Here is a 117,133-nt window from a genome sequence, read left to right as displayed (position 1 = left end):
CTCAAAGTTGTGATTGCCTATGGTATGCTGTTTTGGATTATAGAGTGATATTTTATTGGGTTTAGATCTCAAGATGTCAATAGTTGCTGCTTTTAACTATGGTGGGATAATCTGCCCATTATTTGTATATATTTTTCGAGAATATTCAGCTAGTAAGATTAAAAAAGATTTGCTAAGAGAAACACAAAGTAGAAGTTGTTTGACACATCTGTGCTTGCAGTGTTAAATGTTGAGAAGTCATTGATTATATTAGGCTTATGCTGCCTCATTGAGTATTGCCTAACCAATGTCTTATGAGAGGCACTCACCATATCTAACTGATCCAAAATTAACATATCTTTTTAATGAATATAGTAACAACTTTAGTTATCTAGAAAGAAAAGTCAATTGTCAGTTGCACAAGGGTTAAGTTTATAGGTTGACACTGTTGCCATAGAACTGGTGAAAGTTGAATAAAATATGGAACACAACTAGGAAAACCCAGTTAATTCTCAGTGTATGACTGATTCAACACCAGGCTTATCTACTGGTAATTTGGCGTTATATGAAGAAAAAGATTTTGAGATTCAGAGAAGAAGCCATTCACATCTTACATGGTGGCGGTATGGATAAAAGTAAGCTAAAAGTAGTGTAGGCTAAGAAATCGCATGGAAGAGATGTTTTCTCATTTGGAAATTCAATAGTTTGATTGGAGTTTTCATCCTCTTTTTTCTTTCATGCTTGGAAATTTCATTCAACTTAAAAAGAAAAATTCATGTTATGATGAGAAGATACTTAGGTTGGATGTGGTGAATTATTTGTTCAATGATTGCACAAACTTTTCTTCGTGTAATAAAATGTTAGAAAAAGTAATTTCCCTAGAGAAAAAATGTCAGTCTACACAAGAATTCATGATTACATCTCAAGAGTGAAACAACATTAAATCAGTCAAATAACCTTTGTATAGTCAGATGGCAGGTTCGGATGGTGGGCCAAGACAAGAGAAAGAATCAAATACTCTTTAAGGTATGGTTAAAAATTTTAAAAGCTACTTTGAAGTTGGATTGAGTAACCGGATAGAATGGAGCATTTGTCTTGTTTACACTTATAAATTAACATTTCCATATATTATAATATTTCTTTTGTTTATTCATTTTCCTGTCAGTGAGGTTGTATTGTAAAGGCCAATTGACTATTTCCCACCCCCAGAGTTTGGTACAAATCTAATTTTCTATCTATTAACTATTGAAATTTTAAATACTCATCTGTTTGTTAAATTTTACTGTTATTAACAAGGGTAAAATTATCATTTAATAAAAATATTTAAAAAATAAAAATTTATTACATTTTCACCCTCTAGGTTTAAAAACTTTATTTCTCCTCTAGGGTTTTTCTAATACACTATCAGCAGTCGAAGGCAATAGTGTTCTCTTCTCCTCCTAGCTTCTCTCTCGATCATGTTCTATTTTCAACTATTATCGGTTAACAAAACCAACTGATGAAGACGAGATTCATTTTCTTCAGAGACGAAGAGACATCTTCATTGGTTGCTTTCTTGAGTTGGTGATGGGCAAGAATAGAACTAGAGGGAGAGAGAACACGGCTGTTGTCGGTAATGGTGGTTGAAAAATCCTAGGAAAAATATTTATTTTTCAAATTTTGGATGTGATGTATTTGTTAGATTTTCAAATTTAAGAGGGAAATATGATAAATTTTTAATTTTTTAAATATTTTTGTTAAATAATAATTTTATCTCTAACAATAACATTAAAATTTAATAGATAAATGAGTATTTAGATTTTTTATAATTAACTGATAAAAAATTGAGTTTATACCAAATCTCGGGGGGAAATAGAGATTCGACCAATTGTAAATTCACCAAAGTCTCAAGCGTAGATAGTAGGCGGCTAATAGTAATTGGCATGTCTTTGGTCACCGTCAAATAGTGAGATGTAAGTGGGTGTGAATGAATGGTTGTGGAACATAAAAAAGTCGCTTCAGGCATCAAGTAGCAACCATATATAGTTCCTACACCACACGGAAAGCTGCTCTCTTTTCTCCCCCTCTCTCTCTCTTTATATATATATATATGATTGGCACGCATGCAAAGATTTGTTAGATTTATGGTTTTGAATGAATAAGTGGGTGTTGGTCAAAAGCACTTGCTTTCCACTACTAACTAATCACCAACTGGACCACTTTCCCTTCCCTTTTTTGTTTTTTAAAGAGTACTGTACATACAGGATATTTTTATAGGATTTACTTATCTAAACAAATCTATAATTTTTTTTTTCTTTTTGTTAATAATACTCCTTCCATTTTACTTGACCTCACCATTCTCACTTTTCAATACACCTAAATAACACACTTTAACAGTTGTATATATAATTTTATTGATACTTTTAATACCTATTATTATTTGTAATCTCTCAAATTTTTTTATCCATTTTGGACCCCCCCAATTTTACTTTTGGGATTGATTGTTTATAAAATTTTGAAAATTATAAAATCTATCCGGTATCAGAATTCTTTTTTTTTTTAAATATTTTAAAGGCGTTAGTGAAATGGTTTCGATATAATTTTCCCTTACCTTTCTACTGTATGATGTTTCTTTTCCCTATACCCAATCTAGAACCCAAATCCTTCTTTTTTGAGATGCCCTGGGGTTATGGAATGTGACGCTGAGTGGGTTCAAAATATACCAACTTAAATTAGGAACCACAGGGAAGGGAAGGAAACTGGTAAGGCTTCTAACTTTAATTTTGCAATTATGTGTATACTGACCGACTTGTCGTACCTTGTGAGCAGTAAAAGGTGGTTTCTCTTACTATTCACAAGGACGTGTGGGTGCACTGACACACGTGCTGTACAGGTCAGCTTCCGCAAACTTTGACTGCATTTCGGTCAAAGCAATCATCATTTACGAAACGGCTTGTCGTTGCTCTGTGTTCTTCTGGTACATGTTAACCTTCGGTGAAAAGTGGTCCTCTTCTTTCTCTCTTTACATCTCAACACGTGTTCTGTAGTGGCTCCAAATCTTGGTTGGCCCTCGTTAAATATGCATAATATATAATATAACAAGTGAAATTTCAATTATATGAATTTACAATATATAATATATAATTTAATATAATAATAGTATAATTTAAGTGATAAAATGACGTATTTGTTCAAAATCTACTTCAACTAAACTCTTAACTTTTTGATTAAAAAAATAATTTTCCTCAAACAACAGCTCCTCATGAATTTAGTATTATATAATTAAAGTAATATTATATATATTTATTTTAAATATATAAATAGGTAGATATATATATATTATATTATTAGATATTATTTTATTTTAATTTAAAATTATTTAATTATACTTTAATATATATTAAATATAAATTTATTTATATTTACAAAATAAATATATATAATTTTATTAATATAACTAATATTATAATAATAATACACGACGAAAGTAAGAATATTGAAAATGTTTTTCTTGTTAAATAAAATTATATATATAATTTGTATATATAAATAATTACGTATTTAACGAATCACTAGTTATTATTTGGATTTAAAATCATTTGATATTTTGAGTAGGATTAAAAAATTTGCTTAGTTGGGCGCAATACTATTGTCGGATTTTCGGATCTTCTAGCGGTGGAGATGGAGATTCCATATGCTTTTATTATGCTACTCCTCGGACATATGTAAGCAGAATTGAAAGATCCTCGAGGAAGCGAATATACTTTACACCTTTTATATAAAAAAGTCGGGTAAAAACATTATTATTATTATTATTATTATTGCTGAAGTACTTTCTATAATATTATATTTCCTTTGACTTCTATAATATTGATTGGATGGGGCAAAGCCATCTTAATTGTGGGTTTGAAACAGTATTACAAGGCAATTTTGTAAATTAAAACATGTGTTACAAGCCGGAAAGTCTTACTACATCAAACTCATGAAATAATACAAAATTAGTGGTTAACCATACATGCTATACAACATTGTTAGCAACTAGATAGATCCCTTGCACATGGGTTGAGTGGATAGTTTAAAAATGAGCACGGCTATGTATTTCCCTTCTTATTCTTTCTTCCACTCATTTTTATTATCATGTATTTCCCTTTCTCCTCTCGAATCATTTCTTTTTAGTAAATATCAATATATCTTTTCTTTTTCTTGCCCTCTCTTTTTTTTTTTCAATTCAAACAAATATAAATTTAAGGTTATTAGAAGATTTTCGTAAAAATTAAAATTAAAATAATAATAATAAAGAAGACGTGAGAAGAATGGCGATCAATGATGTTAATGTAAAACTCATTAATAAGAAAGACGATTGACCGAGAAGTGAAGATGATGAAAAGAGAAACATGATGGTTGGCTGTTGGTGGTGAAAAATTGAAGATGATGGCAGGTGAAGGAATACAGAAAGGGAAAAAAAAAATAATAATAATAATAAATTCCCTCCAACAATGAGTGACCCAAAAAAACTGTAAGGCACTTGCATTTTCAGTGGAAGCTCAGCAACATATTTCAAGCTTACGGGGCCTGCATTAGGAGTTAATCATCCATCTTGACTGCATATAATGAGTCAGACTCCACCCAAAGGTTCCTTATACCCATTTGCGAAGCCATCTCCATCTCCACCGTATGGTTGATTGCATAAAGTTTCACCTTCCAAATCTCTCTTCGCTCAACCGTCTTCCTAAAAGCCCAAAGAGGATGGTCGAAAAGGTCTCATGCTAATGCTGTCACAGTCTATAGGATAAATTGATCCAGTAAATTTCCATTTTTAATAGGGATATTATTATAATTTTCATAAAACTAAAGATATACTTACTAATAATTAAAGTTTATATTAAATAAAATAAATATTTTTGTTATTATATTATTAATAAAAAATAAAACAATAATTTATATTTAAATTAAATGAAATTACAATCATGATGATCATTGTTAATGTTCATTTTTTTATTCAAAATAAAAAAAAAAATTGTATTTAAATGTACGTGAGCGTGAGCTGTATGTCACGGGCAAATTTTTGCGGGCACCGCACAGGGTCGTCGCAGCACAGTAAACACGTTTATGGCCGACTTAGCTGCAAGGGCGTCGCTAAGTGCTGCACAGATTAACAGCCCAAGCCAACCATCAGCGTGTGACATATGGTGCTGCTGTCTCGAATAGACTTTTAAAGGTTATGCATCGAACACTGTACGCAAGAAACAGTCAGGCACCTAGATGTGTCATTGCGTCAGCAATGTTAGCTCGAATAAATTCTATCTACAGTGGCAGTTTGCTTGCAGCGCGTCTACAGTTTTCCATACCTACTAAGCATACCCCCATTCCCACCCAAGATCTGACCACCACGGAGTAAACGAGCTTTTAGATATAGGGTTTCACTAGTGATCCTCTTGAGAACTTGACTTGTCACGTTTTTTCATATATCAATGATTGGTCGTTTTCATAGACTATAGTTTTCCCTAGGGTTGGATTCGAGTCCGAAATGAGTCAGACTTTGCTTGGCTCGATCAAGTTTAAACCGAGCTCGAACTGGTTCGGATTAATTCAGTAGATTTTTTTTTTAAATTTTTTATATAAAATGACGTCGTTTTGATCCATATATATTAAAAATAATATCGTTTTGATAATGAAAAATGAGTCGAACCGAACCGAATCGAAAACGAGCCAAACTTGAACTGAGCTGAATCGAGCTCAAACCGAACTCGAGCCGCCCATAAATAAATCGAGCCGAGCCCAAGCTCAGCTCGACTCGAATTTAACCGTAGTTTTCCCTCTCCACTTTCATGTATCTATAATCTTGGCTTTAAGGGTGTGAATAGTATAATTTAACTCGATTTAAAATATTTTTACAAATATATAATTTGACAAAATCTTTAATTAAATAAATTATTTTATATTTTAAATTAAAATCATACTAAATTAATTTAAGGATGTGTTATTAATCACATTTTTAACATTTTAAAGTTTTTTAAATTTTAATAATGGTAATATTATCTCAAGCTCATCCCACTAAAAATTATGATAAGAATTATGAATATACCTTGTTGTCTACATAATTCATATATTTGTAATTGTGAAAAAGCAAAACAAAGTATTTGTTAATATAGTTTGTAGAAAAATTAGGACTAGATTTGAAATAAATCGAACTCGAGTTTAAACTAACTTTAAAAGTGTAAAAACTCTACTTATTTAAGAAAAGTTGAATTCAAGCTTAAATCAAATTTTAAATTCTGTTCGATACTAAAACAATATCATTTTAATGAATATTAATCAAAACGATATCGTTTTAATTAATTTATATTAAATTTTTTTAACTTATGGGTTTTATAAACTTAAAAATAATTCTTTGTAAGTAGTGACATAGTTTTCATATTAAATTTTGATTAATATGTTATTAATTATAAATAAATTTTATTTCGTGTTTTGCTACCATGTTTATGTTTTAAAAAGGGAAACAAAAAATACGGATGCATATATTTGTAATTTTTTTTAAATTTATCAATTTTTATTTTTCATTTTTTATATTTAATGCTCATTTGATGTATCTTTATAGTGTTGGATTATAATTACACTATACAATCTCTTAAATATTTCCTAAAAATCTTCGGTATTATTATATTTTTAATATATTTTATATGTTGGCATAAAAATTATAATATGTATTATTAAAAATAATTAAATTTTTATTTAATAAAATTTATATCAAAGGTGTAAAATATGTTTGAACTAAAATACATATGTATATAAAAATTATAGTTTGATTTGATTTAAAAATTAAAAAAAAATTAATTTTATTAGTTTTTTTCAAACTTAAAAATGGCTTAATCTAAATTAATAATTTTGTCGTGAATTTTCCCTCGTTGACTCCCGCGCACCGAAATCGTGTTGTTTCACCAATCAAGTGCAAGGGCTTAATGGTTTATGATTAATTAATAGCTGTATTTACGATGTTAATTAATTTTAAAATTGAAGTCACGTCCCTTAAATTAAAAATTAATTTTCCATCACTAGAAAATTATAAGAGCAGGTAATCTAACTATGAGAGGGATATTAAAATCAACAAATCTATGTGTCTTAATTTTAGTATATAAATTAAAAATAATTTTAAATTAAAAATAAAATAATATTTAATTATATGATAATATATATAAATATATAAATATAATTATATATTTTAAATAAATACATATAGTATTATTCTATTGAAAATTAGTAGCTTTGTTTTATTATTCATTCATTGAGAATAAACAGATGCATCATATTCATATAATAATATTAAATATGCGTTTGGTTTAGATAATATTTAATTATTAAAAATAAAATATTATGATATATTACTTAGAAGATTATTATATATGAATTATTACTATATTTAATAAAAATAGATAAGTATAAATAATTATTGTATTTGATTATATATAATAAAATACTACTAAAATATTATTTGACTTAAATAACATTAATATAATTATTTTAAAATATTTTTCATGTTATTTGTTATTTTAATTGAAAATAAGGTTATTTTTGTCCTAAAAAATTAATAATAAAATAATTATAATAAAATTAAAATTATCTTAATAATATTTTAATACCTAAAGTAGAACATTTTTTTATTAGATCCGGATAGAGACCAAAGGTCTTGAGCGACCAATTCAACAAAATAACTCAAAAGATAAAAAAAAAAATCGTTAATTTCTTCATGCCCGTTCCAAGTTTGAAGCACCATTTGAACAAATAAGCATCCCCTTGGTTACATAATTTCTTCTTTATATAGATAGATATAAGATTTATGGGATAATCACTTAAAAGCATATTTTATGCAACAACCTTTTCTATATGATAAAAAATACTCTCACGATCCTGAACCGATCTTGTTTGAGATTGTAAATCCTAAACTTGTATATTATCTGTCACATTACTTACTTATAACATCATTGATAATAAAGTATTATTGAAATATTTTATTTTCTGATAAACTGTACAAAATAATACCAATAATAAAGAATAAATTATAAAAATAATCTTTTTAATATTTGAAACAAGTTAAGAGATTTTAAAATTCTTTAAGTTGCATAGTATTCTCGTAGAGCACAGGACAAGGAATAAATTAGGTTGGATATACCATAAGAAAATTTGGTTTTTTCTTCTTTCCTTGTTCCATTGGTGAAACGTGTGGAAAGATAAAGAATTTTATAGGTTCAACAACATTTGAATAGACTGACAGCCTTAGTAGGATACTCTTTCATTCTAATTATATAAAATTAAACTATAGTTTTTTATGATATGGAATTAATTTATATTTACATTGAATAAAAAAAAAACTTTAAATATCATGTGAAAGCTTTTACATTAATATATATATATATACAAATTTTTACTTAATCAAACTCATGAAAATGATATTAAATAAACGATAAGTTATATTATTAGCGATCAGTTGTATTATACACTTATGGGTTGAAATAAAGTGTAAGTATAAAACTTCCACTCTAAAGAAACAATAGATTAAACCAAAGCGTGAACAAAATATTTTCACTTAGAAAAAACAGAAAGATCATAACTTGACATATTTTCTTCGTCCCATTGTTTCTTAAACTTTAACAATATAATTTTCTATTAGTCACTGAAACACATTCTTATTTCATTCTGAACCATTTTGGAAAAGTAAATCGTTGTATATCAAATCGGGATAATATAATTATCTTATTTTAGTCAGATAAAAACTTGGAATATAAGTATATATTCCTTATTATATTAAACATATTCAACAATATAATTACATATAACCTTATCTTTTTTTTCTTGATATAAATTAAGGACTGTATATAGGTGAAATGAACCTTATAATCTATTATACGTAATAGTACTAATAGGCTTTTTTTTTTTTTACATTGTTAAATCATATCAATAACATAAATATAAACATATGTTTTTGAATAATAAATCTAACCATGTCATAGAGCGTCTTATTTTATTGTCTCGATCCTCTTTCTTGCATAGGATTACACTTAATTTGGTATGAAAATTTGTACACCAACAAAAAACACACAAGACTAAACCTTACAAAAGGAAATGTTAATGATGGTTGAAATTAGTAAAGTCTATATCAACTATATAGGGCACAAGTGGAAGTGATGGTGGTAAGTATATAACTTCATGCAAATCAAGAAAATAATATATTTTTAACGTGGTTTGACCCACAGTTTAAGATAATACGTCTATAGTTTTTGTATCTTAAATCTCCTCTTATCTTTGATATATAATTATGTATAGTTACATTTGTATATAATAATGAAATATTTCTAATGTAACAAAGAATCTAAAATTTTTATTCATATTTTAGATAATTACATCAACTATACGAAAAAATAATAATAACTTTCATATATAGACATGAGATGAAATACAATGATAATATGAAATATATTCAAAAATTAAATCATTAAAATTATGTCATTATCGATGTCTTGAATGAAAAGACTTCTATCTCCACTTTAAAATTATACGACAACTTTATGTGTGACATTTCTTAAGTTTAATTTTATGTGCGTCTTATTGGTGCACAGTCTACTCTATAGTATTGTTGGATTAAAATATATGGCGCACCAACAAGGAAATGGTGACATTGTTAATATCAGACCCCTCCATATGCCTCTATTTTTGTTCTTTTATTACTTGTGACGCCTTTCTATTCTTTTCTACTCGTTAATTCCGTCCAAAAAAGCATCCAATTCCAGCCGTTGATTCGAAGACATCCCAGGATTTTAACCAAAAATATTACTATTTTTATTCTAGGCTTAGTAAAAGGTTAAAAAGGGAGTAATGTCTAATCGCACAAAAATTTCGGGGAGTTGTTTCAACTTGGGATATCTAATCGAAGAAGGAGAAATGATTACATACTAAAAGGGACCACGTTAATCCGTGGACCACTTTAATCCAACGCAGAAGAGTTCAAAGTGCCCAAAAATGCCCATTCCCGAGAATCATTTTCCCAAATCTTTAAAATATTCTCCACGTGTCACAATACCACTTGGCCGCCTCTCGTACACCGTTCCACAGGGGAACGCAGACTCGAAGAAAATCGTGTATATATATGAGTCACCGTTCCAACTGTCATATTTAATCCATCGCATTAATTCATTTCTCCTTCGTCTTTGTTCAAACTGTTGCCGAGTTTTGTTCACCGGGGAGAAACTCACCGGACATTCAAATTTCTCCATCTCTTTATTCATTTCCCGAAATTCTCGAGGATTAAACAATTTCTAACCGGTAAATAGAATAAGAAATTTTCTGTCACCATATATTGAACTTCATTCAATTTACCCAAACCGAATCCGATATTCTCACGCAATCTCTTGTCAAAGGAAAAATAGCATGAGTTTCGGAATTATTTCGGCCGCCATGTTTCCCCGCCATGTCAGCAGTGCCAAATCTGGCGATCTGGTTATTGTTTAGATTCTAATTGGATATGCATCCGTTTTGTTGCGTCTCCACCGTGTCCGATAACAACCACGCTTCTTATAAAAACTTCACTGGTCATCTCCCTACCATGCCTCCTCCTTCTACGACTATGTCCACGACGTCTTCAACCCGGTTCGAGCAGTCGGCCCGATCCATTACGGCCCAAGTCAACCACCATTATAGCAACAATCACAACGGTGGGAGTGCCAATTGGACGGAATCGAATCAGCGGCTGAGTCAGAGGGTGGAACAACCGGTTGACGTGAAGATAAACGACTTAGTCGGGAACGGAATAGCCGGAGTGCTGTACAAGTGGGTGAATTACGGGAAAGGATGGAGGCCGAGATGGTTCGTATTACAGGACGGTGTTTTGTCGTATTACAAGATCCACGGACGTGATAAGATCGTCGTGAGTCAAGAGACGGAGAAAGGTTGCAAAATTATCGGCGAAGAGTCCATGCGAAGAATCCACCGGCGGTGCAATAAGTACGAAACTCATCAGCACCACCTTCACCGCAAACCGTTCGGCGAAATCCATCTCAAGGTCTTTCGATTTTTATTATTTTTATTAAAAAAATTGTTTCAAACGGTATTGTTTTTAAAATATTTAAAATTCATTTCGGTTTTATTGCTTGACAGGTGTCGTCAATCCGCGAGAGCAAATCGGACGACAAGAGATTTTCAATATTTACAGGCACAAAACGACTGCACTTAAGGGCTGAAATGCGGGAGGACCGATCGGCATGGATAGAGGCATTGCAAGCGGTCAAAGAAATGTTTCCGAGAATGTCGAACAGTGAGCTGATGGCTCCATCTGAGAAAATTCCCCTGTCTACCGAGAAATTGAGACAACGGTTGTTAGAGGAGGGAGTGAGAGAAGAAGTAATACAAGAGTGCGAAAAGATTATGAACGACGAGTTCGCCATGTTGCAGAATCAGTTGCTGTTGCTGAAGCAGAAGCAGTGGTTACTGATGGACACCCTGAGGCATCTGGAGGTACATGTAATGAAAACTAGAACCCGGATTAAGAATTCTTCTACTGCTTCAAATACTAGTATTGCCAAATGATTTTTTTTTTTTAATTTTACAAATTGTGCCCGAATGAAATTGGGTGTGTTTAGTTTCAAATCTAGTCTGTTGGTGTTTATATGATTCTGTGTGTTGGAGTTATGTGGATCGATTCAACGCTTTCATATGATGTATGTGGTGTAGTTCTGCTTTTTTTCTTTTTTTTTTTTTCTTCTTTTCTGAGTATTGAAGTAGAAGTACGGAAAGAGATATAGGTTTTGTATGGATGTATCGAGTCTTAGAGTTCATGTCTGATCACTGAGTTCAAAGGCCAGTTGACAGATTATATTTTAATTTTTTTAGTAATTTAACACAATTTCAATTTTTATTCTTGCAATATATATCTCATTATTATTTTTTTTCCTTCTGTGTTTATTGAGAATTTCTATGGCTTACGATTTTGTGCAACATCTTCTATTGGGGATCTTTTGTGAGATTATTTATGCAACTTTGGAAAAGAGTCAATGTAATGTTATTTAGAACCGAAGGTATTTTAGTCCTACAATAATTGTGATCAAAATTTATGTAACTGATGATTCTTACAATTTTTGTGTCCATTATACAAGATTTGATTTGATAGTACCTGACATCTGCGTCTAATTCTATTATTTTCTGTGGTGGTGTATGAGTGTCTAATGATTGAAGTACTCTAACATTAGTGGAGTGGTAGGAATTGGTGTCTTTAACAATGCTGACTGTTATCGATATCTCAAGTTCTATATGGACCTCACAAAGCGGTGCTGTGTTATTCGACTATCCTAACTTTTACAGAAGGGGCCAGAGAGAAAAAAAAGTCAAAGAAAATGACACGTAGAGGCATCAAAAGAAAATTGATATTTGTGTGTCATACAAGAAATTTCAGTGAAAAGGGCGGCTCTATTGATGAAAGGACCCATGTAGCTGACCCAAATTTGTTCAAGATTAAGATATTGTTGATATGAGAGGAGATCATTGCGTTCATATGAGGCATCAGAAATTAATTGCATTAGGGTTGGTTGATAAGAGTGGTGTGTTGTGGTAGTGGTGGTCATAATGACAGTGATGGTGATAAGGGGCAGGTGCAGCTCTAGGTGCTGGGATCACTGCCAGTTGAGGAAAAGTGATGGTGCAGCAGTTATAATGGTTTTATCAAGGCTGGGCACTTGACCTGGGATTTCTGCGTTAGAGTTTTATTGTTGCAGCAAATTTCGTTAATCATTCTTCAAAAATAATGAATCACAAAGTAAGCAATTATGGTAGCAATGTAGATTCTGACATACAATTTTCATGAGTGCATTTACTTGTGTGTATAGTATCCTCACAAGATATTTAGAGTGACCATAGATGTATATAACTTGAGAAATTTGATTACCTTTATGGAAGAATTTTCTATTTTCAATTATTAGGATTTTGGAAATGTGATTTTGGTTTACTTACAGATTTAATTTATGGAGTTATTTGTTAATTTTATATTAGTTTGAGAAATATGCATCTGCAGAGTAGTATTAAAGGATAATGTAGCTAAACATATTTATTAGTGTTTGAATATCACAATAATAAGTTTGTTTTCCTGCTAATCGGGTATATGTAGCGAAGGATGGATGCTTTGCCATATTTTTGCTAAATGAAGGCTGGGGAGTACTCTTGCACTTAGCAAGTGTGTGTTTATTATTTCCTGCTAAATTGTTTTCTCGACCATAGTCATTTGGTAATAGGATGCTTAAGTTGGTTTGTTTTAGAAAGGAAAAAAAAAGCAGTATCATGCATTATGTTGTACATCTTATGCAATCTTCATAATCTTCAAATGGAAGGATTTATTGAGATGAGGTGACTTTTAGTATCGTATGTATATCTTAAATGTTGCTGAGCGAGAGTTGCTGAATTTGACTGTCTCTAACTATAATCGATAAAATGTTCCTCTATCTTCAGTTTTTGCCGTCAGCTCTTCCATGAGGTTAGATATAAGGAGCAATACTATGTGTACCCATTTTGTGTACACAAATATATACACACTCATATGTGTCATTATATGATTGGTTATTATTTTATTCTTAATTCAAAATCATCCAATCACATGATAACACATATAAATGTGTATACATTTGTGTACCCAAAGTGGGTACACATAGTTTTATTGTAGATATAAGTGCCTTGACTTAATTGGTGGCCACCACCCAAGTCTTGCCATATATATCATCATCATATAATCTTTTTTTTGCTATGATGTGGTATCAATTTAAAAATAAATAAATAAATTTGCTACAAATAGTGTAGTTAATAGATGCAAAGCTTATGCTGTGCCTTATAATACTTAAGGTTCTTGATTTTGCTTTTACACCTTAAGTCATGCATACAGTTTGCTTGGGCTCGAGCTGGTAATCACTAATTGTATGTAAAATCACAATTAATTAAAATCTTGAATAACTTCTGGATTTTATTTCTAAATTTTTTCCTTGTTATGCTAAAACATTCTTTAAATTGTATTTTGTAGACAGAAAAGGTTGACCTGGAGAATACAGTTGTTGATGAGAGCCAAAGACAGTTGAGTGATCCAGGTGCTTCCTCTAGATTCAGGCAAGACAAATTCAGTGGTAAGTTGTGTAAAGTAAATTCTTTTATTCAAGGTTACAATCAGGTGATATTATTACATTACAGTAAGATGTGCTGCATCTCAGTTGATGCAAAAATTAATATTTAGAGTTGGTCTTTGTCTAGAATGTGTTATTTTATAATGGCTAATTATTTATGGCATTTTCTGAAAATCCTATAAGACGTTTTCAGATATTGAGACATATTAGACCTGTAGTATCATTTCTACTTTTTCCTTTTCAAAACTACATATTTATTCTTGGGTTTTCATTTTCCTCTTGTCAGAAGGTAGTCCAACTGAATCTGATGATGATAATGAAAGAGTTGATGCAGCAGAGGAAGAAACAGATGAAGATGAAACTACTTTCTTTGATACTCGTGACTTTTTGTCGTCAAGTTCCTTCAAAAGTAATGGGTCTGATTTTTGGACTTCATCTTTCTCTTCAGATGGGGAAGGGCTTCATATCGATGAATCTGAAGATGACATTGATCCATCCATCAGATCAGTTGGAACTAACTATCCTTGTATTAAGAGACGCAAGAAACTCCCTGATGCGATTGAAAAAGAGAAGGGTGTCAGCCTTTGGTCAATGATTAAGGATAACATTGGCAAGGACCTGACAAAAATTTGTCTTCCTGTTTACTTTAATGAGCCCCTTTCTTCTCTACAAAAGTGTTTTGAAGAATTGGAGTATTCATATCTTCTTGACCGAGCATATGAATGGGGGAAAAGGGTAAGTATATGAATAACATTTTTACTTTGTTCCTTTTTACTGCTGTTTAGTGTTTACTTGTATCACAAGCTTTTTGGCTATCCCTTGAAATTTCACAGGGTAATAAACTAATGAGGATATTAAATGTGGCCGCCTTTGCTGTATCTGGTTATGCTTCAACTGAAGGAAGAATATGTAAACCTTTTAATCCACTGTTAGGCGAAACATATGAAGCTGACTATCCAGATAAAGGTCTCCGTTTTTTCTCAGAGAAGGTTTGTTTCCATGCCTATAATTCAAATTATATAGTCACAGTTTCTTCTGTCAATGACTTCATTCATCTATGCAAGTAGACAATATTTTAATTCTTATGAGTGCTGTTACATAACTCCTGCAAAGTCTTCTTTAAAGTCAACACATATTTAGCTGGTTTCATTTGGTTCAGTTGCAACTGAACCAGGTTGACTATATTCAGATAAACTTTGTAGGAGTAAATCAGGCATATAAATGTCTAAATATGTGTGAATTTTTTATGATTATGATATGCATTTGACCATTTGCTAATGGGAAAATTTCAGTGCACCCCTTCATTTTAGGTGTTCACCCTTATAGTTTGACCATATTGTTAATGTAAATTCTATGCCAAATTTTTTACGATTTTAACATGTTGAGCAGCTAATCTCATTTTATTTTGGCGTCAGGTCAGTCATCACCCCATGATTGTTGCCTGTCATTGTGAGGGTACTGGTTGGAAATTTTGGGGAGATAGCAATTTGAAGAGCAAATTTTGGGGTCGCTCAATTCAGCTTGACCCTGTTGGTGTCCTAACTTTAGAATTTGATGATGGAGAAGTCTTTCGATGGAGTAAGGTATGATTCTAACTAATCCAAATAACATTCATTCTCTTAATAAGGTCTAGTTAGAAATTGATTTTTTCTCCGCCAGGTTACCACATCAATATATAATCTCATATTGGGAAAGTTGTATTGTGATCACTATGGAACAATGCGTGTGGAGGGAAATTATGAGTATTCATGCAAGCTGAAATTCAAGGAGCAGTCTATCATTGACCGCAATCCTCACCAGGTTCTCTCTTCAGATGTCATCTATATATTTGTGTCCTAAAATATTGTTAGTAGTATGTGATTGTAGTTTGGATAATATGATACGATGCTTTATTTTTTTTTTTTCAGGTGCATGGTATAGTTCAAGATAGGAATGGGAAAACAATGGCAACCCTATTTGGAAAGTGGGATGAGAGCATGCATTATGTGATCGGAGACTTTTCAGGGAAAGGAAAAGGACTTGAATCTTTATCGGATGCTCATCTACTTTGGAAGCGGAGTGCTCCTCCTAAATTTCCCACTAGATATAACTTCACACGTTTTGCCATCACATTGAATGAGCTCACCCCTGGTCTAAAGGTGATTATTTGGCATGTCATATGATTCTATAATATTTCATCATATAGTCTGATACACATACTGAATAATTGAATTCCAAGAGAGAAAGTAAGGGATAAACCAAATTTACTCCTTTTACATGTGCATTCTCGACAGAATTCTTTGTTTGATTTGTGTTTTTATTCTTATGCAAAGGAGAAACTGCCACCAACAGATTCAAGGCTCAGATCTGACCAAAGGCATTTGGAAAATGGGGAGTACGAAATGGCAAATTCTGAGAAGTTACGGCTAGAGAAGCGACAGCGGCAGGTAAATTTTGTGTTAACATGTAGTCTGTCTGTCACTTGTAACAGGCATGCACTTTTGCATGTGCACGCGACACACACACACACACAAAAGATTGTTTTATGATGGTAATGAATGGGTATTTGGTGTGGGATACAGGCTAGAAAAATGCAAGAGAGTGGCTGGAAACCAAGATGGTTTGCCAAGGATAAAGTAAGTGGCAGTTATCGGTATCTGGGTGGGTATTGGGAAGCCAGAGAGAAATCAAATTGGAATTCATGTCCTGATATATTTGGTCATTTCCCTTCTGATCAGCTCCTTGACTAAGTTGTGTTTCTCTATTCCTTCACATTTATTAATGATTGATTGCCCCATAATCATCCCTGTAAGTACATTAGATTAGGATGTTGGCAAGAAAATAAAAATTACCATCTTGTTGATTGGCAGAGAATGAAAGATATTTTTTCCCTTAATGAATGAATCAAGTGGTAAAATTAAATTCAACAATAAAATTATTCTCTTATCAAGTTAAAAAAGTGAAATCTTATGACAAAAGTTTACTCTTCAAATGAAGGAGCCTCATTCATGTCATGAAGTTCTTCATAACCACTCAAGCAACTCTTAAGAGGCAGCTAGACTCAATTTACTCGTCAAATTTTATCTTTTCCCCTTTTGCTTACATCCACAATGACGCAATGGAGGTATGACTGCTGACACAAGAAGCAACAAATACCAGTTTCCCAGTTCTGTGAAGCAGCTTCTGTTTTTGTCCCTTCATAAATTTCCTGTTTTTTTCTTTGGAAGATAAATGGATTTGTGACTAAACGGATCCACTTCCCCATAACGTCATCCAACCATCCAATCAATCTCAACCATTGAACCACACAAAACCCTCAACTACAAAACAGACCTAAACAAATACGGCAGATACATAGGGAGCCCACAGGCGTTTGAGTTTTCGGAAGAAACGTCCCCGTATCTTGTACTGCATCATTGTGTTTTCCCATCTTGCCTTGCATGTTTTCTGTTCTCATCTCATTGGCCATCACCATTTTCAGTAACTAAACTCGAAACTGCAACTTTATAATATTACTTGGGCAAGACGAGACAGTATTGTTATGTCATTTCAATTTGCATTTATTAAGCTTCCCCTTTTTTAACCGTTTGCCGCTGTAAATCTTGACAGTAATATACTGATAAGTTTCACTGTTTCAGAGCGTAGGGCGGCTACTTGCTTTTCTCCCTGGCCGGTTGCTCTTTTGTCATTTCAATCACCATTTTTCTCCTTCCTCTTTTCATACATCTGTAAAAGTATGCTTATCATTAAAGAGTTTTGATGCAATCACTCAGTTTTGTTACGTGAGTTGGTGGTAATCAAAGCTCAAACAAACTACAAATCCTCGTTTTTCTCGATTTCTGTCTAATCATGCCAATAAAATTAAATTACAGGATCAAACCAACGTAAAAACCAAGAGCACATGGAAACTGTGGCGAGAATATTCTTCTTGATGATAAAACACAAAGGTGTTAGAGAGTTGAAAGTGACATTTCCAGGTTAGTAGTGAGTTGTCAATTTGAGTTATTTCCACCGTAAACGTTTTCTTGAATTTGTTTACGAGACAAAAATATTTCTGCTTGTTGAGCTTTCGACGCAAAATTTTTCTTTTCCTTCGCCACTCTTTAAGACAAAATTTCTCTGGAGCTTCTGCCAATGCCAGGTTTTACAGCAGTTTTTCAGTGGAGGAAGCTTCAATCTTCTTGTTCATGGTGTAGTTCCGTTAACATTTCTGTACTAAAAATTATTCAACTTTACAGAACAGAAATATCAGAACAGGGCCTTGAAGAAGGCAAACAACTTGGGCCAATTTTGGGTTTAAACTTTAAACGTAGACAATCTAATTTTGCCGGTGAAAGAATTAGTCAATAATTCGACAAGAATTCCCCAAGGAGGAGGCTATTAACCCAGGCAAATGTGTGGAATCTTTAAGAGTCCCGAAAGAGTTAGGCTTGATGGTCTGCACACGTCAGAACAAGATTAAACTTTTTAAATTTGAATGAGATAACTCATTATCCAATAAAAAACTGTAAAACAGTCCAATTTGGATGAGGTAACTCATTATCTGAGAAAAAGAAAACTCCAATTAGATAATTTTAAAAAATCATCAAAAATAATTTAAATTCATATTTTTTTATATATAAAATCTTTTTCATTCTCACTGAAATAACAATTTGAGGCCATTGATTGGCGCAGTTGGAGACAAATAGATAAACAAAAATGACAAAACGTGGTGGGTGGGACTCAGAGAGCGCGTGATCTCACAGACTGGCAGGTCTTCAGCATCATTCAAGTGAATATGAATGTGAGTATGGGATAAATTGCTTGCTGCAACATCTCTTTCAAAGTGTCTCACATGGTTTGCTTCTTGCTCCATTCTTTCCGGACACTCGTGCCATGGCCGTGTTCCCCAACTCCTCCTTTCTTCCTGTCGGATTTGACCATTCTATTTGGTTCTGCTTGCTTTTGAAATTTATTTTGTGGGTATAATTTTTATATATAATTTTATTTATAAATAATAACATATTATTATATAATTAAATAGTTAAAAATTAAAAATAAAATAATATTTAATTACATAATAATATATTATTATTTATATATATAATTATATATATAATATTATTTTTATAATAAAATTATATATATTTACTTTAAATATATAAATATATATATTTCATATGTATCATTATATAAATAAATGAATTTAAATTAAAATAAAAATAATATTTAATTATATATTAATATATATAAATATCAACTTATTTTTATAAATATATCTATAATTCTTATTTTTGTTAGCAATATTGTTATATTTCAAGTAATGACGTGGCAGACATTTGTTTGTTAGTTTGGTGAAAAGCACACGTGGATGGGTCTGTTGAATCGGCGAGGAGGTGGGATGGCATCTTACTGTTTCAAAAGCGACATCGTTGTACGGCCCCACACCACACCATAAGACAGCTAAAGCCCCAGTTCTAGTGGGTTCCACTCCATTCCGACTGTAAAAGTGACTGTTTGGCACGACATCGTTTTTCAGTGGAAGGAAAAAAGTTTCAAAGGTTAATTACGCACTGTTTATTGTTAAAATCGAAAAAGACAATCCATAAAACCCATTCAAATTGTCATTTTCCATTTTGTTTTTTTTTTTTTTTCTAAACGAAAAAATCTATTTTAACCAAATTATATTTTCAAAAAGTAAATTAATTATATTAAATAAATTAAACTTTACTTACGACCCACAATCAAAACCATGACTCATTAATTAAAACGATATTTTTAAATAATAATATTACAATAAACAAAATAATAATTTTTAAAAACAATTTGAGATGTATAATTGATAGACGTATTTGAGATAACGTATAGGTAGTTGAAAGTATACATCTGCCTCCAATCTCCTGCCTGGAAACTTATTAATATAGGAGGGGTCTAGGAAATTAAGATGAAATCGATATGCAATTTATGGAATGCTTTAGCCTCATGTGTATTTTAATATGATTTAAAAAGGGTTGGTAGCTTGAGTAATGCCTTGCATATTCAATCGTTCTTCCTTTCACAGAGGGGTTTGCATTAAAACCTTTGTCTATCCATTATATATATAAATCACATTTTTTATTCCTAAAACCTAACTTTAGTAACCAAATTTATCAAAAAGTTCATTTTTCAAATTGATCATATCACCCCAAATTAACAAATTTTTGAAATACGTTTTTCACATATCAAATTTGTTATCAACATCATTTTCTTCGCATTATACTTCGGCCATCTTCCCTCTTGCATATGGCTCTAATGGATTTAGATTTAGGTGGGTGACAATTTTGATGAACTTGGACTTGGGCAGGTGGAGGTTTATTTTTTTAAGGTTGTTTAACTTATTTACTAGAAGATTATGTTTACGGTTATGTTATTTAGTATCCAAGTTTACAATTCAACAATGTAACAATTCAATGTTAAGTGTTATCTGTAAATCTTTTTATACTCCTCTATTTATAAGATAAGGGGTAAGAGTTATATAAATAATTACAGAGGTGGATATTAGAATTTTACTCTTATGAACAATGGAAGATTGTGCGCCCTTTTACCCTTAAACGATTTTGAGTTATGTTTTTTAATTGTGGCTACAGACATTATGGAAAGTGATATGTGATAATGGGAAAAAGCGTAATATTATATGTATATATTTTAAGTATACAAATAAATATATATTTGATGTATGTAATCATATGATTAAATGTTATTTTATTCTTAATTTAAAATCATATAATTATTTAAAACATATATTAAATATATATATATATATATTTATGTATTTAAAATTGATATACATAATATTATTGATGGAAAAATATAGCTGTATATTGAAGAGATCATAAGAAACAATCATAACTATAAAAAGTTACTTTTTCCACGTTTGAACTATCAGAAGTTATCAAAAGAGATGATAAAAAAATGTAGCTATATATTAAAGAGATGACAAGTAGTGTTATATAAATAATGATATATTATTATACGATTAAATGGTTAAAAACTAAAAATAAAATAATACTCAATCGTATAGTGATATATTATTATTTATGCATAAAATTATTTATATAATATTATTAAAAATATATTTTATAGAGTTATCATTACTTATTGGAAGGTAGGGTGAATCACATTATATATAATATAGTGTGATCTCGAAAACATTGGCGTGAATAATGTTTCGGTGTGATCTTGACAAATGCTACCAATGATTTATTTTAATTTCAACTTTATTTTTATAATTATTAATTCTAAAATTAATACATTTTTGGATGTGATTTTGATATATTACACTTAGGGTATGCTTGATTTGGGTGATTTGTATTACTAGAAGTGAAAAATTATTAATGTAGTAATTACATTATCTCTTATATTATTTATTATATTATTATTGATAATAAAAAAATACTGATATATTTTATTATTGATAAACTAAATATAAAAATATTAATAATAAAAAATAGATTATCAAAATAATATTTTATATTAGTAAGCCAAAGACCATATTAATCGATTTCACTTTAATTGCATTGCTTCATAATGATTTGTTAGGTTAATAATTTTGATTTATTTTTATAATTATAATCATAAATTTAATATAAATTTAAGATGAAAAATATATTAATATAATTTTGAGATCAAATTATTATTCAACTTTCATAAAATTACAAAATCAATAAAAAAAATATTTTTGTCTATTGATAATATATGAGTTACTTGAAGATGGGTAACAAATTTATACATTTTTTATTTTTAGTGAACAAAAAATCATAAAAAAGACAAGCTTTAAGGGAAAATATAATTCTCCCTGAAAATAATATTTCGCCGGTCACCGGTACGAGCAAATATGGAGGCAGGGAAGACAACACAAAGCCCAAAAACATGGAGGATGGGTATATTTGTAATAATATACGAAGGGCAAAAAAATTAGGCAGAAAATTTACATAAAAATACCCTCTTAGTTCTTAGGGCATTCCGTCACGTCACGATGAAACCAAAACGGGGAGTGGAGGATATACTCGTACAGGTAACACACAATTAAAAGCAACCGAGAGAAAAGGAAAGAGGGCATAGTTGTCATAAAAAAAATTAAAATATAAAGCTGAGCTGATGCGGCATATTACCTTGCCTTGCATTGTAGCAACGTTCCCTAGGGAAAGCCGGCTCGTTAACCTTTCGTATCTCTCTTCCATCTATAGAAATTTTGTTTTTATTTTATGTTTTTTCTGTCTTTGTTTCTCTCTATCTTCTCCGCGCTTGTGTTTTTGAGGTTTCAACGTATTTTCTGCCGAAACGCCAAGCACTAAAGAGAAAGAAAGAAAGTAAGAGAGAGAAAAGAAAATTTCAGAGAGATTAAAAATCAAGCTCAAAATTGTACTGTTCCGTCGGAAAATGCCTACACCCTGCGGCGGCAACGCCATAGAAATATTTTAAGTAGACCAACACAATCTGACTTCGAGAACGTGTTTTTTATATGCGCGTTTATGAGACGGGGAAAATGTACGAAGTAATATTGCTCGAGCAACCAAACGACGCAGTTTGTAACATTAAGAAGAAAAAATCCGAAGAGGATAATTCTAAATGCACTGACCTCAAACCAGCTGTAGCGTCCATTCCCGTAGTCGGCCGTAGTCGATCCCAAGCGACCACTCGCCGTGTGACACCTACTACGATAACTAACGCCGTGATTAACGGCGAGACGAGCTCAACAAGTGGAACCGGAATCACTGGCACTGTAATTGAGAAGCCTCTACCTAACGGGGATCTGTACATAGGAAGTTTCTCCTGTAACTCCCCGCACGGATCGGGTAAATATTTGTGGACGGACGGTTGTATGTACGAAGGAGAGTGGCGAAGAGGTAAAGCGTCAGGTAAAGGCAAGTTCTCATGGCCGTCGGGTGCTACTTTTGAAGGTGAATTCAAGTCGGGTCGGATGGAAGGCTTCGGTACCTTCACTGGATCCGACGGAGACTCCTACCGTGGGTCATGGAGTTCCGACCGCAAACACGGCTACGGCGAGAAACGTTATGCTAACGGCGACTTTTATGAGGGATGGTGGAAGAAGAATCTTCAAGACGGGCAGGGGCGTTATGTATGGAGGAACAGGAATGAATATATTGGGGAATGGAAAAACGGTGTGATTTCCGGTAGAGGAACTTTGATCTGGTCTAACGGAAATAAATATGACGGGCAGTGGGAAAATGGCGTCCCCAAAGGTGACGGAATTTTCACTTGGCCCGACGGCAGTTGTTACATTGGAAGAGATGTTCAGTTACAGCAGTTAAACGGCTCGTTTTATCACGGCAACAATGGGAAGGAGCAAAATCTAATGGTGTCTTCTTCTAGGAAGAGATTGTCTGTGGACAGAGCACGAGGTAGCTTGACGGAGAAGAACGTGATTTTTCCAAGGATTTGTATATGGGAATCAGATGGTGACGCTGGAGATATTACATGTGATATTATTGATAATGTGGAAGCATCCATGATTTACAGAGAAGGATTAGGGTTTGATCGAGATTCAATTAGACAGTTCAGGAAGGGTCCCTGTTGTTTCAGTGGAGAAGTGAAGAAACCAGGCCAAACCATTTCAAAAGGCCACAAGAATTACGAATTGATGCTTAATTTGCAGCTGGGTATTAGGTAAAATTTTTCAAAGCTGGTTGCTAATGAGTGATTTTTTTTATCATTTGTTTAATAACTTAGTTCTTGTTTTGTTAGATATTCTGTTGGAAAACATGCTTCGATATTGCGAGACCTAAAGCCGAGTGATTTTGATCCAAAGGAGAAGTTCTGGACGAGGTTTCCACCTGAGGGCTCCAAGCTTACACCGCCTCATCAGTCAGTTGAGTTTCGGTGGAAGGACTATTGTCCCACGGTGTTCAGGTATTGGTTTGTAAATTGCCCAGGGGCAGGGTTTTCTTTTTCTTTTTTTTTTGGGGTTTCTCATAATAATATCATTGTAATTGGGTTAGGCGTTTGAGGGAGCTTTTCCAAGTGGACCCTGCTGATTACATGCTAGCTATATGCGGAGATGATGCCTTAAGGGAGCTTTCTTCTCCTGGGAAGAGTGGAAGCTTGTTCTACGTTACACAGGATGATAGGTTTATGATAAAGACTGTTAGGAAATCTGAAGTCAAGGTAGTTGCCTCTCTTATCAATTCCCTCTGGCAATTTCATTTCATTGACCAAATAAGCTATTGGTTGATTTAGTTTTTTCAGCATACTACTTTGAATAATGTGGCATCTGGCTAGGTCTGACTTTTGTTGTTGATATGCAGGTGCTTATTAGGATGCTTCCTAGTTATTACCAGCATGTGTGTCGGTATGAGAATTCTCTTGTAACTAAATTCTACGGTGTGCATTGTGTTAAACCTATTGGCGGCCAGAAGGTATGTTTTGAGTGATGAATGTGAATTGTTTTATTTGTTCTTTCTCTAATAAAAGCTGGTGTATATATCTAGTAAGCTTTTTTTTTTTTTTTTTTTTTGGAAAATAGACACGGTTCATTGTTATGGGCAATTTGTTTTGTTCGGAGTATCGAATCCATAGACGGTTTGACCTAAAAGGATCATCACATGGCCGCATGACAGATAAACCTGAAGGGGAGATTGATGAAACAACCACCCTGAAGGACTTGGATCTGAATTTTGTGTTTCGTCTTCAACAAAATTGGTACCAGGAGCTTATCAAGTAAGTTTGAAGTACATGATTTGTTTGATTTTTGGTATTTGCATGATTGCATCACGTGAATTTCTTAGTCTACCCTTCTGATATTTATTGCATTGAAATGATAAAATTTTGATAGACAAATTGAAAGAGATTGTGAGTTCTTGGAGGCTGAGAGGATCATGGATTACAGTCTTCTGGTTGGTCTTCACTTCCGTGACAACACTACAGGTGACAAAATGGGGTTGTCACCATTTGTTTTGCGCACCGGTAAATGACCATTCTACTCTGCCATTTTGAAATAATTTCTGAGTGGGTTAAACTTTTGCGGCAATTGGAAAATGAATTGAATATAGGCTTTTACACCATGCAGGAAATAGGGATTCTTATCAGAGTGAAAAGTTCATGCGTGGCTGTCGCTTCCTTGAAGCAGAGTTACAAGACATGGATCGGATTTTATCTGGCCAGTATGTTCTTTTTTCGTCTTCTCTGGTTTCTTACTGTTCAGCCAATAATTTGTGCTGATGTGAAATTTATATATGACTTTAAGCAATCTAATTTATGGGGAAAAACCCATTGACCTAAAACTTCAATAATATTTTTTCCTGTTGGCTTTTTCATCTTGATAATTTTTCTTGTCACTAACAATTGGAAGACATGTTGTAATTGGACTCTTTCTATTTGTTTTGATGGAATTAAGGTAGATAATAATTTGTCATTGAATTTGATAATATCCTGTGGAACAATTGATAATGTTTTGAGTTGTCTTGATTATTTTGTTTGGTAGTTAATAAGAAACACTTGTTTGTGGGCCATATACAACTCGTAACCACATATTCAATTTGGTATTTGATTGTATTTGTATTTTGATCAATTGGCCATTATAAACATATATTCCAGATTCATGTGTTCAGTTTTTGCTTTTTTATTTTGACCAATTGGCTATTGTAATGGTTGAAAAGTTTTTAAGGGAATGTGAATATTTAGAAAAATATTTTCGGCAAATACTAAGTGCTGAGTTGAATTTGAAATTTGTTCTTTTTCAGGAAACCCTTGATCAGGTTAGGAGCAAATATGCCAGCAAGAGCAGAGAGGATGGCTAGAAGGAGTGACTTCGATCAGTACACCCAAGGTGGAGTTAGCCATTTGACCCCTTCACACAGTGGAGAGAGCTGCGAAGTGGTCCTATACTTTGGGATTATTGATATATTACGGGACTATGACATCACCAAGAAGCTAGAGCATGCATATAAATCCTTACAAGTTGATCCTGCTTCAATATCAGCTGTTGACCCCAAACTTTACTCAAAGAGATTCCGGGATTTCATCAGGAGAATTTTCTTTGAAGATAGGTAGCCATCAGTTTGAAATTCAAAGCAGGGATCACTTTGGATTAAAGAAATTGGCCATTGCAAAGATCTTACCCTTGTAGAGAAAATTGCTGGGAATTATGCTGTCCCTGGTTTTGGGTTAACAGATATTTTGTCAGCCAGACATGTAGCCACTGCAACTGTGGTGGGAGAGCTCGGGGTTGGTGGCTTTGGGTGGGTTGATGGCTGAATTGTGAGGATCAGCCATAACTGTTGATGGGGCAGGTGCTTGTAACTTTCAGAGGGGAGGGAAATTTGAATCTTGATTTCCTTTTCTCTTTTTGAAATATTTATTTCTTAGGTGAAAATTTTGTGGGTACCAAGGAATGGGAATTGTGAAGATTTGAAAGATAGGTAAATGTTTCCGAGAGTAAAAGATTCAAAATGGGAGGAAGACTTGCAATAAAAAAGTGTACAGTCTATAGAAATGATGATAGTTTATGGAATTTCAGGAAATTTTTGTTGAGATGTTTTTAAAAAACATTTGAATCTACTTGCAGGGGAAGGGAGGTCCCATTCTCCAATAGGATCCCACTTCTTTTTATCTGTTGTGTATGGATTGGCTATCTGTGTAGCATGGAAATGGGGTCATCACTTTTCTTTTGCAGTGAAAGGGAAGGAATTGGGCAGGTGGGTAGACTTAACAGCATGAAAAGTAGAGAAAGCACGGGAAAGATGCACTGATGTTTCTTGTTCTTCCCCACTTTGTTTACTCTCTCTTTTTACTGTTCTTTCAAATTTTTAATTACTTTTTAACTTGCTTTAAACACGACCCATCACCAATTAATGAAATTACTCTTCAATCCAATTACCATTTCCTGTAAATTCCGGTCCCTTCTACACATCTTACCAAACAATTTTGAGGAATGTACGTGGATGCCTCTGCGCCCTGCCTTGAGGGGGATATTTGTCAATATACTCTATAATTGAGACTCGTGATAAGGGTAAGGTCAAATAGAAAGAGAGTCTGGGATGGCACCTTACCTCTGCTTGGCAGTGAAATTTGTTTCTCTTTCGGAAGCGGGACCTTCTGTTGACTGGTTCCCCACACCCAAGGCACGCCTCTGTCACCACTGCCCTGCTAAACTAAATCTATTTCCCTATAATATTATTATTGTTACTATTTATCTGTTTATCTAAATTATTCCATTATTTCTTTCTAATCAAAGTCAATTAGTCAAATTAGTACACCTAGATCTATGATTTTATTTTAAATAAAATTACGTATATAATAAATTATATAAATTTATTTATATAAATTAAAATTTATAATTAAATGATATAATTATTTATCCTTTTAAATTTGAACATCCCTTATGCGTAGGAAAGTAATTTAACAAACCATAGATTAAGAATACTTTTTACAATATATGAACTGCCCTCACTTTTTTTCTCTTTCTCTTCCATCGCCCATCCCCTTTCTTTCTTTTCTCTTCCAAGTTTCACCTCCCTTGTTCTCAACTTCGCCCTCTTTCACGTAATTGTCCTACCTCTGTTGTCTTTTCTTACGGTTGAATTTAAGCAAAAAAAAGTTTAATTTAAATAAATTTAAAATGAATTTGTCAAACACAAATTTAAACTCGAGTCTCAATTGTTATATATAAGAAGATCTAAACTCATCATAAATCTAAACTTTAGCAATGAGTGACACGATTTATCATTTTAAGTAAACAACATCATTTTATTAAGTTAATAAATGATGTCGTTTATTGTATCAATTTCAGTGTTCTACATTTTATGACTTTGTCTCTTCACATTCAAAAATCTAAACGAAAGTAAAATTCTTTCACAATTCTAGTACTCTTCCACCATCGCATATCCACATTCGCAAAGGAAAATAATCTATTGTAAATCAAACTCTCACCATTCACATTACAGTCAACTTTAAAAGCAAGGTGTCATGTTCAAGAGCTCGATTAGCTCTCTCAAGCAAGGTTTTATGTTTGGTGATGACTTAGTGGAGTACATATCAAATCATATTCTCTTTTGACAAGTTATTTCTAAGCAAAGTTGATCACATAAATCAAGGGTATGATATTGATATGATGTCAACGAATCTTAAATTCAAACATTCTCTCTTAAAAATATTAATATTTTATCAATTTTACTAATATCTACGGTCATATAGAATATTTTTCTGTATTAGACAAGTGTAGAATATTGTTGTTGTAAATTAAAATGTGTAATATCATACTTCTTATCGTAGCTACTTATAAAGAGTGTTGCATTCGGGTTATTACTCACTGGTTTTAACCTTAAAAGTGTTCTATATCATATGCACTGCACAAATTTGAGTCATGATTTTGTTATATTTATTTGAACAATGTTATGCGTACATATTTTTTATATAAAATTTATATATATAAATAATATATTATTATATGATAGAATATTATTTTATTTTTAATTTAAAATTTATTTATCATATAATAACATACTAACTATATGTATGAATTGTATATAAAAAATAAGTACATATATTTTTGTTATATTTATTTTGTATAAACTGAATAAATAAATCATTCTTATATCTGTAACATCTATTTATAGGGTATAAAATATTAAATTAAATATTTTAGGATTATAAAAATATTTAAAATATCATACAATTTAAATTTGTAAAGCTGTCGAAATCATCTCTTGATATTATTAGAATTCTATTATAAAAATCACTCTGAATGATAGTTTTTAATAGGACAAGTTATATTACAGTAATACTATATGTAATTTTGGAGTGAAGACCTAATCAATATATAATAAATTAATTGGCTGTCTCATCAAAACTCGAATAAATCTTAAAGCTCCCGTTAATGTTGTTTTTGAATTCTGAATGATTTCTGCATGAACTTGCGCGGCCTCTTTCATTATACAACAGGAAGCATGGTCTCTTTGATTTGTGCAATAGTGTGCATTTACACAGATTATTTCAATTTTATATCTCCTCTCTGAACTTGGAGGAACATTTAGTTGATGTTAGGATTTCCGTTAACTTAAAAACCAAATCAGAATAAAAAGAAAAATCAAGAAACATGACCAGCCGGTAAACTAGAAACCCAAATGCATTTAATTATCCTGTTAGAAGAGCTTTTAGTTTTCTTATCAACCAAACAAACCAAAGAGAAGTCAAAAACAAAGTAAGTCATGGAAACACAAACATAGAGTTGAAGGTTTCTGATTTAAATTTGAATTTATATTATACGAATATAGTTCGATAATATAAATTGTCAGATTTAAAAAGAAACACAAACTAAAGAATGAAATATAGATTGAAATGATTCCTTTCGAAGTTAATAAAACTAATGAAATATTAAAACTTTTAAAAATAATATATGGGTTTAAGGCTTTTACAGATGCTTCCGAAATTACAAATTTATATCTTAACACAATTAAAAGTTTGGCTATGGGAAGAAAGTGATGAATAAATTATAACATGGTTATACATCGTTATCTAAAAGCTGTAAAGGCCGAAGTGAGAAAGAATGGTTCCAGCTCTACTTACGTGTGCCCATAAAACCCAAGTCAATTTTCATGGACAAATGGCCATTAATTCTCTGCGTGTGCCCATAAAACCCATGTCAATTTTCATGGACAAATGGGCATTAATTCCCTAAAGAAACCTAACTTTGAAAATAACAATGTTGTTTTTGTCCTCTCCGGATTGATTGCTCCATTATAGCTGACGAAGACTGCATTCCCTTTGACGTGGAGTGAAACAATTTTCTCGTTCAATCCTAAAGAAAGTTGGTCTTTTTGACATTTTGTCGCATAATCAATCTTATTAATTGAGAAATATAGCCTTTAACATCTACTTACTCTCCACCCATTTAAGGTCCTATTTGTATAGACTTTTCTTAGATTCAATTACTTTGCTGCCCACCAAAGAAGAATTAACCTTTTCCCATTTTTTATTTTCACATTTACTAATTATATATCATCGTGACAAAATTTTATAGAGGTAATTCCATTTGGATTTGGATAGAAGATCTCTTGATCAGTGTATATTATAAAAAGAGTATAAAATCATTTGTATGCCTAACTCTTGGATTTAGAAAACGTTTCGTTTGGATCTTGTGGTGTACTTAGTAAGTCTTATATAAAATATTACAACACACTCATTTAAATAAGGGGTTAGGTTGCTCTAAAACCCACGTTTTCAAAATAATAAAATTATATGTATAAATAATAATATATTATTATATAATTAATATTATTTTATTTATTATTTAATAACATAATGACATGATATTATTTGTATATAAAATTATACACATTATTTGTATATATTTTATAGTATTTACTCTTTTCAAAATGTAGGGTGTTTTGTCTGTGTATAATTAATTCACATGTAAATGTAAATATATACAACTGGAGAATACCCATACTGTACAATTTACATAAGAATAAAATTACGTGCATACATTTTTACATACACAGTTAGTCAATATATATGTTAAGTTATTATGTGATTGAATACTTTTGAATTAAAAATAAAAGAATACTTAATATATAATAAATATAATTATATATTTAATTATATACTTAGAAGTATGTATACATAACATTATTTGTATTTTGAAAACCCTTACACCCATTTTTTTTTTATTTTATCCAATCATTATCCAATCATTTATTAATTACTTGAAGTTCTCAAAGAAAATATGATTTAGAATGGAAGAGAAATGAGTTTTATCAGTCGAAAGCATTTCAACCTCTTAAAGGGGTAGGTTGTGAAAAAGTTGAGTGGCCTCTATTTCCACCAAGAAAAGAAGGAAGCAAAGACTCTCGGTAGTCGCTAGCCCTATTTGTGCTGATATAAGATGTATGTGCAAGTTTCTTGATCAAATGTGAAGTGAATACGAGGGGGAGGACCCCTATTAGATGGTGACAATGGATGATTTAGTTAAATAGTGATGGGGACTATACAAATGCAGGAAGTTAATCGTCCTTTGAATTTTATTGTAATTCAACCACTTATAACCACCCTAACCAGGCTCTGGGCTCCATTCATTTAACCGCAGTCTTGACCCGCTTCTTGTTTTGCTTGGGTAAATTATATTTTCTGATATTTCATTATCATTAGGCCAAGTTTGTTGTGACTTTTGATGCGAGCATTTAATCAATTTTATCGTAACATTTTTAAACTTAACATTTCTCTTATGTTTAAAAAATGTGTGAACATTTGTAAAATTCAACATCTTTGTTAAATTGATCTTATTATCATTCAAAAAGACACGTAAAATCATGATTTTGACTTTAAACTTTTTAATAAAAACTTGTCTTGACAGTTTAAACAGCTCATATACTATTAATTTAACCAGTTATATTTTAGTATCTTCAAATAATGTGAGATGTGCATTCATACGAATATTTCTCTCATATTTTATTAATATGAGATTCACTTAAGGGTTTCACAATCATCCCTATATAAGAGCTGGCATACTTGTTAAGGTTACATTTGTTTTACTTTGCAAAAGAGATGGATTGATCGTAACAAACATGGTGTGGAATATGAATTTAGATTCTAAAATATGTGGTGAAATAGACACATACATGAACAGTTATTCTTTATTAGATACAAAGTGACATCATAAGCATAACTATATATATATATGATGAGGAACATATGACATGTTTGGTTCACCGACAACATGCATTTAGATGATGGAATATTATGAAAAGAACTAGTAAAGCTAGCTAGTCTCCTGGGAATATCATGTTGGCAAGGATTGACAGAAAGGAAATAGAATTCCAGAGAAGAAAGAACATGGAATGTTGTGAATAAGAACAACCGGAAACGTGTAACCAAACAGTCTTGTTTATGATCAGAGCTTACATGATGACATTGATAAGAAATGAAGTGCCCATGCATGGTCTCAAATTCTTAAATGAGGGGCAGCCATATGTCGGGAAAAGCCAGATTCACACCAAACAAATGGCCTGTTAAGGAGGTGACAGCCTCCGCTACATATTCAAATACTTTTATACATGCACCCGTTATAGCCTATCTTCCTATTTCAAGAATTATTGTCTATTTTATATAGTTTCTACTCAGGCTGGTTGGGTTATAAGAATAGTTTGATTAGTAAGAACTATAAAGCCTTTTTACAAAGTTCAAAAGAAGATAAGGATTCAAGATCCATTAACGTCAAAGTAAGATAAATCTTTTAAATCATCCGATTCAATTATTATATGTTTAATTATTGAATCTAAAGTTTTGTCTATTCGGATTGATCAATCAAACTTCAATAAGGACAAATCAACTCAAGTGGGGTTTTTTGTCATAAAAGAAAAAAAAATTTAACTGGGTAGGTGAATTGGCTGCCAACATTCAATAATTCCCAATTGTTACAAATATCAGATTATTAAAATTTGTTAACATATATTGAAATTTTAGTGAATTGAAGACGTGATTTCCACTTAGAGGTCACTTACAATTGAAATAAATTAAAGAAAAGTGAACAGACTAATGAATGAAATCAAAAAAGAAAGATGAATATTGAGATGAGATGAAATGGACAAAGGGAATATACCGAAGGATTTTACACCTGAAAATTGGAAGGAGAATTAGTGAGTCCCTCTTTGGTCGATATTGAAAAATAGAAGATGTAACAATTGGTCTATTTCATTCCCAACATCAGGCTCCACTTAAAGGGGACAACTTCCCAACTAGTTCATTTCCTTTTACTCTTCCCCTTCCATTATCTGTCCATTAATTGCCAAATAATAAAACACATAAACTTTATTCCTACACCTATATGATACAATTCACAACCACCCAAGATGGAATTAGACACCACTGGTCTCAACTTCCTATGACCTTTGAATCCCATTTTTAATAAATTATCTAATTATATGATCAATGTACACGACCATTTCATCCAAAAATATGCAAATTATTTTAGGTTATTTGAAGATTAATATGGTTTACTTATTAAAATGAGAGGTTCTTATTGTTTACTGTATGATTAGGGTATTGGGTATTTGCTTCAATTGTGAGGAGATGCAGTAGCAGGTAAAATATTTAGAGGCTCCACTAGATAGATTGAAATCAAATGTAGCTTTTAAGAAAATAAAACAAGTAAAAGATAAAGAGTGGTATCATATGTCGACATACAGTAAAAACAAAATTCATTTTGATAACGAGAAAACTTCTTTGGAGTTAAATCTATCACACTAAACAAGTAAAATTTTGAATTTTGGTGACTAGTTTCACAATTAGTATACTTAACTTGAAATATAGATTTTTGTTCTCATGCTTGAAATATTTTTCTTTTGCCATTCAAGTAACCACTTGAGGGCAAGCGAGGATTAATAACCCCTGGGCCAGGCTTATGCCCAACTGCTTATTTCTTTTTGGGAGATCCTCCCTTGCTCACAAAACAACTCTACAACAGTGAATAGGAAGCTTTTCTTTCATTGATCACAGTGGCTTCATATTTTTCTCAGTCCATAGAGCGATGAGCTCATAACCCAAAAATCCCCACATTGGACTGCTTTGGTACCAACAGCCCATAATATATTCAAGTCCAATGGGCTTTTCTTTTCTGAATTTAACCAGTCAATAAGAAAGGTTATCTACAAGCCCATATAAACATCTAATAATCTCTAATAGAGTAAATTCTTCTGTCATCTTAACAGAAAGAAAAAAGTAATGAAAGGCACAGGATCTCAGCCTAGCCACAATTCAGTAGGTCCTGTTAACTTCATGACAACAATATTGCACCTGGGTCAGTTTGATTTTATGATAAAATTTGACAGGTCTCCCTGAAACAATAGTTTGGAGTGGTGGTTGGTGGGGAGAATTGAATCAATATGCAAAATATGTGATTGGGCTTGGTTTACACGTGCTACATAAAGTTTCGTCTACTCAACCTGCAACAAAATCCCGTTTCTGTCTTAAATCCCATATGAACTTTCATTTCTTGTCTAGGCGATTTTATTGGATCTCTCCTCACTCTAGATTTTATGTCTATGCATCATCAACTGCGACATTCGGTTGAAGTCATTTCAAAGATATAAATGGATATATAATACTAGAATGGAGATTGTTATTATTTATCAAAATAATGTTTATTTTGGATGGACATGTGTATAATACTTTCAAGGTCTCCATTAATACTCTTAATAAGTTTAAAATACAATAAAACTTGTATATCCACTTTGAATATATAAATAAGTTTACATTTGATATGTGTCATTATGTGATTATATGATTTCGAATTAAAGATAAAATAACACTCAATTATACAATGATATATAAAAATGTATATCTATTTGTATATCTAAAGTGGGTACTTATAAATGTTGCTTATAGACCCTTCACCTTTTTTTGAGTTGATTTCAAATTTGTGAGAAATACTTACTTTTAGTTTAAGTACTGCAATTAACTCAAAAATAAATTATATTATCACTTAAAAATAAAATTATTTATGTAAATAAATTATATAAATTTATCTATATAAATTGAGATGATAACATTTCACTATGATTATATTATCACTTAATTATAAAATTATATATAAATAAATAATATAAATTTATCTGAATAAATTAAAATAATAATATTTAATTCATTAATTTTGAAGTTAAACGAAAAAAAAAAACCCTGATTTGAAGACTTTACTTGAATATCATCTATTTTAACATTGAAGATGGGTAGTCTTGTAGTATATATTTGGGTCCTTGGGCCGACTCAAAATGCCCATTTTTCAGATGGAACTTCAAAGTTCTGTAAATTCCTCACTTGGTATCATAATTGATTGATCACAGACTTAATAAAAATTTTAATTTAATATTTTTATTAGTTATATTGATTATCAGATTTATATAAATTTATGACTTCAGACTTGTATGATGATATATATGTGTGTGTGTGTGTGAGAGAGAGAGAGAGAGAGAGAGAGAGAGCGTCTAGATTTATAGTTAACACCGTTGGTTTTGCACCAACTATTCAGTTCTAACCAAGGACTACATATAAGAAATGGATTAATTGATTGGTTAAAGTAATTGGCTAACGTTTTAGCCTTTGTTGTTATGTGAGAACGTAGACTTTCTATCTACAAAGAGTCTCAAATTCAAATTTCCCTTCAAAGGATGAACCAGTGGTTGGCCTGACGACTGAAAAAACAACTCAAAACATAGGTCAAATACTGAAGATATTTCTATATTGAGCTTGAGTTCCAACTCTACTTTCGGCATATGCAAAAGCCACAGGGATGTTTGCTTCCAAATTGCATAGAATTCTCTTAACAGAAGGAGAGGTTGCAGGCGGCCAGGGATGACAGTGTTAGCAAAATTGGCGAAACATCTTGCATCTCGCAGTTTGCCTAACCATGCAAAACAATACACAGTAGACAGATAGCTACCTCTCATTGATGTTTTGCAGCTTTTATTCTATACGAACAAGAGCCAGGGCTACACACTCTGGGTATTTAATTCCCACCAGATTTAGATAAGAGCCTCTTCTGTGTCATGTGTCATCATTGACCTTAATGATGAACTCATAGTTGGATCTTATCTTCACTTCATAATAAGCTGCTAAGTTTCATCTTATATATTTAAGTCGTGCATTAATTATATATCTTTGTCCTTTCTTTCGACATATATATATATATATATCTTTTCTATCACCGGCGTGAATCCCTCTGCGATTAAGCCGACAGGAGAGAACAGAAGAACAATGATATAAAAGGGTGAAATTTCCAAAACCAATCTTGATTGCAGCGTTTGGAGATTGATCTGAAAAGATGAAATGACAGTTGCCTTTAGGGCGTAAGAAATCCTTCATTCGATGAGAAGGGTAATTATACCCTACCAACATACGACTTTCTAGCTTCCAGAATGAGCAGGATTTCTATTTCAGCTCAAGAATGGCTTGAAATGACAGGCCAATCAGCCCCCTCTCATCATAGAAGCATACAGGGACAAACGCCAACTTCTACCCATCTAAGGTCAGCTTTCTTCTTTTATTAGGTAAGCCAAAAACAAGTAAGGAATAGACAAAATTTTGGAGGACGAAAGAAAGAGAAAGTTCAATCAATAATGGCGTAGTATTAATTTGCCGACTCTGGATATTGCATGGCTCAAGGAAAACATAATGACACCGTAAGATTACAGTACATAAATATGTTTGAAAGGATTGCGGTCTAGTACAGTCCCTTCAAATATCTTTTGGCTACCAACTTCGGAACTCAAAAGCCTCCTTCGTACGTTACACACTTAATGCTGCTGTTCCACAAGATAAACTCTAGGTTAATGACGGTAGACGACTCAGTAAAATCAATTGTGCGTGAGACTTTTTATCTTCAGAATTTCGACCAAAGCAACCAAAACTTGTGTTAGTATATATACACTCTTAGTGATACATATAGTCTTTCAATGACGTGTCAAAACCAATTAGGCAGGCTGAGTCACATTTTATGCAAAGTGAGCAGGGATGGCACGTAGAGATGCAGGGTCAGGATGGGGGAGGGAATAAGACATATATCAACGTTTTTATTAGAAAAATTTTTCCCTATTAATATAAAAAAATTTAAACTGAAATTATCATTTTTAAAAGAGAATACTTTATTTAAACAACATATTAAAAACAAAACAGTCGAGTCAAATAGATTACATGTATCATATTTATCTAAAACTATAGTGTTAATCTTATATATATCATTTAAATTCATTGCACATGCCAACTTAGTGAAGTCTCTGAGTACAATGTGCCCTCGAATGATGACAATACCCTTGTCACTTGCTATAAAAACTAAGAGGTGAACAATGGTAAGGATAGTTGCTTTTTCTTTTTAATCTTTTTTAAAGTTCAAAGAATACATTGTTAGAGTTTTATTTAGAATTTGTCTTAATATTTTTAGACTTAAACACTGAAAGGAAGAACACTTTTGTAATTGTTTGTTGGGAATATATTGTTAAAAAAAATAATAGTAAGATCACAATGTACCTAGGTTCTGTTTATATAGTCAAACGATTTTAAAAATCTTTTTGTGTCACCATTCTATAGCATTGCGTTTCCTATATACAATCTTCCTCCATTCTACTTTCACCACAAATCTCATATAATATCTCTGGATTATTAAGTCATTGCATTGATGTAATTTTTCACATTAAAATCTTTGACACTAGAAGAAAGGCCTTCTAAAAGCTCTCTAAGTTTTTTAGCAAAGTTGATCATTTACTTCCTTGGCTTTTCTCTAAAGAAGCATTCTCTATAGGTCAATCTACTAGGCATACCTCTAGAAATGCTACAATTGCTTATTACATGAGTGAGGTGCAATAAGTAATTTTTGCCTATACTGAAATGGTTGTTATCGTGACTAAGTCGCTCATCTATATGAGTAGTCTACTTAAGCAACTGAAATCTAATATACGATCGATTGAAAACCAACTTGTCACACCCAAGTTAGAGGCCCAGTTAAAGGCAACAATTGGCAACCTAGCCAATATTGTTGAGACAACTGACATCTCATACATGAAATAACTCATGTCTATATCGACGTGCAAATTTAAACTTACATTAATAATAGATATCCTTTACAACTACTCATTGCCTTCACTAGTAAAGACAATGTTAGAAAGCTTTTGAGCACACGACCTCAACGCTTGTTTGACATATAGCGCATAATTTATTCTAAAAAATTGCATGTAGCACCCATTGTTACTATCAAGACATCCCCTCAATGGGTAAATCATGATCTAAGTTGCATTGCCATTGACCTGCGATATGCAAATAATAACTCATATTTTCGATGTGTAGAGTATATCTCAAACCACTAAAAAAGGCGTCATTTCATAGTGTGGAAGCATTCTCTCTCACTTGGAAGCATGTGATAATAACACATATAATTATACCCAAAAGGACATTTTATTAATATTTTTAAATCTTCCATTTATTACTAATTTGAATTAAATTCTTTTAAATTTATGATCATGTTTAATCAAATATCTTTAAATTAAGTTTGAACCCAAGTTTGATAATATAAAATTTTTAAGTACCTTGTTTAAAGTTTGTTTGAGTCAAGTTGACAACCACCTCTTTTTATTAGGTGTTTAATTTAACGAAAGAAATTTAATGCAATTGTATTATCATTTTTTTCTGTAAGGATGTTACATTAACTATGGTCCTCCCTAAAGAAACCCTATTATTTGTTGGTGAATATTTTATTATAATATATTTGGTACTATAGTCCGATATATTATTAAGATATTATTTACATAATTTATTATGATTTTATTTTTTTGTTTTATAATATAAAACACGTCTCAACAGTTTAAGGAGTTTACATTATTCCTAAGTAATGTATAATATATACTCATACCCAATATCACTTCTATACTTTGTTATTGTAAAATTCGGTTAAAGGTGTCATAATCATCTCCTTTGTGAGCTTAAGGTTTTCATTGAGGTTTGAGCCATATCACTTAAAAGGATACGAGAAATGACTTTTGTAATATCTCTTATTCAATGGTTTAAACTATTATCAAGATATTATCTATTTTTGATATATAATCTTTTATGAGTTAGTTTGTTATCTTTACAACCTAAAATAAACCATGATAGTCTAAAAATTTTATAAATTATTTAAGTAATTATATCTTAGTATCTTTAAATAATGTAAAATAGACATATATATCTAACATTTTTTTCTTTATTTTACCCACATTCAGTTCGTCTACAGTTGCCACAATTATTTGTAAAAATTGAAAAAGATGTATTTTTTTAGTAATGCTTTGTCATGTATATTATATTTAAAGTGTTTATCTCTCGATGAAATTCTTCATTTTTTTAAATCAGATTTATGTCGGTTGACATTTTAGAGGAGAAGAGAGAGACCGCTAAAGCATGGTAGTGCGTCAGAAAAGTTTTATTATAGGATTTGAAGTTAGGGATAGAAAATTAAACCTTATAAAAAAATATAATTTTTTAAAACTTAGTTAAAAGGAAATATTAGTTTTAAGATTTTGAGTAAAAAAAAAAGAAAGATTATATTTTAATTTATTTTTAATATTATATATAGTTAAATAAATTTTGTAAAGGTAATGGATAAAAGCTTTGACTTAAAGCAAACTTTTGGGTGAGAAATAGTCGTTCGGCCAATATAATATTTAAAAAAAAGGGGCGGTGTCAAACAGTGATCCTCCCTCTTATCAGCCGCCAAAGCTGGCTTTGCTTGGCCTTTGAATGGAGAGCACATTAAATGAGTCATCTACCCATTCCAGTTTTCATCATTACTCTGAATTTATTTCCAGAAAAGTGAAAACTTCTTCCGCAAAAGCAAACACTGCTCACTGAATCCCTTGCTTATGCCATCCGTCCAGAATATAAATATATATGTATATATATATACGTTACCCATTTTGGCCGAATGACATTTTTTTTCCCAGGGTCTGTTTAAACGACACTTTTCAACCTTTACGGCAGAAACAGAGAGCAGGAGAGGCTTTTGAATGACATGCCAAATGTGTTGATCTATTATCTATTCGATCGCGTATTATACCTTTTATCATAAATTTAATTTTTGATATTATATATTATATTATAAGATATTATTTTAAAGTATAAAATATTATAAAAATAATAAAAAAATTCAATCTACAAAAGATTTTGATAAGAAAATTAGAATTTTTATATTATATTTATATTATATGTAACAATGATAATATAAAGTTTATATGTTGTTTCAATAAATAAAATATATAAATATGTAAACTATCTTAGATCTTGTAAGTTGATTTAAAGTTTAGAAGCTTGAATCACTAAAATAAGTGATTTCTTGACTTGCATCCTTCAAAAAAAAAAATAGTGCTTTTCCCAACGAAAGAAGAAGAAGAAGAGAAAATATATTATTTTTCTACATTTTTCTCTCTTTTATTAAACTAAAATTTGATATTTATCAAGTTAAAATATGTGTTCAATTCTCATTGGTTGAGAATTAAGAGAAATTAGAATTTGACCCATATTGAATAATTTATGCCCAAAATTATTCATTATAACTTTCTAAACAATTTAAAATATGTAAAATGACAATTTTGCCCCTTTTCCGAATCTTATTCGAAAAGCATAATTTTTATTCTTAGAAAGTGCTAGCGGATCATAGATAAATGTTTTCAGTTTCATAACACAATTTTCTTCCTTGAAATATGGGTGTAACCTTCAAAGTTCATAGTGACGTAGCCGTGGGCCTCATATCGGACGATACGTTTCATTATATTATTGTATAACTTAAAACTGTCGTTAACCAATATATTTTATTTTCCACTACAAAATGAAGCTCTTACTGATCATGTGGTCTCATCTAGCAATATCTCATGACCCTTACATCACAATGAAGTACAAGTTTCACATAATATCAAATGAATATTTCTTACTCACACTTATCATGTAGTCAAATCCTTCCGTCATTACATCCTGATTGAACTTGGATTCATGGAATGTCAAAATCCAATATTTAATCTTTTTGAATATCAAGTCATACATCATAACGTGCCACATCGAAACTCTCTTCATGTGGTCTTTTATTTATATTGGCCAGTGTCTTAAATTTTCATATTTCTAGATATTCGTATGAGAACTCGAGAGCGGTCGAGCTGACGAATCCCTGTATGATCATTACTTGTCCTGTCGCTCAAGCAACATATGATTAAAGCGACTTTTGAACGTAACATGATCAGCCTCGTGGTATACACCGTTAAACCATACATTCCGGAACGAAGTACAACTGTGATATCTCAAGTTAAAAGATCTATACACTAGTATGATTTACGATGTATCATTGACTACATATTAATACCCATGTGATCATCGTTCAGCAGTCATGTTCAATAAACAATATAATATAATAACTTTTGATCAGTTCTCTAGCCATCAAATGATTTCATTGTTTACTCGTATATATATCTACCATGTTTAATATCATCCATTGATATACTGTGGTGATATAACACACACCTACTATACAATACTATTGCCCAAATAGATTACCTATGCAGGAAATGATTTGATGACGCTTATTAAAACTCATTGAGCTCTTTCACATGTCGTATGCATGTAGCTAATATGAATGTAATATACAACTACAACATAGATATAAAAGTGATATATAAAACATGTGAAGTATGACATAACTCTTCTTTTATTAATAATGTATATGCAAGATATGCAATCCTTAAACCCAATTAAAACGATTGGTTTTTAGGGAATATTCTAACATCTACCATATCATATTTTAAAAAGTATGTCAAGCAATTTTAAAATTTTTTTTAATGTATTTTTATTATATTATTATTTTTTAAAAAATATATTAATTTATATTAATGATTATATTATATTATATAATATGTATTTTTTGTATTGTATATTTGTTATATTTTGTTTTTTTTTAATCTTAAACACTTATTATATTATGTAGGATTAAATTTGAATCGAGCCAAATTTAAGCTCGAGTTTGACTCAATTTGTATGAAACTGAATTTGAGTTTGAGCTTTGCTTGTTTCAAAAGAGTCAAGCTTAAGTTTGGTTCAAATCGAGCTTTTAACTGACTCGTTATTAAAATGATGTCGTTTTAATATATATTGGTGGAAACGATATTCTTTTGTACAAAATTTTGGTTCAAATCAAACTCTTTGATTTTTCAAGCCAGGTCTCGATCGATCGACGTTTTAAAGAAGAAAAGAGAGACTGTCAGAGTATGGTGATACCTTTGGAAAGCTTCATCATCGGTGATGACATCAGATTTGACACTGGGGATTAAACACTAAACCCTAGGAGGAAAATACTTTTTTTTAAAACTTGATTTAAGGAAAAATGATTAGTTTTTATGAGTTAGGGAAGAAAATTAGATTAAATTTTAATTTATTTTTAATATTATAGATAAAAAATAATTTTATTTTTTAAACTGTTAATTTTAATTATTTATAAATAGATAAATAAATTTTTTTATAGTTGACGGATGAAAAATTGAGATTACAACATTCTTTGGGTGTGAAATAGTCCTTTGGCCTTTTAAAAATTAGAGTACGCGATTAAATATTTCCCTATCAAGGGGTGGGAACAAGTCTTCTGGCCTTTGCCTTCATCATAGTCTTTTTAACTGTAGTATTTCATCATATCTTAAATCACCCGTGTTTTATCCCAGGCTTCTTCGGCTTCTGTGCAAGTGCTTGATCTACATCAGGTTTTTTCTCTAAGGTCTGTGTGCTCGTCACTTATTATTCTCGTAGTCGGGCGTATCTTTTTAAACTTTCTCCTCTGTTTCCACTCCAACATGTGCCAAATTCCATCAATGGCTACTCCACTACAATCGTCAAACAAAAAACCTTTGAACCCGCAAGCACCGCCCTTCCAACCGCCAAAAATACCTGAAGCTCAACCCAACTTGCTTCCATATATGTTCTGTTTTCCTAATGAGGCCTTTCAACAGTCCCTGCAGAATCCGGTAGAACCAGTGATGACGCGTCGGTTTTTACACCTTCCTGTGGTTACTTATCATCCTCCCCCGATATGGTCATTTTATCATCATAAAGATGACAGATACAAGACATGCTCGTTTCTGCAGGGAAGTTTTACATCATGCCTCGTGACTGGAGACGAAAACGGTAGGTGTGGAACGGGGGTTCACGAGGAGAAGCTGAATTTTCCTTCAAATAAGTATGGTTTTCTTGATTGTAATGAGAATATCAACAATGTTAAATGTAAATCGCGGGTTTTTTCGCGGAGGTCGAGGGGATCAAAAAAGGGTCCTTCCAAGAAATGGGCACCTAAGCATGGTGTAAAGATTGGTGATGGTGCAGTTATTAGTGTTCGATCTACTGCCATGGACCACGAACTGAGGCTTGGTGGGAAAACGTCCTTGATGATCAAAAACATTCCTAACCAGTTTGAGTGGGTTCGCTTTTTTAGCCTATTTTATTCCCAGCAAATTTATGCACGAGCTATTTTGCGCACAAACGATAATATTTTCCCATCTGATTGATTGATTTTGAATAAGCGAATGTGCTCAAGTTTTTGTACCTTGTTTGTGCACAGAGGACTGCTCTTTCGTTTCCCAGGCTTATTTCTTTCCGTTTCTCCTCAGACGATCTTTTTCCTTTGTTTTGATGGGTCTTTTTCTTTTGATTTGATATGGCCACTTTTCTGCTGGTGCTACCATCTCGACCGAAAGTTTTCTCGTTTTATTTTCTTCTAATGTGATTTCTGTTTCAGTAATTCCTTTGTGTCTGATTGTTTGATCTGAAAATTCGCATTACATATCTAGCTATGATGACTGTTGGCTTTTAATTCAAGGTTTCAACATGATTATTAGTGTCTTGCGGGGCATGACTTTCATGATCATTCCCTCGTCTGTTTTCTCCCTTATCTTGGGATGGTACTTCTGTATGTTCATTTGGCAAACTGTTTCTCTTTTTTCCTGTGAAAAGCTCTGCTAGAGATTCATGGTTGTTGTATGATTACCATCTCATAAGCTTATGTCCTGATCGCCCTTGTGCTCATACGGTTATACGTTTGTCAAAAATGGCGTATGGTCAATGAACCAGCACCAATCAGTGGCGTGGCTTAAATCTAAAAATTCTTGTACACTTTGTCTAATATATGTCTGGGTTCTTGCACTTAAAAGGATATGTAGTAACCCATGTACATGCGCATTACATTTGATTTAATTACTTTGCTTCGGTCGATTTGAGCAGGAGGCATGACTTGCTACGAATATTGGACATGCACTGTCGGGAGGAAAACTCTCGGGCTAAGTTGCATTCGGACCCCTGTAAATCGGAGTACGATTTTGTTTATCTGCCTATGGATTTCGGGTAAAATCTTCTCGACTTAGCTATTATATATATTTTCTCGATTTTGTTGCCTTAATCTGAATGCAATTTTCATTTGTGTCAAGGTTCCGGGCAAACCTGGGGTATGCGTTTGTAAATTTTACTACTGCAGCAGCCGCAGTACGGTTCTCTAAAGCTTTTCACAATCGTGAATGGGTGGGTCAGGTTCCTGGTGTTGGCACTAGAAAGAAAATTTGCGAAATCACCTGTGCACTGATCCAGGTGCCACATTTTCTCTTTTAATCCATTTAACCGATTGCTGCATGATGTTTAATCAAAAATTTAAACGGATTCTTTGGGATGTCAGGGCAAAGAAGCATTGATGAATCACTTCGAGCGGTCCAAGTTCCCTTGTCACACCAATGGTTACTTGCCTGTTGTCCTGGCACCTCCACGTGACGGTTCAAATAATAGCAAGCCAACGCTTGTGGGCAGGCGAACATGTGTTGCTGCTTCGCCGCCGGTCAATCGGAGAAAATTGAAGTTGATGATGGCGAAAAAGAGCGTTTAGCTTAACTCTACTATTTCTTGGCTTTTGCTTTTAGGTAGTTCGTGATGTTTTGGATTTTCGAGCAGGTTATGTTGGCCAGTGATGGTGATGTGGAAAAATGGGTTTGGTTTGTTGAGTATTATTGTCTTGTCTAGTCTATAGTCTAGTGCAGGATTCAGTCCCTTGTTTCTATTATCTCCCCGGAATTTAATTGATTCTGATGACCAAAAAGTCTGGGGTGAAGTAGAAACATGGCTTTGTTAATGTGTGACCTGGTCTAGTGTTTGTCAGCTGTACATGTAATGTAAGTATTGAAGTTTAAGCTGCAGTAATAGTATAAACATGGCTTGGTTCTGGTCACATTTACGAATTTACATGAGAAAATGGCAAGAGGGCATTTGCCCTGCGGTAATCGTGTCTGTAAGGTATATTTAATTGTTTATATTTATATTATTTGTTTTTTAATAAATAAAATATTTAACTAATATAATATTATGAAAGGTAAAGAATAGAAATTATGAATTAAAATATTATTGAGATAGTTTTAATTTTATATAATTTTATTTTATTTATTAATATTTTAAATAAAAATATTTTTTAATAAATAATATAAAAGAAAACAAAGTGTATTGTTAATAACATATCTATTTAAAAATTTTTACTATAATTAATTTTATAATTTGATAATTTAAAAGAATTCAGTATTTTATAAGATGAAAAATATTTTTAAAAATGTATAATTAATATTTAATATAAAATAGGTTAGTTTAATCCACCCAAGGAATGAAATTGGCCCGGCCCAAGTCGTCGGTAGTCCTGCGCATGGCTTCGGTTGGTCCTTTTGCTCGTAGGCTTGGTTCTCGGCTTGACTGGCTATCAAAGATCCTTGCCAACCCAGTTATTTCATTAGGTTGGGTGGACTTTGGACTTGCACACCAACCCCGCAAACTTTACTTGAGTCCACCAAGAAAAATGTCTTCTTGGGCTTCAGAAAGAGTCCCTGCTTAGGCTAACAAGCGATCAAATTATGTCTGATACTTCTATAAAGTCCTTGTTAGTTTCAATTTTACACAGGTCAACAAGCAAAATCTCACAAGGTGTTACATCTTTTGAGAATGTTATCATTCAACTCTTCCTCTGTTAAGTTTCTATTAGAATTACAGAGCCGGTATAGCCATAATTGAGTGTCTCATTCCATACAATAAGTCGCAATGTAAACTTAATGTTCTGATAAGGTGTTACGGAAATAAAAAATCTATTAAACACAAAATCTAAACAGTGGGATCGTTTGAGCCATCAAAATTAAAAAAAAATTAATTTTCGTTAATCTAGGGGTGATCTCCTAGTTGTCGTCTCCCTTTTGTGCTTTTTTGAGTCGGTATGAGCGTACTGGTTGAATCTTTATCTTTGAAAAGAGACATTTCGGCTGCCTGTTTCATCACACATTCCAACCTATGCTTAGACTCGCAATATGTTATTTCTATTAGTGTAAAGTCAAAATTCTACAAGTCGTTAGGCATGCTTGACTTTGATACCAAACTGATATGATCTCCTTCCACGGATCCACGACCATGACCTTGCCCCTGCTTCTGAGTTCATTGCTTACAACAGAGCAAAATAGTGACCCTTTTATTCATTTGCAAAAGCCTTTTTACATAGGCGCACATCAACAACCTTAACTACTAAAATGACGGAAACAATAAACCCACTCAGAAGCATGCATCGAAAATACATCCTACATAAGAACAATTATTGACTGAATTTAATGAAAAATAAAACAGTATAATAATTGACAACTAACAAAGGATTCAAAAACATGACTAAATTTGCTTAAATAAAGGTGGCATGACCACATAACTTTGCAACTCTACATACTCTTCATGCATGCAACGTGCAAACTGTAACATTACGCTTTTGATTTGCTTTGTTAATTCTTGTAGAGCTATATGCAGATGACCAATGTTAATATTTGCTTTGTTAATTCTTGTAAAGCTATATGCAGATGACCAATGTTAATATGTCATTATTTGATTGAATTAAAGATAAAATAATACCCGATCAAATGATGACACATCATTTGTGTATCCAAATCGTATACCAAAATTATATATGCATAGTTTTATTGTAGATACAATGACTAAATGTTTATCACGCCAACTGTATTACTCTTGTCACTCCGAACGAGATGGGGAACTGAAGAATTAAGCATTTTCTGTACATTATTTGCGAAATACTATTTGACCAACTATGATTTCTTCACACTAACAAAGTTCAAGAACTAATAGGCATTCCAATATCCCTGCTTCAATTAGGATTAGTTTTTTCAGTTATTCTTCTTTGTGTTGGTGACTCTGCTTGGAAACAAAAAGAATAGAGTTCGATTAGAGGTATTTCACACATTGACAAACATCTAATTTCTGTAAAGGATGAGTACTGTTGTAGAATCAAGGAAAGAACAAAAAACAGAAAGAAAAAGACTAAACAAACGATACTAAGACATGAAATAAAAGAACATAATCATTTACAGCAAAATGACTGAATCATCTAACTCTTCAACTTTTGTTTGCTATTATTACTTGTATGTATAATATTATAGAAAAAAAAAAACCTATTCTAAGGTATCCACTAATCAAGGATAATCTGTAATTAGCCAATTAAAGAACATATATCAAGCGAAAAAGGGGTAAGAAGCTACTGAAAAAAAAAAAACCAAATATAGAAGGAAGCCATGAAAAGGCTTTGAGCACGAGAATTCAGGATAAACTGAATCAGAGAGCATCTAAAGGGGATAGGCACACAATCAGAGATCATCTGATGGGAATGGGAGAACAAAAATTCAGGAGCGTTCATCATTTGGGTGGAGTTCTATGTTAAGACATATTGAAAAATCCCCAGTTGACAAAGAGATCACTTAAGCACTCAATTGATGCATACTTGTATCAAATTTCAAGGAAATTCTATGAAATTCAGACAAAGTTAACCATGCTTTAGGGTAAAGGGCTTGGCAACTTAAACAAAGTATTCAAAAAAGAACATTTTGTAAACAACAATTTAACTGAAAATAACAATTAACTCGTCAACCAAGGCAAAACTCAATGTAAAACATAATCTATATCACACTATTCAATTAACCCAAAGTTGTACTAAAAATCAACTAAACTTGTACCAAAAATCATTGAAATTCAAATTCAATTACAACACTCATAATCTACAATTAATTAAAGTAGCACAAACTGTTCAATCAACGGGGAGCTTTCTTTTTCCCAGCTATAGCAACTCTCTTACCCTTCAGGGTACGGCAATTGTTCTTAGTACGCTGCCCTCTACAAGGCAATCCCATAATGTGTCTCATTCCTCGGTAGCATTGAATCTCCTTCAATCTCCTAATAGCTAGTGCATTGAACCGCCTCTGTAAAACCCAAAAACCAAACTTCTAAAAAACCAAAACACAACACCAAAAGGACCACTAAAATGAATTATAATGGGAAAATAAATTAATACCAAATCTCCTTCGATCATGTACTTGGAGACTTCATCACGAATGACAATGAGTTCATCCTCAGAAAAGTCTTTGGTGATTTTATTTTCCATGTTAACATCATTAAGGATTTGGCGAGCTCGGGTGCGTCCAATTCCATGAATGTACTGGAGTGAGTACTCAATTCGCTTGTTGTTAGGAATCTCTACACCTCCAACACGGGCACAACGAATGCTTAAACTTGGAAACTGAACCTAAAGCAGTATAACATGACATAAATATAATTTAATTTGTAATTAATAACATAAACCCTGGTTACTTTTAATTGAAAACCTAAGAAATGATAAGTACTAAATCAATAAAAGATGCCTAAGTAATTGAAAGTTCAGATACAAGCAAGAGACATAAAATAACAGTCAATGGTGTTAAACGAATATAATTTGATTAACTGAGAAAAATAATAAAGTAAATGGACGAAAAGGCGTAATAACCTGAGGTTGCTTTGAAAGTGGGAGAGAGATGGACAGAGATTTGTAGTTACGTCCGTTGCAGATAACGGAGAGTGCGGGCGCTACAGGCATTGCAAGCGTTTGAGCCATTTTCTCGGCAGCCAAACAAAACTTATCCTCTTTCTCTGAGGGGAAAAGAAAGGATACCCACTGCGAAACTAAGATGAGACGAGAGGATGTAAACGTAATGCACACTCACTTGCCTTATTGGGCCACAAATGAGGCCCACTACTATCCACATGCTGGTAATGAATGAGCCTGACTCGGCCCAACGCACTTCGATTCAATCACTATAAGCATATTCCGTTGATTCATCATACAGGCCAACTTAATTTGCGGGAATTTTTAATCGGATCAATTGTCTACTATAACAATTGATATGATTGATTATTGTTTTATTCTTAATTCAAAATCATTCAATCACATAATAATATATATAAATATTTACACATTTATATACCCAAAATGGGTACACATAGTTTTATTGTTTTAAATTTATCTCTTTCACATACTGACATGAGGGCACTTTCCTGTAGGATCGAATGTTATACCACGATTATTAAATCTAATATTAAAATTTTAATTTTCTACATTATATATTATGTATCATATGATAAATTTCTTAGAAAAAAATAAAATAAAATAAAAATAAATTTTAATTGGCATCAAAAGATTATGCCAATGAGAACAGTAAGAGTAACTTTTCATCCCTTATTCCTGATTAAGCTGGTAATAATAAATAAGCCACAAGACTTATTGCCCCCCAAGGCTTATAGCAAACTCATATTTTTATCCGTTAATTTTTGAAAATCTAAATATCCACTCATTTATTAAATTTTATTGTTATTGTTAAGAATAAAATCATTATTTAAATATTTTATTTAAAGAAAAAATTTATCTCATTTTTTTATTTTAGTTGTGAAAATTCATAATTCTCTCATAACCTCATATTTTTCAGATTAAAAACTTACATTTTTCCTTAACTATAAGGTTTGCAATATTTATATTTTTTTATTCACAGTCACCCCCTAGCTTTCTAAAAAATATCAGTTTCACCCTACTATCGATTTAGTTTCCAAATTGTCATCGATGACCTCCTACCTCCGTTTCTAGCGTCTTCTCTACCTAATCCAACCTATTGGCATCCATCTCCCTTCCATTTCTCTCCCAGTCGACGTCTTTGTTTTTATCGTCGATGAAAGCACATTGAGAGAACGCACCCAAAGATCTCAAGAGCCGATGAAGAGACGCACGCAATTACTGGAAAGGAGAGCGTGTGACGTGCTCGTTGGCGAAGGATGAAAGTTGTGCAACGACAAGGAGAGCTACCGCATCGAGGGAAAGAGACTCTACTGAAAAGAGAGGTTGGGCTGACATCGAAGGGGAAGGGAGGCACCGTCTTTTAGTAGAGGAGTTGGCTAGAAAAGATCACCAGAATATGCAGAAAGTTGAAATTGAGATTTTTCAGAAGCCTCGGCGACGATTGTGATTTTAGGGGGGGGGGGGAGTCAGTTTTTAAACCTGAAAAATATGTGATTAGAGAGAAATTGTAAAGATAAATTGTTTCTGTAAACAAGATCTCTAAATGAAGATTTTATCCTTAATAATAACAATAAAATTTAATAGACATGTGGGTATTTAAATTTTTAAAAATTAGTGAATCAAAGTTTAGATTTGCTCTATACCTTGTGTGGGAATAAGCGTTTTGGCCTAATAAATAATTAAAACTTTGATATTTTATACTATGGATTTTGCATAGAAAATAGTTAATAGCCTTTTTGGGAGTCTTTGAAAATTAAAAAAAGATGATTCTCCATTTTTCTAGAGCTGACGCTAGGAAACTTATAATTTCCAAAAATTGGAACGGTGTTAATTCTTTCATACTTTACAAACAACTGAAAATTCTAAAGTGGCTACTAGGTTCACACAACACTTGAATGAACGTAATATATACCATTCTTATCTGCGAACAAATCTCCAGAAATCCATATGCCTAGTTTCGTTGGGTTTGAGAGACAGCAGCGAGACACTTGAGCTTCAAACTTTCCTCTCCGAACTGGAACTGCTGTCACTCCAGCTGAATTTGAACCTTTTCCCATTCAAACCAACCTATATTGTAAACTCGGGCACTGCTGTAATCCACCCCTTAAACCAAGCACAACTTTTCAATCACAGTTCTGTGTTGGACATTTGACAGGTCAATCATGTATGTCATATCACTAGAGATGAGAATTTCGGCTGAAATTTAGGGTCTTCAACATTTGAGAAATTTTTTTGTTAAAAATGAAAAAAGAATAGAGAGAAAAAAAAATCTCTATAATTAAGGACGAGCAAAGACTAAAATATATATGTCATTTTTAAGCTCTGTACCTATCTCAATTATTTTATATTAATATATTTATTTAAAATAATAATATATCTTTATAGTTTTAAATTATTTATATTTTTTAGATTTATTTAAAATTTTGTTATATATATTAAAATGATAAATATATATTAAATATATGGTATTTATAATATTTGAAATAGTAAATTGACTTTAATTTTACTTAATTTTATTATTTAATATATTTATATTGTATATAAATAATAGAAAAAGAAAATTTTTTCCCATGAAGGTGAAGAGATGATTTTTTTTCGTAAGAAAGAAACGTAGAATTCTTGTCATCCCTATAATAAGAACGAAGAATAAGATCCCCTTCCCACGCCATCCCATCCCTCCCGTTGCCATCCCGACACATCACCTGATTCATAGTACATATGCCCTAGTTCGAGAAGAGGAATTTGAATACAGCAAATTTTGCTGAGAACTCCATATAAATAAGGCTTTAATGTTTAAAACGGAGCTACAACAAATCAAGTAGCCTGCCTTATCGCACGAAATTCTAAGATAATAACTAGTACTGGTGAGCTGAATCACATCTTAACCAACGTCTTCCACGTGAAGGAATAGCAGGTCCAATTGACAAACAATTCTTTCTTGAGTTTTATTGAAGCTGTAACAAATGCATAATCGGGTTGATCATACACCTAACACAGTGAAACGAACATCCAAGGCAAATTTCAAAAACACAAAATATGAAAGAATGCTTATATTGTTTTTATCTTAAGATCAAATTACCACTATGCATGATGACATGAGAGCGTATGCATACAGCAATGACTACGAGGAAACTGTCCCCTACACTACAATGCTTCAGTTCTAAATCTAACCGGCAAATCCTCGGTTATGTTACTATCCAAAAATCTGTTCAAGTCACTTGGCTATTTTAGTTTAATTACATTATTTCCCAACTGTAGAAATTCTGCCTGGTTTATACTTGCTCTTTCCATCCAGAAAATATGAAACAGAAATGATCAACTTCCATTATCACCTACCATTACCTCCTCTATGCCTCCATTGCCTCCTTGACTGTCCCACCACTATCCTGGGAATAAGACGTCTGTAAGCATAACGCATCCCAAAATCCTCCTCTGATGAGTCATAATCCATGCGATATCTACCTTGCCAGTGGAGGCCCCGGTTCTGTCCTTGATCAAATGACTCCATAGGAAAGTAGCCACCATCCAAAGAATCATCTGAATCATAATCACTATAAATGCCATGATACCCTGGCTCAATCACATAATCTCCCAGTACCATTGCTCCAGGCGTTGAAGACGTTATTGTGCTAATCACATCATTTCGCTCTCTCTCACATTCAAGCTTCTTCCATTTTTCTTCAAGTACAGGATCCACTGCTCGAGGTCGTGCCAATGGGTGCTTTGCCTTAACATGCTTCCTAAGCTCCTTATAAGTTCCAACAAAAGAACACTTATTTTGCATGCATGTTCTCTTCTTTCCATTAAGATATTTACGAGCTGGTTCCACCACTGTCCAACCCTTCACTTGCCCACGACAGAGAGGACATAGGAGCTCTGGAACTTCAGTCTTTTCATTGGCATGCCTTGCATCCAAACCAAAACTGGAATTCTCCACCAACCCAATCAGTTGCTGCCCCTGTTCCGTCGATGACACTTTTGTATACGTTTTCTTGTATTGGTCAAGACAATTGGAAAATCGTTGGCTAGTAGCACACATGTAAGGTCGGCATCCCTTGTGGTATGAGGAACACAGTAGGAGCACAGCATTGTGAGGAAACTCGAGACACACTGGGCAGGTTGCACCTTCCCAATCTTTCTTCTCCAAAGCTTTGGAATGTGACATCTTTCTGTGACCCTCTTTACGAGCCTTCTTAGGGTAAGTTGACAATGGATATGGTGCAACTCTGTGATGGCGTGAATCAGATTTGCATAGCAACTTGTTCACTTTAGCCATTCACAAATTTTACCTGAAACACCAATGAGAGAGATGGGGTAGGGGGAGAAGGAATGGATTAGATCATTCTAATATAAATGGTTTACAATACATAATCATCTTAAATTTAGCTATGACATCAGTAAGTCTATGCTGTTCAAATTCAAATCCAGTGAGTAAAACGAATTTGAACTAGCATTCAGACTGAGTGATGCTAATGCCTTTAACCTGAATTTGAGCTCCAGAATGTACTAGATTGCTTAAATAACAGTCATATTGGACACGTCATACCTTATTAATGTAACTATCAGGAAAAACAAAACATTATATTATTGCAGACTAAATCAGAATGCTATGCAGAATTCAAAAAAATGAAGAAACCTTTTACCAATTCACCAAAGGAAGTGCACAGGTATAGGTACAAGTATGGGATTATTATGTTGATTTTACAGTGGTACAAATGCTGCAAACTCACAGGCATATCCATCATAGAAGAGAGTCAGAACCAATTTTACTGGGATATTGACAGGCAGTTTTGTATGCTTATGTCAATACTTCCTTCCTAGAATTTGGGATAACAAAACAGGATTTTACATCAATTTGTCCAATTTGTGGTACTGGCAGTGGTGCTGCTACTACCTCTTCCATCACAAGAAACATAAAAAAATTTTGGAGATCACCCAGCCATGCATGGTAAAAATATGAACATAGAGTTTTTAAATAGAAGATATCACCCTCTAAAAGAATCAGGAAAGTGATCCATTCAACAGACCACATTAAAGAACTATTTGCCCAGTAAAACTGGAATGAAAGCTTATCACATGATGATGGTTTTTCATGGAAAGATGCAACTGGTTAATAATTTAAAACGATTTAATTTCTTCAAATTATTATATCAGCTTATCAGATAATATCCTTACCTCAGCCTACAACCCCTCTACCCTAACCCTCCCCCTTGCTGTACTGGCTGGCATTTGCCCATGAAATGGCCAAAAAACTTTTGATGACCTGACCTCTTATGTGCCAGTGAAATAAGGGGCTATTGATACAAAAGCATGGTTAACCTGCATAACAAATTATTCGAAGTACACTTGGAGAGCACAACGATACTGTAGTACCAAATTCATCACAGAACAAACCAAGAAATTTATTGATTAGTGGATGTATTTTGGAGGTTTCAACTTTAACACAATTTTTTTTAGTGGAGGCATAAAAGTCCAAAATACATCCAATAACCAATAAATTATTTGTTAATACTTGATAAAACGTTTAAAATCCAATGATTTCATGTAAAAGAAGTTTCAACATAGATCGATTTCTCAAATTGAAAAATTAAAAATCTGAAGAAAGCCTTCATTACAAACTTCAACAGCTTTTAAGATTAGAGGAATATAAAAATAATTGGGCAGATGAAACTCAGAAACCGTGCCTAGTGAAAAGTCACTTGTTACCGTCAGTCAAAGCAGTCATGGGAAGCAAAATCTGAATTGTTCCATAATTCAAAAATCCTATCAATTCGTCCAATGAGATGGGTGGTAGTCATTGAAAATATGTAATTCAAATTGCTCCTGTTCCTTTACAGCAGCCTTCACCAAACAGGCAACTAACAATTATAGAGCACAATTACCACTAAGCCTACCCATTATTCAAACCAACTTTAGGGCTCATATTTGCGGACATTAGTAATTTAAGTTCATATTAAATAAAAGTTAAAAACTTTCTGAGAATTATATGATGGAACTCAGAATAAAATCTTCCAATCAAATCACGGAAATAGTATGATCTCAGATTAACTTCTAAATTCAATATAATTTTATGTCAAAAGAAAAAAAACATATATACTCACAAATTACAATTGTTTCACTTTTAGTTGTAATCCATACAACCAGATTCCACCCGCTTAAACGACGCCAAAAAATGTCAAAACACAACTAAACCTAAAATGGTAAAATAATCGTACATAAAAGACTCATAAGCCCACTATAAAGAGATCAAAAACGAAACCCTAGAAGTGAAATAACAGCCAATATTAAAAATCTGACGCTTCATTCTCATAATGCAGAGCCGGAAAACGGCGCGCAATGAGAAAGAGAGAGCGAATCGAAATTAAAAAATAAAAACTAAAAATCAAATGAAAGGCTAAGATCGAATCAAACATACCTGGAAAAGGAATATATACGAAAGGTTCGTTCAGGGAGAGAGAGAGAGGAGATTTGAAAGTGTGTTTGGAGATAAATGGAGGGAAAGGCGGCGAGGATCGGGGTGGAGAGTGGGGAAAGAAAACACCCGATCTTCGAGGACACGATGGGTTGCGTTTCGTTGCGTGTGCAGGTACTGAGAGAGAGGCCTTGCCTATTTATCTTCTGGGTTTGGAAGTTGAAACTTTGAATCTGGTGCTCATCCTGCAATTTTTACGTCACCTTCTCCTTTTTCGTATATACTATTAGACATATAAGACAAGTCAAGGGCGGTGGGTTGATCGTAGGGCCCAAACCTTTTTTTTTTTATATGGAGCACGGCCGGCTATCATGCACAGACTGATCCGGTAAAATATTATATATTGATAAATAGTCTATTAAAGACACAGCAGTGTTTGACCCAACAGGTCTTAAGTTATGTGGTAGGTCTGTTATTTGGTAGGCCGACTAAATCCGCATGATCCACACTATAACCAGTTTTGGTATGGCCCAGTCCACTAACACGAAGAATAGTGCTGAGATTGGCTTGATGGGATTTGTCTTTACGCCTATATATACAAATTTTTGTAAATAATTTGGTGTGATAGTGTTTAATTGATAATTTTAAAATAAAATAAAAAATTAATAATTATATTATTCAGTCAAAACTGTCACATAAATTTATATAATTTATTTATACATATCGTATCTATACTTTTATTGAATATAAGATAATAAAGGTATTGAATTTGGCTATTCTTCGTATGAAAGAATGAACTGTAGAACTCCCCAGCAGCCTCTCTACTTCTCCACATTATGACGATAAAAACAAGCAGCCATAAATACATTTTTTTAGAATCATTGATTCAAATGTTGACGTTTCTTTTTTTTTTTTTTTTTCCCTGTTTCGAATGTTTATCAATTATATTTTCTTTATTGACAAATGAAAGCCGAAAGCAAATAGAAGAGCTATTTGAATCTTTCCAAGACTTCATACAGTGCAAGAAATAGAAAACTAATCAAATACAACTACAACAGCTAACATTTGTTTTAATAAATACATATATACAGCGATACAAATACTGTCTGCTTTGCGGTTCTCAGTACACATTCCAATAAGTTGCTCTTACAATATTCATCCATTGAAAAAAAAATAAAAATTAAGGGCTTAATACAGTGAAGAACATGGAGCCCCCGAACACTTTTTCCACAGCAGGTGATAAATGAAATAGAAAAATTAAAAAGCAGGTTTCTCATCTAGAAAGCTAGACTCATGCCCACATCCTGCAAAATGCTTAAGAATCAACCAACCTAACAATTGCGGTTCTAAGCAGACTAAGTAACTTGATGATTGAAGGTCTTGCTTGCTTCATAATTGACCAAGTTGTCTTCAAGAGGAAAAATATAATTTGTGCGGAAATGTCAATCTGAGAGACAGCATGAAAAAGTTATGGCCCAATCAAGTAGACTGTGAAAATTACTTTTGAGAATCCTGCCCCGAAAATGGTATTACCAATTCCCCTCCTTAAATCATAAATGTCACACATATAATCAACGCAGTTACACCAAACATCAATTTTTCCAGAGTTAAAGATATATGTAACTCCTTGGGGAAACGGGGGCAACCCCAAGCCAGCATGGAAACATTCACGTCTATGTTGCTTTCTTTTATTTCCACTGTCAAGGAGAGCACAGCAATAGGAAAATGCTGAAAAAACAGAAGTGATATATACCTCATTGTCTTTAAATGTTTCAATTCCGCCTGCCTAGATAGGGAGAGGCTGAGCCTGAGGATGTGGAAAGTCGCCTCTTCACAAATGGATGCTCTAGGAGATGAGCAGCAGTTGGACGATCCTTGGGGTTAACTTGTAGGCATTGGCCCACAAAATCCCGTGCATCAGTTGACAGACTATCAGGAATAAGGGGCGGTAAACCCCTCCCAATCTTAAACAACGCTGGCATCTGCAGTGTTCCAATAAAGATGTAAAAACGCTGAGATCTGTAGTGTTATATATATATGAAAAATCAACTGAAACTACATGCAAAATAAAAGAAAATCAACCAATTGAGAGCATGAGATTTCCAAATCTGAGAAGCATTCTGGTACCATCATAATGGGAAGTGTAATAACAATATTAAAAATAAGGACCGTACACATTCTAAAGGATAATATGGAAGCTTGCGGGTTAACATCTCCAACACAGTGCATCCAAGGCTCCATATGTCAGCTGCAAGCCCATATCCTTGGTTCTTATTATTAACAACCTGCAAATGCACAATCTGAGATTAAGAAACACCTCAAAGAAATCAGAAGAAAAGATCTCTATCATGCAGCCAATATGTTCAACAGAAAAATATCTCGCAAAGAGAAAAAGGGTCTAGAAGGAATAGAAATACCATACACAAAGTATGCTTTAAGAGACAAACTATACCACTTGTTAACAAAATAGAGAAGATCCAAGATGACAAAATGGAGGAAAAGAAAAGACAAATAAAGACTCAAATTGCAGAATATTTATTACAAAAATTTCAGAACTATTACTATGAGTAAAAAGAGACATTTGCAGAGGCTCCCAAGGATGACACAATTATGAAATAAAGTTTCCATATAATATCAATTTATGTGCACATCATTGAGAAGTGCAGAGCTATGATAGATATGCCAGACAAAAAGCTTCATGCTACTGTCCTCAATGTGGACTTATAGTAATCGTAAATAAGACAACATCTCCATCAGCCAATTGAAAATTTTGGTAAACAGAAATTTTTAATGCTTAAATTATATTTTTTTCAACATAACTTAACACGAAATTTAAAAAAAAAAACAAATAACCAACACAATTTTTGAATTATTGTAAAATGAAATACAATAAAAATTTAACAGCCCCTGTCTAATTAGAAAACCATATAACATCATATAGTAAAAGCCAAAATGTAATTGCATAAGGCCACATCCTGTAAATGTACAGTAGCAAATCATAATAAAGGTGACCAATTAAATTTCCATACTAACAAATGGTTTAGCCATAAATTCTTCGAAGCCCAATAATTTAATTAGTTCTAGTTATTTTAACTATAAGCAATATTTACAGTTCTTCTAGACAAAGGATAAATATAAATATAATAAAAAAGTGTAAACCTCAGGGGCCATCCAGAATGCAGTTCCCTTGCAAGATTTAACATCATTCAATTTGGTGGCCTGACATTAAAACAAGCAATATTATTAGAAGAAATTTACAACCATAGAAGATATAGAAAACAAGAAGTTACAACTCCAAGGAACAAGAGAAAAACCTTTGCCAATCCAAAATCAGCAAGTTTCACATATCCACTTGCATCCACTAATATATTAGCACATTTAATATCCCTGCACACAAGAAAAAGGAATAATAGCACATGAAAAATGAGTATTCATGCAATTGGGATCTGCACAACATTTAGTAAGAGTGAACCACTTTCACATTCTAATGACTTAATACACACACACAGAGACACACATTTATACATGCACATACTTAAAGAATAGAATATTAATCAGCCCTGGTCAAAAGCTATAGGGAACGTCAGGCCAGTGCCGCCAGTGCATGGAAAGAATTCCAAAACAAGATTAATTATAAACCTGTGTTAGGACTGAGGATGTAAAAGAAACAAAGTAAGGTTTCAAGTAGGAGAACTTTACATTGGTGGGAGCTGGCTGAATTGGTTATTGTAATAAAAGGGGAATGCAGGTGGCGAAAAAACCAAGTAGAATGGGAGGAATGGGGACCAGGCTGCAGTATTATAAAAGGAGGCTGGTAGAAACTAAAAGGGAGCGGAGAAGAAAATTGTTGTTATGGTTTTAGTAGGAGAGAACAAGGTCTCTCGAATACCAGGCTGGTGGGAAAATCTGGCACTCTCAATTTGCTGAAATTGAAGTGTTCTTTTGATTTCTATTACCTGTACTTTCTTGGTGTTGGTTGGCTTTCGTAGTTCCTCCAATCTTCAATATAATTTCCACTCAATTTATATACAACCTGTCCTCATTTTTCTTGATTGTATTGGGATTGTTTTGTGATTGTTGCTGTATACTTTGGGTCTCTAACAACCTGGCATCTACGGGGTACTAAGTTGCATGCTTAATATTTATGAGCAACTAGCAATTTATCCAAAGATAGCAGAAACAAATTCTTCAGTCAGGTAAAAAGGGAAGCATTAAAAACAGCAAAATTTAGAAATAGCCACTGCCAAAAAGCGTGGATAATTGTAGATCAAGCACCCAACATTGCAACAAAGAGATATCAAGCCATAGGGAAAAATTCAAGAGCTCTTTCACTAAATTCATTGTGGCAAACATTTATTAAAAGATGAAAGACAAGCACTGCAGATCAGTAAATCAACCAGAAACAACTGTATAAGGCCTTAAGAAAGACAAAAACTAAGAGACTTCTACCATTATACGACAGAAGAATACCAAAAAAATATGAAATTAAAGTCCCTTGGGGCATGAAAAACTAATTCTAGCAAGAAGCATGCACAATAGCATGATATCCTCTTTTTTGGCAATAATGATAACCACATTAATCATAATAAAATTATGTACATAATTGATCTTCTTTTATCACCTGTGAACCACATTTTGGTCATGGAGGTACTTCAAACCATTCAGAATCTGTCTTGTATAAGCAGAGACTTGAGAATCTCGAAGATGATACCTCAAATAGAGATTTAACAGGGAACCTTTAGTTACAAGCTCGAGAAAGATATATAGTTTTGATTCATCCTGCAAAAACCATCAATCACAAGGAAAATAAAATTATGAGAAAGATGAGCACATCAGGACAATACTATTCTACATTATCCAATAAAGCCAATGAAAACAGTAAGGCAATGTGCAGAGTCTGTACTTTAATCAAATACATTATATAATGCTTTACACTTTAACAAACCCTGCTACTACTTTTGAAGATAGAAAGAAGAGTCAATATCTGGTGAAACCCAAGTTTTGATTGACAAATGATATTTATTAGAGTAAAAATAAATATGATTCACTATTTCTTTCCTATGCTTCGATCCCAAAAGCTCATTAAACTGGACATCATAATTAATTGTAAATTCAGCAAGATGCCAGGTTGATTTATTCTTCTCATCTCAATATCTCATAGAGCTTATTCATTTAGTTTTTAAAAATTATTTACGTCTTTTGATGGAGGGGCATATAGAACAGATGCAAAGGGCTATTCTTTAAAAAACCTTGCTAACACACTCAGTTTTACCTCCAAGATTGAAATGGTAAGGTTTTTTTTTTTCTTGGGAAAAAAAAATATTAATAAAAGAGATCAAAAGATGTACATAAAGGTGAGCCAGCCATCCACATAGGGGATCAAAGAGAACATTTGTGATGTAAGTATCAAAGTACAAAATTTTAACAGGCCTTTCAAACACCCATGGGATATGATTACAAAAGCAGAAACTCCACTAGGAAAACCTGAGGGAATATAGTCATCAACTTGACATAATTTAAAAACACTTTTAAACTCTACAATGTCCCAATGACCTATTATTGGTGATTGCAGATCTAACCCCAAGATACGGCCAAACCAGCATAACAAAGGGTCTGCACCTTTTTTAACTCTCTGGTTTAAGCTAGTGTTCCCTCAAAAAGGAATGCCAAATTAATAATTCCCTCTATAATCATATATATGCGTCCACCAAAATTTAGTGTTGGATTGCAAAAGCACAAGGAAAGAACTTTTTGATGATATAAAAACTGATAAGAAAAGGACAAACTATTTCTTTACTTTGATAGCAGCTTCAATCATGTCCAAAGTTGAAGAACATCTAAAATGAAATGAAAATAAAAAATGCAATTACCTTATCTGTGCCAAGATACCGAACGATGTTTTCATGTTCGAACTGACTTAAAAGAGCTATTTCCTGCAAAAAAGTCAGCACATAACAATAATTAGAAAAATCTCTCAAGGCACACATGATATATCCCTTCATTTCAAAGGTAGCAAAACATGGAGAATCAAACTATGATAGCAGCACAAAGATTAGCCTGCCTCACCTGCTCAAGTTGGTAAATGCTCTGCTTACCCTGGCTTCCTTGATCAAGTAATGACACTTCCTTAACAGCAAAAAAGAATCCATCGCTGCAAGAAAAAGAAACATAAATATCATCAGAACACCGCAATTGCACAAAAGGAACAGAGGGTGTAATTACATCTTAACTCAATTCCTAATTTAATCTTCCAATAATGGGACTTCACCACAGAAAACCAACTCTTAAATCATGATGTTCAAAATCCCAAGATAATGCATTATGTTGTCAACAAAATGCTAGTATAGTGCCTAGGGAAATTTCAACAGGTCTTAACCATGGAACTACCAGAAATCTGAAGAATTTAAGGCAAATCCTTCACCCAACTTTTACGTACTGAAGGCAGAATCAATATACAAACAAGTCAAAGTGTCTAACTTTCAGAATTTAAAAACTGAAGCAGTATTAAACTATAGTTCAGCGCTCACTCAGAAATCCCTTCGTACACCGATCCAAACGTCCCACGTCCTAGAAGCTCACCCTTCTCCCAATACGTAATAGTCCTTCTAAACCTCCCATTGGGGGAAATAGTCGTGGGCTCAGTAGTAGTACTAGAAGAATCATCATCATTGGAAGTCGTAAATGAACAACTTTCCGACAAGGCAATCTCTTCTTCTCTCTTAACAATTGCCCTCTCAACTTTTCTTTCGTATTCTTCTTCACCTTCTTCATCAGATGAACTAGAAGCACTATCATCCAAAAATGGATGCGTTTTATCATCTTTAGGAGCAAAAGCTTTCAAGATATCCCATGTGGAACACGTGTTATCAATTACCGGTAACGTCATTGCCGGCGGCGGTTTCAATAACGGCGGCCTGACCCCTTTGATTCCTCCAATATGATTATTACTGGTAACAATACAGCGCGGACTTGACTCCGCCAACGCGTTCCGAGTCAAGTCAGTATCCTCCTTAATTACACCATCGCCGGTAGTATCACCAGGACATTCAGCCGGCAGAGCACTTGACTCAACCGACTCGTTCCGAGTCAACTCAGCTTCGTCCGTAATTCTAACACTTTTCAAAACCCTATTACTTATCTCATTGACCACAACACCTTCACTCTGTCTCTCCTCCGTTTCTTTCGGACTCTTCAACTCGTTCAATCTAGACCTCGGTAAAAGATCCGAAGACGACCTGATTTTTCTAGACTCCCACGCCGCCGCCGGGATCGCGAAATCCTCGGGGCCGGACAAGCCTAAGCTCCGACAAATCCGCTCGAACTCTCCATCAACCCCTTCGATACGGAAGCTCGTCCGATCAGACAAGTCGAGCGATCGCGTGATTCGCGAAGCTGAGGGTGACGAATCATCGCGACATGATGACGATGAAGAGGCATCGTACTCAAAATTCTTGGCCGCATTGCGCCGCTGGAGCCGAGGTTTCCGCGTCGACTTCCTTGGGTCCATGGACCTGTCGGCTGCGGTTTTCTCCCTAGGAGTGAAAATTTGAGGTATGCGATTCATAAGGGGCAAAATCCATCAAAACTTGACGACAAAATCCATTAAAACTTTATCAAGTTCGCTCTCCTGATATTAATCCTGGCTTGATAGTTTAATCGCAGCGTACATTCGTCGGTAAATGAAAAAGAGGGAAAACAATCAGCTGTCTTTAGAGATTAAGTCGTCAACTCGCGAGGGTTGAAAACAGCAGTGAAAAGACTAGTAAACGCCGATAAAGTGGGTTAGATAGAGAGAAAACGCGGTGCCACGTGGAACGTAATACGGGGTGAAGTGAAATTTGGAAGGATGTGTTTTGTTTGTGTGAGGACGAGAACATATTTTCTTACCATACACCACAGCTCAAGCTAATTGCTCCACCAATGTTGACGAGTGAAAGTATAGAGGAGGGTGGTGCATTATCTCATTTAACGTGGTTTAAAAGATTTTTTAAATTAAATTTAAAAATTGTTTGAAAATTTTTTAAATCAAACTAAAAAAATATGGTTTAGATTATAGTTTAAATTATAGTTATCAGTATCTTATAATATATGATACATATTATATCTTACGATATAATATAATATAGATGAAAAATGATATATATCATAAAGTGTATCAAATTAATACAATATGATAAATATATCATACGATATAATACATATTACTTATATAATATGATATACTTTTTTAAATAAAATGATAATGTATTAAGGGTATATATGAAAATTGTTAAAATGTTAAAAGTGTTTGTGATATTTTTTAAAATAATGAGGTTTCAATTATACTATTTTATTGATAATTTATTATTTTAATTTTTAAAAGGTATATCATATAATATAATACACGATATGATAAATTGGATTTTTGATATATAATACAATTCGATTACTATAATTTGAATTTTATAAAATCATTCATACATATATATAAAATTAACTAAATTATAATTTTCTAAAACATAATATATATATGTAAAATAAATATAAAATATATATATACAATATATATGTACAAAAAATAATAAAATAAATATAAAAAACAAATTATAGACCTAATTTCTTATTAAAATATTTTGTTAAATATATATATATATATTATAAAAATACGGTTTATGGATTGGTTCGGTTTGAAAATCATTCAAACCACAACTCAAACTGAAAAAACAGTTTGAAAAATTATAACCCAAAATAAACCAAATAATAATTTGTAAGTGATTCGATTTGGTTTCATAGTTTGAATCGAATTATATATACCCCTAATATAAAGTATACAAAAATGTTTTTCACAATGCCCCGTGATAATAATTATTAATAAAAGCATATAAATATCTTTTGTATAAAAAATAATAATAAAACTATATGTATTCTATTTTAAGTATATAATTATATATAATTTTAAATTAAAAATAAAATAATATTCAATAATATAATGACATATATAAGTATGTATATAATTGTATAGTTAAAATAGATATATATAGTATTGTTTAGAAGCAATAATATATATACTTATTTTAGATACATAAATATATACATATTTATATATTACTAATTCAAAATCACTTAATTTTATAATAATATAAATATAAAAATATATATATTAAAGATGCAAAAGAATTGTCATTTTTCTTGGGAGGCAAGTCATATAAATATTAAATGTTTCTTTCGTATGGAAAAATCTTCACACATGGCTCATTTTTAATAAGTTACAAATATGTATTCTCATTAAAATAATACATAAATATATAAATAAATATATATTTTTGTTGAGGGTGGACCTTTGATTCCTTTATAAATTAATTAACAAAATAAGTATGCTTCTTTTATATATTTTGAAATTGTTCAATGATATTTTTATTGTGAACTATATAAAAACTTGATAATTTAGTATATCCAAAATTTTATTTTTTATTTTGAATATAACTTGGATATTATGTAAAAATCTTAGATGTTTTTTTTTTACATGAAAATATATATCCAAAATTTTAATTATTATTTTGAATATAATTTGGATAATATGAAGGGACAATTTACATAAATAAGATATAAGTATTTTACCAATTTTACTAATATTTGAGATATTTAAAATAAAATGATTATTCATAACTTCCATGGAATTCATTGACACAACTTATCGTCTATCAACCTAGGGCCATTCTAGACCACACCACGCATATAAGTTGTGCAAAAGCCAACATCATATAAAACCCAGAATTTCATATTTATTTAAAACTATATTGTTAAAAACTTACTAACCATAGCAAAATAAATAAATAAATAAAAATTTATTTTTAAAATGATAAAAATTAGGAAAATGAGGGATTTCTTAGAAGGGGGGATGTTCATCATACGTTTCATTCTCAGTATCCGAAACTAATTGAAATTACGCCTCTCTCTGTCTCTCTTTTATCGCTCGATCACAAAACCCTAATATTCTTATCTCAACAACACTCAAACCCCATCTTCCGGTAAATATATTATTGTGGAGCTTGTTTTATTCTCTTCCGAGGACGCATTGTTTGGATTGCGAATATAATACTGGGCGGTTATTAAACGGTTACGTTTTTGGTAGAGTTGGGTAACAATCAATCATTCATTAGCAGCTTAGGGTTGTTTCTATTCGATTTATGTCTCTCTCTACAAATTTCCCTATATTTTGCTGAGAAAATATTTCGTTGTTCAAACCCTAAGTCCTGAAACTTACATACAACTTGTTTATAAACTTATAAGTCTGCGTATAATAGCCTACACTCATAAACTTTCTTTTTTTTAGGGTTTTTCTTTTTTCTTCATTGTTCTAGGTTTTTTTTTTTTTTTCTAATTTTGCCGGTTTGTGGATGTGAATCAACTTTAAGGAATATTTGGTATTCTTTCATTGTTGGCATTCATTGATTGTTGTTTTCATCTAAGGTATTGGTGTTTTCTAAGAGATGAGGGTCTATTGAGTGTGGTGGTGGTGGTGGTGCTGTCTGCAAATCCATCTTTAATTGAAGATGGAGGCGTAGAGACTAGAGAGTATTTTGGTTAAATTTCGTTAACTCATGCCACTATATGTTGCCACCGTCTTTGTTTTGCGTACACTGGTTACAGGCTTGTGTCAGAATTTGCTTCTGTTAGTTTTTTTAATTGAATAAAATCCCATTGACTAATATTGTACCTGCTAGTGGATTTAGAGCATTTTCTGGTTAACTGGTGACTGACTTGATTGGTTGCTTGGTCAATTGTTGGTGGTTGTGAAGCATAAGTCTGTGTTTTAGGAGGAAAGAAGGATAGAATTAGGGTTAGAAGGTAGTAACTTTGTAGGGAATGATAATTATTCTGTTGGGAAGGGGTGGTGAAGAAGGTGAGAGAAGTGTATCTCTTGTTTTATCTGATGATGTTCAGTGCTTCTAATGGAAAGAAGTGAACCTACACTAGTTCCAGAATGGTTGAGAAGTACTGGAAGTGTTACTGGTGGTGGCAGTTCAGTCCACCACTCTGTGCCATCATCTCCTCACTCAGGTACTCTACATATGTCAAGTTTTGGAATTTTTTATTTGCATTAATATTTTTATCAGTCAGTTCTATCAATGTTTATTCTTTATGCTTTTGGACATATAGAATTGTTTAAAATGTATTTAATCACGGAAATAAATAGTAATTGCTTTGTTAATTTTGATCTATAGATGGAACTTCATCTGTATATCACACAAGAAGTAGAAATACTAAGAGCATAAGTGATCTTGATAGCCCTCGTTCTGCCTTTTTGGACCGGACTTCTTCGTCAAATTCACGGAGGAGTTCTAGTAATGGTTCTCCTAAGCATGCATATAGTAGTTTTAATAGAAGTTACCGTGATAAGGATCGTGAGAGAGATAAAGAAAGGCTGAGCTATGGGGATCTGTGGGACCGTGATTCTTCTGATCCTTTAGGCAACATCTTAAGCAATCGGATTGAAAAGGACACCTTGCGGCGCTCTAATTCAATGGTTTCCAGGAAACATAGTGAGATTTTTCCCAAAAGGATTGTGCTGGACTCAAAATGCAGCAGTAATAGTAGTCATAGCAATGGAAATGGTGTGCTGTCTGCGGGTAGTACTGGCACTAGCATCAAGAAGTCTGTATTTGAGAAAGATTTTCCCTCACTCGGAACTGAAGAGCGAGGAGGTCCTGATATAGGAAGGGTCTCATCTCCTGGTTTGAGCTCAGCTGTTCAGAGCTTGCCTGTTGGTAGTACAACTTTAATTGGTGGAGAGGGGTGGACCTCTGCTCTGGCTGAGGTGCCCTCCATAATTGGAAGCAGCAGTTCAGGATCTTTCTCCACTCAAACTGGTTTAGCCTCTTCCTTGTCTGGGCAGCCCAGCGCTATGGCTGGTCTTAACATGGCTGAAGCATTGGCACAACCTCCAGTACGGGGGCGTACTGCACCTCAGGTAACTGAGTGAATTGTATGCTCCATTGTTCATACAATTTATGAAAAAGCAGGGTCTAATGAGGCATTTTTATCATCTTTTAGTTATCTGTCAAGACACAAAGATTTGAGGAACTGGAAATTAAGAAGTCTAGGCAACTAATACCTGTGACACCTTCAATGCCCAAGGGTTCGGTAAGAAAATCTTTTTCAATTCTTAAGAGACTTGCTCTTTTGATGTATTTCATCCCATTGAATAGTCCTATATTATCCAGAGTTTCATACTTGAGCCTCTGGTTTAGATAAATGTTTTTTTTTAATGTTGGTCACTACTAAAGCTTCAATCACAACTAAGAGATTTTGACAAGTCCTGGTGTTAATTCCATTTTATTGGAATCCTTGAGTGGATTACTATTGAGAATATGGAGATGTTATGTATTTATACCATTATGGTATTCTTCATTTTTGTTGTAGGAATAAGTAGTTGATTGCAGCAGTCATCCATTTTGATTGGTTTGGCCCTTGTTTCTGCATATTTCATATTTTTATGCACATTCATCTTTTTAAATATGAAGGTCTGTGCTCCTTTTTAATTTGTTTATTCTTAGATATTAGCTTGGTGCTTTCTGAATAGAATGCTTTGACTGGTTTTTTTTGTGTGTTTTGACCTGAAATCCTGTCTAGCGAGGGTTATTAGTCAGTGAAAAACTTTTAACATTTGTCAATTTCCTGTTTCTATCGCTAGGAAGTAAGTTCACTCATTTCATGGGGCAAAGATATTTTATATTGTCTTCCTTAGTGGAAGTGCTGTGTGATTAGGCTTGCAGCACAGTCAAGAGATAGAGCATTGATGCTTACTAATTCATTATATCCTTGACTGCTCAGTTAAATGTATCATAGTGGGGTTGTTTGGTAAGTTAGTGTGACAGGTTTTCTTCTCCTATCCATTATTTTCAGTAATTAATGAAGAGAAAATAAGTCATAATATGTAGATCAAATTGCTATTTCTGTAATTGCTAGTGTTATATAACTTGGTCATGATAAGACTATGCTGTTCAATTTTGTAAGAGGCTGTCTCTATTCCTTGGTCACTCTGGCCTTATTTTAATTTCAGTTGGCTTTTAAACTCTGGCCTTGTTTTGTGAGAGACTATGATATGTTTTTTTTTTTTAAAATTCTCGTGAAAAGAAATAACAAAATGAAGATAGTTGCTTAGAGGCAAAATATTGAAAGATTTCAAGTTGAGATACTGAGTGTTTCTGATTGTGTGAAATAAGTGACAACTGTTCAAATGAATGATGTGAAAAAAATATGACACTTTTATGATTGTTGGAAGATGTGTCACTTTACCTTTTAGGAAATAAAGTGTATTGATTTAAATCATAATATTTGTCTTTTTGTTTGTTCAAGATGTCCCTTTAGGGTCCATGAGAAGAGACCAAAAAGAATGGTAAATCTCTTTTGGCTTGTTTGCTGTAAAAAGGCACTTTTTTATTCCATTCTTGTGACTAGTTTGAAATTCACTGCAACTGTGTGCTCTTTTTTATGGGAGAGTAAAATGGCCATGGCTAATTTGTTTGACTAATCACTTACTGTCGTTTGGATTCCCTTGATAAGATTTTAAAAGTTATTTCAAGTTCCAGGTAATCATCTCTTTTTTTCTTTCTGGTTCCAGGTTCACAGTTTCTCTGACAAATCAAAACCAAAAACTGCTGTTAGAGCTGTTGAGATGAACATGGTTACAAAGAATGGGCAGCTGGCAGCTTCTTCATTGCTCCAGGCTAGTCAGTCTCTCCATGGTGGAAATGTGAAGTCTGATGTGTCCAAGTCCTCTCATGGGAAGCTCTATGTTCTCAAACCTGCATGGGAAAATGGTGTTTCCAATCCTCCCAAGGATGTTGCTAGTCCCACAAATAATGCCAACAGTCGAGCTTCCAGTAACCAGCTTACTGTTGCTCCTTTAGTGGCGTCAGCTCCTTCAAAGGCGCCAAACAATCTCAAGCTTTCCTCTGGGGAGCGCAAGGCCTCTACCTCGAATCCAATATTGGTATTTCCTGTGGAAAGGAGACCCTCCTTGTCACAAACTCAGAGCAGACATGATTTCTTTAATCTCTTAAAGAAGAAAACCTCAGTGAACAGTTATACTCTCCCTGGGGATTCAGGCTCTGATATCTCATCTATCACTGTGGAGAAATCTGGAGAAGTACTGAAGGAAGTAGTCGGTGTTCCTGTCAGTCATGCAACTGACAATGGTGTTGAGGTGAGTGTCAATGGTGATACCTGTGAAGAGGTTCAGATATTTTCAAACATGGGAGAGAAGAGTGTGGGCCACTATCCAACAGTGGATCCAGATGAGGAAGCTGCCTTCCTTCGTTCCCTTGGTTGGGAGGAAAACTCTGGGGAGGATGAAGGCCTTACCGAGGAGGAGATTAATGCCTTCCTTCAGGAGGTAAGCAACTCTCGCCTTTCCATACCATGTCACTCTTGTTGAGATATTCTTCAATTTGGGTATCTTAAGTGCCTCTTTTGTAGAGTCTATGAGACCTTCCAAATTGTGGCTAGACTTTGGTTCAACTTCACCACTTACCGGAAATGTTCTACCCTTTATTTTTTTGGGTTGTGGTTCAATATAATATATTTTTTCTTTTAGATCGATGTATTAAGCTAGTTTGATTAGTTAGTTAACTAGTTATGGACACTGTTGGAGTTTGCTGTAAATGCAATGTCATTTTGTTTATTCTATTTTTTTTCTTTTCTGCAGTACAAGAAAAGAGGCAGGCAGTTGAAGCTGCCCGAATTTCATGCATTCGGTGATGGTGGTGCTTCTTCTGAATTGAGCTCATCTGACTCTGTATCTGAGTCCTGATTAACTAGTTTCCCCACATAATATATTCAAGAAGGTCCATTTTTTGATGGCAGATGGGTAGTTTCTTCTTTTTCCTATTTTTATTTCTCTTTTGTTTGAAGAAAAGCCTAGGAGTTGGGTAGAAAGAAAGGGTGGGTCATGGGTGGAACTGCATTTTGCAATAGTGCAATAAGTTTCAGGTGGCGCAATCCTGCCTACCTAAACTGGGGAATTTTTTAGGCTTCAGGGATGTGTTTGGAGAGGGTGGACAGGTGCTGTTTTGTCTTCAGTGGAAGATGCTTGGAGAGTTGCATCTTGTGGTGTTTTTGGTCAATTAACGGAAAAAGGGAAATCAAAGAAGTTTCATTTTTAGTTTAGTTGGCACTAATTGCACATGAATAAAAAGGAAATAGAAGAAAATTCAGTTTATTAAGTAAAGCTTATGTCTAAGCCTTCTCATTTTTGTAGTTCTATTCAAATGATTCATTGTTTTGAAATGCGTAAAATATAAAGTTATTAAAGCGGCCAAATTTCATAGCATATATGATTGTTTCACCTTTGAGTATGACCATAACAACTATCTTCATTGGATTTGTTGTGCGTTTGCAGATGGAAGGCAACTGAAATACATTTAACTGTTTCGCGGGAGCATCATTAACCATCTCTTCTCTAACCGTTGATTTTAACTTTTTTCATCACCTTTTTCCAGCCGCAACAAACCTCGATAAGAGGAACATTGCCTGTGTTGATCTACTCCAATGCAACATAAAAAGAATCTACCACTGGTCCACTGCATAAAACAATCTGAAATATATTAACTTTCCATCGACCACTGGTCTGTTGCCTTGAACATGTCATTGTCAAACGATACATGATCTAGGTCAGATGCAAAAGTAAGGATAGACCGTTCACCAAGAAGGGAATCGGCATTTTCTGAACTTGCATATGCAAAATACTGTACAATGTTGTGCATGGAATCCACTGCCTCATTAGAGAAAGCTCTTGCTGAAGGCGGATAAGAGACTGATAATGCATCTATTGAAACAATCGCCAATGGAAGCAAAAGCATTATGAACGTTAGTCGTGGCTTGACCAATATAAGCGGCAGAAGATCCTGGAATCCCCTCGTTATGAACAGTGATCCATCCGATTTTCACACTATTTGCACAAGTCTGCACATTAGCAGTAACCCAGGCTGTGGCTGCTTCTTGACTTTGTGCAAGGTTTTGTATATCTTCATTTCTGGCTCCAAGGCTGAGTATGGTCACATACTTGAATTCATTTTCAGTTTTCAATATAAATGGCGCACTCCCTCTAGAGGGAAGTGCTATGACACTTGATTTTAAGAGCATAAATATAATTTAAAACTTGCATCCAAACAGGACTTTAATTGTAGAAAATAACTAAATTACCCTTTATTAAAATAAATGTGGGAAGACAAAGGAGTCCAATAATAGCCTAAACATCCCATAAATTGTGTAGCCAAATCAAACAAGCGTTCCTACACATAATCTCAAAAATAAACAAAAAGTCATGAATAATAACAGGAAATGTTTGAAACGCCCTCATGCTGAACTTTACTTTGACTCTCCCGCGGTGAAGTTGTCATCATCACTTGCCATATGTAAGACATGAAAAATAAGAGTGAATGAAAATTCATCCGGTAAATAAGAAAATTTAATCTTAAAACTTATTCTAGTTGACTTGAATTATTCTACCTTGACTTTGTCATCTGGATTGGACTTTGAACATTAATGATGTGGAGCTTACATCATTTAATTAATTTATCTTAGAAAACTTTCAGTCTTGCTTAACCATCTTGAGAAATATAATGATCTCGTAACTATGATGACTTTCTCTTGGTCATCTAAAATATGTTCAAGATCTTATACTATGATGATGCCTTAAATATAATATATGTAAAATATAGGTGAAAACAGTTTAAAACATTGTTTCTTTTCTAAAAACTTTTTCCTCTATACTAATTGATTTGGGTCGAGATAGAAATTTGATACTTGTCCACATAAGTTATATACTGTGTAGTCTCTTTAATCTACATGCATTATTGGATTGTTGTGCTATAATTATGCTCTATTGCAGGTGTGTATAAAAAAAATCTCACATGATGTCCTCTTGTAATAACCCTCATAAAAACATATCAAAACTCATGAAAAAATCATGTTTTTATGGGTGTTTTGTACAAAAACTATAATTACAAAGACTATCCCACATATAGTCCTTATGTGTCCTATGGTAAGCATTGTGGTTGTACACATGCTCCGTAGATCACTAGTTCCCATGTGTTAAACATCTTTACACCCTACTATGTGAAAACACATACAACAAAATTGATCTCACGCAAATGAAATTGGCTAAAATATGTTTTTAAGTAAAAATGTGATACACTTGAGCCACCAACTTAACTTAAGCTCGTGACTAGCTCTCATTCTTAACTTGACTTTCTCTCATGCTCTAATATGTTAGTGTACTCTTTAGACATGATACAATACTACTACATATCCTATATATTCTTACAATTTTTTGAGATATTGAATGTTATTTTATCTTTAATTCAAAATTATTTAATTATTTAATGACATATATTAAATATGTATCTATTTGTATACCTAAAATAGGTATACATAATTTTATTAATTTGTTTTTATTTCAATTTTGCAAATTTATAGGGCACCTTTTCTGGTCTACCTTGCACTTGGATAAGATGTCTCATTAATTAAGTTCCCAACTCTAATTTTGTATTAACAATACTTTTGTTTCGGTTGCATTTTTTAAGCATAGTAAAATTAATGTTGTTTAGTGCATAATAAGGAAGGAGAATTATTATGTCCCACCCAAACAAAGGAAAAAGATGAGTTTCCATTCTTAAAGTTTAAAAATAACATTTTTACACTTAAATTAACTGATTAATAGGATAAACATATGGATAGATAAGATAAAAATTATTTTATAATTTTTTTATTTATTATAGATTACGTTTTGTTATCCAAACTTTATTAAATGCATTTTCACTCTTTTTTTACAAAAAAGAAAGGAAAAACTTAAAAACTGTAATCAGTGAAACCAATATGGTATATTTGTAATAAAAATCGTATTGAAATGATGTGATTAAACTAGAATTATAATGCCAACTTTGATTGAAAATTGCGCTTATCGGATTAGTTGGAATCACATCAAAAAAGTTTTACTCTTGCTAGAATTACTTCGATATAGTATAATTTCAATTAAATCACACTATTCTAGTGATATTGTAACCCTAAATTCAAATGTAGTCCATATATCTTAGCCTCTTCATTTTTGTAATTCTGATTTGAAATGCGTAATATAAATTTATCAAAGCGGGCACATTTCATAGCGTATATGATCGTTTCACCTTTTCATCTTTTCATCTTTGAGCTTGCCTATAACAACTACCTTCATTGGATTTGTTGTGTATTTCCAGATGGAAGGCAACTGGCAAACATTTAACTATTCCACGGGACCCTCATTAACCATCTCTTCTCTAACCATTGATTTTAACTGTCACCACCCACAACTACAATCTACCTGGCTGGTGCTTCAACCATTGTGCGGTTGCATTGCAGGTCTCCTCATTTATGGTAGTCATTTATCAGTTGATTTCGTCCTCTTCCTGGTACCTTATTAATGGGCTAATTGATGTAAAATTTAAATTAGGGAGAGTGAATATTTACAAACCCACAAAATTATTGGCAACTTCCTTCACAAAATCACATATTTTAGGCATCTATTTCATAAAGAAAACCATTCATTTACTCAAATATATTGCAAAAAATCTTTGATACATGTATAGCTTCACTTCTTGAAGTAAATGTATTATTTCTATCCATCATTGTAATTAATGGCTAACAATTCAAAAGTGGATACACGGGCTGCTTCTGTGGAGTGAATAATCCAAAGTTCTGCTCAACTCCTGGTGCCTTCAGATTCTCGTTAAACATTGCGAAGAAAAAAGCTGTCAACAATTGGCCTGGTTTCCTTGGTGTTCCATTCCCTTTAATATGGACAATCAGATTTTGATTATACATATGCGCGTTTTCTTTGTTTGTTTTTGGCTCGTTCCCTGCTGAAGGCCAACCAGTCTCGCCTATAATAAGAGGAACATTGCTCGCGTTGATCTTCTCCAATGCAGCATAAAAAGAATCTACCATTGCATCAAATAAGCTAAAATATTTCAACTCTCCATCAACCACCGGTGTTGCCCCCTTGAACATGGCATAGTCTAACGATATATCTACCGGGTTAGACGCATAAGCGAAGTAAGGATAGACGTTGATCATCAAGGGTGTTGGCTTTTGTGAACCTGCACTTGCAAGAGACTGTACAATGCTGCGCATGGCATCCAACGAATCATTTGAGAAAGCTCCTGCTGAGGGCGGATAAGAGACTGATAATGCAGTCATTGCAACAACAGTTGTCACAGGAATGGGAGGCAAGCCAACGGAAGCAAGAGCAGTACGAACGTTAGTAATGGCTTGACCAACAAATGGGGCAAACGGTCCTGGAATCACCTCGTTACCAACAGTGATCCATCCAATTTTCACACTGTTTGCATAAGGCTGCACATGAGCAATAACCCAGGCGGTGGCTGCTTCTGGACTTTGTGCAAGGCTTTGTATATCTTCATTTCTGGTTCCAAGGCTGAGTATGATCTCTGTTCCTTTTAGCGCGTCCAGCACCTCATGTTTCGGCTCAAAAATCCTCATGTATGGAATTTTACACCTCTGAAACATGGCTACAACTTCTGCTGGAGGTGGAAGATTATCTCCATTCAACCCATAATTGACGCCGATATCACCCTGACCTGTGATAAATTCAACACACACTTAAAATCTTTTCCGTTTCCAATATAAATACATATACATATTTTGAATCTCAATATAGAAGACTAACTCACCAAAGCTGCAGGTCAGTAGAGCTGCCACAATTGCTGCCACAAGCATTAAATTATTCCATTGGAGCCTCATTCTCATCATTGTCGCTTGGCAAAAATGTCTCAAGCTTTGTGCATTTTTATAGCACCTCCTTGTATTACCCTTGCGCTTGGATGAGCCATCACAATAATTAAATTTTCAACTCAAATATTCTATTAACGATACTGATCCTTGTTTTCGATTCAGTTGCATTTTTCAGAAAAAAACATGTCATAATTGCATTGCTACTACCTTCAACTATATCAAAACAACATCTTCCGAAGTTGGAAAAATGACACATTTCCATTTATATCAGTTATTTTTAGGATGAACACACCAAAAAAATATACTTTTTGTAACTTTTAAAGATACCCTTTTGTATCTTTTGATATTCTACCAAAATAAAATTTCACCCTTATTTTGTAAACAAAATTAGAAAAATAAATTTTAAAACTTTAAATAGTCATAGACAACCATTTATATTGTATTGTATCAATATGATTTCAACTAGAATCACATCAAAATATAGCGATATCAATCAAAAACACATCCAAATAATGCAATTAAATCATAATCACACCATCAATGTGGCTTAAATAATAACACTATTTCGATGTAATTCTTATTGAAATCACACCACTCTGGTTGGATTTTAATTGGAATTGCACCAAAATAATGTTTTTCTAATCAAAATCATACTGATGTAATATGATTTCAATTGGATTATATCATTCTAAAGTAATTGTAAGTCTCTAACCCACTTTCAATTGTAATAACTGTAATTATAGATTTAAGACTAATTGACATTAGAAGTAAGATTTTAATATATATTTTTTTTCAATAAAAGATAATAGACTAAGCGAGAAAGTTTTAATTTGGTGGTAGAAAATAAATTTGTTTATACCTTAAATAGTTTAAGTGATATCATGTCTATAATATTTACATATTTTAACAAAAATACTCTTTAATTATTAAAAATAATGTTTGATTTTATTAAGAAAGCACTTGGATAAGATATCTCATTAATTAAGTTTCCCAACTTTAATTTTATATTAATAATATTGGACATTCCTGTCCTTCTTTGAGTTGCATATTTTTAGCCACATGTCATAATTGGCTTGTAGTAAAATGAATCTTGCACAGCGCATATTAAGGAGAGAGAATGATTATTTAATATCAAATTGTCAAGTTAAACACTTAAATATATTACCCATGAAAAGTGGTAAAATATATAAAATTACAATATAATTTGGAAAGGATAAAATCTTACGTGAGAAAGGAATAAACAGATCACGATTAATTCTACTCAAATATAAGAAAATAGAATATACGAGAATCAAATCACAAATCCCTTTAAAAAAAAGAAAAAAAGGAAAGACATTATATCATAGAGGGGTGTTAGGCCTATAATTTTGTATATAAATAATAATATAATATTATATGATTAAATAATTTTAAATTAAAGATAAAACAATATTTAATCTTATGATAATATGTCATTATTTATCATTAAAGTTGTGTGTATAGTTTTATTGTATATCATAAGAGGACTTTTATATATATTCACTTTGAGTACATAAATGGGTGTACACTTATATGTCACATGATTATGTATTGTTTTATCTTTGATTCAAAATTACTCAATTAATTAATGACATATATCAAATATCTATATATTTATGTATTCAAAATAAATACACATAATTTTAATGGTATTGTAATAGATAAATAGTACAACCTAAATCAATCATATAATAATATATATTAAATATATATTCAAAATATATATGCATAGTTTTAGTGGTATAGTAATAGATAGCTCAGGGAATAAGGGAATAGGAAAAGTCGAGGATGCTTCTATCCCGTTCTTATCTCTTGAGAGTACATAACTTACAAGTCCAGGGATATGAATATTGATGATGTAGTTTTCCCAGTCAATGTGTTTCGGATCAAAGTTAAATGCTTCTACTTCCTTTCCGCTCTCTTTTATTGCCATTCTCAACTTCTCTGAATTTGTGTCATCAAAGCTGTACAATAACAAGCAAATGGCGCATTTGCCTTCCTATTTTTGAATTTATTCAATAAGAGTAGAAAACATAAGCAGAGCAGTGGTTACATATGTACATATATGCCTCGAAAGAATATAAAGGGTTTGTAAAGTTTCACCAATCGCATCATGAATTTGATTTTTCGATCAGAATCAATACATACTTCCTTGTACTTTGGCGTAACATTGAATTCGCCCATTTCGGTACCTAATACAAAAGTTTAATACGAAAAATAAATCACAAGAATCAGTTATGGGAGATAGAATGAAGCTTAAAGCTTAAACCTTTTCTGGGTTGGAATGGACGGTTCTAGGTGTTAAATAAAAGAGAAAGCAAACCTGCAGTGGCAGCACGTATCTAATGGCCATGTTCATGCGGAAACTAGCTGATTTCTTCAATATTTTAAACTTGTGGGGCTGTAACTGGCTTCCCATTTTTGTTGATCAGTGAATGTTTAGTAAAATATCGGATCATAAACTCTTGAAGAGTCGAAATATTTATGGGGTTTCTCATAGATGACCCAACTTGATATATAATTTGAGAAGACTGTTTGTCATTTGCCATCATTGCTACGATCATTTGGTTTACCACCATGTCCGCTGGAATCTGCATGATGACGGTTCCATATCATAAATTTGTGTAAGTCAAGGTTTCGAAAATATAATAGAGATTCAAACTCATACATTTTCCTAAGAAGTTTTAATACTCTACCAATTTTGTTAATTTAAAGTTATTTACAGAAAAAAGTTAGAACTCACCAAATCGAGAATAGTATCAGGATTTTCGTATATGAATTTTAGCTTCCCTTTACCATGACCAAGAATTGGGCCATAGATTGTTTTGTTACCCGCCGTAAACATTAGACGTGAAACCTAATTTACTTGATTACAAGGAAGTAGTATATATTCATATTTAATTGATGAAATACAAATTATATAAAAAAATAGTATTATTATTTTCATTTCTTGTTGTGATTATATACCTCACGCCTCAATACAACCAGGAAATGGTTCAGAATAGGTACCGGTTACCATGGTGGGGAAGTGGTGACAAGGGGATGATCATCTCTAAAGTCTCCTAACATCATCTCTCCCATTGCCTTTGTAAACGCATATGTGTTTGGCCATCCATACAATCTTGCCCTGTTGAAAAGGTTATTAATTTATGAACTCTTCAGATTGAAGAGGGCACTTGAACATAATTGTAGTGATTTATAGAAAGATGATAATTAATGTTTTAGTGGTTCTCTTCTAACTTCAAGTGGGGGGCTAAACTTGAAAGGATTGTTGCAATATCTTTGTAGTTTCTGTAATATTAATGGATTTATTAATTGGTTTATCCTATATATATGTGTTTTCTTATTATTAAATTATGTGTACCCATTTTAGGTATACAAATAGATACACACTTATATGTGTTATAACATGATTTAATGATTTTGAATCAATAATAAAGTAACATCTAATCGTATATAAATGTGTACCTATTTATGCATTCAAAATAAATACATATAATATTGTTTTTTCTTATTAACTTCTATTTAATGAAATAAATTCCTACTATTGTTATTTGTTTAATTATTTGCATGTAGGACGAGTAAAAGATAGAACTGATTTCTTTAAGGTCAAACCTTTTCATGCCTAAATCCTGCATGGTTGAGATAGTTTCTTTTTCAGTAGCATTTTCCGCTTGAAGTCGATTTAATTGTTTTTCTGTATTGACGACCAATTCACATGTAGTTTCGAGAGTTTCACCGCTGTAAAATGGATTTTCTGGGATAATTCCTGATATGTCACCGCGCAGACAAGCTGAAGAAGGACAGAAACAAAAGCAGTCATTAGTCGGGTAGCCCCAGTCTCAATAAGAATACTAGAATAGGATAATTAAATAATGTTTTTCCAGCTGATACATGGAGAAGCACATTTATGTTGATACATTTCTTTGCAAAATTCAAAACATGCAGAGCCCCCGTTCCATTGGTGTTTAATGTAACGTCATATCTACAAAAGATGAATAAATTAAAACACAGGGATTTTATTAAATGTCATGTAATTATTGTAAGATGAATAAAATTTAACTGCAGTGTTATGCGTAAAAAATAGTTACATATTTGTCCGTATTATTATGTAATTGAATGTTACGAAATTAAATGTTACTTTATCTTTAATTCAAAATCACTCAATCACTTGATAATATACATAAATTATTTATTGATTTATATATTTAAAATAGATCTATATAATATTGTTGAAAATTTAATTAATTGAATAATCCTAGCCTCTCTCTCAATATATATATACATACATATATATATACCTTTCATCAAAGCTTGATGTTGCAGCGAAATTGACTACTAAATCTATTTCTCTGAGCATTTGTCCCCTTACTTGAGAATCTTTTACTCCCAGATCGAGAAAAGAAACATCACCAGCTACAGAAACCACCTTTTCTGATATAAAGGACTCCAGATTGGCACCGCAAGTGTCCCTTACAACCCTAAGCAGATCCTTTTCTACGATCTACATGTATACATGAATTGTTTTGGAATGTTAACTAGCAATTTTCAGATATATCCACAGAAATTAAGTATAAAATACAAGATAATATTTACCTCCCAAAAATAAACTGAGTCGGACGAACCTTACAAAGTAAATGAATACATAACATATATACCTCATTTTGCACACGTTTCGTAGCTGACTGTGTATCTTCTGCTCTCACGAGAAGATAGAGCTTTTTCACATTTGGTTGAATCCTCAGTATCTTCTCCACAAAAACTGCAAAAACGTAACAGCAATTGATGTAATTTTAGCATGAAATCATAAATAGAATGCGAGAGAGAGTGCAAACTTATAGTACTCTTTGCCAGAAAGCCAGTGGCAACAGTGATTAAAGTGGTCCTGTCCTTGAGAAATTGGAGAGGACCAAAGGATTCCATTTTGGGTAAAAGCAGAGAAGTTAACTTATGGCCGGAGAGCCCTAGGAAGAAGATCTGCTAGCTTTCTGGTGTGGTTTATTGAGCCGTAATGGCATATTTATACAATCCTTTAGATACTGTTTGCAGCCAGATGAGCAGCCCTCCAAGTCAGGCCAAAGGACTTTGTCCCATTCAATGTTTGGTGTAAATACAAAAACACATGATAGAGTTTTAAAAAGTTAAATACCTATCCAAAGTTTAGTCCATCTTTGCTTACCCAAGAATTTTTTATTATAGTTAAAGATAAAATTGTTATTTTACCAGTAATATTTAAATAAATAAAATTATTTCTCATTTCCTTCTTTAGTTTGGAAAACTGATAATTTTCTCTCAGGATTAAATTTTGAAAAATTCATTTTTCTCCTTAGGGTTTGATATCCTGAAATCTTACCACTTCCTCTGGTGAATGATGACCTCTCTCTTCAACGTTTCTCTCTTGAAGGAAAAAACTTTTATCTAGACCATGCTTTGTCATTTAGTGAAAAAGACAAGCGTCGTCCAAATCTAGATGATGAACATCATCCTTCATCATCTCTAGGTTTAGGTTGCAAACCGACAGTCATTGGTGGCTAGTACCTAGAGAAGTGAAGAAAAAAATCTAAGGACTTAAGGGGGGAGTCACTTTTTAAAGTTGAGGTTTAAGATGAAACATCAATTTGTAAAAATAGGGAATGAAATAAAATTATATATATGTTAATATTATTATTAAAATAATAATTTTATTTTTATATTTAACTATAATTTTAATAAAAGTTTAAGAATAAGAAGTGTTTGAGTTTTTAAAACCTTGCCGGTGTCATTTATCTTTATACCAAATCTTGGGTGGGAATAGTTCTTTGGCCCTCAAAGTCATGACAATTTGAGATTTCAAAGACTAAGCTACTGACTAGTAATGATTACAAACGGCCAACTAACGATTAAATAATTTTAAATCTGAACATTGTAATTATCAAAAGAAAAATCACGAATCCTATGTTACATCGTAAAGATCATTAAATAAAGCTAATGACATTAACTATCACATAAATATAAGATGTCATCAATACAGACATACTAGAAGTATATGCTCGTATTTAAGTAAAGGGTAAAATTATTATTTTATGTATATGTATGAGATTGGCTAAGTGTTGGAAGAGGAATGGTTATGCATATTAGAGATGTATGCCCATACGCCCAAGAAGCACAATATACAACCACACGTGAAAAGACATACAACTATACGTGGTGTTTAAATTTTGGATAAAAACGATTTTCTAATAATCGCATATCATAGTTTTCTTCACAAAATCATAGTACGTATGTGCATAAGGGCTGCACAGTTGGAAAACGTTATTAATTTGATAATCTGTGTTTACATATTTCAAAGCAATTGAGAGGAAGAGTGGTAAGTTTGGAAGACTTTGAGGAGCTTCGGAAAAGAGGTTATAATATGAAAATAATATCATGTGTATCTATTTTTTATATATAATTTAAATATATAAATAATATATTACTATATGATTAGATGATTTTAAATTAAAATAATATTATATTATTTATATATCTAAATTATATATTAAAAATATATTAATATAATTTTATTGAATGAAAAAGACTTTTAAATCCAGGGGTATTTACTACGGAAAGTTCAGTTCAACGGTCTGCTGCCCCAATTCGTAAATTGTATTTATTATGTACAACCACAACTCTAGCTGATTTGAACGTCGGCTCTTATTAACCACAATAAAATTAGGCAGCAGGTGTTTAAATTTAAAGACTTTAAATGATCATTTATTCATACCAACCCTTGTACTCTTTGCTTTGTCAAGTATATATGCAGTTTCTTTTTCTTTTATTGGATGTTTCCGGATTAATGCGTCGCATAGCCTCTATCAGGAAAACTTGTTACCATACATGTTATCGGATAGTCGTATTGCATTGGTAGAACTCCTATTTGGTTAAAATCACAGATTACAATATCCCAGAGACGATCAATTGTTAACGGATAGACATGTTACCATACGTGCCACCACGGCCGATAAATTAGTTAAGGATGTGAATAATTCAGTTTAAACAATAAACCATATCGAAGAAACAAGTCGGCACAGAATTGGAGAGTTAATTTACTTCATCTCCCCATATGATATGAAGTAAAAAATGTTTGCAGTTGCAATCTTTATTCATTGGAAAATCCTATTGATGAATGTTTTTCAATTTCCAAAAGAAAACTTTTATTCGATAAAGAGGTGTTGTGTGGCTACTGTATTGGCTGGATAAGAAAATTAATGGGTGGCCAAACTACGTCAATGACTTAATAGTATTTGTTAGTACTATAAGATAATTTTACCGGGTCAGAATTCGAAATATGGAATCCTGAATTATCAAACAGGAAATCACATATTTTTGGCATCCATTGCCATTGCATAAAGGAAACCATTTATTGTATAACTTCACTAATTGAAGGAAAAGTTTTATTTCTAAGCATCATTTTGTTGGCTAACAATCCCAAAATGGATACACAGGCTGCTTGTCTGGAGTAAATAATCCGAAGTTCTGCTCAACTCCTGCTTCCTTTTTATTCTCATTAAACATTTCGAACAAAAATGCTGTCAACAATTGGCCGGGCTTCCTCGGTGTTCCATTGCCTTTAATGTGACTAACAAGATTCTGATTATACGTCCGTGCGTTTTCCTTACTTGTTTTTGGGTCGTTCCCTGCTGAAGGCCAACCAGTCTCGCCTACAATAAGAGGAACAGTACCCGCTTTTATTTTGTCCAAAGCTGCATAAAAAGAATCTACCATTGCATCAAATAAGCTAAAATATTTCAACTCTCCATCAACCACCGGTGTTGTTGCGTGGAACATGGCATAGTCTAACGGTACATGATCCGGGTCAGACGCATAAGCGAAGTAAGGATAGATGTTCACCATTAAGGGAATCGGCGTTTGTGAAGCTGCATTTGCAAAATACTGTACAATGCTGCGCATGGGATTCACCGCTTCATTTGAGAAAGCTCCTGCTGAGGGCGGATAAGTCACTGATAATGCTTCCATTGAAACAACAGTTGTCACAGCAATATTAGACAAGCCAATGGAAGCAAGAGAATTACGAACATTAGTCATGGCTTGACCAATAAAAGCAGCAGACGGTCCTGGAATCGCCTCGTTACCTATAGTGATCCATCCGATTTTCACACTATTTGCATAAGGCTGCACATTAGCACTCACCCAGGCGGTGGCTGCTTCTTGACTTTGTGCAAGGTTCTGTATGTCTTCATTTCTGGTTCCAAGGCTGAGTATGATCTCTGTTCCTCTTAGCGCGTCAAGCACGTCAGGTTTCGGCTCAAAGATCCTCATGTATGGAATTCCACACCTCTGATACATGCCTACGACTTCACTTGGAGATGGAAGATTATCTCCATTCAACCCATAATTGACGCCGACATCACCCCGGCCTGCAATATATTCAACACACTGAAATTCATTTTCCGTTTCCGATATGAATACATATACATACTTTGAATCTCAATATAGAAGGAAGACTGACTCACCAAAGCTGCAAATCAGTAGTACTGACACAATTGTTGTCACAAGCATTAACTTGTTCCATTGGAGGCTCATTGTCGTCATTGTCACTTGGTAAAAATGTTTCAGTTTTGTGCATTTATATAGCACCTCGTTCTATAGACCCTTGCAATTGGTAAGACATTTCCTTAATTAAGTTTCCAACTCAAATTTTCTGTTAAGGATACTGTTGTTATCTTTTCTTCAGTTGCAGATTTGCACCCTTTAGAAATAAGATGCCATAATTGCATGGCCAGTATCGCCATTACGTGAGAACAACAAGCTTCCAAATTGAAAGATGAAGCTTTTCTATTTAAAGCAGGTAATTAATTTTTAGGATACACATACTAAAAAACAAAGATATTCTTCGTAACTTTTAATATCCTTTCAGACTTTATTGAATAAATTTTTACTGTTGTTTTATAGCAAAGAAAAATTTTAAACTTTAAACAGTGGTCAGCAACGGTGTAAATTACGCTCTAACAATTTGATTTTAATCATAATCACACCATAATAGAGATACTATAATCAAAAAGCACACCCAAATGGTGCGATTAAGCTAGAATTGCATGTTGATTTTGACTGAAATAACATAATTTTTATGTGATTCCTAATAAAACGCACCGTTATAATATTATTTTAGCTAAAATTACATTAGAGTGATGCTATTTCAATTGGAATCGCATCATATGATGTCGTTATTTCTGGACAACGTGACAAAGGATGACGAAACATCGTCTTTTGTCTCTTTTTGTAGATCTAGACAACTAAGAGTCGTCCTTTATCATCTTTTGTAGCAAAAGATGAAAGATGAGTGGAAAGCATCAACTGTCAGTTGGAATGATGGTGGCTAGAGAAAGAAGTAAACCTTAAGAGTGAAATTTAAATTTTTTAAACTTTGAAAATTGACTGAAGTTCTAGTTTTTAAAACTTGAGGGGGAAAAAATGACAAAAATTTTAAAATTTTAAAGTTTATAGGTAAAATGATGATTTTACCTTTGTCTTAACTAAAAATTTGAATTGTAGATAATCTATAAATGAGTGTTTAGATTTTTTAATTATTATAGGTATAATTTTGAAATTAGACTAAAATTTAGATGGGAAATAGTCCTCTTTCCTGTAATGAATCTTGCTTAGCGCAAAGGGACAATGACACATAAATTATGGTTTGTCAATTTATACTCAAATATCAGCTTGGGCTGGCCAAATTTAATGTAATTAATTTTCATCTGACATTAATGCAGAAATTAATTTTAAAGCAAATAAAAGCTTGTCCTTATATTACATGATTACATCCAGTGATGTTTAGTTTAATGTATAAAAAAATTATTATTAATTTATTTTTTATTATTGATATTATTTTATTTAGTTGTGAGATAATAAAATATTTAAATTATTAATAATGATATAATATATAAAATAATATATAATCGGATTATCATTTACACTTCAAGTATTAAAATATTATTAAACTATTTTTAGTTTTATTATAATTATATTATTGTTTATTAATTTTTATGATAAAAATAATTTTATTTTTATTTTAAAATAATTATATTTAAAAATATTTAATTAAAATAATATATTAATATTTTTTTATTATCTTTAATTAAATATAATAATTATTTATGATTATTAAATTTTATCAAATATAATACTATTTACACCCAACAATGTTTTAGGTCTACAATAAAGAGGTTGCAAGGATGTGAACCGTCCAGAACAACAAGAGGAAAATTTAGAAGTAATATTCAATTAACTTTGTCCTTCTTCAATCTAAAATAGTATATTTCAAAAATTCCAACAATTGGTTGCAATACACTCGGGATTGTGAACTTTGACAAATCCATATCTTAAATTACTATTGATGAAAGAGTTTAAAGTAATTTACACTAAAAATTTATACTTTTCAATATAAAATTTAAATTTTATATTTTATACATGTTACCACATTTTGCAACCATAGTGCCAACATGAGCTCATTGCATGCTTATGATATGAAGTAAAATGTTATTCGGTGAGATTAAAAACCCCAAAACTATATAAATGTCTTTTTTATTGATGTAAAATTCAATTATAACATGTCCCCATATGTTATGAAGTAAAATGTTAGAATTGGCTCTCCTTAATCATTGGAAAATCTTATTAATGAATGTTTTTCAATTTCCAAAACAAAACTTTAATTTTGATAATAGATAAATCTATCTAAATTGGACCGCTTCTTCAAGCAAAATCAATCAGATCAAACCTCGAGTCTAGTGATCAGTCCTATATAAACATCATATTTATCATGTAAAATTCAATTATAACATATTCCCATATGATATAAAGTAAAATTATATGAAATAAAATGTTAGAATTGACTATCCTTAATCATCGGAAAATCTTATTAATGAATGCTTTTCAATTTCCAAAACAAAACTTCTTCTTTTTTTTTGGCTAATAGAGAAATCCATCTGAATTGGACCGCTTTTTCAAGTAAAACCAATCACATTAAATAAATCAAACCTCGAGTCTAGTGAGTAATCTTATAACCATTCAACTAAATAAATCAAAAATTTAATCTTAATATATCATCAAAAGAAACTTAAACTCTTGTTTTTTTATACATAAACTACCACCCAATCTACCCACAGCCTCTGGGGCACAACAAAACTTTTTATTCAATAAAGAGATGCCGTCACATATTGATCGCTACTGATTTCAAATTTTAAATATAATATACCGTAAGTTAACCACATTTATAATATTCGGGAACAGAGACATACAAGAAACAGCTGATTAATTCGAGATTATAAAAGACAACATTACCGGAGGTTGGAAAACCAGCAAACCCTGCTTTGAACAAATACAGAGAAAAGCTGTAAATAACCAACTTAAAAAATATTGCAATCTGGTTCCGTTGTGAGTAGATTATAAAAACACATGCACAGCCTGAAATTAATTAATCTTCATTTGACTAAAATCACATAAGAGATGCATGAAGTCTACTTGGATGCTCAAGATTTGGTAATACAAAACGTACATTTACAAAAGCAGCAAGCATTTTCTATCCCGTTAATTAAAATGAATAAAATCATTCTTGAGAATTAAGTTCCCTCACTTGTAAATTTCAATCTCCCGATGGTGAATTTGTTCACTTGTGTATTCTCACTCTGGATGAGAAGTCCAATAGATGAGTCCACTGCAGGAGAGAAATATGTTAATGACAAGTTGATATTAATCAACTGATATAACAGCATTAAATACAGTGATCAAATAGAAACTTGAGAATAAAAATGAGTCCCATGAAATTCCATCTGAGAAATTGAGCCTGTCAAGTGGTTGTGAATACTTGTATCTATCAGTCTACATTGTGTTTGTTAGAGATAGAAATAAGGTATCTCCTTGAGAGAGCAAAATTTCTTAGCTATGGACTAGTCAGCTCTTGTTTGCATGAAGATTTAGGTAAGAAACACTATCCTACAAAAAGAAAATTCCTTCAACAAGATCAAATTAATTTGTAATAGAAGACCTTCCTGCAACTCCAGTAAATAAGAAACCAACCCTTACCATGCCTTTAGAAAGCATGAGAGTCCTGGAGAATTAGCCTAACAGAATACTGATTATAAAATAATTACTCACTGACTACAAAAACTGCTCTTACATGTTGAGATATGAGACAGACGTGCAGTGCATTAAGATAACAACTTTAAATCTTCAAAGTTATTTACCTGATCAATACAAACACACACTGCAAGACACCTGCAGTTCCTGTCCACACTGATGGACCAGTTTTAACAAGTGAATCTTGTATTAATAGGCCAACTGATGCTGCTAGAGAGACAAAGGATACAACATAAGCGAGAAATAGCCAGAGCTTCAACCTGTCACCAAAAAGAGAAAGACTAGCACCCATCACCCAAAAAAACCTAACAGCAATGGGTTGATATAATATATATAAGATAAGCCAGCATTAGCTGGGATTTAAAAAAAAAATGTATGTTTTCAAATATGTGCATTAGAAAGTAAGAATGAATTCATGCAAACCAATCAAAGCCCCTAGCAAAGGCCGAATAATCGAAATTCTCAAGCATCAGTTAGACAATATAGAAAAGTCAACTGCAATAAATCCCTTTTCTTCAGTCATTTTAAAACTGGTTGGCTTAGCTCACATAAAGACACAAGTATACCAGTGAAGCCTAGATTTATTTACAATAGAAAAAGGAGAAAAAGTAGATGAAAGGTAATCTAAGATCCCTTTATGTATGCCAGTTGAAAACAAAAATAGTAAGTCAGGGCTCTCACAACATTTCAACTGAGAAGCAGAAGGCACCATTTGACATGCATCAACTGTTATAACAAATTATGCACTTATAATAAAGAATGAATTTAGAGACACCAAATTGTAGTCATATGATGCAACAGCTATAACAAGCCACAATATTGAACTTGAATAGGTTGTATCTTCGATGAGAACTGTAAGTTCTAATAGCACAGACAGCAGAACAAAAAACGTCCACTTTAAACTCTATGGACTCTACATCACAAGATAGCCAAAGTAAGCTGGTCCAACCCTTACCAGAGAAAATTTTCCACAAACCTACTAGGCAAACTTACTTTCCATAGTAGTAAGTTACTGAGTGAAACATTAAATCAACACATATGTTTGCATGTATATTATTACAGTGACTAAAATGGGAATTATGGGCTGGCAATCAATTGATTGAAAGATTAAATTATGCACTCTGAAAGACATAAGATTCTCAGAAAACTTATATCATCATCCCTACCAAAAACATCGTTGTTGTCATCATCATTTATTCACAAAGCTTCAAGGGATCGATCAACCAGCCGTCCTGTCTTACTAATGGCATATATTAAACTAATTAATGAGCAAAAAATTTAACCACTCTCAAGACCATCAGGTTTACAAACTTCCCATCATAATACATGGAGATATCCAGACAATCTCAGAGTTATTAGTAAAAATCGCACAGAATAATGAATTATTGGATTTAAGAATCAATAATGATGCTGAATACTTCACTAATCGCTGTCAGCACTATCCATTTCATAGAACACCAAGCACAAGTCTTCATATATCTTTTTTATCCATTTATTTATAATTGAAAGCCACAGATATCAACCTCAGTTTTAGAATTACTCTGATGAAGTTTATGCACTCACAAAACTCAATTAATAAATGACTTTATGTACTTAACAAATAAAGTTCAGTGAAGGGAATGAATTCATCCCAACAAAAACAAAAAAGCTAAAAAGGTAAGACCAATAGTATATAAATAGCATAAGCCTTATAAATTTTTTTTTTAAAAAAAAAAGCAGCATCAACAGGCTCGATCAGTTATAGAAGTAATAACTGATCCAATTCTAAACTTAAATTAAATCATAAACAACAAAAATCGTAATGAAACAATTAAAGTTGAAAACTGACCTCCACTCGCCTTCTTCGTAAGGAGAATACTCAATGTCTTCTTTTCTCACGCAATTGAACATTAAAGCGGCAATTGACGCAAAAATACCTGCCGGAAAAGGCAAATATTCATATACACATCAAAAACCCTAAAAAAAGACATGTACATATAGAGAGGGAGACGAAAGAGGACCAGGAAGGTAATGAACGAAGGAAACTTTAACGGAACTGCAAACGACGGCATCGATCCAGAACCACCAACCCGCTCCAAATATGGCTCCAGCCAAGCCGGGACCGAAGATTGCCCACAGCTCCGCCAAATCCATTTTTTTTCAGACTACTCTCACAGCTCACTGCAATTTTTTTCCTCAACTACACTTTCCCTTTTAAACTGTTTATTTGTAAATAAGAATCATTTTTATTTTCTAAATTTGTTAATATGTTTTCTTGTTTTATTATTTTTATATAATAACAATGATAATTATTATAAGATTTTTTAAATTTAATCTTTCTATGAACATGTTTTAGGGAATTTAGTCTTAGTAGACTTATTTAATCATATAACCAATTCACAAATCTGATTCTGACTTTACTTTTATTAATCCTTCATCTAAGTGTGTTAAAAGAACTTCAAATTCTACTCTTCAGTCTTTTCTTTCCTTCATTGCAATCATCACAATCACCTTTAATAGCTTCAAGTTCAACCATCTTGAGAGTTCCACCACCCACTTATACTCATATTGATCCACAAGAACTCAACTCATAACTTTCTATTTTTATATATACACCTTCATGACTCTGCCCTCAAATTATAGAAGCACCTTACAATAAGTTAGATTCAATCACACCTAAAGTAACTTAAACTTTGTTATAAACACCTCATATTATAAAACTCGTCAAACTCTTGCAATTAGACATGTCAATTGGGTTAAACTAAATGGAGGTCTGACCTGATATTATTTAAAAATTAAAAAAAAAAATGGCAGAAGCAAGTGAAGCTTCTGCCACAAGTAGAAACCTTCAATAGTTTGTTTGTTTTTTTTTTTTTTAATTTTTTTTTTATATAAACCAATCCAAATATTTTTCATTTCTAATTTTATTTACAAATCTCTCAACCTTAATTCTTCCATTATATTCGTAATTTTATTTTCTCTCATCAATTCTCTATCGAAAATTGTCTGAATTTGTAAATAATAATTTTTTATCTTTATAATTTTATCTTTATTATAATTTTATTATTATAAAATATTACAAATAGATACAATATCAAATGAATTAAAAAATTTAGATGTTCAGGACAAGTAGATAAATAGTATGGTATATATATTTTATTTATGTTTGTAATTATACAATATGTAAATTAATTTATTTATACTATGTTATAAACTTATAATATTTTTCATCATATAACCGTAGTATTTTTTCGTCATAAGTAAAAGATTATAAATAAAATGTTTGAGATACTATCCTCAGTTTTAATAATTGAAAAATAATTTATATTTAAAAATTTTAGTTAAAATTAAAAAAATTATTTAAATGGGTCAGCTCAATTAAAACCTAGCTTGACCCTATATATAAGGTCAGACCTTGAGCCTTCAAAAATCTATGAGCTAGCTCGGCTTGAAGGCCTATTATTGTACAGGTCTAAGATCTAACCCAACTCATTAACATGTCTACTTGTAATACTATTTCACTAGAAGTAATAATCCTATTGAGCCTTTTGTAATAGCTAAGAAAAGAACCAACAAGTTTTGTTACCCTATGATTAAAAGAGCAAAGCCAGGTCACTTATATGCACAAAATCTTTTTTTCTCCCCATTGAGATTGTTCCTAAAGAGCCCACCAGTATAGTAAAATCTGTATCTAGTCTTATATGGTTTGAGATTATGAAAGTGGAGCTTGAGGTTTTGTTGAAGTATGATACTAAGAAACTGGTGCCCCTTAAGGAAAAATCAGCATGTTGCAGGATTCAAACAAGTCCAAAAAACTAAATTAAATGCTGATGGGTCTACAAAATGAAAGAAAAAATAAGGAGAAAGAAGAAATGGCATAGGAGAAAGGAGGATGAAGGAAGGATAAGAAGAAGAAAGAGTTTACAAAACAACATTTTATGCCAATGTGGTTATAATCTCTTTTAGAGGACATGGCAATGGTGAAAAGTTAAAATCACACCTTGAGTAATTGACTTTATCAAATAAAAAGGGTAATACTGCATATTATGTCAAAACTGTTTTTACCCCAAAAAAAAAACATTTATATTATTAAAAGCTGAAAAATTGTTTTTGTTACGAAACTCGGATATAAAAATTGTATTTCTCTCTATTATAATTTTTTCATATAAAATAATATAAATCCAGTCATCAAATATTTTATGTTATAATTATAATTTTACAATCAAATTATGTGTATTAATTTTTTTTTATATAATATATAAATAATATGTTATTATATAATTAAATAATTTTAAATTAAAAATAAAATTATGATATATAAAATATATATATAAATTAATTGCTTGAACTTTATATGCTTTTTTTTTTTTTAATTCTATATATATCTGATCAAATGACAAATTTGAAACAAATCAATGTACTGTTGGAAAATCGATATTTTAATTTTAATTTTAGTTGTCATAAGATGTAACAGGAAATATTTTGCACTGCCTACTCAAATCTTTACAAGTCATGTGATGTGTTTAATCTATCCGATTTTCGATAACATTCCACGTGTTAAAATCTGGAGGGCTACACTTAACGCGCACCCGTTGCGTTAGAACATATTATCCAAACTTCCCTATAAAAAATATAATTATATAACCCTGAACGACCCGTCCTCCCTTGCCTGCAAAAAACGCGAATCTACTACCCACTCTCTCTTCTTCGATAGCGAAATCGAATTACGAAAAAACAAAAATAAACCAAACGACATTAAATAAAAAACGATCTGAGAGACCACGCATCAGGATAACTGAAACCCTTGCCCTAGCCGCGTCTTATCCTCTTTCTTACGCTCTTCACCCCTTGTATCGTCACGTGAACTCGGTAACACAGTAGATTTTAATTAATTAGGGTTAGGGTTTTTGATCTGTATGTGCATGCGAAGGTATTTTGGGGACGACATAGATTGAAATTAGAATTAGAATAAGGTTAGGGTAAAGGTTTGTCTTAGGGGATGATGGAATGTGGCGGTGGTGGAGTTGGAGGAGGTGGTGGTGGTGGTTGTTTTTTGTAATGAGCGGAGATTTTCAATGTCACAAGCAGAAGAAGATGATGGGTAGGGGTGCGGACGGAGGTTGCGGCACTGAGGAAAGGCCTTGCCGCCCCTCTGTTCCTAAAATTTCGGCTAAAATCCCGGAAGCTACTAAAGATAACAGTTGTGTTGATTTATTTTCGCAGGCTCGGAAGGCACTTTCAGAGCGGTCCCCTTTTGATGTTGCTGAAGATGGAGTTTTAAGTGAGATTAATTTGCCCAGTGTTTTTGCCAGTTTATTAAAGCAACCTGATAGTAGAAATCGGCACAAGAAGTTTCACTCAAGTGCAGATAAGAAGTCTTCTACCAAGAGTGAGAGGTCGAAAGGCGCTAGTATTTGGTTTGAGACTGAGGATTATTTTAGGGACTTGTCATTGCCTGATATTGATGTGTTATCTGAGGTAGTTTCTTTTAGTTCTTTAGCTTCTAAGAAGTGTTTTCTGATTCCTTTACGAGGAAATGATGATGGAAGTAATGGGAAGGTGAGTGGAGGTGAGTGTGTTAGTTGTGACAATGGAGATTTTAATGGGGTTGCTACTAAGGATGAGTTTAAAGAGGATGGTGATAAAGAAGATGATAAACAATTAATGGAGGTTGACGGTTGCTGGGACGATAGTTTGATTAATGAAGAAACCAGTTCTTCTACTGCGGATTCCTATGTAGGTTTAGAGTGGCTATTAGGTTGTAGGACTAGGGCTTTGTTAACTTCACATCGGCCTTCAAAAAAGAGGAAGCTTTTAGGAGGGGATGCAGGATTGGAGAAAATTTTGATCGGTTGTCCTTGTGAAGGGAACACTGGTCTATGTGACTTTTGCTGCATGGCTGATACGGGGAAAATTTTCAACAAATTGATTTTGTGCAGTTCTTGTAAGGTTGCAGTTCATCAGAAGTGTTATGGCACACTAGAGGCTTCAGATGGTTCTTGGGTATGTTCTTGGTGTAAGGAAAAGGAGAATGATAATGGTGATTTAGTGAAGCAGTCATGTGTGATTTGTGAGAAGCAAGGGGGTGCTCTGAAACCTGTACTTGGGAGGGGTGTAGATGGAGGGTCTGTGGAATTTGCTCACTTATTTTGTTCTGTGTTCATGCCTGGTGTCTTTATAGAGGACATGGCAAAGATGGAACCAATTATGAATTTGGAGGGAATACAAGAAACCAGAAAGAAAGCACTGTGTAATGTGTGCAAAATGAAGTCTGGAGGTTGTGTCCGCTGCAGTTATGGTATGTTTGTTGGTTACTTATTTTACCATTCTGCATTTTATTTTTTGCTGGTACAACTGGAGAGCATACTAGTAATTGAAATTGGTGTGCTACTTATCTGCCTTACACTGGAATGCAGGATCGTATTCATAGATCGGCCATATGATAATATGGTGTAGAGTTGTGTATCTAATTAATTTTTAAAAGAATTTACTTTGTATTTTAATCTTCCACTGAGCACTGGACTGGTGGCAGTATTATTTTATTATTCTATATGACATGTATTATTCAAGTTAAAGATGAATGGATAAAAGGATTTTTATATTATGTATTTAGAAGCTTTTTATACTCTGTATTAAGTCTCTTACATTTTTTCTCCAGTAAGGCTGAAGAAAGGTGACTATGTTTATTTGTAAGACAGAATCTATCTCATCCACGTGTACAGTTCTTTTGGGATCCATTATCTGATTTTTTGTTAAAATGCAATTCAACTGCCATCAGCTTGATAAGTTAAATTTGAGGTATTCTGTTGCTAGAATTAAAAAATCTTATTAATAGAGTGCGAAGATCACTATGCTACATCTTTGTGTTGAGAAATGGTGATATGCTGCAGTTATTGATTTGAATTAAAGTATATTGTCTGCTTGCGTCGGAAGATGTCTTCATTTGATCGTGGTTCTGACTTTGTATGGTTAGACAGTTTCAATACTCCTTAGGGTTGGTAGAGACACTCTGCTGGAGCATAAACATTGTTAAGGCTGTTGAGAAGGATGTTTAAAATGCCATTTATTGATGTTCTGCCCTTTTAATAGTTACATGGTTATTAAACACTGGAAACATAACTAAGATGTGGGATAATGGTATCTACATGAATTATAATAGCAAGAGTTCATATTTGTGCCGTAATAGAGACTTTGGGCTATGAAAATAAGTAGGGACTATGTATCTTGTTGAAAGTTTCCTGATGACAATTGAATACAGGACCAATAGTTTGAGGCAACAGAGACCTTGTGATTTTGTGTTCTAATTGTGTGTTTTGGAGCATCACATTCTTCTCATTTGCAATTATATATTCTATCACTTTCCTTATGTGGGTTACAAGAAAGGTGAGACCACTAAGTCTCTGGAGCAAAAACAATTATTGAAAGTTTTGTCAAGTTTAGTCTTATGTTGCAGCTGGAGTTTACTTTTTAGAAGTGGCTTATCATGCTGAGGTATATAAGGCTTGTCAGAAGTCCTGTATTCTCTTGCAGAAGTTACGAGTCTAAGAGTATTGCTACATTTTGTTTTTAGAAAGTAGTACATTATTTATGCAACTTAATGTTCTGGCTGAATAACAAAAAAGTTCAACTTGAATTCAGGCGAGCTTCTTGGAAATGAGATTATCTTTGCTTCCATTTTACTTCACATATTTGTGCATATGCATATATGGTCTGCTATTGTGTTTAATTCTTTGCTTCGTCCATGTAAGGTCCATTAACCAAGAATGGGTGCTCTTTGTGAATATATGAAATGTGTAACAGGAAGTTTTTATGTGCTATACTCCTATTTATCCTTGCCTGTTTCTGGCTTTCTATATTGGGAATATACAATTTTAAGATTCTTCTTAGAAGGAAATAAGCTCACAGTATTTTGCTAGCTTATTTTTGTTAAACTTGCAACTTCTTGTCATCCGTTAACCTGTTACTTTCTCCGATTTTGATCTTCAATAGTAATGGCCAATATAAGGATGCAGAGGCTTTATTTGTCAGAACATGTACAGTTATCAGGGGTTTTTATTCTTTCTTTCACAAAAATGTTGAGATCACCTGCTATTGTACTTTGTTTTTGAGTTACCGGTTGTCATTGTACCTTTTACTCATGTTATTGGGTTGGTTATGCACACGTTAGTTAGTACTGCTTCCAGTATTAATTGTATTTTATTTCAGCTTCTTGTAGAATTTCTTTCCATCCTATGTGTGCAAGGGAGTCAAAGTACAGGTTGGAGGTGTGGGGAAAATATGGATGTGATAATGTAAGCAATTCTTTCATTTCTAGAATCTGAAATTTTATAATTATTATTGCTATTAACTATCAGACAAGTGTTGCTACTGAAGCATGCTACTTACCTCTTGTTGATGATGTTTTCTGAAAAATGAACTATTTTTATGCTGCTATAGGTTGAGTTACGGGCTTTTTGCATAAAGCACTCAGACATCCAGGACAGAAGTAGTAACACACGCATAAGAGATCCACGGTCAGCTATTGCCAGTGATTCCTCTAATTCCAATCAACTTCTAAGGACTTTGCCAATAAACAAATTACACAAGGTGAAGATCTGTCGCAAAAATGGAGATAAACTTGCAGTTCACATGGATACTTCTGATGCAAATTCTGATAGATCTAGTGATAGTGAAGAGCGGGGGTTGTCTGGTTCCAAATTAAACGGTGAAACTATGTCTGGATGTGGTGAGGCTCAGGGGATGTTATTAGAAAGACCTGATAGTGAGGATGTTAATCCTTCTGGATCCTTAAATTTTGCTTTAATTTTGAAGAAGGTAGTAGACGAATATATTATTATAACTGATTAATTATTCATTGTTGAAATAATTTGTTTGAGCTTTGGTTTGTTCAAAGTCTTACATCTTTCAATGATGCAGTTAATTGATCTTGGAAAAGTCAATGTCAAAGATGTAGCATTGGAGATTGGCATTTCCCCTGATTCACTGAATACAACACTTGCTGTAATGAGCTTTATTTGTTTGTAATCAATTTTTGAGAGTAATTTTAAAAGTTTATTATTTATTTTATCCTTTTTAGAATTTCTTTTATGTGACTTGATATTCTTTCTACAGGGTGATAGCTTGGGTCCTGACATGCTATGCAAAATAGTTAAATGGCTTAGCAATCATGCTTGTTTGGGTTCTTTGCAGAAAAGTTCTAAATTTAAGTTAAAATCCTCAATTTCTTCAAAGGCTGAGACTGGACTTGCTGATCCTAATGGTGTAATGGTATCAGAGCTTTCAGATCCTGTTGCCATTAAATCAGTACCTCCTCGTAGAAGAACTAAAAGCAGCATGAGAATTTTGAATAAAGTAATATGCTTATCTGATGAGATCTTAGGTGACAATGGGGTGATGAAGAATCAGGTACAAATTGATCAAATTGACGGGGATGAAGCAGTGAATTCATGTAGGGTATTCATACCAGATGCCACTAAAAAGGTAATCTTATGGTATTGCAATTATTTGCTTTTGAGTTTCCTGTAGCACATTAACTTTCTAATTTGGTTTGTAGGCTTTTTGGGTATCAGCTGAAGTGAAATCATGAAATTTTCATTTTGGATGCATTATAGCAATTGGTTTTTGGTTTAGGAAGTTATTTTGCGGGTTGTTTTGTCATCCTTCTGGTTAAAGCTTAATAAGTGATTGTGCCAAATATTGTTGGTTGGCTAGTAAATTGTCCATTGTTCCATTTTCTTAACCCTTTATGTTCAATACTTTAATGGCCTCTGCAAATGCAGAGGAGCATTCTTTTTTGGGTGGGATTTGCCCCAGGGGTGTGGGAGTTGAATCGAAATTTTATAAATTTTGCTTTTTTGGTTTGTGGCCTTTCTTCAGTTTTGTCATTTTGAGCTCACTCATACTTGATGAGGTGCCCTTAGGATTTCTGTCTGTGGTTAGGTTATAATGTTCTTTTCTTAGGAACTCTGGTGTCGCCATATGTCATGAATTATGAAGGTATAGCTTTTTATGCCCCTGGAAAGTTGGTTTCTTCAAGCTTTGTTTTGCCAGGTACCTTCCTTCCTCTGTGGTTGCCCTGTACACCTCCAGAATTTTTTACATCCATACATAATAGAGGGACTAAAAATTTATCAATATTCTGTCAGTGCCACACAGTTTATTTATAACAATCTTGGGTTGACAGGAATGTTATTGTTTTGTCACGAGTAAAGTGGAAGCCGTGTGTGAAACAATCAAGTTCTTGTGTATATCATCTTTGCAACATTACACCTCTGATCTTAGCATAATAATCAATAGAATAGTTTAGTTTGTGGACTGGGAGTTTTTAAGCCCTTTCCTGCTGTTTGAGATAGCTTGGGGGTGTGTGTGTGCGTGTTAGCTTATATTTCTGATAATTTTAGGAGATGAACATATGAGCACACATTGTTAATGTGGGCTTTATTCAGTTAATAAGTGATACTATTTGGTTCTCTTGTCTACAACGTGAATCTTATGATGTGGTTTCTCATGGTTTATTTGCCAGCTCTACATTGTTTACCTGTGCTTTTTGTTTAATAAGCTAAAGTGTCTGTAGGTTGCATATTTGTGGCTTTCTCAATCATTTGGGGGGAATAGTGACCTATTGATGAAAACTTTGATATGTTATGTTCTATAAAGAAAGATGGATAATTGAAACTGTTGAGCTTGAATTAAGCTTTATATTATATACAGCTGAAGACACTATGAGAGAATAGAGTGGCTGTGAAATTAGTTTAAGGGATTATGCTATAGAAATATCAGATACTCAAAGCAAAAAAATGCTTTGAGTAATTTTAAGTAATCACAACTAATTATGTTCATGTCTCAAAATGCTATGAAACAATATGTTAAGAATATTTGAATTGCTGGGATCCTGTAGGTAGAAAATTAATTTCTGAAATGACTTTCCATCTTTTTGTGGTGAATATGTTTCGCACTTATTAGTTTGCCTTGTGATCTAATGTTATTTCAGTTGGGCTTCTGCCATTTTCCCCCCCTTAAACAATTTTGTATTGTTTTGGCAGAGTTCAACCAATCCTGATGATGTTGAAGATTCTCAGGCGAGGCACTTACTGAAGTCTGAAGGTATGTCTTCCTGTATTATCATTTATCTCTGATGCCTTTTCCGCTGATCAAAAGTTAAATTTTTGGGTTTGCATGGCTTGCATAAAATTATATATTAGTTTTTGTTGTGAGTTGGCTTGAGGTCATAGTTTCTTCTGTTGCTGAGTCATGAGAATATTTTGAACTCTTTTTAATCTTGTCACCTCTATTTGGTTTTTGGTTGCACCTGCCTCTTCAGAAAGGGTGTGCTAGTGGATGTATTTTCTTATGTTAAGTTGACCTAGTTATATGGTATTAGATTCATAGGAGAAAAAAACAGAGACTATTTAGAAGCCCTGTCTAATGTTCTGCGACTGGCCATCTGAGAGCAAAGTCGACAATGAATTGATTTCTTTTTTATTTCCAACATAAATTTACTATAGCATTGTGTATGTAATTTATCTATCAAGTCAGTCAGTGTTCTTGTCTTGTGTGTCCTTATTTATTAACCTGCTTATATTCTGGTTTTCATTCTCTTGACTCAAACAGTATATGTTGGACAGGGAACTCAGCTAAACCCTCAGATTGTAGCTTCTCTGAAAAGTGTCAGCAAGAGGAGGCTGAAATTCCTGGACAGAATTTATCAGTGAAAGCAGTCAAGGAAAATCCTCTTTGTTCAACTGTGAATCTACTTTTCCCTGACATAATGTAAGTTCTTGAATATCAAAATTTTCTTGTAGCTAACTTAATGAAAAAAATTTTAACATCTTATATTTGCATTTTTCAGCAAGACAGAAACTTCGGGTTTTTATGTGCACCCATATTTGCGGGAGACATTAATGCAGATGCATAGTGGGATGCTTTCAAAGAAGGAAGTTCATGAATCTGATGGTAAATTTTTTTCTCAATATGATGGTGAAATCTTTTTCTGTTTCATGTTTGTATTATATTTAATTGGTTAAACAAATATCATTGGGCAGGTTCAGGTGAGGGAGAAGTATCCCGTCTGGAGGCATCTGCCAATGCAAGTGTTTGTTGTAATCACCATAGTCAACATTTGAAGTGCAATGACATGATCTTTAACTCTGATGGAGTAAATTTAGAGCAGTTGGTTAAAGCTAGGAAATCGGGAATTTTAGAGCTGTCTCCTGAAGACGAAGTGGAAGGGGAAATTATTAATTTTCAGCATAGGTTACTTGGCAGTGCAGTGGCTAGAAAGCGGTTGACTGGTCTCTTCTCTCTTCTCTAATGTGTTTACTGCTCTGTGTTTTTCCATCATGTTTCTTGTCCTGCTATTTCTTTTACTAAATGGCATGGAAATTTCTATCTCATTCTTTGCTGAATCAGATATTGAATTCCTTATTAATGGTTTTTGCAGATAATTTGGTTTCCAAGGTTGCTAAGAGTCTACCACAGGAGATTGATGTAGCACAGATGCGAAGATGGGATGCTGTGCTTGTTAACAGATATCTATGTGAACTTAGAGAAGCAAGAAAGCAGGGAAGGAAAGAGAGAAGGCATAAAGAAGCTCAGGCTGTTCTAGCTGCTGCAACTGCTGCAGCAGCAGCTTCTTCTAGGATTTCATCATTCAGAAAAGATGCTCTTGAAGAATCTGCACTTCAGGAGGTTATTGTTACAATACTTGAGTAATTTTGGTTATTCTCTTGTTTTGGATTTATTGTATCTCTTATGTGGTATGCTTTATTATTTTAACGAATTTCTCTCTTTTGTTCAGAACTTATTGAGGTCAAATTCTCATAATGGGAGGGCTGGCATTAGTTCTCAGGATGTGCCTCGGGCTAAGGAGACACTTGCAAGGGTGGCTGTCCCCAGGGTTTTGGAGAAGTACTCTGATATGGTTCATCCAGTCTCAGATTTTTCTAAAGAACATCCTAGATCATGTGACATTTGCAGACGCTCTGAGACAATATTGAACCCTATATTAGTCTGTTCAAGTTGCAAGGTTAACTAACCCAATCCATATACTAATTTCTAGTATAAAAAAAGGATATTTTCTGTTTCTAGTTTTGACATAGCCCTTCTTCCAACAGGTCGCTGTTCATTTGGATTGCTATCGCAGTGTTAAAGAATCTACAGGTCCTTGGCACTGTGAATTATGTGAAGAATTATTATCATCTAGATCCTCCGGAGCTCCATCTGTCAATTTTTGGGAGAAACCTTTTTTTGTTGCAGAATGTGGTTTATGTGGTGGCACCACTGGTGCTTTTAGGAAATCTGCAGATAGTCATTGGGTGCATGCCTTCTGTGCTGAGGTTAAATTTCAATTATTCTTGTTGGTTAGCACATTATTTGGTATCCCTTATTCATTAAAATTTCATTAATTTTGGTTTCTGCATTATGGTCACAGTGGGTCTTTGAGTCAACATTCAGAAGGGGACAAGTAAATCCTGTTGTGGGAATGGTATGTGTACATCTTGTTTTCATTTACCAAGGTGTTTTTCTCTGTATATTTTTGAGTTATGTTACATGAACCCTATTTAACACTAACAAGTATACCTGATGGAAATTCAGGAGACTGTTTCAAAAGGGACTGATATTTGTTGTGTCTGCCGGCACAGAAATGGTGTCTGCATAAAGGTGAGATTTTTTTTTTTTTCTGGCTATTGTTTTGTTCCCTTTCAAGGATTTTTTTTTTGGCAATTAACACAATTTTGCTGATGCAGTGCAACTTCGGTCACTGTCAGACCGCATTTCATCCCACCTGTGCTAGAAGTACTGGGTTTTACATGAATGTAAAGTCTACTGGTGGCAATTTCCAGCACAAGGCTTACTGTGAAAAACATAGCTTGGAGCAGAGGGCAAAGGTCTGCTTATTTGTTTGCATAGAAGATGTTTTATTTTTCAAATGGTGGTTAATATTATTCTTTTATATCCGTGCTAAGAACTAAAGTTTTTTATGTATCTTGACTTATTTTTGAATCTCTGTTTTATAGGCTGAAACTCAAAAACATGGGGTTGAGGAATTGAAAAGCATTAAGCAAATCAGGGTAAGGGTTCTCTATGTGCTTTAGTTGTTTGATTTTACTATAGCTTGCTGAATTGTCATTCTTGCTGATCAAATGCATATCTGTATTCTTCAGGTTTGAGTAATATTCTATTGTTACAAGTTGGTTGTTGATATTGAGAGTTGAACTTTATACAAGTTTCCAAATTATTGTGCTGAACTATTTCTTGCAAATAGAGCATGTATTTATTTGAAGAATTTACAGGTTGCATGCTAGTAATTCAGAAAAAAGGAGGTTTTATATTCTATTTCTGGTAGTTTTTGTGGGTTTTATTATTGAAAATTCCAGAGTTCTGAAATGAGGAGAACATTATCATTGGTACTGTGCACTTTTTTTTGGTGGTGATAACATGTGTTGAAGTTTTTGCTGGTTATTTATTTGGCTGATTGTGTACATCTTACAGCTTTTATTACCTTATGTTCTAGTTTCATCCTGCTATTTGAGTCTCCTTATTGGTTTCATGAATGCCTTTTATAGGTTGAGCTAGAGAGGTTACGCCTTCTCTGTGAGCGAATCATCAAACGTGAGAAGATAAAGGTAAATATCTTCAGCAAAACGGTTTTAATTTTTGTGTGTATAAATTGTGCCTGTTATTTTTGGTATTAAAAAAGTTCAGTTTCTTTTCATTCACTTCAGTTGTTATTGCTACTCTTTGTTTTCTTGAATATGAGTGGAAGATATTCAATAATATGTTTTCCCGTCCTGTGATTGCAGAGGGAGTTGATTCTTTGCTCTCACGATATACTTGCCCTCAAAAGAGACCATGCTGCTCATTTGGCTCTGGGCCGCACTCCCTTTCCCCTCCCAGATGTTAGTTCAGAATCTGCTACAACTTCACTTAAAGGACATACTGATGATTATAGATCATGCAGTGAAGCTGTTCAGCGTTCAGATGATGTAACTGTGGACAGCAGTACTGCTGTTAAGCGCCGAATTAAGGTGCATGTGTCCATGGAAGCTGACCAAAAGACAGATGACAGCTCCACTTCACAAAATCCTTTTACCCAAAAACCATTGGAGAGTTTGGCTTTTTCTGGGAAGCAAATACCTCACAGACCTCTTTTATCACGTAGTCTCTCGAGTGAAGAGGAATGGAGCTCCAAAGCTCGAAAGGTTCAGTTTTTGCATTACTGACTGTTTAGTTTCACTTACATGTCTTATTAAAATGAGAATTCAGAGTTACGTTATTCTATACTATTATTCAACAGCATGTTGAAACATTTGAAAAGGAGATGGTAATGACATCAGATGAAGCATCTCTGAAGAATCGGAAATTACCCAAAGGATATCTGTTTGTCCCTCTCGATTGCCTTCCGAAGGAGAAGCAGATCAACCAGGATACATCTTCTGTTGAACCGGTGGAACCTGATGGGTAGACTAGCCAGAATACTGGGCTGTCTATGTGCGAATTTAACAACTACCTTGCCCCAGATAACTACTTTCTGCGGGGGACTGCTATATTTATTATGAAAGTGGTAGTGGAATTAGTGCTGATATATGTTGCTGGCCAGTGTGTACTCATGAATGGGAGTGACATATTCTGGTTTTGGGTGGGGAAGTTTTGGCATGATTGTTGTATATTGATTGTGAGAGTAATTGTACAGTGGGTGAGAGATGATGCCAGATCTCATTTGGTATTGCGAGAGCCTCCATTTTCATTTTAATTGATGTTTGTCGCTTTGGTTGGGGGATGGTCATGGTCATGGAGAGGGCTGAACAGAAGCTTCTCTTCATGTATCTATATACATGCAAGGAATTAAATGGCGTCACCTACTGTGCTGCTGTGTAAATCTATTGTATATATTCTCACAGTAAGAATCCTCAAAAGAAATTGCCTTAAAATCGGATGCTGAGTGTGAGTTGTCTTTTTGAATGGGTTATGTATAGCACACACTTTTGCCACGTGTCCTCTGAGGTGTATGGTTAAAAAGAGTAAAATTTAGAATTTATTTTTCGTAAATCGTAATTAATGTTTTTTGGAAAATGTATCTTTTTCGTCAAATTATCATTTTTACTTGGGTTATTAATTAATATAAAAACATATTGATTAAATATAATTTTGCCCCTGCCCTTCTAACAAAAAAGTGGGATTTTTGTCCGTTTTATGCATTTTGGAGAAGTTTAGCATATAAGCTTTGATTTGGGCTGCAAGTGAAAGATTTTAATCTATGGGGGGTTTCTAAAATTTTCACAAGCATTATCAGTGGTGCAGCTACAAAATGAAGAAACTAGAGATTTTCCGTAAGTTCAGCATTACTGCTGAACTTTTTTGTGAAATGTCAAACTTCGATTTGGGAGATAAGTGTAAGATTTGAAAATATAAGGGTTTGGAAAATTTTCATCAATGTTTTTTAGGGGTGCATAGGAAAATACAAAAACTAAAGACTTTCCAAAAGTTCAGTGCTCCCACTAAACTTCAAACTGGGAGGGCTAACTAAGTAACTTAAAGTTAGAGGGGATTAATAAAAGTTTTATGGAGGAAAATGCAAGATTTTTAAATTTGAGATGCATAAAATTTCGTGATGTATCTATACGCTAATAGTGTGAAATCTCGATAAATTTATAAGTTTTGTTATGTAGGGGGCTAGTAGTACAATTTTAAAGTTAGGGGGAGTTTATGTAAATCTTAAAGGGAGGGCAAATAGAAGATTTTGAAAGTTCAGGTATTTGAAATTTCTTGTGCAATGAAATTTTGGCATGATTTTACCAATTTTTAAAAAATTATATATAACTAACTAAAATAAATCACATTGTTAATAGATTATTGATTGAAAACTTTAATCTACAAACTTCAACTTAAAAATTTTAATATTAAAAGTTAACTTTAAACCATAACGGAAAACTTAAACTCTTAATCTTTAACCCTAAATATTAACCTTAAATCCTTAATATTACCCAAGCCTAAACCCTAAATCTTAACTTTAAACCTCAAACCCTAGGAATTGGCTAAGAGAAGTTTTGTTGGTTAAAGAAATCTTTGTATGTTCTTAATCAATTTCCAAGGGCCTAGTTTGAACATTCTGAGAAGACTGTCAAAGGTTATGGTTATTATAAAAGCCAAGCTGATCATACGATATTTTACGAGCATTCAAAGAATGGGAAAGTTGTATTTTAATTGTATACGTAGATGACATAATTTTGACAAGTAATGATTTTATAGAGTTGCAAAATCTGAAGGAATAACTAGCATAAACAAGTTACTTATGTTACTCTATCTTATGATGTACTGCTACATTTTGTTGTAACTTTTGAACTGAACTTTATACAGCAGCTGGTCATGGTGGTCTTGATGTTGATGTTAGCAAATTAAGCAGAGCAGTATTGTTGATTTATGCGTCAATTAGAAAGCTTTCAGGGAGAGTTCTTATTATCAAATTTCTAGCGGAGTTGTAAAATGTAATTTTTAGATTTTTAGATATCAACTATATAGTAAAACTGGTGGTGAAGTAATAAAATATCCAAGGAGAAGACCTGAGTTTGAGTATGCCATGTTTGTAAAATCTTAATTTATTTTATGAATTCGGTCTGATCAATGTACTCAAATTTATCCGTCTAACCAATGCGGTCATGTGTGTTTGATTATTATAATAATTCTTGTTGCTCAAGGAAGCATGCTGTCCAGTCCCATGTTAACAATCTTTTTCCTTTTTCCTTTTTCTATAGATTCATTTCGAAAATGCAGTAACCTAAACTAAATAAACAGAGATTCTCCTGGAAAATGCATTTTGTTTTGACCGTTTTCATTTCATGACTCTTCCATATCAGTTTCCCAGATTTCTAGGGCCTGTCTTTTAAGAATTTAAGGAAACATCTATATGAAACGACAACTTCATCTTCTTTATTTCCTCTCTCTATCATCTCTTCCAAGAGTGAATTTCTTTAGTGGGAATTTCCCAGGAACTTTGCATCATCTTCTCCATTGTTAAATAATACAATGAAATTTGCTTATCACATGTCCTCAACCACACTGGTCAAACTGGGATTTTTAATCTATATCTAATTTCATAGACAGACTGATTAATAATAAACATCACATAAGATTATGCCAATTAAACACATAATAATTGAACAATATCAAAATTGGAATATCATCAAAACAAACCCTATACATTTTCTATGCAACTCTCATTTAATTTCATCTCATCACATTTAATTGGAAGAGAACGTATGTTTTTTCATTCAAACAGTTGAGACTTCAAGTTGATGCCTTGGAATTTGAAGATGTTGTAGCTGTAAGCTCTTCAATGCACCCCCACCAGATCTCCTTTTCCAGAGGCTGTTTTCATCTCCTTTATCGTCTGGCTTTGCTACCTTCTTGATCACCGGCAGAGGAGGATCCATCTCGATTATGTTAATACAAACATCACTCTCTTTAACATCTTCAACCTTTGGCTTATTACTTACCCCATTCAAGCTCATTTCTTTTCTTCTGCAACAAGTAGTAGTTGTAATGTTTGTATTCGCAGTGAGATTGTTCCCGGAAAAGAGCTTCTTGAGTTTGAAGTACTTGACATTGTTGTTGTTGTTGGTTTTAGTGGAAATGGTGAGTTTGTGAGAAGTGGGGAAGCCGACTATCTTGTTGGTTCTCTTAACTTGGCCCATGCAACTGATCTTGGGCGATAAAGGGTCGCCAGAAACGGAGGTTGATCGATCTTCCCATTTGGGAAGCACCGCGTCTTTGATGGAGGGCCTTGAGCAAAGCATAGGCAAGAAAGTACTCTTATGAATATGCAAGTTTCGGTGGTGAAAATGGTGATTATACCCATTTCCCATGTACAAAATTCGATGTTGTTGAGAGAAAGAAAGAGATGAAATGGTAACAAGATGATTGAAAACTATGCCTGTTGCTTTGTTAGAAAGAGAGAAACAGGGGCTTGAGTTAGGATAAGAGAAGAGGCTAATAATAAGAAGAGGGCATTGAGTATGTCAAAATATATTTTTTTTGTTTAGGTTTTTTAGGTTTGATCAAAGCAAGAAAAGAGATTGTTGAGATCGTAAAAAAATGGACAAAGACTTGTTTTTTAGCAAGAAGACTGGCGTATAATTCTTCAGTTTACTGAGTCATCGTGACTACAAATTTTAGAAGAAGAAAGATCAGGACAGACGAACTCTATTTTAACACATGGGAAAAGACAAGCAACAGCCCCAGAGGACCACCAAGTTTTTGATATTTTTAATTTATTTTGGGGTGTACAACGCATAAACCAATTACCATAAGATAAAGGAAGCAAAATATTTAATGGGTTATTATTATTATTATGCTAAAACAGGGATGGATTGAAACTTGTACACGAAGCTGGCCAATTTTATCAGGCCGACTTTACACGCCACTGCTCCTAGAATCATACACTTACCCATCTTTTGTCTCCTTCACCCTTTATGGTCAATCCCCTTATTCAACACTCTTGTCTTGAAAGAAACTTCACATTCAATGTTTATACTAATATAAGTCCAGCATTCTCATTTATAATATTTCATATTATTTGCTCTAAGTATAAAATTTCTTAAGTAGTTTGATGGAGACAAAGGATATTAGTTTCTGTAAATATTAATATTGGGTCTCTTGGATTATCATTAAAATTTATATCATAGTCTCGAGATGTGCTTAGGTTTGAGACATTAAGGTGTTAAATTAAAATTAAACTTTTGATTTATCCAATATAGTGATTATGAAGTTATTCATTGAAACTAAAATTTTATTTGTTTGATATGATTAGTTTAACCTTAAAAGATCAATTCGATTTGAATAGAGTTTTTCATTTATAATTTTTTGAAATATTAGATTCAACTCAATAGATGTTATTCTTATTTATTTTAAAATTTTAAATCAAACTAAATAGATTTAGATTTTTTTTTAATTAAAATGGTTTTAGATTTGCTTGTATGTGGTGTAACTACTGTGCCATAAGGTTAAAGCCACTCTTCCCATGAACCCAATTACTTGAATCCCTTTGGTTTTCTGTGTGTTACTTATAGATGTGTCCAAATCCCAACCAGTCAAGTCAACACATTATCATAATAAATAATTACACACATAATTGAAGAGAATCACGTTTCCTTTACATTTCCCACCGACTGTTTGGTCTTAAAAAAAAATTTCGTGCATAAGTCCTATATTTTCATCTAAAATTTAAGCAAACTATGGTAAGTGTAGAGATTGGAATTATCAAATTACCTTTGTTTGTTTGATTGTTGTTATTAGTTATTTAAAATAAAGGAAAAATGATTGAAATATTTTTATTAATTAGTTATTTTTCAAGTTTACTTTTGAATAATTTGAGAACAAATAAGGGAGAAAGAGAAATAAAGAAAATTATGATTTTCGTAATTCGAATTTGGATTACACCTAAATCTATTAGATGATTGAGTGGTTGCAAGTCTAACCATTGAGATTACATCTTGGTTGGTGTGACTCTAACCATCGGTTAAGGACAAGATTATCATGATTGATGATAGGAACACCGTCATCAGCTAGAGGTTGCTAAGTTAGATGAGCCAATCACTTGATTAATGCATTCAGTGTGTTTTTTGAGCATGATGGGAATTGAAATTAGAAACAAAAGTATGAGACATTTTGGTAGTATAGATGAACCAGATGGCTGCAGTGATGGAATCTCGGACAGAGGACCTGTAGTATCTCTAGATCGGGCAAAAGCAAAAGACCCCCTATGTAATTTTAATGGCACTATACCTTTGGATCGAAACCATTAAGCAAGATAGCAGCAAAGCAATAAGGTCAATGGAGGAAAAGCAAATTGCTGATGGAGGCAACGATAGATGTTGCTTGTTTTCCTTGAACTAGGGTCAAAGAGTAGTTTTCAAAGTATTGGGGGTTGAGGGTTCTTATGAAAAAGGATAAAATGGTGATTCCATTGGTTTATTAGAATTTTGGGAATCATAATTACTCTTATACATTCAACATTTAATTAGTTTTTTTTTGTTAATTGAGTTAAACTTTATAACTAAAAGTGAGATTTATACATTTAACCAGTGGAAAAATATTTTTGGATCAAACTTTGAGCGGAAAAATGTTAACCACTTTATATAAAATTAAGGAGAATGACTATTTTCCACTTATTTTTTGCCTCAATATATCTTCCCACTCTTGAATTTTAAAATAATAATTTCTCATTTTTCATTAGTTTCTATTAATAAAATTCAATAATTATATGATAGATACTAAAAAAACAAAAATACCCTTCATTACTTTCAATGTTTACTCAAGTTGGATTTTGTTCTGCCTCCAAAACTTTATTAAATATATTTTCATCCATAGTTTATACTAATTTTAGGATTAATAATTATGAAAAATAAATTTAAAAAAATAAAACAGTAGTCGATGATAAATGTCACTAATGCCAATTAGAATCTCATTTGAATAGTGTGATTTAACCTAAATCACATTAGAATTGTGTAATTTTAACTAAATTACACTATTCTAATGTGATTTCCACTTAATCACATTGAGATGATGTGAATCTTGGAACAATTTTAAACTGAGATAGTGCGATTAAGCAAGAAGCACATCATACTGAAATCACACTTGAGAGGATGCAATTCTAAGTAAAATTGCATCAAGATTGTGCGATTTGAATGACATTGCTTATTCCCAATGCAATTTCAACTGTAATATTAATTATAATCAATGTGATTATGAGCTTATGATTGATCGGAGTCAAAATTAGAGTTTTGATTTTTTCCAAATAAAGTTAGGGCATTTAAGTGATAAATATTTTAAGTTTGAAAAGAAAAATGTAATTTATTTATATTTTATGAGTATGTAATATTAATTCTATAATATTTCTATATTTTACAAATTAATAAAAATATTTTTTAACCATTAAAACTAAAATTTTAATTTTGAGTAAAGATCAAAAAGTGTCCATTTTTAAAGTTCAAGGATCAAGGCGAGGAGAAAAAAATAAGGATAAAAATAAATGTATATAATTTATAGGGAAATTATAAAAAATAGGCAAAAGTAAGGGGGTTAAAAAAAATTACCCAAAAAATTCAGATTAAAGCAAAAATACCCAACTTTTATGAATTATCGAAATTACCCATATATAAACCCAACAAATTTTCCCGATTCTCACTGTGAAATCACTGTTCAAAACAGGGAAAATTCGAAATTTTTCCCTGTCCCACTGTCGGTCAGATTTCCAACGATTTTCGTGGTTTTCGACAACCAAAAATGGCACAGCACGTTAGAATATCTTCCGTCATCTTGTTTGAATTAAGTTATTGTTCATATTGAGATTTGAGTGAGATTTTACGGTTTAAGGTTTAGGGTTTCGATTTTGAACAATACTTGAAATGTTTTGATTTTTGGTTGTTTTGCTTGAATTGCTTGAGGGGTTTTGTGTTATTGGATGTGTAGATTTGATTTGTGTTGAAATTAAATACTGAAATGACTGTTTTTGATCGAAAAATGGATTAGATCTGCCGACGCTATCGTGGGATGGGGGGGAAATTTAACGTTTTGCAAAATCTTAGGGGGAGGGGGAACAGTGGGAGATCCATGGGGGTCCGTGTGAAATTTTACACTGAACCATGGGTTGGGTGAAAATTAACTTTTTTAAAACTATAGGGTTTATATGAGACAAACTTTGAACGGTCATAACTTTTGATCCGAGTGGAGTTACGAGGTCTGTAATATATCAACGCGAAGCTCGTTTTGAGCTCTATAACGACAACCAGTTTGCTGGTTGCACCAAATTTGGAGGCCAAAATAAAACTGTTTTAATGTGTATTATGTAGTTTTTTTATTTTATCAAATTTAGGATTTTCGGTTTTTATGATTTTGAGTTTGTTTGTGACCGGACTAGACTTTTTTCATATGTAATTTTCAAATTTGATATGTGTAATTATGATGTGCTTTTTAGACACGTTTTACGATGTAATTACGAAATTTTTGATCGATTTTTTGGTTTTCTCGTTTATAAGCTATTTGAACGTGTAGTTTTTGAAATTTAGATTTGTTTTTTAGATTTTCGAGTAATTTTTTTATTATTGACATTCTAGGGTGTTTCAATATATTTATTTATTCATAACATGTTATTTTCAATATAGTTTTCATGAATTGGTTTTTTCAATTCGAATTCAGAAATATGAATTTCTTCTTTCCGAACGAACCCGTAGTAATTGATATTAAATAAAAATGAGAGTGAAAGTAAGTATTTAAGTGATATAAGAGATGTATGTAATGAGAGTGAGAGTGAGAGTGAGGGAGTTTATATAAATGAGGGGAAGGGTAATTTTGGTATTTTAGAAAAATCCATGGGCATTTTTGCTTAGTGGGAGGGTATTTTGGCCATTTTTTTATAATTTCCCTAATTTATAAGTTAATTTGAGTAACCAAAAAGTAAGATTCTAAGTATAAAAATAAAAATTTAAATTTTATTCGATGATATTTTAAAATTACACTTTTAATTTATCTAAAATAATAGTAATGAACCAATCATTGATTTCAATATTTTACTTATTTAATAGGATTAATTCAACCAAAAAGATGGTTTTGTTAACAAAAAAAAAATTATATACATGACCTTAGCATAGCTCCTCTTCATGAATTTAGGAAGTGTTTTTGGTAATAAATAAATAGAAAAGAGGTTTTTATGTAGAAAGAAGCAATAGTTAATGTGTTTGGTGAAGGGGGAACAAAAACACATGCAGATTGCGTCTCATCAAATCACCATGTCTATGTGACTCCACAAATTATGCTTGTTTTGTTTCATTCACTCATAATAGAACAAATATAATTCAACCATTGAATTGAAGTACAGGCAATTTAGGGCCCGAGATGGAAAATGCAGGAGTTAAGCACAGAAGCAAACAAACAACGCCACCCCCAAGGGCAAGGGCGTTAAATTATATTTATTATTAGTGTCTGCACATTTAAGGAAACTTTGTGGTGATCATTTTATATTTGCCCTAATCCCACCAACAGCATATGCCACGAAATTTCCTTGCAACATGTCTAAAATTATTAGGTTTTATATTTCCTGCCTGCGGTACCATAACTATTATGCGAATGAAAAGATAAAAATATGCATCCATCGATTAAAACTTATTCAGTTTGAACATGTAAATCAGTGCAAACAATAATTAAAAAAAACCATCAAAATTTGCAGTTTAACAGTTAACACCATACAAGAAATGAAGGACGACCAAAAAAGAACCAAGTACTTTGTTGCAGTTGTATATGTAGGCCTTATCTCCACAATTACACATCGACATCATCTACACATCTACAATAATCTACACATCATTATCATCTGCACATCGAATCATCTGCACAACAAAATCATTTGCACAACAAAATCATTTGCACAACTACACTTCAATATCATCTGTCTACTAACAAAATCATTTACACAACCATCTTACTTAGCAAAAAAAAAAATTAACACAACCATCTACACATCAATATCATCTGCACAATTTTCCATTTTACCCTTCCTTCTTATAAATACCAACATGTCATTTTACCCTTCTCATAAATACCAACATGTCAAGAGGAATGGGTCAGCCCTTAGCACGGCTTAGACCTTCTTTTTTTGGCACAACTCACAAAATGCAGGTACGCCAGGGCTGATACAGCCCGCAAGTCGGTTCGATATGACTCGTTAAAAATAATAAATAATTTTAAAATTAAAAACATAAAAAAAATATATAATATAGTGAACTGACCCGTTAAGGGCCTTGGCACGACACAACCCACTATCATGTCTTCCAACATGTCAATATGTTAACAAGATTAGAACAAATTAATAAGGAATTTTACATTTGAATAAAAAAACAATCTAATTAAGAAACAAACAATTATTATGCAAATTTGAAGCTTGTGATAAGCATGACACTTGAGGTTGTTGAGAAATATTCTAACAATTATGAGAAATTTACTTACATTTATGTTTTTTCCAGTTTCTTTCCCAATGAAACAATGTGGTTCCTTAATTTTCATCTTCTAGCAATACATAAATAAAATTTTTCATGTTCATTGATGAAAACTTAAGAGTTTTTGGTCAAACACAGGTAAAATGAGACTGCAATGCTTGGGCCATACCTCAACATCCCAAATATAATCATCCCTAGAGCTATCTGTGAATTATCCTTTCAACATTTTCAGCTTTTAATCCAGAGCCACCCATATATGACAACAGTAGCACCATCAATACATGGATATAATCTCTAAAAGAAGTTGAAGTGACCAGCACCGAAAATTTGCATCTTCTCAGGAATTATCTCTGATAAACTTTCAATGCTATATTCCCATATCTTCCCTTGATTTTCTAACTGCACTTCTACGATTCACCTGGAATATATATTCAGATAGCATATACCAGTATCCATGAGCCAAAGCTATTTTTATCAAAATTACCTTTCCACAAGAAGACAAGAGAAAGAAAGAGCCCTGACTGCTTGGCCACCCCATTGAAGACTTAACAAGTCTACACAATATGCCTTTCAAGAAGATGCTCATTTAGTAGTTCCATCATTTTGCCCATCTTGATGTACATTTGGCCCATCCTCTAGCAACTGGGATTCAACATTATCTTCGCCAGAAACTAAAGCTTGATCAGAAACATCATCTGAGACACTAGTATCTTTTTGTGATTCATCATTCAGCTCTTCTGTTCTATGATCTTCAGATTCCTTCACAATTTCAGTATGATGTTGGGCTTTATGCAAATCCAAGGAAGGAAGTGAGGGCGTAGCACCACCCAATCCTTTGGAAAGACAGACATATTTAAAAACAAGCTGCTTATAATTATTTAGCAGGTCTTCTACATCATTGATTGTAAGGTCACCAACATGTGCAAACAAATACGGATACTCCTGAAAGATTTTGTTTGCCTTATCCTCCTTCAAAAGCATATTTGCCCCTTTATTTTCCAACTCTGAGAGGGATGGAACTTTAGTTATTGGTACCTGATCTTTTGCAAACATTACTTTATTACTTCCAGACTTTGTTTCAGAAGACTTGGGCCCTGTCATAGGCTCCGTTTCCTTATTAGAATTTAGTGCCTGATGTTTAAATTTCATAAGCTCTTCTCTGGAAATTTGTCCTGCAGTTTGATCACTTTGATTAGAAAGACCATCCATATCTGTTGAAAGTCCGGAAAGAAGGGCTCGAGCAGATTCCATATTCATTTCAAACTCAGATTCCTCCATCGAAAGGGCATGTGCATCAATGTTTGAGATGAAAGACTCTGCAGAAAGCATATTAGTGAAAAAGTAGGCTGCTTCTCCAACCAATCGAGACTGAGACCTGAATCTTTGTATATACAAAAGATTTGAGTGTAGCTGTGGAGGGTTTGCCTGAAAAAAAATTAAAAAAAAAAAAAACAGCCATACAAAGTAATTCTTACATGGGAAACCATTAAACATAGATCATTAAAAATGACATCTCAACAAAATGTAAACATATGTCAGTGTTATTTGAGTTGTAGTTTCTCGTTTAAAAATAGAAAAACAACAAAAAAGTTTTGCCTTCCAACAAGCAGAAGGACAACCTCCTACCAAATAATTTATGATGTGCACTCGTTGAGTCTGTGAAAATTTCTATCGTGACAATAATCACAGTTCAATCTTCTATCAGCTCAATGATGACAAGTAGAAACAAACTAAATAATGTCAAGGATTGATTAATCTCAGCACTATATCGTATGGCATGTTGTCCCATTAGATGTGAATCATACCATGTAGACAATGTAATAATACTAAAATTATTGATCCTACCTTTATAGTAACATAAATTAGGACAGGAAGAAATTCATCAGCGCCAGGGGGATTATCATTTGAAGCCATGGAAGCATTTAGGAGTAAATTGTTGATAACCTTGCAACAATTGAGAATACATACAAGCTTATCTCTTGGAGCCTTGTACATATTTATCTTCTGCAGCTCTTTCTGTGCAAGCTGACAATTTAAAAATAAAGATGCTGTGGTAAGACAATATTGAAATAAATGAATCAAGAAACACATAATTAGGTTCTTCAAGTCAAAACTACTACTAACAGCAAAAATAAGTGTCCACTTGTTCTTTTCCCCTTTTAATGTGGGGAGTTCAGTTGAAAGCTTCAAAGATATACTTTTCACCACTACAAACTTAATGACTTCAAACCAATGAAATTACAAAAGCAAGTATCCCCACAGAATGTCATATATCACAGTTTAGCTATCCACAAAGAACTCAAACTTGTTCCAAGAATCTATTAAATGTTTCTAAAGCATGTATCATTAACATCCATTATGCACTATATCATTTCACAGTTATTGACAGTTATCTTGGCAGCATAATCACATTCTACTCTCGTTACATGAAACAAAAAGAACAATTAACATCCAAATATTGTTATTCTGGAAGTGGTTTAGAGTGACCTCAAAAGAGAATAATTGTAATAGGAGGTAAACCATGAGACTTCGGAAAATTGTTTGACACATAGGGTTACTTCTAGGGGAGAAAACCGATCATCAAACTCAGTGTTATCTTTTTTCTTTTTTATATGTATAAAATGTAGACTTATTTATCAAATGCAAAGATGATCATTCATGGAGAAAAGAACCATATAACACATTTACCAAAATTGTATTAATATCAAAAGATAAATATAGCATTACAGCCTTTCATGAGTAACAATGCCTCAAAAAAAGATTGTAATATAGCATCTTGCCTCCTACATAAATAGCATCCAGCATAAAGTCTAATTGCCCAAAACAGATTTAAACAATGCTTTGCAAATGACATAAGTGTTCCACATGTAACATGCTTATAATTTCAGCAAAGTCCAACATGACAACATCTAGAGAAGTACTCTATATACCAGATAGAAAATAAATCGAGATGTGAAATCTTCTGCTTACCAGCCATGATGATTCGTTTTGAAAGTTTGATTTAATATCCAAATATTCAGGCCGAATAAATTGTTGAACCAAAGCAGTCCTCTCATAAAAGTTTTCATCAAATTTCACATCATCAGGAATTGATGCAAATACATGCGTAAACAATTTTGTCATTACATACTTCTCTAGTCCCTGTATATGAAGAACCCAGAGGTAAAAAAATTAACAAAATAAGAAGTATCATCCATATCAGAAATTATGAACAGGAAGTAAATCCATATATGAATGAAATTTAAGCTGTACAGAATCAAGTCATTCAGTAGTTTTATAAAAGACTTGACAATAATTATCTTCCAAATATTTGCATCATTCAATTTCCTTAAAAGCAGTCATTATGGCCAAAAGGCCAAAGTCCATAGATCCAAAATTCACGAAAACAATAACATTGGACTGAATGACATTGTTTTACAGGGGGTTTTGAGCTAACTTTGTATAGTTTGATTGTTTTCACATGGAGATGGGATCAAAAAACGGATTCACATTTCAGATTTTTTTGAACACAATCTCCATTTCGGGACAATTATATTATTAAGTCTATCCGTATCACTACCTTGGCTTTAATTCTTTTTATGTACTAGAATCACAAACACAAACACTCAAAATAAAACATCATGCTGCCAAAATCATATCTACAAAGAGATGTCATACAGGTAAAAGCCTAGTTACTCACTTCGCCGGCACTCTCCAGCTCCTCCTCTGAACAACCAGCCCAAAGTGGATGAGCCCTAAAAGCCGCTTCCATATTGCCAAAGAACTCCTGCACTGCAGCACTATCCCTTTCTGGATCAGGAGCTTTGTTTGAGAATGACACGATGAAACTGCAAGAAAACGTTCACATTCAAAACATCGAGCATGACTGCCTCATCAACAATACAAATCTAAACTATCAAAATTGGAAAAAATAAATCACTGCAATATGGAGATTTAAAATATTTAATAACAGCCCCAACTTGGCTTAACCCTCCAGCTAAAATCTAGCATTATCACGACCTGTGAGATTCATAGACTCACAATTAATCAAAATTAATCAAACAAGTAGCTACTTAATTTATTTCCTAACATTTATTTTAATTTCTCTGATAGATTTCATTTCAAATATTGTATGCGGTTCTAGCAATTAGCTACCATTAGATAAAAACTCAACAAAATGATTGGACATCAATTAACATGACCTGTGAGATTAACACCAACGCTGAATCAAATTTTCTATGTCTCTTAATTAGGCATTTTAGAAATAAACTACCGGCAGTAAATTACTACGTCACCAACCACTTTAACTATGCTTTCAAAACAGATGCCCCACCAGCCATAGAAGCAATAAATTAGAGGCTTTTTTCCAAGTAGGTGATTTAAACGCTGATGAAACAATGAAGAATTCTTGCTGAACCACATTGGCTTAGAGATTCAAATACTTAGCAAACATCAATTCATCAAAGTTAAGTTTATCCATTATAATCTTCTTTAAATGTTAAAAAGAGTTGCCATAATTTAAAATTCATTAAATTCATCAGCTCATTTATCAAGCGCTCATCTAACAGTTCCAGGCTGAAGCATTACAAACATTGACTTAATATAATCTTGAATGGATCAACTTAGGAAAAGAAAATCTTAAGCTCAAAAAGAACAGGAGATGGACCTCTTGATGGATTTGACGAAATCGGCGGCAGAGGGTTGGCGCATGCGTTCTAGAAAGTCCTGCAGGCCCAAGAATACGTCCGCGTTCTCCATTGAACTTCCACCGTCAGATTGCAGGGAAAAAAAATATCAGAGCTTACAGTGACGAGAGAGCGACGGAGAGCTTGAGCAATGTCAGATGTCTCCTCCAGATGAAGTTGATTATGGAGATAAGTGGAATTAACAGATGTTTAAGGTCGTTTTTGGTATTCGGTAAAACAAAAGATTAAAAGATAAGCTCAATATCTTTGGAAATAGTTTCATTTTATTTCTGTCCAATAATTTTGTGATACAAAAATGTACGAACACTAATTTAATTGTCTAATTTTATATATAACGCAAATGATAAAGGAATTGACAATCCCATTTTGTTAGTCGTCACCACTTTATTTTGAACCGGAGTAAAATGCATATTAATATACTTATTAATATCTTATAATATATAATATATATCTTATAATATGATATAGTTAATATATTATATGATATAATATATATTATTAATATAGATGAATATATTTTTTTTTAGATAAAATAATAATGTAGTAGAATATATATGAAAATTTTAAATTTACAAGTATATTTATGATATTTTTTAAATTGATTATATGTCAAATAAAATTTTTTATTATTTTATTTTTTAAAAATTGTATCATTTAATACTCAATATATGATAAAAAAATAGATTTTTAATACATAATATAATACCAATTAA

General features: G+C 32.9%; 15 protein-coding genes across 27 annotated transcripts; 5 read left to right on the top strand and 10 right to left on the bottom strand.

Annotated features, from left to right (window-relative positions):
- Positions 1-10,118: 10,118 nt before the first annotated feature.
- LOC123229100 (oxysterol-binding protein-related protein 1C-like) lies at positions 10,119-16,974 on the top strand. 6 transcript variants are annotated; one of them, XM_044654682.1, is made up of 10 exons: positions 10,119-11,008; positions 11,104-11,460; positions 14,003-14,102; positions 14,389-14,834; positions 14,933-15,088; positions 15,515-15,682; positions 15,759-15,899; positions 16,007-16,237; positions 16,412-16,525; positions 16,661-16,974. In XM_044654682.1, the coding sequence occupies exons 1-10, from the start codon at positions 10,472-10,474 to the stop codon at positions 16,826-16,828; spliced, it is 2,418 nt and encodes an 805-aa protein (XP_044510617.1). In that variant the 5' UTR covers positions 10,119-10,471; the 3' UTR covers positions 16,829-16,974. The 6 variants fall into 6 exon arrangements, with proteins under 6 accessions (XP_044510617.1, XP_044510616.1, XP_044510615.1 ...); XM_044654681.1 differs by having other exon boundaries at positions 14,386-14,834; XM_044654680.1 differs by having other exon boundaries at positions 11,104-11,466.
- Positions 16,975-22,208: 5,234 nt separating this feature from the next.
- LOC123229102 (phosphatidylinositol 4-phosphate 5-kinase 1-like) lies at positions 22,209-26,674 on the top strand. The gene is made up of 8 exons (XM_044654686.1): positions 22,209-23,723; positions 23,802-23,966; positions 24,056-24,221; positions 24,362-24,472; positions 24,580-24,773; positions 24,889-25,019; positions 25,123-25,216; positions 25,796-26,674. The coding sequence occupies exons 1-8, from the start codon at positions 22,558-22,560 to the stop codon at positions 26,103-26,105; spliced, it is 2,337 nt and encodes a 778-aa protein (XP_044510621.1). The 5' UTR covers positions 22,209-22,557; the 3' UTR covers positions 26,106-26,674.
- Positions 26,675-42,261: 15,587 nt separating this feature from the next.
- Positions 42,262-44,807, top strand: LOC123230200 (protein terminal ear1 homolog). Its single transcript, XM_044656360.1, has 4 exons — positions 42,262-43,005; positions 43,809-43,928; positions 44,012-44,168; positions 44,254-44,807. The coding sequence occupies exons 1-4, from the start codon at positions 42,389-42,391 to the stop codon at positions 44,455-44,457; spliced, it is 1,098 nt and encodes a 365-aa protein (XP_044512295.1). The 5' UTR covers positions 42,262-42,388; the 3' UTR covers positions 44,458-44,807.
- A 2,721-nt stretch (positions 44,808-47,528) lies between these two features.
- Positions 47,529-48,596, bottom strand: LOC123228937 (30S ribosomal protein S13, chloroplastic). Of its 2 annotated transcripts, none has more exons than XM_044654448.1 (3): positions 48,406-48,596; positions 47,938-48,162; positions 47,529-47,845 (listed from the first exon to the last, which is right to left on the bottom strand). In XM_044654448.1, exons 1-3 carry the CDS (start codon positions 48,511-48,513, stop codon positions 47,678-47,680), a joined length of 501 nt encoding a protein of 166 aa, XP_044510383.1. In that variant the 5' UTR covers positions 48,514-48,596; the 3' UTR covers positions 47,529-47,677. The 2 variants fall into 2 exon arrangements, with proteins under 2 accessions (XP_044510383.1, XP_044510382.1); XM_044654447.1 differs by having other exon boundaries at positions 47,938-48,168; positions 48,406-48,595.
- Positions 48,597-51,500: 2,904 nt separating this feature from the next.
- On the bottom strand, positions 51,501-55,152 carry LOC123229869. Of its 4 annotated transcripts, none has more exons than XM_044655868.1 (3): positions 54,881-55,152; positions 54,567-54,657; positions 51,501-52,754 (listed from the first exon to the last, which is right to left on the bottom strand). In XM_044655868.1, exon 3 carries the CDS (start codon positions 52,739-52,741, stop codon positions 51,794-51,796), a length of 948 nt encoding a protein of 315 aa, XP_044511803.1. In that variant the 5' UTR covers positions 52,742-52,754; positions 54,567-54,657; positions 54,881-55,152; the 3' UTR covers positions 51,501-51,793. The 4 variants fall into 4 exon arrangements, with proteins under 4 accessions (XP_044511803.1, XP_044511804.1, XP_044511801.1 ...); XM_044655869.1 differs by lacking the exon at positions 54,567-54,657 and adding an exon at positions 53,641-53,784; XM_044655866.1 differs by lacking the exon at positions 54,567-54,657 and having other exon boundaries at positions 54,881-55,151.
- Positions 55,153-55,921: 769 nt separating this feature from the next.
- Positions 55,922-62,634, bottom strand: LOC123229428 (mitogen-activated protein kinase kinase kinase 1-like). The gene is made up of 9 exons (XM_044655231.1): positions 61,405-62,634; positions 60,944-61,028; positions 60,748-60,810; positions 59,499-59,656; positions 58,192-58,264; positions 58,037-58,096; positions 57,052-57,162; positions 56,631-56,859; positions 55,922-56,324 (listed from the first exon to the last, which is right to left on the bottom strand). Exons 1-8 carry the CDS (start codon positions 62,439-62,441, stop codon positions 56,650-56,652), a joined length of 1,797 nt encoding a protein of 598 aa, XP_044511166.1. The 5' UTR covers positions 62,442-62,634; the 3' UTR covers positions 55,922-56,324; positions 56,631-56,649.
- A 2,089-nt stretch (positions 62,635-64,723) lies between these two features.
- Positions 64,724-70,049, top strand: LOC123229544 (mediator of RNA polymerase II transcription subunit 1-like). Its single transcript, XM_044655432.1, has 5 exons — positions 64,724-65,917; positions 66,082-66,827; positions 66,911-67,000; positions 68,481-69,254; positions 69,567-70,049. The coding sequence occupies exons 1-5, from the start codon at positions 65,809-65,811 to the stop codon at positions 69,669-69,671; spliced, it is 1,824 nt and encodes a 607-aa protein (XP_044511367.1). The 5' UTR covers positions 64,724-65,808; the 3' UTR covers positions 69,672-70,049.
- Positions 70,050-70,464: 415 nt separating this feature from the next.
- Positions 70,465-71,002, bottom strand: LOC123229671 (probable glucan endo-1,3-beta-glucosidase BG4). Its single transcript, XM_044655588.1, has 2 exons — positions 70,744-71,002; positions 70,465-70,685 (listed from the first exon to the last, which is right to left on the bottom strand). The coding sequence occupies exons 1-2, from the start codon at positions 71,000-71,002 to the stop codon at positions 70,465-70,467; spliced, it is 480 nt and encodes a 159-aa protein (XP_044511523.1).
- A 2,490-nt stretch (positions 71,003-73,492) lies between these two features.
- On the bottom strand, positions 73,493-74,662 carry LOC123229670 (glucan endo-1,3-beta-glucosidase-like). Its single transcript, XM_044655587.1, has 2 exons — positions 74,584-74,662; positions 73,493-74,490 (listed from the first exon to the last, which is right to left on the bottom strand). The coding sequence occupies exons 1-2, from the start codon at positions 74,660-74,662 to the stop codon at positions 73,532-73,534; spliced, it is 1,038 nt and encodes a 345-aa protein (XP_044511522.1). The 3' UTR covers positions 73,493-73,531.
- A 1,928-nt stretch (positions 74,663-76,590) lies between these two features.
- LOC123230041 (fatty acyl-CoA reductase 8-like) lies at positions 76,591-79,649 on the bottom strand. 3 transcript variants are annotated; one of them, XM_044656141.1, is made up of 6 exons: positions 79,507-79,649; positions 79,321-79,424; positions 78,964-79,166; positions 78,278-78,455; positions 76,986-77,253; positions 76,591-76,854 (listed from the first exon to the last, which is right to left on the bottom strand). In XM_044656141.1, exons 1-4 carry the CDS (start codon positions 79,583-79,585, stop codon positions 78,440-78,442), a joined length of 402 nt encoding a protein of 133 aa, XP_044512076.1. In that variant the 5' UTR covers positions 79,586-79,649; the 3' UTR covers positions 76,591-76,854; positions 76,986-77,253; positions 78,278-78,439. The 3 variants fall into 3 exon arrangements, 2 of the variants coding, with proteins under 2 accessions (XP_044512076.1, XP_044512075.1); XR_006505003.1 differs by lacking the exons at positions 79,321-79,424; positions 79,507-79,649 and adding an exon at positions 77,672-77,789 and having other exon boundaries at positions 78,964-79,082; XM_044656140.1 differs by lacking the exons at positions 76,591-76,854; positions 76,986-77,253; positions 78,278-78,455 and adding an exon at positions 78,473-78,647.
- A 2,378-nt stretch (positions 79,650-82,027) lies between these two features.
- Positions 82,028-83,247, bottom strand: LOC123230142 (glucan endo-1,3-beta-glucosidase-like). Its single transcript, XM_044656270.1, has 2 exons — positions 83,155-83,247; positions 82,028-83,058 (listed from the first exon to the last, which is right to left on the bottom strand). Exons 1-2 carry the CDS (start codon positions 83,231-83,233, stop codon positions 82,100-82,102), a joined length of 1,038 nt encoding a protein of 345 aa, XP_044512205.1. The 5' UTR covers positions 83,234-83,247; the 3' UTR covers positions 82,028-82,099.
- Positions 83,248-85,807: 2,560 nt separating this feature from the next.
- On the bottom strand, positions 85,808-88,986 carry LOC123228870 (transmembrane protein 50A-like). 2 transcript variants are annotated; one of them, XM_044654355.1, is made up of 5 exons: positions 88,774-88,986; positions 88,602-88,689; positions 86,881-87,033; positions 86,271-86,351; positions 85,808-86,002 (listed from the first exon to the last, which is right to left on the bottom strand). In XM_044654355.1, the coding sequence occupies exons 1-4, from the start codon at positions 88,904-88,906 to the stop codon at positions 86,318-86,320; spliced, it is 408 nt and encodes a 135-aa protein (XP_044510290.1). In that variant the 5' UTR covers positions 88,907-88,986; the 3' UTR covers positions 85,808-86,002; positions 86,271-86,317. The 2 variants fall into 2 exon arrangements, with proteins under 2 accessions (XP_044510290.1, XP_044510289.1); XM_044654354.1 differs by lacking the exon at positions 85,808-86,002 and having other exon boundaries at positions 86,100-86,351; positions 88,774-88,983.
- A 2,419-nt stretch (positions 88,987-91,405) lies between these two features.
- LOC123229224 lies at positions 91,406-102,686 on the top strand. Its single transcript, XM_044654882.1, has 19 exons — positions 91,406-93,050; positions 94,958-95,043; positions 95,189-95,566; positions 95,669-95,752; positions 95,864-96,232; positions 97,795-97,855; positions 98,377-98,521; positions 98,601-98,704; positions 98,794-99,042; positions 99,192-99,439; positions 99,549-99,776; positions 99,865-100,086; positions 100,182-100,235; positions 100,346-100,411; positions 100,498-100,638; positions 100,768-100,821; positions 101,317-101,376; positions 101,554-101,952; positions 102,048-102,686. Exons 1-19 carry the CDS (start codon positions 91,760-91,762, stop codon positions 102,213-102,215), a joined length of 4,407 nt encoding a protein of 1,468 aa, XP_044510817.1. The 5' UTR covers positions 91,406-91,759; the 3' UTR covers positions 102,216-102,686.
- A 2,167-nt stretch (positions 102,687-104,853) lies between these two features.
- On the bottom strand, positions 104,854-105,909 carry LOC123230033. The gene has a single exon (XM_044656128.1). It carries the CDS (start codon positions 105,610-105,612, stop codon positions 105,019-105,021), a length of 594 nt encoding a protein of 197 aa, XP_044512063.1. The 5' UTR covers positions 105,613-105,909; the 3' UTR covers positions 104,854-105,018.
- Positions 105,910-111,648: 5,739 nt separating this feature from the next.
- Positions 111,649-116,682, bottom strand: LOC123230131 (vacuolar protein sorting-associated protein 9A-like). Its single transcript, XM_044656259.1, has 5 exons — positions 116,381-116,682; positions 115,415-115,562; positions 114,706-114,876; positions 113,581-113,760; positions 111,649-113,160 (listed from the first exon to the last, which is right to left on the bottom strand). Exons 1-5 carry the CDS (start codon positions 116,470-116,472, stop codon positions 112,318-112,320), a joined length of 1,434 nt encoding a protein of 477 aa, XP_044512194.1. The 5' UTR covers positions 116,473-116,682; the 3' UTR covers positions 111,649-112,317.
- Positions 116,683-117,133: the final 451 nt, after the last annotated feature.

This window comes from Mangifera indica, chromosome 11 (assembly GCF_011075055.1).
Source record: "Mangifera indica cultivar Alphonso chromosome 11, CATAS_Mindica_2.1, whole genome shotgun sequence".
NCBI lineage: Eukaryota > Viridiplantae > Streptophyta > Magnoliopsida > Sapindales > Anacardiaceae > Mangifera > Mangifera indica.
Note: the sequence above shows the minus strand (reverse complement) of the source record. Positions and strands in the feature narration are given on the sequence as shown.

Coding starts and splice junctions, on each gene's coding strand:
- LOC123229100 (XM_044654679.1), top strand. CDS start 10,472: ATGCATCCGTTTTGTTGCGTCTCCACCGTGTCCGATAACAACCACGCT. Junction 16,238..16,411: donor AGCTCACCCCTGGTCTAAAG/GTGATTATTTGG, acceptor TCTTATGCAAAG/GAGAAACTGCCACCAACAGA. Junction 16,526..16,660: donor TAGAGAAGCGACAGCGGCAG/GTAAATTTTGTG, acceptor TGTGGGATACAG/GCTAGAAAAATGCAAGAGAG.
- LOC123229102 (XM_044654686.1), top strand. CDS start 22,558: ATGCGCGTTTATGAGACGGGGAAAATGTACGAAGTAATATTGCTCGAG. Junction 23,967..24,055: donor TATTGTCCCACGGTGTTCAG/GTATTGGTTTGT, acceptor TAATTGGGTTAG/GCGTTTGAGGGAGCTTTTCC. Junction 24,473..24,579: donor AACCTATTGGCGGCCAGAAG/GTATGTTTTGAG, acceptor TTTGGAAAATAG/ACACGGTTCATTGTTATGGG.
- LOC123230200 (XM_044656360.1), top strand. CDS start 42,389: ATGTGCCAAATTCCATCAATGGCTACTCCACTACAATCGTCAAACAAA. Junction 43,929..44,011: donor TATCTGCCTATGGATTTCGG/GTAAAATCTTCT, acceptor ATTTGTGTCAAG/GTTCCGGGCAAACCTGGGGT. Junction 44,169..44,253: donor TCACCTGTGCACTGATCCAG/GTGCCACATTTT, acceptor TTGGGATGTCAG/GGCAAAGAAGCATTGATGAA.
- LOC123228937 (XM_044654447.1), bottom strand. CDS start 48,513: ATGGCTCAAACGCTTGCAATGCCTGTAGCGCCCGCACTCTCCGTTATC. Junction 48,169..48,405: donor CACTTTCAAAGCAACCTCAG/GTTATTACGCCT, acceptor ATACTGCTTTAG/GTTCAGTTTCCAAGTTTAAG. Junction 47,846..47,937: donor ACATGATCGAAGGAGATTTG/GTATTAATTTAT, acceptor TGGGTTTTACAG/AGGCGGTTCAATGCACTAGC.
- LOC123229869 (XM_044655868.1), bottom strand. CDS start 52,741: ATGGCTAAAGTGAACAAGTTGCTATGCAAATCTGATTCACGCCATCAC.
- LOC123229428 (XM_044655231.1), bottom strand. CDS start 62,441: ATGAATCGCATACCTCAAATTTTCACTCCTAGGGAGAAAACCGCAGCC. Junction 61,029..61,404: donor GTGTACGAAGGGATTTCTGA/GTGAGCGCTGAA, acceptor TTTTTCTTGCAG/CGATGGATTCTTTTTTGCTG. Junction 57,163..58,036: donor CATTCTGGATGGCCCCTGAG/GTTTACACTTTT, acceptor GTGCATTTGCAG/GTTGTTAATAATAAGAACCA.
- LOC123229544 (XM_044655432.1), top strand. CDS start 65,809: ATGGAAAGAAGTGAACCTACACTAGTTCCAGAATGGTTGAGAAGTACT. Junction 65,918..66,081: donor GCCATCATCTCCTCACTCAG/GTACTCTACATA, acceptor TTTGATCTATAG/ATGGAACTTCATCTGTATAT. Junction 66,828..66,910: donor GGGGGCGTACTGCACCTCAG/GTAACTGAGTGA, acceptor ATCATCTTTTAG/TTATCTGTCAAGACACAAAG.
- LOC123229671 (XM_044655588.1), bottom strand. CDS start 71,002: ATGCTCTTAAAATCAAGTGTCATAGCACTTCCCTCTAGAGGGAGTGCG. Junction 70,686..70,743: donor ATCTTCTGCCGCTTATATTG/GTCAAGCCACGA, acceptor TTGTTTCAATAG/ATGCATTATCAGTCTCTTAT.
- LOC123229670 (XM_044655587.1), bottom strand. CDS start 74,662: ATGATGAGAATGAGGCTCCAATGGAATAATTTAATGCTTGTGGCAGCA. Junction 74,491..74,583: donor TCTACTGACCTGCAGCTTTG/GTGAGTTAGTCT, acceptor AATTTATCACAG/GTCAGGGTGATATCGGCGTC.
- LOC123230041 (XM_044656140.1), bottom strand. CDS start 79,585: ATGGAATCCTTTGGTCCTCTCCAATTTCTCAAGGACAGGACCACTTTA. Junction 79,425..79,506: donor CACTGGCTTTCTGGCAAAGA/GTACTATAAGTT, acceptor ACGTTTTTGCAG/TTTTTGTGGAGAAGATACTG. Junction 78,648..78,963: donor ACATCAAGCTTTGATGAAAG/GTATATATATAT, acceptor CATCTTTTGTAG/ATATGACGTTACATTAAACA.
- LOC123230142 (XM_044656270.1), bottom strand. CDS start 83,233: ATGACGACAATGAGCCTCCAATGGAACAAGTTAATGCTTGTGACAACA. Junction 83,059..83,154: donor ACTACTGATTTGCAGCTTTG/GTGAGTCAGTCT, acceptor AATATATTGCAG/GCCGGGGTGATGTCGGCGTC.
- LOC123228870 (XM_044654355.1), bottom strand. CDS start 88,906: ATGGATTTGGCGGAGCTGTGGGCAATCTTCGGTCCCGGCTTGGCTGGA. Junction 87,034..88,601: donor TACGAAGAAGGCGAGTGGAG/GTCAGTTTTCAA, acceptor TTTTGGTGACAG/GTTGAAGCTCTGGCTATTTC. Junction 86,352..86,880: donor TGTGTGTTTGTATTGATCAG/GTAAATAACTTT, acceptor TCTCTCCTGCAG/TGGACTCATCTATTGGACTT.
- LOC123229224 (XM_044654882.1), top strand. CDS start 91,760: ATGTGGCGGTGGTGGAGTTGGAGGAGGTGGTGGTGGTGGTTGTTTTTT. Junction 100,087..100,181: donor TGCATGCCTTCTGTGCTGAG/GTTAAATTTCAA, acceptor TTATGGTCACAG/TGGGTCTTTGAGTCAACATT. Junction 100,412..100,497: donor GAAATGGTGTCTGCATAAAG/GTGAGATTTTTT, acceptor TTGCTGATGCAG/TGCAACTTCGGTCACTGTCA.
- LOC123230033 (XM_044656128.1), bottom strand. CDS start 105,612: ATGGGAAATGGGTATAATCACCATTTTCACCACCGAAACTTGCATATT.
- LOC123230131 (XM_044656259.1), bottom strand. CDS start 116,472: ATGGAGAACGCGGACGTATTCTTGGGCCTGCAGGACTTTCTAGAACGC. Junction 115,563..116,380: donor TTCGTCAAATCCATCAAGAG/GTCCATCTCCTG, acceptor GTTTTCTTGCAG/TTTCATCGTGTCATTCTCAA. Junction 113,761..114,705: donor AAAACGAATCATCATGGCTG/GTAAGCAGAAGA, acceptor TTAAATTGTCAG/CTTGCACAGAAAGAGCTGCA.